This window comes from Lemur catta, chromosome 4 (genome assembly GCF_020740605.2).
Source record: "Lemur catta isolate mLemCat1 chromosome 4, mLemCat1.pri, whole genome shotgun sequence".
NCBI classification, from domain to species: Eukaryota; Metazoa; Chordata; class Mammalia; order Primates; family Lemuridae; genus Lemur; species Lemur catta.
In genome coordinates, this window is record NC_059131.1 from 77,249,605 (window position 1) to 77,393,783 (window position 144,179).

Consider the following 144,179-nt stretch of genomic DNA (forward strand, 5'->3'; position numbering starts at 1 on the left):
TGAATAAAAGTTATTTCTTTTGACTGCTGGATCCATAATTTATAGCCTGATTTGAAAAGACATGTGCTCATTACTTTGTGGTTCTACTAGGGATTTTCAGTAGTGTTTTGGGGGTATTGGGGGTGAGAGAAGGCAATCGCATTTTGAAACTCAAAATAGTCAACTAAATTTGTGTATAGACTGTAGAAAGCCTTGAATGCCATCCCAAAATATATAGACGTAGACAGTGGACAATGAGGGTGCCTTCAGCAGTTTTCTATTAGAAAATTCAGCCAATCAACCACACAGATAAAGAGACGTCAAAATCTAAGAACAACTCAAAAACTACCAATTTATAAATCCTTGCATCTCCTGCTGTAACTCAGTAGTCAATTTTAGGTAAATTTTAGGCAATGTACTGCAACACTGAAATCTTATCAAAATACAAAATAGATTAGGAAATCTCGACCTTTGGTAGAGTTTCATAAAGTCCTGCCCATAAGATGTTTATGTTCAAAGCTGATTAATGATGGGAAACTAACAGCCATGAAAGACATCCCCCAGTAGCATGTGCTGAACATAACAAAGTGAAAAGTGGGTTGGTAGCAGGGCCCCTGCTCTACGAAAGACACTCACAAACCCAGATTCCTTCAAATAGTCTAATAATCTTTAGGGCCTCTGAGTCCTCCACTAGATCCATTGCAACCAGTCAGAAGTCAAGGAAAGAGAAAGAACTTGAGGATGAGGTGGGGAGGATTTTTAAAGCTCAGGCCCAGCAATGAAACACAGCATTTCTCATTCACATTCCGTGACTTGGAACCCAGTCACTTCCGGGAAATCCGAAAAGGCAACGTAGCAGTGTGCCCAGCACGTGGAGTGAGGTGCACGGTGGGAACCTGGGCGTGCCGCACTGATGCTCACAGCTGACCGTGCTCTCGTTATTCTGGCAATTAGCTGCTATCTCTTCGGAGCAAAACTTCTCTAAAGACTCTTGTACGTTGATGCCTCTCTACCCCATTTGCTCTTAAATTTACTCTAATTGAGATTTTGCCCCATACCAACAGAGCTGTTTTCATCAAGGTCACCAGCGACCTCCACCTTAAGAAATTTAATTGTTATTCCTCAGTTCTCATTGCGCTGGACCTGCCTGCGGGACCTGATACGGCTGATTTTTCTGCCTTAGAATTTTTTTTTTCACTTGCCTTCCAGAACACCATTCTCTCCTTGTTTTGCTACCATCTTACTGTTTGCTTCTTCTCCATATTCTTTACTGGGTCCTCATCTTTTCTCAACCCTCTAAAAGGTTGGAGTGTCTAAGAAGACACTTTGTTCTGTCTGCATTCTTTCCCACAATACATGTCTCTCTCAGACCTCTCCCCTAAACCCCACATCCACATATCTAATTGTCTACTTGGCTTTCTCACTTCCATCTCTGGGAGACCTGTGCCATTTAACATGCTCTGAACCAAACTCTATTTTACTTCCCCCAAACTCCTTGTCCTCCATCAGTGGCAAGACCACCTTTCCACCTGCGTATTCCAAATAAAACAAAACAAACTTGACTCTTCCTTCTTTTAACCTCACATGTGGTTTTCCAGTTGACGCTTCAGGTGCTGCTTTTACACTCTTTCCAGAACCTGACCACTGCTGCCACTGCCACGCATCAAAGCCATCATCACCTCTCCCCAGGACGACTGCAACGGCCCCCAACTGTTCTTCGGCTCCCGTCCTTCCTCAGAGTGGCCACACAGTTCCGTAAAAACTTAAGTCAGATAGATCATTCATTTACTTAACACCTCTAATTCCCACCCATCTTCCTCTGATCCAAGCCAAAGTCCTTCCCATGACCTCAAAGCCCTTCTCCAGCTTGCCCCATTCCCTGTCCTACCTCACCTTCATCTACCTTCCCCACGGGTCCTTCTGCTCCAGCCACACTGGCCTCCAAATGCTCCCTCAGACATCTCAGGGATGTCCCACCCTTGATATTTAGCACTTTTTGTTTCCTCTACCTAGAAGCATCTTCCCCAAAGTATCTTTATGGTTCATTCTGTCACTTCCTGAGATCTTCTCAGTGAGTGCTTCTTTAGTAACCCCATGTTATATTGCAAAATGTCACCACCCTCCACCTTGGCACTCTCGGTCTCCATCCCACTCTCACTTACTTTTCACTTTGGCCCTATCACCATCAAATATTCCATATATTTTATTGGTTTATCTTGTTTATGATCTGTGTTTCCTCCAAATGTGGTTTTGGTTATTGTGAATCCCCAGTGCCTAGAAGAATGCCTGACATATGATAGGGAATTTCTCCAGCTGGTGTCAGGACCAACTTGAGAAAGAAACAAAGAATAGCCTGTCCCTAAATCAAGGCATCTCTAGAGAAAAAGAATAGTGTAAAAGGACAAAAAGCATTAATGCAGCTGTCAGTCATGAGAATGACAAAGAGTAGTGGACACTGCTACTATATGGTACATGTACAATCCACCAAGAATAAGATATACAGCCCTAAAGTTTGAACTCCAGAGTTTACTCAACTTCCCCACCAGAGCAAGAAGAAAGACCTTTGTGTGGGATTCCAGAAGCACAGGGAGCTGCCCTCTGAGGTTGGGGAATGAAAATAGGATGTGTAAAAACAATCTAGTTTACTGGGCCACATCCAAGAAGGTAGGTAAGACTGTAAAATCCAGGTACAGAGAGAAGAGACCAAAATCCTAATCAGGCAAGGTAGAATATGAGAGAATCAACAAGGTGAACAAAATGTGAGATCAAAAGTGATCCCTTGAAGCAATGGTTGTAGCAAATTATGGGAGCAATTTATGGGGCATCCATGGTCTCACCTATGAGTGCATAAGGAGCTTTCGATTGCTGATTTGTTCAGACAATAAGGATATTTATATGCAAATCAGAGCAAAATCAATGTCCATTGTTGCAGAAGAAGTACTAGTGAGACTCGCATCCATACAAGGCTGGTGGGCCAATAGGGACAGTGTTTTTTTCTTTACATGATAATATAGAAAGTTAAAAAGAGCTCATACTTTTTGTATATGTCATTCCATAACTGGGAATTTATTCTAAAAGAAATAATTAAGCAAAAGAAAAATAACTACATGCTTTAAAACATATGTTGTTGCAGTGTCTGCCAAAATCAGAAATTTGATCCAGCTAGAAGTTCATCAACAGATATCACATTGCCATTAAGATGATAAATTGCAAAGACTATCTAAAACAGTGTTTGGCAAGTTTTTTTCTGTAAAGGGCCAGAGAGAAATTATTTTAGGCTTTGAGGGCCACACGGAGTCATAGATGCTATATAAAAAAATGGGCATTGATGTTGTATTAGTATGGTAGACCTGCTGCAATAAATACCATAGACTGGGTGGCTTAAACAACAGAAATTTATTTTCTCATGGTTCTGGAGGCTGGAAGGCCAACATCAAGATGTTGGCAGGTCTGATTTCTCCCGAGGCCTCCCTCCTTGATTTGCAGACGGCCACCTTCTTGCTGTGTCCTCACATGGCCTTTCCTCTGTGTGTGCACTCCTGGCATCTCTGCCTCTTCTTAGAAGGACATCAGTTCTTTTAGATTAGGATCCCACCCTTATGACCTCATTCAACTATAATTACCTCTTTAAAGGCCCTATCTTCAAATACAGACCAGGGGGTAGTGCTTCAACATATGACTCTTAGGGGAAGCACAATTCTGTCATAATAGCTGTATTCCAATAAAAGTTTATTTACAAAAACAGGTAAAGGATTGGATTTGATCCATGGCCATCATTTGCTGACCCTTGATCTAGAAACATGGTACATATAACTTAAATATGAATTGCAATATTAAATTATTTAAAAAGCACAACGTGTAATGGTGCACCCTGAGATTACATTGTAAAATATCTATATGCAGGTAGGCATCTGATCTGGTGATGTTTCCTTTTGTTCACTGTGTTTATTATTAATGCTGCTATACTGGTAACAGGAAAAAGATGGAGAGGCATGGAAAGGAGGAGGAGGAGGAAGGAAATATTAGAAAAACCCAACATTTGTTGTATACTTCCTGTAAGTCAGGCGCTGTGCTGAAAGCTTTCAAGCCACTCTCATTAACTTCTCACAACCAAGTTAGGTTTTATTTCCTACCATTTCACAGATGAGAAAACTGAGGCTGATCAGTTAAGTAAATCACCCAGGGTCTAAGAGCTCATCTGAGACATTCAGACCCAGGTTTATCTAACTCTAGAATCTAAAGTCTTAATCACTGCCTGTCTCAACTTCTTTGATTATGTACGATTTTTACAGTAAGGGAATATAGTTAAAGAATTATATTCATTCACAAGTACTATGAATTGGATCCAAATTAGACAAGCACCTTATGCAGCTACAAATGCAGAATGAAAACTTTGTTTTGAGAGGTAGTAGATCAAACCATATGAAACTGACTTTCTCATAAGTCCAAAATATTCAAATATGGGCAATTTCATATAATTCAACTTAATTTTCAACTCAGAGTCAAGGTAGATCTTGGCTCTGGCCTTGGATGCCACTCAGGTGGGCCCACCTCATGAAAGCTTCTCCAAGGTAAACATCAAAGCCACAGCCTGGAGCGTCCCATCAAGCCAAACAAGCTACAAAGGTTTCCATTTACTGGGCTGCAGCGGAGGAGGGTCTTCAAACGTATTTACACATTCTTTGCTAGCGATGTGCTTCATGTTTGGGTGCAAAATATAAATAGGCTGAAAAATATTTGCTTATTATTTTAGGAAATTTAGAACATGTGAAAAAGGTCAAATTCAACAGCCCCAGAGACTGAAACTCTTTATCCATTAGCCCAACTGCATATGGAGTTTAGGGAACAGCACTGCTAACTTCCTCCTCGGCCCTACCTCTCCAGTGAGTTTGAACTCTGAGCAAACAGGACTGCTTCTCACTGCAAGGGACTCCACTGTATCAGGATGGTTTGGTTCTTGGCCTCTGAGCTGAGAGGTAGGATTAATGCCACGTCTAATGGTCACAAGTCTGAGATCACCACATGTCAATCACTGATGAGTTCATAGACAGTCTTCTCCCAACTCACCAAGTGCTAAGTGGTCCAGAAACAACTAACCAGTAGAAAAGCGATCAACCAGAGAAACTATTAATCAGTATTCATGGGGGAACTAGCAGAGAAAAGATTGCATGGTCTGCCTGAAAGCTAAGGCCCTGGGACTAACTAGTGATTGTGGTCCATCGGGGTGCTTGGAGCCCATCATTAAACCACCCTCTCACACATGTGCTTCCTGGGGCCAGAAAGAATAAATGGATATAGTCTCAGTCTGACTGTGGGGAGCTGGAAATAGGCAAATATTCCTTCATTGTCCCTGCATATAAAACCTTGTGGGGAATTATGCCTGCTAACTGAAATGGAGCATGGGAGAGTTAAACATTTCAGACAATTCCTAGAGGGTCTAGTAGCTCTATCTATGGCTCAGTATGAATGGGGCCTCCAAGAACTTTCTCCACAGCAGGCTTCTCTCCTGGCCCCCTGAAGTGAAAACATGTTTAATATCATCCCAAGGCACATTGTGTATGATTAATCAGATTCCATCAGATCCTTCATATATTAGGTCTTAGGGAAGGCAGAAAGTGAAGCAGCATGGCCAATGATTCATGTACGGCAACACAGGATGCCCCAGGCCAACTCCTTTCCAGATATTAGACAGCTAGTGGGGGCCATGCCTGACAGAGAGCCAGCATTCATCTGGTGCTTAGTTTGATTCTTTAAAAAAATCAATGCATTCAAAAATACTCATCCCATATAGGTAAAATTATGCTGATACGCTTTCCATTGTCACCAGGCAAAGGGAGTAACACTCTCTTCTAACTATTCTCTTTTCTTCTTCAAGTATTACAGCTAATTTTCTCTATCCCATGTACCCTTGACACTTACCAGAGCCTGAAGCTGCCTTTCCCACATGGGTCAGGGTGCAGGCATGAGAGGTATAGGTGATCACACTTCCTATTATTCGATTGCCTCATCACTCAAAATGCTATCACCTATTAAATTTAGTGCCCACCATTCCTCCATGCCTTGACTCATTCTCTCTTCCTGACTTTCCTTTTCCACTGAAGCTACTTGTCTTTTCTCTTGCTGTCATAGATAAAGCTCATGGACCTTCTAGCATCTCCATGTACAAACCACATCCTACACGCTTGCCATCTTCATTTTCATTAAGATGGGGGCCTGGGAGGGAAATGGAAGGCAAACTGAGTGCTCTGATTTATTCTTTCATCAAAACCCTTAAAAGCCATACTCTTATCTTTGTACACCAACATTTTGGGGGTTCCCATGCTTCTGCCATTCATAGAGTTTATTCCCAAATCTGCACTTTGCCAGAAGCCTCCCTCATGGCTTTACCAAAAGACCAACTGGTCCATTGATAATTTTCATATTCTCACTGTAGCTCATTTAAGTGTGAATGCTGTTTCCAAAGAACCCCTGTGTAATGAGATATGTCCATGTCCAAATCCCTGGAACCTATAAACCCCTTTTATGGAAAAGGAGTCATTGCAGACATAATTAAGTTAAGGATCTTGAGAGGAGATCATTTTGGATAACCCAGGTGGGCCATGAATCTAATGATGTGTCCTTTAAAGAAACAAAAGAGATGAAGACACGCAAAGGAGAAGGTGATACAAGGACAGAGGCAGAGACTGGGATGATGTAGCCAGAAGCCCAAGAAGCCAACAGTTGCTGAAAGCCACCAGAAGATGGAGGAAGCAAGTACAGCTTCTCCCCCAGTGTCTGCAGAGGGCGTGCAGCCCTGCTGACACTTTGGTCTTGAAATTCTGGCCTCCAGAATGGTGAAAGAATGAACTTCTGTTGTTTTAAGCCACACAGTTTGTGGCAATTTGTTACGGCAAATCTAGGAAACTAATATACCCACTCTTTCAAATACTTTTTGGAATTGAACCTTCTTCAATAATTCCAACCCAAATAAGAGAAAATCTAATGTGATTTATAATGTGATATGGAGCATGCTTTCTGTAAAGAGGAATCATGTCTGACTAATTCATTCAACAAATATTTAGCCTTTCGACAAATATTTATTGAATGCGAGCTTTCTGCCAGGCCCTGTAATAGATGCTGGAAATGAATCCTTTCCCTCGGGGATCTTATGTTCTAATCTTACCAGAGCTCTTTGATGAGGGCAGGAGGTGTTTATAAATAAGCAATTAAACAAGGGACAGCTGGTGGCCCTAATGCAGTTAGATTTAAAATGTCCTGCAACAATTCTGTGCAAGATAAATATTCAAAATGGAGGTAGTTTGGTGCCAGAGCAATGCTTGGTTATAAATAAGTTAACCAGCTCAGAAAAAGGAATCAAAGAATAGACATAAACAAATTCTTTTCACTATAGGAAACTGAGTTTTGTGACCAGAACTTTTAACTGGAAACTATTTGGAATGATGAGTATGTAGTGGCATCTCAAAGTTGCTGCTACTGACAAGCCGCTCCAAGTAGTGAGATACTAAATCAACACTAATGAAACCCCAGGCATGAGTACAAAAATGGCCCGTGAACTTTAGTATGAGTGAGGATGAGGTAGAACCTCTGTGGGTGGCAGGAGAACCAGCCAAGCTCTTCTTCCAGGGGTTTTCTATTAGCTCTCTTTGCTTTTGACCAGCCAGAAGTGATTTACAACCTTCACTCCAATCCAGCCCACCTCCATCTCCCAAATTGATTTCTGAAATGTAGGGTGTAATTAATAAAGTAATTGGAAACAAAAACAGAAAACAGACTTAAATCATTAAATAACTCTTGTTGCTGGCACAACAGGGTTTAGATTTGCCTCTGTATGGCCCAGAAAAGGTTCACTGAGCGAAGAATCCAGAGGCCTAGAGGCTGCCGCATGAACGCAGGGGAAATCAACAGTATTCTATGCAGAAATACAGGAAGCACTGCCTGAGTTAGAAAAGGTTATACAGACTTGGAGGATATGGGTGATCATCACTGATTGTTCTGGGAAATCCTAGATAGAATTGAAAGGCTCCTTTGAAGTTTATTTAATGTGTGTCTGTTGCGTATACATATATAAATAGCAGATGTTTAATATATATTTATTGGTTGATTATTAATTGAAAAAATACTACAGAGCAAACAAAAGACAAGCTCTTTCATCAAGCTGGTAGTAGATTTAAGGAACTTTTGATCATAGAGCTTATATAGACTGGCCACAGAAACAGACTCGAAAAGGGGTTTCACTGAAGTAATCTGTATAAATTATTGCAGGAAGAAGTTTGCAGGAATGGTAGAAATGAGGCATTTTCAGGGGATAGGGATGGGAAAATATATGGTAACCCCAACAATATTTAGTAGCTGACATTTTGGATGTTTCACTCTAAAAAAATTTTTTGAAACAACAACAAAAATGAAGTTAAAGAGATCAATGGTTTGACCTACATAGAATATATTTTTAAAGTTTTTCTTAAAACCATTACTTTTAAAAAATACATATACACACACATTCATTTTTGTCTTCTCGGGTTGGGATGTGGAAACCAGCATATTCTGCGTACTGCTCTGTATCTTACTTATTTCCACTTGAAGCTTTTCCTGTATTTCTGCATAAAGAATTTCTTTATTCTTTTTGAAAGCTGTATAGTATTTCATTGTATAGACACAGCATCATTTATTCAACAAACCCTAGTGAAGAACGTTAGGATATGCTAAACTTTTCTTTTTTACAAACAATATTTCATTGAATAAATCCTCCAATGTGAGTATATCTATAGGATAAAAATTTCTAAAAGTAGAATTACTGAGTCAAAAAATATTTGTTAATTTTAATTAATGTTGCTAAATTGTCTCCCATAATAGTATACCAATTTATACCAATGTAATGTCATATGAAATTTCTTATGTTTCCAAACAAATATTTTACCACCCAGCCTAGCTCTAAATCCTGATATATTCATTATTCAGATGATGGCAAATCCATGGTGATGTAGTCTCACTTCACTATATTTAGGCAAAATGACTTGATTCTGTAAGACACCATACATTGTATTTCTGGATTTTTGTCCCCATCATTAGCATCTACTGTGTGCTCCTGAAGGGAGGTGTCATTTCCCTTGACCTTGCTTGATAAAATTCCCAGCAGAGATCCAGGCATGTGTGGTGCTTGAGAAATGTTATTTGATGTTGATGATAATGATAAATGGCATTTTAATTTACTAAAGGAGCAATTTGAGTTTCAGAAATCTTAGAGTCTGACTTAAAATAATACACAACAACAGCCTACCCTCACTATCCTTTTCATGGGCAGCTAATATAAATACTTTTAATATAACAGTTGTGTTTAAATAGCATTAACTTGATATTATTTATATATTTTTATAACCCTCAATTTCCACTGGTTCCTAAGGAAGGAAAACAGATTTGCATTTGATAAAATATTTCATCCTTTATTTCCTTTGCTCTTTCTGAAACACAAAGTATATTAATAAAACACAAACTGTTAAAAATAAGAATGAATGGGGTCCCACAAAGTGATTTATCTCTATCACTAGAGGAGCTAATACATCATGTGCAGTTATAATGGCAGACACAGATATCAAGATAATATTGTGTGAGATGGTTTTTGACACGTAGGGCAATCCGTGGGAGCCTTTAAGTGAAATTTTATATCAGGTCCTAATAATTTATATAATCATGAAAACATTTTATCTAAGTTCTCATGACTAAAACTCTGGGCTGCAGAGAAGGCTGATTATGCATTTCAAACTCTCCTTTCTGGAAGCTTGCCTAGTTGTCAAAGGCAATGCAGGTCACATACTCTCACACAAGTTGTAAACACATAGAACTGTGTGTAGAACAAACTGCTGAAAATTGAGAGAAATCTAAAATTATAATACTTACATGTATGGAAATGAATGGTAGATATCCAACTTAAGCAGCCACCAGTAAAAGCAAAATCAGAATAAGTGATTTTAGTTTTGAAGAATGTCTGGCTTATTAACCCTCCCTCGGCCCAGGGCGTATACAGAAAGATCCCGGGCTACAGCAGGGCGGTCTGTAGAGATTTCTTCATATGCTTTTTTCAAACAGTCTAAACTGAATGCAAGAGATAAGCTAAATGTGACTCAGAATATCTCTGACAGAAGCCAAGAAGAAGAGAGGGGTTGGAAAAGGTACACACAGGAGAGACGCTACAATGGGGAAAAAGCAAAGTGATAGGTAGGAAATACAGAGCTCAGGGGAAAGAAAAAAAGAAAGAAAAAATGTTAAGGAAATACCATAGGCTGCAGGGTAGAAAGTATAACATATAAATAAGAATTAGAAATAAAGTCTTAAGAATGAAGACTTTAAACTTTAAAAGATATTTTAAAAGAGGGGCAATCTAAACACATGTGCACCTAGATGAAATCCTAAATGCCATGGAATTACATGAACAATTCAGTCAAAATTAAGACACGGAGATTCAGGAGATTCAAGGAAAAGAACTGAAGCTTTGTAGAATCATCAGTTGAAAAAAAGATCAGCCTCATATCTGTTCTTTTTTCTTACTTAAATGAAATTGAGGGGTGACTTGTGAGAAGTACATTATTTTATGTAGCTCTTCTGATAATGAAGCTCAGATGATTTGAAACAAATTCATTGTAAGAAGTAAAAAGATGGTGGTTGATAGTTTGCAATGATCTTGCCCTGAGCCGAAGAGGGTGCTCACCAATGGGCTGTCAGTCAGGATCTGGGCAGGAAGTGGATGGATCACACAAACAGAGGAAAGGGAGGAAAGTTGAGTAAAGAACTATTTACGAAGGCATGAGAGGATTAAAGTAAGGACACTGAGAAAAGTAAAGCACTCTGGGGCTGCCCATAGCAGGGAGACGGTCCCACATCTGAGCTTCAGTGGCAAGGTGAGAGGGTAGTTACCCAAATCTGATAAAAATAGCCATGACCTCCATCAAAGAAAATAACAACTCTCAAATTTAGCCTCACAGAAGGGAGGAAGAGGACTCATGACCTGAAGTCACTGTCTTCCTTCCCTCTAATCTCTTGCCTGTTTTTCCCATTGGACGAAACAAGCAAGGCCGAAGTACAAGGGGGCCATGGGTATAAGTCCATAAATGCCACATTCCCAGGGCAAAGAGCAGAGTACAGGAGGTTGAGAGGAACTGAACAGGTACATTGAAAATAGCCAGCCTGGTGGGCAAAATTTTGCAGAAATATGTTGAAGAGCAAAGCTTTTGTCCTGGAATTGGTTACATCATTTATGGAGTTAGTCAAACTGCTTAAGAGCAAATTAGACAATTGAGGATGCTTCATTAACTCTGTTCTCTGAGACTCTGTATGAGGTACTACAGCTTCTTTGATCCTATTGGTCACAGTTGGCCAATAAGGACAGTGGCACAGGCCCTACTTCTGAATCTGTCACAGAGCACTCAGCTTTATTCATCCTCCTGACCCCAGGCGAAACCGTCAGCATTAATTAAATTTTGGCAATATTTCCCTACAGAAAGTTGGAGAGAGAGAATGTGGATGAATAGATATAAATACATTGCTATTGTACTCCCAGTAAAAAGTAAACTTGAAGCTTAAGTCTTGATAAAGGTGACATTGTAGAATCAACTCTCTGAGAATAATTTTAAAATTGCAACATACAGGACGGAAAAATGTTGAGGATTTCCCCAAATTGCACTAAGTAATTAGTAAGATTGGCATGTGTATTTATGAAATGTGACTGAAAATTCAGAAGGTGAAATTTGCAGATTTGTTTCTATCTCTTAAATCTAACTGACCTGATCTTCCCTGATCTTATAGCAGCGTTTGATTCCTCCTTCTTGATGTCTTCTTTTTTCTTGGTTCCGTAACATCACACTTTCTGATATGACATTATACTTTGTACTGTCTCCTTTCTCATCACTTATAACCCACACAGGACCCATCTTCATCACCAAGTACTCCTGGTAAAGGTCGTTGCAATCAGACTTCACAAACAGGGTTCCCAGATACAGCTGTCCAGGTTGTGGACTAATTGTACATGGTGAGCTTACCATCTTTCCACATTCTACAAGGAGGCTCAGCTGACACCAAGTCCTCAGATTTCTATGCTTCCAGTAAGCATTCTCCCCCTCCCTGAAGTTGTCAATTTGTAGCTCACTTCTAGAGAAAGCAACAGCCTAACACCACCATATGATTTGGCTAAAATTCATATCTAACTGAATATCATGTCACTTGATTCTTTTACTTTTCCATGCATGTATCTGGTGGCAAAAGCAACTCATCCCTTCAAATCTTGTTGTTCACTTAGGAATGTCACAGAGAATCTTAGGTGTATGCTCTGGGGTGCTAAACTTGCAAGCTCAAAATGAACAAATAACAGACAGATGTAATCAGATGGCTGACTCAAGGTACTCAGAACTCTCCTCCTCCACAAAGAAGAACCAAAGCAACAAACATTAATAGCTAACCACACATGGAGTTGGCTGTCTAAGGGAGAACACTGGAATTCAGCTAAAGTGGCAAAAACCCTCATGGAAATTCAGGATGGCTGCACAGAGAGGGAAATGAAGCACCCCGCTGAGATCAGCTCAGAGCCAAGAAGGGCTCCCCATTGTGGGGGGAAAGGTGAATGGGAAATCCCCAGCATCCCATATTCCCACCACAGACTCCTGGAATCCCGGCTACAGGAAAACCCACAGCCCTCACAGAATGTTTCATTCAACAGCTGCAGAACAAATACACTTCTCCACAGCACATGGACACTACTTCAGGAAAGACAATATGTTACACCACAAAACAAGTTTCAACAAATATTTAAAAATCAAAATTAGATCAGGTAATTTTTCAGACCATGGTGGAATATAACTAGAAATCGATAACAAGAGAAACTTTGGAAATTGTACAAATAAATGAAAAGTAAATAACATGTTCTGGAATGACCAATGATTCAAATAAGAAATTGAGAAGGAAATCAACAAATTTCTTGAAAGAAATAAAAGTAGAAACTCAACATACCAAACCCTATGAGATAAAAAAGAGCAGTGCAAAGAAGGAATTTATAGCAACAAATGCCTACATCAAAAAAATAGAAAGCTCTCAACTAATCAACCTAATGATGCACTTCAAGGAACTAGAAAAGTAAGAACAAACCAAACTCAAAATTAGTATAAGAAAAGAAATAATAAAATCAGAGCAAAAATTAAAAATGAAATAAAACTTAAAAATACAAAAGATTGACAAAATGAAAAGTTGGTTTTTTGAAAAGATAAACAACATTGACAAACCATTAGCTAGACTAAGAAAAAAGAAAGAAGATGCAAATAAATAAAAGTAGAAACAGAAAAGGAGACATTACAACAGATAACACAGAAATATAAAAGATCACTAGAGACTGTTACAACTATATGCCAACATATTGGAAAATCTAGAAGAAATAAATTGCTGAACACATATAACCTATCAAGATTGAACCAGGAAGATACAGAAAACCTGAACAGATCAATAACAAGTAACAAAATTAAAATTAAATCAGTTATAAAAAATCTCCCAACAAAGAAAAGCACAGTCTCAGATAGCTTCACTGCTGAGTTCTACCAAGAAATTAACACCAATCCTTCTCAAAAAGAACAAAGGTGCAGACATCACACTACCTTGACTTCAAAATATACTACAAAGCTAGAGTAACCCAAACAGGATGGCAATAATGTCAAAACAGATACTTAGACCAATGAAACAGAATAGAGAACCCATAAATAAATTTATGTATTTACAGCCAACTAATTTTTGACAAAGGTGCCAAGAACATACATTGGAGAAAGGACACTCTTTCCAGTAAATGGTGCTGGGAAAACTGGGTATTTGTATGCAAGAGAATGAAACTGTACTATCTCTTACCACATACAAAAATAAACTCAAATGTATTAAAGACTTAACTGTAAGACACAAAACTAGAAAAAATAGGGGAAATGCATGAGAACGTTGATCTAAGCAACAATTTTATGGCTAAGACCTCAAAAGCACTGATTAAAAAGCAAAAAAAGACAAAGGGAATTATATCAAAAGAAAGCTTTTGAAAGCAAAGGACACAATCTCCAGAGTGAACAGACAACCTATAGAATGGGAGGAAATATTTGCAAACTATTCATCTAACAAAGGATTAATATACAGAGTATACAAGATACTCAAACAAGTCAACAGCAAAGAACAAATAATCTTATTTAAAATAAGTAAAAGATCTAAATAGACATTTCTCAAAAGAAGACATACAAATGGCCAACAAGTTTATGAAAAAATGTTCAACATCATTAATCACCAGGGAAATACAAATCCGAGCCAAAGTAAGTTATCATCTCACCCCAGTTAGGATGGCTATTATCAAAAAGACAAAAAATAATAAATGCTGGCAAGGATGCAGAAAAAAGGGAACTCTTATAACTGTTGATGGAAATGTAAATTACCAAAGCTGTTTTGGAAAACCATGTGGAGGTTCCACAAAAAACTGAAAATAGGAACCATATTATCCACAAACCCATTACTGGATATTTATCCAAAGGAAAGGAAATCAGTATATCAAAGAGATATCTGCACCCCCATGTTTATTGTGGCACTATTCATAATAGCCAAGATATGGAACCAACCTCTGTGTCCATCAACAGATAAATGGGTGAAGAAAATGTAGTATATAGACACAATGAAATATCATCCTGCCATAGAAAAGAATGAAATCCTGTCATTCACAGCAATGTGAATGAGCCTGGAGGACATTATATTAAGTGAAATAAATCAGGATAATACCTGATTATTTCCGCATATTGCCACTCATATGTGGGAGTTAAAAAAGTTGAGTTCATAGAAGTAGAGAGTAGAATTGTGGTAATTAGTGGCTTGGAAAGGGAGGAAGAAGGGTGGATAGGGAGAGTCTGGGTAGCAGATACAAAATTCAGCTATTAATAGATAGGAGGACTCTCTAGCACTCTAATGTGACTATAATTAACAATAAATTATGATGTATTTTCAAATAACTAGAATAAAGGATTTTGGATGTTTCTACCTCTAAGAAATGATAAATGTTTGAGGTGATGGATATGCTAACAACCTTGATTTGATCATTACACATTGCATACATGTATCACTCTGTACCCCATAAATATGTACAATTATCATGTGTCAATTAAAAATAGTTTTCAAAAACAAAGAGAAAAGAAATTTTAAGCAAGAAATCTATCAAACATAAAATTCATTTATATTTGGATGCATCTTTCCAGATGTTTTCATACAAATATGAGTATATACATATAACATATAATGATCACATATGCATTTCAAGAATAAGATTAATAATTTACTTCCTATAAAAGTATTTTATATTTATTCTATAGCTCTCATTTATTAAATATATGTAACACAAATGCAGATTTATATTTTTGTAAATGTTAATGAAACAAGAATGTTACATATTACTTATATAAAATCAGAATTTATGTTTTTAATTCATTTTATATAGTGGCTACATTTTAAAACAATAAGTACTTTTCTAATAACATGGTTATCAATGCTTACTGAATATTACCTGCTTACCCATAATCATGCAATCTTTCCTCTTTTTCTGAAATTTAAGATTTTAGTTTTCTTCTTCCTTCTGCTTATTATAATACATTCATTAGAATTTTATTATTATGAGTTATAATTTTAAAATCCTTATAACACCTATCTCATTATCTCTTTAGGATTAATTTAAAAAAATTATGGGTCAAGTAATATACACATACTACAGCATGAAAATGAGCATTTTTAATTTCAAGTTTTCCCCATGTTTTAAACATTACTTTAATCATTATTTTGATGGCTACATAATATCTATAAAATTTATCTCTCACTATGGAAACTTTTTAAATTATTGAATATCTGGATCCTTTTAGATTTTTAAACCTTCACAATTTTTGGTAAATGTAATATCATTTTGGAAATAAACAAACAAACAAAAACAAGTCGCTAAAGAAGCTTATATTTAAGAATTACGGGATAAAGTAGGCTGGGCACAGTGGCTCATGCCTGTAACCCCAGTGGTTTGGAAGGCTGAGGAGGAAGGATGGCTTGAGGCCAGGGGTTTGAGACCAGCCTGGGCAATATAGGGAGACTCCTTCTGTTAAACAAAAAAAAGTATTAAAGGATAGAGAGAGGCACAAATTGTAAGTGTAAAGGAGATCACAGAAAGGACCAACTCCGTTGGATTCGTGGCTCTGAGTCAGGCCTTACAGAGAAAGTATACCCTGGGTTGAGCGTGAAAAATTACACAGCATTTGACTACATTAAAAAGAAGTGACAACAGCAATTTGCATGAATAGATACCAAATCTATGTATATGTGTGAAAAAGAGAATGCAAATATATTGATTCTGGTTATCATAGCAACCTGATGGTAATAAACAAGTTAGAATAATTCTTCAAGTCCCTGAAGAATTCCATACATATCAACCCCTCACTTTATCTATTGCAGAACCTAGTGCAGTGCCTGACACATAGCAGATTTTCAATAAAGATCTACTGACTTAATTTCTCTCTGTTTCTTCTCTGTGACACATACATAAGTCATATGCTGTTTTGTCACTAAACTAACTACTTAGTGGCTACATGCTAACAAGTGTAAGAGCTGAGAAAATAAACATTAATAAAAAAAACAAAAATTACTTGATTAGGTTAGTATTTTTTTAAATAGAAGTTTATATTAAATTCTAAATTCTAATTTGAATAAATGGTATTTATTTTAGCTGCTGCAGACTTTCTATCCAGACCTCCAGTGTCCTGAATCCTACTTTTCAAGACTGATCAGTACACAGATATTTCTAAGCAAGCATTACAGGATCTGTACTGTGGGTAAAGGGAAGGAAAAGCTGGGATTGGGGGGGATGCAGAGTAGAACATATGAAAAGATGGGAAGGTTCTCTGTCTTTGGGCTTTATAGCCCCCTTAGGGGAGATGGCTAAGTCACACTGTGCACATGCAGAAAGACACCAGACGCTGAATCCACTAGCGCTGAGTGGGATGAGGCGAGCTATCTGTCCTAAAGGAATTTAGATAACAAAGAAGTAACTAGCAGTCAGAGAAACTGGGAAGCTTTTGTGGAAAAAGTGTGACCTAATTTTGGTAGGGGGATTATGAAGGATTTGGATAATTAGAAAGCACGTTGAAGACTTCTCAGCTTGGAGGCAAAACACACTCAAAAGCAGAGGGGCTGGAGTGAGAATAGCGTGTGAAGGACAGAGAGGCAGCCTGCTGCACGGAGTGGAGGCCACGACAGAGCAGGAATCCCACAGTGACTGTGGACTGGAATAATTTTCTTAATGAACTCATGCCACTTAATTTGTCCAGCCAAATGATGGTAGAATTCTACTGGGAAATACATCTTTGTCTTCATTTCCCTACATGTCCATTGAATGAAAGAATAAATAAATGGTTGTTGTCTTCTTCAAGTTAGTCATCAAAGGAGGCTAAATGTGTGTGTGTGCATGTGTGTGTGTGTGTGTGTGTGTGTGTGTATTCTAAATATGCAACTATTGCTCAAAACATTCTGAAACCTTTTTCTCTGTGACCATATTCTTTTAAGTATTCTCAACAATGATGTTGTGCCTTTTAGCTTTTGAGGATGGACTCTGACATTGGTAAAAAATCCAAGTCATCCACGGTTGACTGTAATAAAGAGCAGATATGCTGAATAACATATGTTTGAATCATCAAAAGCAACAGTAACAAAATGAGGTGAGTCTTCTTATATGGTTTAGAAGTGGCTTAGAAATGCATAACATTAACTATACTACTCAGGAAAAGACCAGAGAACATGATGAGGCATTTCTCAGTCTTATCAAATCCTTACCGTATTAGGGGCCATTCCTTATCAACAGCCCCTTAAATATAGCAGTGCCATTGTTTAGACAACTTTGTATTTGAATTCACTTAATCGAAACAACAAATACAAAATCTGGACCAGAAAATTAAGTTTCTGAGTTCTAATTAGAAGATATGATGTGGGGAAACTTTAATTAAGTTTCTGTATTTCGATTTGTGCAACAAATCTGCAAACCAAATAGTTCTGTTCCTCACCTACATATTATATTTTTTCAGCTGAAAGAAAGTCCAAATATAAAGTTTTCCATCCTCTACTTACAGTTTGTACTATTTTAAGGTTTTTGGTAAATCATTCTTGTGTGGTCAAATGCTATTCTCACTGGAAGGTGTCTATGTTTTTAATTTCACCTTCTTTCCTGGACTGGGCACTAGGGTATAAAAAATAATGGAAACTTTGTTAAAGATTTTTTTAAATTTAAATTCCAACTATTTAATAAATATGCATTTTATGTTAACATGTGTTTGATACAGTTAGTGGTTACATAAAACTATTATTTTCTGGTTTTTAATGTACATTTGGAATATGTGATAATTATAAATAAAGTTATTGGGCATATTTCAATAAAAAATACATTTGAAATCCCTAAGTAAAGGAGGATGGACAACTTCTGCAAAGAAAAAAAAAAGAAAAAGGACAGAAATAAAGAAAAGAAGAAAGAAAGAAAGAAAGGAAGGAAAGAAAGAAAGAGGAGAAAAAAAGAAAAAAGAAACTAAGGAATCTTTGCACTATGTGACTAATACTTAAAGACTCATTTGTAAAAAGACCTATCAATGGAAGGAGATAAATGTACAAACTATCTGATATGTTGATTCACCTGGTCACAAAATTCTCAACAATTTATTTGCTGGTGAAAATAAAATTAAGTTTAGTCCACTTAAAAATAAGCAAAAGAGCTCTAACTCAAATTCCTGGACTCTCCCACCCCCCTGGAAGGACTCATCTATGCAAATTCATGCTGCTTAAAAAAATAATAAATAATATCCAAATTCACTAAAGAATACAAGCATGTTCTCTTACATATTAAGAAGCTGCATTCAGATGGCTGTTGAACCTGTTTGGATCCTTTCACTAGGAAACCGATTTCCTTATTTACCTATGCCAATATTTTTCTCTAGTCATTTGTCATTTACATAACACTGAGCAACCAGTCTTGAGAATGTCCTAAACAACAAAAAAGCCTCTATAACAATTTTTGACACAGGGGACTTCATGGCGAAGTCCGTATATTCATCAGCGGCAGATTCATTGCGCTTTCTGTTTAGCTGGCCATTTCCTAGTGGAACAGTGATGTTTTATTTGGCTAGCAATAGCTACTGGAACAGGAGAGCAGTTGTATTCATGAAGCCAACTATTGGAAAGAATTTCCTTGCTTATTTTTTTCCTCTGTGTGTGTGTGTTTGTGCTTGTACATGTGTGTGTTTTTATTCAAGATCTTGGGTGCAAAAACCTTATTTATTTGTGAGCAATGTGAAAACGTGTCTGTATGTGGCTTATATTTATGATTCTTCTACAGTTCCTTTTCTGAATTTCTTAAAAAAAATACCAGACATATTTTAAACTATTTGGTTAACAGTTCTTACCGCATCAAATTTGTATCACTATTGCTATTTGTAACCTGAGACTATCTTCCACCACCACATTCTTAAACAAAATAAAATGGATCATCATTTTTTTACAGACAAAAATAGATGGTGTGGGAGGGAGAACTTAGTTAAAATAACAACACAATTGCTCTAATAAAGTTTTATTTGCTAAAATACAGCAGGTTATAGTCTTGGTCCTAACATAGAATAAATAATCTGTTTTCACGTTTTATATCTTTTTTAGGTCATCTCACCAGTTATAATAATATAAAATACAAGTTAGCATTTTATTCATAGTATGCCTTTAACAGATGAATCTTGCAAGCAAACATTAACTTCTGGCCTTTGAAATCACTTTCTCTTTTTTTGACTCACTCTTGTCTCTTAAGCTATATTTAATTATCTCCATAGAAGAGAAAATGATTGTAATAAAAGGGAACAATTCTCTTCTTTGATATTTGATTCATTTTTCTCCTCTTATTCAAAAAAAGATGCAATATTTGGAGTAATATGGTATATGAAATGATCTCTCATAATTTTGCTCCATTTTTAAGTGCATGTGGAGATTAACATGCTTTGATTTATTTTGACAAGGGATGGTAAAGTTTTTTTTTTTGAGAACAATAGTCTGCCAGAAATATTTTAAGAGCCTTTTGCTATGCTAGAAGGATAAACCATGTCAGGTGTTTCATGGGATTGAAAGATGATCTCCAATCCCTTTTTTACTCTTGTTTATCCTAATGTTTTTGAATAATCCTTAAGATAATCAAGAAGTTATTAACTCTGCTGTTAAATACAGTGCCTAAGAGTGGCATTCAAATATAAAAGCTACTTTAAAAGAACCACAAGGCAGAAAGTGACCTTGGTTTGCATTTAATCCAAGGCAGAGAGCATATAAACTCTGCCAGAATAGTTTAACCTCATTCTTAAGATCTCGAGGAAATAAAATTATTCACTTTCCTGAGAAACCTACTCAAATGTGTCACACCTTCCCTCGGGGAGACAAGATGTCCAAATTAAACTTTAATACTAAAATTGAATGTTTTTCAGTGACAATCTCATTAACAATATTTTGATATCAATGTAACTAGCTGGAAACTGAGGCATGCTGGTCTTCAGTTCTCTGAGCATGTGTCTCTTTCTTCGCTGAGCCCAAAGTAACACGTTTCCAGTCCTGATGTACTTTCATGAATAGGACACTAGTAGGGAAATAGGCAGAAAGATCATTTACAAGCTATCCAAGTGAATTACCAACTTAACAAGGGTGTCATTCATATTAAAATCCTTTTATTACTTTGAGAGGCAGCCATCATATTATCATGGCCAGCTATTTGCACCTCTTGTATTTTTCATACAAAGCATAAACTGAAAGCTATACATATCATTTAGTGATACAAAACTAAGTCTGACATTTTAAAAAACTGTATTATACACATCAGATTAACTTGACATAGTTGCTAAATACGACTATTTTTCATAAGTGACTAAGAAGATTTCCTCACGAAGCCATACTGTTTGCTCAGAACCATTCAGGACTCATAATAGTCACTCTCAAAAATTATTAGGAGTATTCTTGATTATAATTAATGCCCTGTGACAAATAAGTTATGAAAAGATGTTCAACATCATATGTTATTAGGGAATTGCAAATTAAAACAATAATGAGATAGATATCACTACCCAACTATTAAGAAGATTAAAATCTAAAACACTGATAACACCAAATTCTGGCAAGGATGTGAAGCAACAGGAACTCCCATTTATTGTTAGTGAAAATGCAAAATAGTACAACTGTTTTGAAAGACTCTTTGGCAGTTTCTCACAAAACTAAACATACTCTTACCATATAATCTAGTAATCACATTCCAGGTATTTTCCCAAATGAGGTGAAAACTTAAGTCCATGCAAAAACTTTCACATGGATGTTTATAGAAGCTTTATTCATAATTGCTAAAACTTGGAAAAAAACCCAGATGCCCTTCAGGAGGCAAATAAATAAATAAACTATGGTACATCCATACAGTGGAATATTATTCAATGCCAAAAAGCCATGGAATCCATCCATTAAAAGGCTAGTGGGAACTCAAGTGCATATTACTAAGTGAAATAAGTCAACCTGAAATGGCCGCATACTGTATGATTCCAACTATCCAAAATTCTTAAAAAGGCAAAACTATGGAGTCAGCAAAAAATCAGTGGTTGTAAGGGATTTAGGAGGAAGGCAATGGGTGGAACATGGGATTTTTAAGGCAGTGAAACTATTCTATATGATACTATGATAGATACATGCCATTATACATTTGTTAAAACACAAAGAATCGTACAACACAAAAAGTAACCCCTATGTAATCTATGGACTTTAGACAATAATAATGCATCAATACTGCCTTATCAATTGTAACAAACGTTCCATTCCAATGCAAGATGTTAATAATAAGGGAAATTAAAAATTGAGGATGTGGAGTGTATGGGAACTCTGTACTTTCTGCAAAATTTTTCTGTAAACCTAGAACTGCTCTAAAAATTAAGTATGTTAATTTTAAAAATAAATAAAATAAATATTGAAGAAAAAAACAAGTATGGTGCAATGATCACATCTCTGAACCAACAATATATAAGACGAGGATTGCTTATTACTACCTTTTTAACAATGTGTCCACATCTCTTTCATCCGGGTTTCAGGGCTTTGTGAATAGGAACTCTATTAAAGCCATTATCACGTGCTACAAAATTTTCAAAAAAGAAAATGTCAACTGAGATGAATGGCTTGGCATTTCCTTAAAGATTTCTGGAAAGATCAGCCAACACAGTATTGTGTTTTCAAGTAACTTGGTATTTACCATGACTTGTATACCTCACTGGCCAACAAAAATAATTCTGCTGTGTTACTAAGGGTTAACATTTCCACAGTTAACATTGCAATCCAAGGTAGTGAAGAAATTACTAAATAAGTAATAGCATTCAGAATGTGTATTGGCCGGGCGCGGTGGCTCACGCCTGTAATCCTAGCACTCTGGGAGGCCGGGGCGGGTGGATCGCTCAAGGTCAGGAGTTCAAGACCAGCCTGAGCAAGAGCGAGACCCCGCCATGGCACTCACTCTAGCCCGGGCAAAAAAGCGAGACGCTGTCTCAAAAAAAAAAAAGAATGTGTATTGACCAGGTACAGTGGCTCGTGCCTATAATTCTAGCACTCTGAGAAGTTGAGGTAGGAGGATTGCTTGAGCTCAGAAGTTCAAGACCAGCCTGAGAAAAAGCAGGACTCGTCTCTACTAAAAATAGAGAAAATTAGCAGGGAATTGTGATGCACACCTGTAGTCCCAGCTACAGAGGAGGCTGAGGCATGAGGATCACTTGAGCCCAGGAGATGGAGGTTATAGTGAGCTATGATCACACCACTAAACTCTAGTCAGAGTGACAGAGTGAGACTCTGTCTCCAAAAAAAAAAAAGAATGTGTATGCTGACTAATTTTTAAAACATAAATCCTATCCTCTGAAAGAAATTTCTTACACAAGTAAAGGAGGATGGAAAATTACTTATAATTAGACAAACATGTTCCTCTCACCATAATCACTACATACAATATCTAGAAGTTAAATAAATTGGGGACCATTGATATAATATTGAACCATTAAGGTGTCTCTCCTCACAGTGTGACGAAAAATGCAAATTATTAGAAATTTAGCTGGTGGAGTGTGACATCAGCAAGATGCCTGAGTAGGAGATCCCAGCCTTCCTTCCTCCTATAAAGAGCAACAATTTGGCAGCTATCTATGAAGGAAAATAACTCTGGAAGAGCTCATGAGTCCACGTTAGAAGGAAAAAAAACCAAAAAACAAGGAATAACCATGGGAAAGGGAAAGAATAACAGTTTCATTTTGCTTTCATCACTCCATTTCCTAGGACAGCATCAGTCAGCACAAAGGTAAGTTTCGCTGACTTGCCAGTTCTCGTACGGAAAAGGAGAGTAGGGAAAACAATCAGATTCCCCAGCCATTAGGAGCACTGCCCAAATAATGAGCTTCAGTTTCACCACCACCAACACCGCCACCCCCAAACACTGGGGTGACTGGCATAGCTGAGGCACCTGGAGACAGCTGGGAGTAAAGAAGAAGTCCAGGGGCTGTCATATCAGCCATGTAGTTGGAATTGCTGCAGTCCACAGGTGCCTGCTCTGTACAGGATGTCACAACAGCAGACTTCTGTGCTGAGAACCTCAATAGACTCACAGCCACTTTTTACTCCTCACAGCTTTCATAACTGTGTACCCTGCACTGTTCACTGTCCTGAGTCCCAGCAGCTTACTCCACTGAAGACTCTAGCAGATTTCATTGCTGATGAAGCCAACAGCCAGAGCAAGTGTAGAGGATTCTCTGAAGCTTTTACCACCAAGGGCCTGGCAGATTTTTCCTGATCCTCACCACTGAGTTTGCATGAGTATGCACACTTCCAGCTGAGGCTTTCAGTTGCCCTTGTACACATAGCTGACTGGACCCCTGCCACCAGACCTCAGCTATTCTCTGTAGCCCTGCAGGTACACACTGCCAGCCCCCACCACCATAGGTGCTCCTGCAGTCCATCCCGGCTATTGCCTATGGCCGTGGCCTTTACCATCATGCACAGGCCCGAAGCTTGCCCCTGCCACCATGCACAGGCCTACAGCAAGCCCACAGATGAGCATGTGAACACTACTGGCTCTGCCTCTTCTACCTGCCCTGGCCTTTTGCTGCTGGACGCTGAAACACTGTTGAGGGTCCCAACAGTCTTGGCAGCCACCACAGACCTCCCCCAGCTCTTGTCACCAAGGACCAAACAGTTGCTGACATTGGGGACCCCAGCTGCCTGAGTCAATGAAACACTGTCTTATATCTTCCCCATCCACTGGACCTGGAGCTGCAGGTAAAGGTCTTTCCTTACCAAACCCAATCCATAAGGTCTGGAAGAAGTGATTGCTTCTTCAAATGCAGATACCTTCACAAGGCTCTAAGGATCACAAAAAATCAGGAAAATATGATACCCCTAAAAGAACATAATAAACTTGTAGTAACTAATCCCAAAGAGCTGGAGATCCTAATATTATCAAACAAAGAATTCAAAATTATTGTTCTAGTGTAGTTCATTGAACTACAAGACCACACAGTTAAATGATTAAACAATATCAGGAAAACAATATAAGAACAAAACAACAAGCTCAACAGAGATTCAAAACTTGAAAAAAAAAAAAAGAAAGAAATTTAAAAACTGGAGAATACAATGAATAAATAAACAAACCAAAAAGCAATAGACAGCATCCACCACAGAGTAAATCAAGCAGAAGAAAGAATAGGAAACTCCAAGACAGAGTATTTTAAACTATACAGTTAGAGGAGAAACAAAAGAAATAATAAAAAGGAATGAAGAAAGCCTACAAAATCTGTGTGAAATAATCAAGAAAGCTAAGTTTATATACAGGATTTTCAGAAGGAGAAGAGAAATAGAAAAAGATAGAATGCTGAGTAAGGAATAATAGCTGAAAACATCTCCAAATTGGGGAAAGATGAGAACATCCAGATACATGAAGCTCAATGGTCTCCAATCAAATTCAACCAGAGATTTTTACCAAGAAACATTAAAATAAAACTTTCAAATATCAAAGAAAGAATTTTGAAAGCAGTGAGAGAAAGGAAGCATATTACATACCAGGGAATCCTAATAAGGCTATCAATTGATTTCTCTGTAGAAATCTTTTAGAGCTGGACAGAGTGAGATGATATATTCGAAATGCTGAAAGAAAAAATCTGACAACCAAGAATAATTTACCTGGTAAAGTTGCCTTTCAGAAATGAGGAGAAAAAAGATTTACCTAGACAAAAATAAAGCCAAGGGAGTTCATAACTGCTAGGCTTGTTTTACAAGAAGTGCTAAAGAGAGAACTTCGAGCTGAAAGGAAATGCCGCAGATTAGTAACACGAAAGCATAAGAAAGTATAAAACTCACTGGTAAAGGTAAATATACAGTCAAATTCAGAATACTCTAATACTGTAATGGCAGTATATAAACCACTTACAACTGTAGTATAAAAGTTAAAAGACAGAAGTGAGAAAAATAACTATAGTTACAACAATTTATAAGAGATAAACAATATAAAAAGTTGTAAATTGTAACATCAAAAACATAAAATGTGGAGCAGGGAAATACAAGATAGAACTTTTGTATCTAATTGAATTAAGTTTTTATCAACTTAGATTGGTGTATTCAAAAGAAGACAGAATAATGGCCAGCAAACAATTTAAAAAATGCTCAACATCTCTAATCATTAAGGCAATGCAAATCAAAACCACAATGAGATATCACCTAACCCCAGTGAGAATGGCCTTTATCAAAAAATCCCAAAACAATAACTTTTTTTAAAGTATCCAAATTAGAAAGGAAGAAGTGAAATTATCCCTATTTACAGATGACATGATCCAATATGTAGGAAATCCTAGACTCCATTAAAAAAAAAACTGTCAGAACTAATAAATGAATTTAGTAAAGTCATAAAATGCAAAATCAACATGCAAAAAATTAGTTGTATTTCTTTGCACCCATAAGGATCTATCCAAAAGAGAAATCAAGAAATAATCCCATTTATGACAACATCTAAAGAAAAAATATTTAGGAATAAATTTAACCAAGGAAGTGAAAGATCTATACACTAAAAAATAATGAAATCTTGATGAAAGAAACTGAAGAAGACACAAATGGAAATATATCCCATGTTTATGAATTGGGAGAATTAATATTGTTAAAATGCCCATATAATACAAAGTATTATACATATTCAATCCAATCCCTATCAAAATTCCAATGGAATTTTTCACAGAAACAGAAAAAAACATCTATAAAATGCATGTGTAACTACAAAAGACCCTGATTAGCCTAAGGAATCCTGAGAAAGAAAAACAAAGTTGGTGACATCACACTCCCTGATTTCAAATTATATTACAAAGCTACAATAATGACAATGGTATGATGTTGGCATAAAGACAGATGTATAGACCAATGGCACAGAATAAAAAGCCTAGAAATAAATCCACATATATACAGTCCAGTGTTCCTCAACAAGGGTGCCAAGAATACATATGGGGAAAGGATACTCCCTTCAACAGTGTTGGGAAAACTAGATATCCACATGCAAAAGGATGCAATTAGACCCATATCTTATATTAATACTATACACAAAATCTACTCACCGTAGATTGAAGGTCTAAAAGTAAGACCTGAAACTTTAAAACTCCTTGAAGAAAACATGGGGGTAAACCTTCTTGACAGCAGTCTTGGCAATGAGTTTTTGGATATCACACCAAATTCCCAATGTAGAAAATGAAAGAAAATACTTGCAACCATATTTCTGATAAAGGGTTAATATCCAAAATATATAAAGATCTCATACAACTCAATAGCAAGAAAACAAACAACCAAGCTATAAAAAAGTGGGCAAAGGTCCTGAATAGATATTTCTCCAAAGAATACATAAAAATGGTCAACAGGTATATGAAAAGGTGCTCAACATCACTAATCATCAGGGAAATGCAAATCAAAACTACAATGAGATATAACCTCACTCCTTTTAGATGGCTACAATCATAAAGACAAAAGAAGTATTGGTGAGGGTGTGGAGAAAAGGGAATCCTTGTATACCATTGATGGAAATGTAAATTGGTCCAGCCTGTTTGAAAAACAGCACAGAGGAGAAAACAACTTAAGTGTCCATCGATGGATGAATGGATAAGAGAATTGTCAGACACACACACACACACACACACACACACTGGCTTATTGCTCAGCCTTTAAAAAGAAGGAGATCGTGCCATTTGCAACAACATAATGAACCTGGAGGACATCATGCTAAGTGAAATCAGCCGGGCAAAGAAAGACAAACCGAAAGTCAAATACATGGAAATATAAACTATAACATCGGTTATCAGAGGCAGGGATGAGAGAAATGGAGACATGTCTGTCAAAAGTTATAAAGTTGCAGTTATGTAGAATGCATACGTCTACAGACCTAATGTGCAGCATGAGGACTACAGGTAATAATATTGTATTGCATAATGGAAACTTGCTGAGTAGATTTTAGGTGCTCTTACAGCATACACACATATGCGCACACACACTTTAAAACAAGCAAACAGAAAAAGAAGTCTACTGGCCACACTATCCAGGGTTACTGTAAAATATTAAAAGTGGAGGCAGGTTGAAAAACATCTCAAGAATCTATTTCTACCTCAATATCTTATTTTCCCCTCAGGCTTTGATCATGGAAAATGATGACTTTCAAAACCCTTTTTTTGAAGTTTTGTTTTGTTATCCTATTTCTATACTTGTTTTGATAGATTTTCATGTAATGTCATATGATGTAAAACAGGTGAAACATTAAGAATTCATCAAAAATAAAAAAAAAAGAAATTGATGGTTTTAGTACTTAATGTTTAGATACCTGTTGAGAACTTGCCAGAGCTATAACAAAAGGGAAGCAATAATTTTCTGGACAAGGCAACCGGTGCAGGGAAGTCATCTGACTTTCTGCACCAACTAATATAATTCAAAGAATTCTGACAAAGCTTACTGCCAATATTCATTGAGAATCAACTAGAAAGGGCATATTTTATATGCCAGTGAAGGCACAGTGGTTAATGTTAGTGTATTTTTTCCCTACGTATTTGGGTTATTCACTTAACAAATATGTATTGAACCCCTTGTATTTTGTTCCAGGCAATATTCTAGAAAACTGCAATGTATCTGTAAAGAAACATAGATGCAATTTGCATTCCATATCTTGGATTCTAGTTGCTGAGGTTTCCTACTACAGTAGTTTAAGGTGGGATTAAACCCAACATGTTTTTGTCTTCATAAACAAGACCTATTTTTGAAGATTGCCTCATCCCCTGCATTATGAGAGTCCACCACAGAGTCTTCTATGGATGTCTAAAAGTGGAAGAAAGGAACGAAGGAGGAATGAGGGAGAGAAAAAATAGAACAAGAAAGAAAAAAGACCCAATTAACTTAAGGAAAGATGAATGCATAATCTTCTTATCAACTATTTTTTATATTAGAAATGCATTCATCTACTGAGGGCCTACTTTGTGCATTACGTGGTGTTCCAGGGATCAAATAGTAAGCAAAACATAGTCTATGTCCTCATGGAGCTTATAGTCTAGGGAGAAAACAGATATTTATACCATAAAAAGATGAATCTATAAATAAAAACTGTAAGCCATACTATTCAAAAAGTGTACAGGGTTGGTCTGGAAGACTTCCCTGCAGAAATGACATTAGAGCTAAGCTCCCAAGGATGTGAAGGAGGAGAGGGCACATTTCAAGCAAAGCAAATAGCAAATGCACAGGCTCTGAGATGGGAATAACAAAATCTAGCAGCAGATGAAAGGTGTGTTCAGCTGGAGTGCCGAAATGAAAAGGAGACGAATGGGCGCAAGAAGTGGAGGCAGTTTTTTCTGATACACCCAGAAAGTGAAAGTATTGAGCAGGCGCAAAGTAGAAATGTCTGCCTAAGTGTTCTTCTACTTTCTAGAGGAGAAATTTTGTTTTTTATTTTCCTACAACCTGGGAAGTAGTGAACCTTGATGCTAACAGTTCTCTCATTTACCTTAGCGATAAAAGCAATTTCTTCACAAGAGTGTCATAATTCCAGATTGATGGGAAGGAAATGCTGATTGTCAGAATAAGCCATCTTATAAAAACATCTACTTCCTGGTTAGGTGGCAGTAGCAGAAATTTTGTTTTACTTATGTTTACAAATTGAAAATTTAGTTCAAAAAAAATTATAACATGTACCTGTCATGGGCAGGTATACACTTACGCGTAAGGAAAAATGGGGACTTAACAGCTTGAGGAAGTGGTTGATCCTTCTGAGTGGCTTTCACTGGCACAAGAAAACTGATTCTGTCCCTAAGGTGCTCTTCAAAGAGTGGAGTCAGAGAGTAGAATAGGAAATGAAGTGAAAGCCAGTGACCCTCGCTGGCCTGAACCGTAGGGGCCAGTAAACACAGGATTTCCACTTTATTTATAGCTTTCTTCTGTGGGGGCCCCTTGGCTATCTTTCCACAGCCAAGCCTCTCTCCCTGAAAAAAAAAGCATAAATATATCGATATGTAAACTATACAATAGCATTATTTATCATATATTAACATGTTAATTTGAATTATTATCATAGCTATTTGGGGGGCCATGTCTAGTTTCCAAAATATGTTGGAAATAGAGTCCAAGTAGGTCATACAATTTCCTTTGGGTTTTATCAATGATAAACTGCAAGTTCTTCACCCAGGTCTCCTTGAAGAATGATATAAAATACAGCTTTCACCCTAGCCCATAATTTTCTGTGTAATGGAGGTGCTTCTTTTGTCACATATCAGAAACAATACTCAGGGAAAGAGATTATGAACACAGCCATCTCATGATGTCATACAAGAGAGGTTCGACCTTATCACCTATATCCATTTTCATTCCCTTCCAGAAACTTTACTAACACTGATAAAAGGTTTAACTGTCATCCTATGTCTGTCCCTAAAATTATATGTACATGAACATATTATAAAACCGGACTACACACATATAAAAGCACATCAAGGCTATAAAAATGCCAAATGATCAAGCATTATATCCTCGTAAAGATCTTTTGTGTGTTTTGCTTTTCAGTAACTAGAGATCTCTTGATCTTTTAAACAACTACCAGATTTTGTAATGATTTCTTCTCAGGCAGAATACTTACATAATTACATATAGTTTTACTAATATTGGATTGGCTTTTTTTTAACGATGAAGAAACAACTCAGATTTAATTAGTTTGTGGACACTCAGAAAGGGAAGGAGGGTGGAAGACGCCGGCTATTTCAAAACATTTAAGAGAGTCATCATGCAAGTTTTTGCCTTGTGTTTTTCTTTTCTTTTTTTAATTGTTACATCTTTTAATATGATCTTAGAAACTGTAGCTCAAAGACCAAGATGTAATGCCAAAGAAGAACTTATAAGAAAGTCTAGGTTTTCTGATTCTGGCCATGACAGAATAGCAAATATTTGAATAGCCTCCCTTTATAAGCAACTCTAACGCTGGACAAAGTATAGGAAACAACTGTTTTCAGGTGTCAGACAACAGGCAGCGGAGTGGAGACAAACACAGGAGGTGACTGCTGCAATACCCCCTGCTCTCTGCCTGGAGGAATCTATCAGACTACAGCATAAGGGGAAGAAGCTGAAGGAGAGCTTGAAGTTCACCCTCAGAGGAGGAGTCAGAGGTCACGTGTGGGGCTGCTGAGGGGCAGGAACATGAGGAGCTCAGACTCAGAATAGCCAACTCAGTGTTGAAGGAGAAAAGCAAAGTCTTTCGGACTGACACCTTCTGACTTCACGTCTTACTATAAAGCTAGTGATTGAGACAGTGTGGTATTGGTGAAAGAATAGATAAATAGATCAATGAAACAGCACAGAGAGCCCAGAAAAAGACCCACACAAATATAGCCAATTGATCTTTGACAAAGGAGCAAAGGTAACACAATGAAGAAACGATCATCTTTTCAACAAATGGTTCAGGAACAACTGGACATCCACATGCAGAAAAATGAATGCATCCACATGCAAAAAAATTAATTCAAAGTGATCATAGACCTACATGTAAAACACAAAACCATAAGCCTCCTACAAGATAACGTAGGAGAAAATCTAGATACCTTTGGGGTTGACAATGACTTTTTAGATACAATATCAAAGGCACGATCCATGAAAGAAGCAACTGATAAGTTGGACCCCTCATTTACATATTGTCTACAGATGCTGTGATGCTACAATGGCAGAAGGGAATAGTGTAACGGAGACCTACCAACTCATACAGACCACAAAGACTAAATGTTTACTATATGGCTCTTTACAAAAAAAAAATTGTGCATTTTTACTCTGCACAATTAACTTTTTCTCAAAGGGTGAGTCTTTGATTAAAAAAAAAAATTAACTCCAAGCCCTTGCTCATTATGTTACATCAGGCAAGTTATTTAACTTCTCTGCATATGTTCATTCAGATGGATGGATATATAGATATATAGATATTTCATAGACAGATAGATAGACAACTAAAGGAAATGATAGTTTGAAAACCATGTTCCACATTTGATGGATTATTTGTTATATGGGTTATCAATTTATGTATCACAAAAAAATTGCATGTAAAATTACTGTTGCAAAACAGTGGTTTAAAATAAACATCCTAAACTGAAATTTATAGAATCCCTCTAGCTTTTAATGCTATAAACTTCCAGAGAAGACTATGTCATGCAGGGTATAAAAGCCTACCATGTGACCCCTGCTGTCACTGCAGTATTGACAATTCTGCCTCCCATGCTTACTAATGGTGTGAACTTGGGAAAATTATTTAGCCTTTATAAACACATTTTTCCACCTATAAAATAGGGATAATAAGAGTACACATTTCACTAGGTTGTCTAGAAGATTAAATTAAATGAATAAAAGCCCTTGCATAGAAGGGCACGTAATGGGCACTCCAATAACCAGAGTTCTCCTTTCCTTTTTCTCCTGCCTCTCTCTTTGCCCTCCCCTTACACCACTTCTTGATACCTCTTTAAACACTCAAAATTTTCAGTTATTTGGGCCCAAATATTTTGTCTTAAAGATATTAACTAAGTAGGTATTGATGTTTGATGTGCTTTTCTTTTTTGACTATTAAATATCTTTAAATTATTAGGGGAAAAAAGCAAACAGTCATTCTATTCTTTGTGTTACACTAATTTTTTAAGGCTAATCTTTCACCTAATTTAGGAGAACCTCTATTTTCCCCTGTCTAGAAGACTTATTTATTTTTTAAATTATACCCTCTATTAACATACAGCAGGATCTATATGTTGGAGTTTGGCCTTTGCAAAATTAAATGAAATTTCTTGACACAGAATTCTTACTTATAGCATTCGTTATTTTGATAAGGAAGAGAAGTCTCATATAGAACAACATAATGCTCAATAAGGAAACTTGAAAGTAAGTGCTTTAGAAGGGAATCAATGCAGTTGTAATTAATTATGCACAATAGAGTGGTCAAAGTAGGAGTTCTTAGAAAACAATGGGGTTATTTAAATTCCACCTAGAAAACTAAGTGACGATTTGCTTGGGGAACTATTGTGTTCCAAATCCCATCTCAGGACAAGTCCTGTCTTCCCATTAGCCACTGAAAAGCCTTTCATTTTGTCATTTCTTCTAAAGCCTCCTTCAAAACCTTCCCTACAAACCAGGATTTTCTGCCATGAGAAACAAAGGCAATGTTTTTAAAGAAAAAGAAATATCACCTCCTTCAAATTAAGCTTCATGACAATGAAAATTCTAATAATTTCTCAGCAGATTTCAGAAACTAACCAATCTGAACACTTTTTAAATTTTTTCTTATACCTAATCATTTCAATTTCTTTTTATTCTTGCACTCTTTATTGCTTAGCTATTTTACAAAATAACTACTTAGTACTATATTGTAAAAGTAGACTTAGCTGGCTAATAAAATCAATGACACATTGTGGAACTTGCTTAAGAACCTGTGTTTAAGGACCACCCACTTAATCTGAAATTCCTAAATATTCACATAAATTCTTTAGAATAATTATATTTTTGTAAGGCACTCTCAGAGATTATTTCCCTAAAGAAAACACTATCAGTTTATAAAGAGTATTGTATAATACATAAATTTAAATGCATACACACAGAGTTTGTAAAGCTATTTATTACTTGTTAGGGTGGAAACTTAGTAGTGGCTCACGCCGTTTGGAGAAGGAATTCTCACAGAGTTTAGGATAGAAAGAAGTACAAAGTGTATTTATTTTTCCGACCTTACTGTCTGCTTAGGGCTCTTCAAGGCTGAGAATGTTAGGCCACAGGTGTTTTAATTTAACAACACAAAGGGCAGTTGTGTTCTGAGTTTCCTTTTCAAAGGGGTAATTATGTGCTGTGAGTTTATTTCCTTACTTTCTGTTAGATAAGTTATTTTCCTCTGTTAGATAGATTATTAGGAAGGCCACCTTGCAGTGCTTTCATTAAAAAATATATCCATATCTCAGAAGGATTGCTTCTGAGATCTATAACATGCTCTAGAATAAACATTAAGAACTTGAGTGATGGCATTTTGTAAGTTACCCAAAGATAATTCTTTTTCCAAAGTCACTTTAAGAGAAACTACAAAGGTGCACATTTTCACAGGGCTCTGACTTACTATCTGGACTCTAGGTAGACCCCTCCCATACTCACAGTATAAAAACACAGAATCCAGAATGAACTCACTGGCCCCTTGGGCATCCTTCTCCACTAGTGTGGCATCTTTACTCCTACTAATTCTTCCCATGCAAAACAACTTCTTCTAAAAAGTGCTATGGAAAACCACTCCTGTGTCGTGATCATGGCACCGGACCTTTTCAAGTCTCTGGAGGAGGCCTCCTGTAGACCACATAAACCAACCAGGATGGTGGGGTGGCCGTGGGGCACTGTCAACCTTTCCACAAGCTTAGGTTGCAGGCAATCCCCACAACGCGGGCAGACAAGGGAGAACGGCAGCTCCAGCTCTTGCCGCACCACGAGATCTGGATGGCTGCAGAACGCCATCTACCCGCCTTGGATACCAAAAAGTCATGCATCCTCTGTGCACACAAAAAGTGTTAAGGTAATCTCACACTCCCTTCCTGGAAGGCAGAACTCCATGAGGAAAAGCCCTTGTGGAGAGAAACCACAAGGTTCAGCACTGAGACACTGGGGCTGGAAAACCTGGGGGACTTAATGCTCAGATAATGCTCAGATCCCAGAAGTCATTGTACCAGCAAAACACAAAATCTGAAACCAAAAGCATGGCGCTGGGAGGCAAGGTCAATAAAGTTCTATGATTGGAGCGTGCACCTGGACACAAAGATACTTCCTCAACATAATTATAATAACTCAGAAACAGGAAAATAACTGGAGGCCATATTTTGAGTCCTTCCAAGTTAACTGAGTTGAAAGAACAAGATCAGCGAAGCTGGGAAAACTATATTCGCCCATTTCAGCTCCTGCCACCTCCCAACGAGAACCTTTTCCTAAAACTCCAGGAAAATCCACTTCCTTTAAAGATAAATAGCAGCAAACACAACAACAAAAATACAAAACTATCAAAAGAAAAGGGTGGAAATAGCTTTAACAATATGCAGACATACATGAACATACTAGAAAATGGTGATTGAAAACACCTATAAGAAAAATATTTTAAAAATATTTTCATATTGGCCAATGAAGCCCAATCTAATGCTATGTTGTATTAAAGAAATAATCCTCTATAACAAAGAGATTCAGAAAAGTAAAAATATAAGGGTAGGCAAATAAATATCAAGCAATAAAAATGGGCCATATACTTACTGTTAGACAAGTTAGAATTCATGTCAAAACATATTAACAAGACAAATAAAGACAATACAGTCTAAAATATACAATGAAAATATAACACTATTGAAACATGCAAAACAGAATTAAACCACCTCTTTAAGATCTAGAGAATTATAGATTAAGTGGACATTAACAATAAGGGCAAGAACCATTTATAGTATAGATACTATACATATATATACAATACAATGTGGTAATAGATAAGACACTTTCACTGTAAATGCACATGGACTATTTGTGAACATTTTCTATATATTAAGGCCTAAAAGAAACCTCAATAAATTTATAAAAAGAAATAATACAAATTGCATTTTCTAACTTTTACATACTATATCAAAAAGTTAGTACAATGAAAAGAGTCCTTGGAGTAAATTAATAGATTTTATTCAGTAAACAATCTATGGGTCAAAAGAAAAATACAAAATGAAAGTGTAGGATTCCTAGAAATCATGATAATGAAAACTTAGCATTCCAGAGTATGAGATGTGGCTAATATTGTCCTCAGAGGAAAGACCATAGCATAAAATAACTACATCAGTAAAAACGAAAATAAAATAATTAAATATCAAAATAAGAATAATTAAAGCAGAAGGGTAAGAGTTCAAAAATGAAATAATAAATTCAAAAAGAACTTTTAAAACAAAAATCCTGCTGGTCAGCCTGAGTGTTTAGAAAGGGAGAGAGAACTTAAGTACATAAAACAAGAAATAACAAATGAAAAACAATCACTGGCAGAGGAAATTTTTTAAAACAATAACATTCAACACTACTATAAATTATTCAATACAAAATGAGAAAAAATGATATAATAAAAAAGTTTGCAGGAAAAATATAATTCACTAAACCTGACTTTAGTAGAGACAGAATGGCTAAACAGACCTATTACAATGGAAGGAATAGAATAAATTATTAAAGAAGTCCCCTAAAAACAAAGACAAAAAAGAAACAAAACAAAACAAGAAAAGAAATAACAAACTTCCCCAAAGAGATTCACAGGGGTGCTTTACTAAACCTTTAAAGATCATATATTTCTAATGCTTTTTAAATAGACCAAAGTATCTAAAACAAAAAGATTTTCAATATTCTTAATTTGAAGTAAATGTTAGTATTAGTGTCAAAACCTGATAATAATTTTGCAAAAAGGACAATTATAGACTGATATCAATTATGGATATTGATGCAAAAATTTAAGTAAATGATTAGAAAATAGAATCTAATAGCCTATTAAGAAAAAAAAGTTGTCACCAAGTAAAATCCATACCAAAAATGAAAGGATGATACATTATTTATAAACCAACAGATTTATTATTGTAATCAATTAAAGGGAAAATATTGTTTATTTTCACAGTTTAAAGAAAATACATATGACAAAATTCAAAAATCCATCCTGATTTTTTTTTAGAAAACTCAATAAGAAATAATTAAATACTTCCTGAACAGTCCCAAATCAACACCTCAATTAGGAATTGTTAATTAAAGGCATTGCTATCAACGTCTGTCTTGAGCAACACAAAGATGTCTACTATTACCTCTACCCTTTAACACAACCACGGAATTATTCACTAGAGTAGCGATTAAATGCATAAGAATTGTAAAGAAAGAGGTACGACTATTTCTATTGCAAATGATATGGATGACATGATTTTCTATCAGAAAAAAATCAAGACAATTAAAGGAAAACCCAGTATGAAAAATAATAGAATTTAGTAAAGTAGCTTATAAAATTAACATGTAATAATGAAGATACTGAAATAGTCATCATATCTATAAAATATAGTCAGTTAGAAGGTATAATAGAAAGGAACTCATTTTAATAGCAACAAAAGGATAAAGTGCCTAAGATAACTTTTAAAAAATATGTAAAAAATTTACATGAAAAAAATGTTAAAACATTTCTGAAAAGCACAAAAGATTTGAACAAATGTATGGGATCTAACTTAGTTTTGAATAGAAAGACTCATATCCAAAAGATCTCAATATCGCTAAGTTTGACATAAATTTACTGTGATCTCATAAGTATACCAAAATTTGTGTTTGTTTTTTAGCTAGAAAAGTAGATTATAACATTTATATGAGAAATAAACCAGCAGAAATAACCAGACAATCCTATAAAAGAAAAAATGGAATAACAAGATAGTATTGGTTAATGAATAGGTGAACAGAGCAATAAAAATGGTTACCTAATAAAAATGATTGTCTGTCTGTGAGGGAGGGTCTAGGTTAGAGAAACCAGTGAAAGAAGCCAGAGTTCTCTAAATATATCATTCAGTTTTGACTATGGACATGTATAAATATATCATATATTTGAAAGATAAAGTAAATCAAAAAGAAAAGAGCAACCGTTTATTTAAAACAAACTGAAACTAACAAACTTAGTTATCAAGTTGATGACATCATTCACAAAGAATAGGATTATTCTAATTGACTATAAAACATCATATGTTAATCGTATACTTACACATGTACACACAGCAACATGTTCTAAGAACAGAGTTATAAATTTAAGTTATTAATAAAAACAAATATTCTAGTCAAAGAGAAAAACATAAGTATAAAATCAAACAAGTTAACTAAAATTATTCATGTTAGATTTTAGTTAAGTAAAATTCTATGTTATAGAAAGATCTATATAAATTCGTGTTTTGTTTAAAAAACAATTTACTAGCCCTTCTTTTAAAAATGTCCAGAACCAATGATAACCTAATAGCAATGAGCATCCATATGCCCAGATTTTGTATCCCATATCCTATTCTCCGCTAACATGAACTAGGGCTTCTTAGAGTCATGCCTAATTCCAGATGTAAAGCAAGAAATATACATGATGAACTTAGAATGTTTTGTGACAGAAAATAAAAAAGTGATCGAAGACTGATGGGTTGAGTCTAAAAGACAAAGAAGGCAACATAAAGGTCTTCCATAATCCAAACATAAAAAAATCTTAGCATCAAAAAGAATAATTTCTTTAAATACATTGCCCCATAAGTTCACAGTGAACTTATGAAAGAGAGAAATATCTAAGACACCAAATCCTTGCACGAAAAATTGAAAATGTCAGTTAAAGGGGAAAAAATTAAGCATTTATTCCAACTCTCCTATATATACTATAATTCACAATAAATAAATAATTTGATGAAACGAATTTCTGCACTACAAAAGAAATGTAGCTAATAAATGTGCAAGAAGTGACAAAATTCAAAAATCACCATTTTGCAACAGCTAATGAATTGAGGACTGATTCTGTTATCAAAACTGCAAGGGGTTTTGGCCTAGGTCTGATTACTCAGGGCACCAAATAAGCAATTGCCGAAACAAGGAGGACTGCCAAGGAAGAAAGGAAATTTTAATACAAAAGGCATCTGTCAGGAAAACTGGAGAAACAGCCTCAAATCCTTCTCCCTGGCTAACGGAGGGTTGGGGGCTTTTTAAAGAGCTACGTGCATTGGGGACAGTTGTCTTGAAATTAACAGGAGTTTACATGCTAGGAGCAGGTTAATGAGGAATGGTGAGTGTTGGCATCAGGAAGTCTGTCCAGGGGCCTTTGGAATCTCAACTCCTTAGTCTTGCAGAAATTCTGTCATTTCTGGGAAACAACTCAAAAAGGTCAAGTAGTTAGTCAAAAGTTACAGGTTTCTGGTCATCAAGCCCTACTGCCTGAGAATCTAAAACATGAAACAAAGAGGAATATTATATGAATATATATATCTCATTGAAATCTGTTCATAGAGACCGTGTCAATTCTCAGAGGGGTAAAAGATTGATGAGAAATCTGGCAAGGAAGAGATCAGGATTTCAGCACCTGAAAATTATCAATTTCAGTATTTCTAAAAATGGGACAACCAGACTGTTTGAAACACACAATTGCTTGTGATGGGTTTTTTTGGTTTTTGGAAAAAAAATTGGACCTAAATTTAATCTAGTCTCTAGAGCCTCTAGGATTTTTTTTTTAATACAGTAAATATGCGAGTGTAGAGAGCAAAGGAAAAAAAAGACCCATGAGAAGTTGGCACAGCTATGGCACAACTGCCTATTTTCAGCAGCAAGTCACTGACATCAAAATAAATGAAAAGAAGGGAGTGAGGACAGGGGCTGCTCTAGATTTTAGAAGTTTGAAGTGTCATGTGACAAGTAAATATGATGTGTGGACTCTTTGGATCCTGATTTGAACAAAACAATTTTGCAGATATTTTTGAGACATCTCAGTATCAAAGAATTATTGTTAATTAGTCAGGTGTGATAAAGGAAATGTTATCTGAGAGAAAATTAGCTTCTTAAAATGCATACAAAAATATATAGGGGTGAAAAGACACGACATCTGAGATTAGCTTCAAAATCCTATAGCAAAGGAAAAGAAAAAGGAAGAGATACAAAGAAATAGATGAGGCAAGTGTGGCAGAATTTTCATAAACCTTAAATATGATTGATGAGTACATGACATTCATTATATTGCTCTCTGTGCTTTTGTGTTTATTTGAGAACATGATTCCAAAAATACTTTAAAAAAAAAAAAAAAGATTGTCTCAGAGAGCCTGGTAGCTCAGAAAAGCATTAGGCTTGAAATCAGACAGACCTGAATTCAAATCCAGCTCCACCACTTAATCTTTGGCTTGGAGAAAACTGTGTATGTCTATTAGACAATTCCTACTGGCCTCTGTTGCCTCATCTATAAAACAGGAAATAGATTTTCTAAGCTAATACCTGAATAATGGGAAAAAGAGCCTCCTCTTAACAATGTTTCCTGGGAACTACTGAGAAAGTTTCTCACAGTTCCTAAGATATCTAAATTACCTTTAATCTCAAAGGAGTTGCTAGTTTTCCTTAATCTATGAAAGTTTTATAGAATATACCACCCCTATGCAGTGCTAGTCTAATTACCATTAACAGGAAACTCTCCTACTGAGGATTTCATAGAAATAGTGCTGTTATTAAGGAAGCTAGCAAGATTATTGTGATATATTAACAAAATTGTGGTGTGTAATTACTTCACCGTATCAACACCAGCTAAAGCGAATTACAGGGCCTTCAGGCATGTGTGCCTACTGATAGGAAGGGACTGAAGAAGGTCCAGAAAGCATTAAAATTAAGAACATTTGTGTATTATGAGAAAGTTTTAGAAAAATTGGGGTAAGGCATTGCTTATAGAGAAATGTAATGATCCTCTTCAAAATTATCTATGGTAATTTTAAGCAGCATGGGCTATACTGTAGGACAAGGGGTTAGAGGAAATACAAATAGGAAAATGATTCGTGTTTCTCAATTACAACTCTGTGCAGAACGTATAGGGTTATTTCACAAAAAGATTCTCTTAGGATATTATAGAAACATGTTTATTTCTAAGAATGAGTGAGCAGAAAGATATAAATATTTCAGCTCTGAATGAGCCATTTCAAAAGAAATTTTTGAGAGTCTGTTAGCAAAAACGACGGGCAGAGTTCAGGCTACAAGAGACAATTTTATGGTTCTTCGTAAAAAGGAAAGGGAAGAACAAAGAACCCAGGAGTCTCTTTAGTAAAAATTGCTGTTTAGGAAATCAGAAATTGTACACACCTATGTATGTGTTATGTTCTATATGTTAGGGTTTATAGCTGGGTGGGATTGCAAAGGTTCAAAAATAAAACATAATCCAGTTTCTTAAGGAGCAGCAATTTATTAAAAGGGACTGAAAAAGAAAACAAATATTTAAAATATAATGTGATAAGGATTTGGCCTAAAGAGTTATAGAAAGGAGAACTAAGGAAGTGCCTCTGATTGATCAGGTGTGTCCACAGCAGAGCTCACATTTGAGATGAGCCTCAATGGAAGAGAGTGATTTCATCATGGGAAGAAGAGAATTTCATACAGAGGAAGCAGCATTCAAAAGCCACAGAAGCTTGTGTTACTGGGAAGGTGAGTAGTTTTTTGCATTTAAGTACTCGACCACCATGACCAAGGTTATAAACGGTTCACCCACTCTGAAAGTTTCCCATAACCCTTTGCAATCGGTCCCCACCACCTCCAGTGTAGGCCCCAGGCAACCACTGATCTGCTTTCTGTCATTTCTAGAATTTCACATAAATGGAATCATTCTGAAGGTAGTTTTAGTGTGACTGACTGCTTTCTCTCAGCATACTATTTTTAAGATTCATTGTGTTATTTCATGTCTAATTTATTTTGTTTCCGTTTACTTCTGTGTAGTATTCCAGAGTATATTACAATTTGTTTATCTCTTTATCCACTGCTAGTCATTTTGGTTTAGGGTTATTATAAATAATGTTGATATGAACATTCACATACAGTTTTTGTGGATATATGTGTTTAATTTTCTCAGGTAAAAACCTAGGATAGAATTAAGAAAAGGCATTTTGACTGTTTTCCAAGTGGCTGTACCATTTTGCATTCTCCCCCAAGTAATTCCTGAGATTTCCAGTGGCTCCAAATCCCCACTCACACCTGGTGCTATCAGGCTTTTGAACGTTAGCAATTCTAGTGGCTGTATAATGATATCATTGTGGCTTTCATTTCCATTTCTCTGGTAACTAATGATGTTGAGGATCATTTGATGCGCTTTTAGCCATTTATGTATCATTTTTTGAGAAGTGTCCGTTCAAACATTTTGTCCATTTCCATTGGCTCTCTTTCCTGTAAGGGTCCCACTCTATTCTATTCAGCGGTCATAGTTTGGCAGCTTCAGTTTTCTGGTTCTCCAGGGAAGAAAGTCCGGGCTATTCCATATGTGCCTTTGCTGCTGTTATTCATGCCCCGCCAACTAGCCTCGGTCTCAGACTCAAAGCTGGGGAGACAGGAATTTACTTATACATCTCCCCTCTTCCAAATGTGATTTTCCTACCAGATCCTGTCTGCTTCTAATCACTCCCCAATACCTTTAGATGTTGCTTTTCTTTATTATGTCCAGGTTTTCTGCAGCAGGGAGTTATTCAGAAGGTTCTTAGACTATCAAATATGAAAGTTTGGTACATTTTCATTTTCATTATCATTTCATTATCATTCAGTCAAAAATATTTTCTAAACTTCTTTGTTAAATTCCCTATATTTGAGATTTTCCTAGATATCTCATTGTAACTGCTTTCTAATTTAATTCCACTGTGGTTAAAAAAAATGGACTTTGTATAATTCCAACCCTTTTACATGTATTAAGGTTTATTTTATGGTTATCAGGGTGAATGACCACGTGCATGTGAAACCAATGTCTACAGTACTCTGAAGTTGTTGTGTAGAGTATTATAAACATCAATTGGGTTAAGCTATCCAAACCATCTACAACTTTGTTTATATTTTGTCTCCTTATTTTTTATCCTTCTTCAGTGCCTTGGGAGAGTGTTTTGTATTTTGTCCAGAGTTTACAGTTGTTGTCTGTGAGAGGGCTGATTTGGTAAGCACTTTCTCAGTCATATGAAAAAGGATCTTGCCTCATTTACTTGTAAATTCTCTTTAGGGTATATTTATACTTCTTGAAATGTCTATTTTTAGTCTAATCAAAGATCTTTTTCTTAGTGTCTTCTAAGATTCCCCAAGCTATGCTTTATGAAAAAAATATTCTTAGAGCTGTTAATAATTGTTTTGTTAGTGCAACAGAAGTATAGAATGCTTTGGGAACACAAGTTTTGGGAAACACTATACTCCCTGGTCCCTGCTTAGAGATTTACAAGACTCATTAGCAAGTAAGTTCTGAGAAATCTTGGAGTAGAGAAATATGCTAAACTTTGTTTAAATCATCAGTTTCCTATACACTTGGATATAGGACATTTCCTTCACGTTAACACTTCACCTGTAACAAAGGTTAGTGGGCCCCTGTCTATTTCAACCCTTTCAGTCTCATGTGCCACCCTTTTCACGACAGTCCATTTTCATATGGCATTTATTGTGTGTGTTCATTCCCACAAATTTTTTCTCTCTGAATTTAGTGGAAGGTATGTTAAATCTATGCAAATGTGTGTTAGACACACACCTTTGCCATGAAGCTAAAGCATAAGAAACCTCCATATTTCAAACAATTGTATCTCTCATTTGGGGGGCTTATAAGCAGTGTGCTTTTCCCACATTATAAGGCCCCAGATTTCTGGCATTTTTCTCTTCCTTTGTCATTTCTCTTGCAAACTGGCCAATGTTTTTTTTTTTGTTTTGTTTTTGTTTTTTTTTAAGGCTCATCTTTCTTTTTATACCTTGCCAAAGAGAGAGTTAATAGCAACTAAAACCCACAATTAACATTCTGTTTTCCAATCTTTTCCCCTTGAGCACAAATCTCTTAGGTAATATGAAGATCTCCCTCTCAAATATTTTGCAATGATTCACCACCTCTACAGAATGCTGAATCATTTTCTTCACCACCCAGCACGTAGCAATAAGCCAGTGCTAGACATCTTAGAGTCTCGTGGAACCCCAAGTTCAGTACTAATTTTGGTGTTGTTGTTTTATAGATTTTTTTAATATTCTTTAAATCATACCCATCTGTAAATCCAAACAGGGTTTTTTCGTACATATTCAGGATTATGATCAATTTTGTTCTATAGGATTTTCTGTTCATCTGGAAAAGTATTTTATATCCATACTTTAATGTCTATAGATCACATTACTAAAATTTCCAATTACTTCTAACAGGTTTTTATATTGCTTTTAGATTTTCTAGGTAATAATTTGATCTGAAAAAAATATCTGTATTTTCTCTCTCATTGTATTGATTTATATCTCTAAGCTAATGTTAAAGAATATTGGTGATAATGTCATCCATATTTTCTTCTTGAGTTTAGTTCCTCCAAGGTTTGTCATAAAAGTGATGCTGGCTGTTAGATTTATATAAGTAGTATTTATAAAGAAGGATGCAATCTTCTGGATATATTGAGCATGGATTTTGAATATTGTCAAAGGTCCATTTACATCTATTGAGATTAATTATCTAATTAATTAATTCATTAAGCACTGTTGCCGCTTATTAAGTCCCAGCACTGTAGTGGTGAATAAGGGAGATATAGCCCCTGCCTCTGTTGATTTTCCAGTTCAGAGGTGAAAATTATGTTTACTGCTATGATTTATTTATGTTATGTTCTAATTTTATATCATTCTTATATTACTGCCAGAAACAGTACTTTCTGTTCCTTCCCTTTTCAACACTCACCCTGTGCTCCCATAATTAAACCTCAAGGGTTTGATCAACCAGGAAACCTGGCAGCAGACTTGCTAATTTGTGCTATTAGAGGCACAGAAACCACCATCCAACTCAGTCCCTAACTCTTCAATGACCTCCTCATTTATACAAAGATTTACTTTTATTATCCCAATTTTTGTCAACTGACCCAATAGTGCCCTTGATAGTATATTCTTTTCCTCCAGTAACCATCCAGTGTAGGGTCCGGCACTGCGCTTAATTCCATGTCTTTTTTATCTGAAATATTTCCATAGCTTGTCTTTGTCTTTTATGACATTGACACTTTTAAAGACTATTCTTCTCTCCCCCATTTTCTTTCATGGAACAGTCCTCCTTGCAAGAGTTTCCGAGGTTCTCTTGTGATTAGTTTCCAATTATGCATTTCTGGCCAGAACATTGCTGCATAGTGGTGAGCCCTCCCAGGGGACCACGTCTAGAGATGCAGAGGGTAGTTCTACCGAAGGCTGCCCACTGTAACCCGCAGCAATAATGTTGTCTTCATTGCTTCATTACTTAGCGTCCTAATATCCACCATACATTTTAGGGTTTGTTGTTGTTGTTGCTGTCATAGCAACAACCCAAGTCTAGGTATAAATTTATGTGTCAGTTTAGGCCAGATTATACTGTGGTTATAAACACCCTCCATGTAGTCTCTGTGGCTTATAACAGCAAAGGCTGATTTCTCCTTCATGTTAAATGCCAGCTGTGGAAAGCTCTGGCTTTGCCCCATCCCATCTTCATTCTGGAAATGAGGGTGAAAGAACAGCCCCTGTGTGGGACATGCCACTCTGCAGCAGAGGGAAGAGGGCGATGGTCAAGCTACCTGGCTCTTAACGGCTCTTCTTGGAAGAAGCATAGATTGGTCTCTCAGCCACTTTATTGGCTGAAGCGAGTGATAGATCAAATAGGATATGACATCAGTGGGGGGAGGGGATAAGTGTAATCTCCCACGAGAGGGGCAGAGAACCCATGAGGACAACAACACAATCTACCACAGGAACAGTCTTAACCAGGATAGGATATGGGGGTGGTGGGGGTGGGGAAGAAAGCAGTATGTGGAGGTCGAGGCCTGCTGAGAGACGGAGTCAGCCTTAGGCACATAGAACCTATGGTGATGTTTAGTTATTTGTGGATTTCATGGCCCAGGGGAAAGTCTGGGTTCAGATTTAATAATTCTCTAAATTCAGGATGTCTGTCTGGTTCCCTAAAATAGAAAAACCACTCAAACAGGCAGAGAAAAAAATCAAACTCCTTCCAATGGCCCCTATTATGATGCCTCATCTGTCTTCTGCCCTACTCTCCACCTAGCTCTTTTTGTTCCATTGACACATCATTTTTCTAGGTCTGCAAATGGGCCCCTTCCTCACTCTGTGCCTGCTTCGTCGTCCTTCTCTTTCCAAGAGCTCCCACCTTCTAAACTTCAGGTCTCTGCATAACAATTATTTCCTCTGTAGACCATTCCCTATAGCTTCTTCTAAAGGAGCCCCCCTCCCCACATGGCTGTTTTTCCCTATCACAGCACTCTGTTTATATTCATCTTGGTCCTTCCCATAATCTGTAATTAGTTTAATTATGTATTGCTGTATTTTCATCTTGTTCCCTCCCTACACTAAAATGCAGCCTCCTTAAAGGGAGGGACCGCCTCTCTTTGGGTCACCGTTTATTTCCAAATCCTTGGCACAATGCCTGGCATACCGTAATTAATATTTTTGTATTAATATTTTTCAGTGGGTTTATTATAACAATAACATGGTAAATTTTTTTAGGTGACATTTTGACAATAAAAAGATGCTTTAAAATATTTTATTGTGTCTTTGTTCTATAAACATTACCCAGGGGTTCTCTTAGTTTGATAAATATGAAACGAGTGAGCAGTTTGAGTTTGCTGTAACTGGAACATGTGTATTAATTGAGCTTGTCTCTTCTAATATTTTATTTTTAGAGAAAGAAGAATGTGAGTCAATGTGCTCATGGGATAGGAGAGCCCTGGGAATAAAAGGATCAGCAGAACTACTCCTTCCCTTTTGAGATCCAAATGGTATTAGCACCTCTTTATTGGGCTGAGATGGTCTTAATCAAGCCTCCCAAACAGAGAAGAAGGGGCTGTGGACTTGTTGTCCCACCCTCGGTATTAATGGGAGAGATCTACCTACCACAGAGAAGGCACACTAGGCCATCCAAGCTTCTAACCTGGCTGCCCCACCAGGGCTTTATGAGTGGAAAGTGGAAAGTTTTATTTCATTTGCTCTTTAGTGAGCCATTCGGTTCACCTGTGCAGGAATATAGTCTTAGGTCTGTTAGGATGTTATTGTGGCAGCTGCCAGGAGAATATCTAAGGCACAGGCTTCAACACCAGCTCTGCAGCATCACGGATGCAAAGACTGCTATGTGAGTGGAGTTTCTCTCAAACCACATGGCTAGTTCTGGTCTGCTTATACAGCTAGCCATTCCTTTTCCCTACCTTCCACCACTTCTTTTCCCTTTCTGCTTCCTTTTTCCTTCTTTTTGGCTTATTTGTGTGTGTGTGTGTGTGTGTGTGTGTGTGTGTGTGTGTGTGTGTGTGTGTGTGTGATCCAAGCCTGGGCAATCAGAGACAACTGTTCTCCTGGTCTCAGTGGTTGGTATGAGGTAGACACAGGACCCAGAAGGGCAATGAGAGTCCTCCCCAGGACATTTCTGATACAGGAGTCAGAAAAGATACTTCATTGTCTGGGGTGGCAAGTCACCAGGGAAGTGTTGGGTGGAGCTGGTTTTGTTTTTTATGGGCAGAAGAGAAGGAGAACAATGCACAAAATCCAAAGAAGAAAATTGAGAGACTGGTGTGACCTTACCTGAGCCCCAGACCTCCACATTCCCACATTCCTGCTCGGCCAATGCCAAGGCCAAGGCCAACCCTAGAATTGCTTTTGTAGGAACCAATCAACATCCAGTTTTAAGTTAGTATGGGTTCAGTTTTGTAATTTACAGCTCAAAGAGTCCTAGCCCGTATAGACTAAAATTGTGTAAAAGAAAAAAATGTTTTTTTTCTCCAGTGATGCAGAATGGTTGTGAAGTAGATGGCATTTGGAGGAGATAAGTTTTTTCACGCAATCGCCAACCAGCAAGGAAAACAAACCAAATAAATTACAAACACAAACAACACAAAAAGAAAAAGAAAGGAGAGAAAGGAGGAAAAAATGAGAGAGAGAGAGAGAGAGAGAGAGAGGGAGGGAGGGAGGGAGGGAGAGAGATAATCTCTTTCTGAGCCTAAATAGATCCTGGGTTGCCAATGAGGCACTTAGGATAGAGTGAAGTGTGAGCTTAAAGAAACCATTTCTTCTCTATGATGAGCATACAGGTCCCCTATTTATGAAGACAATACAATCCTTTAAACCTAACATGTAAAAATAAATAATCAAGAATTAATACTTGTTCTGGCATTTAATAATACAAAGACTGGATTATATATGTAAGTTTCTAATATCTCTCCCATACCTGAGTCTTGGGTAAAACATAACCTGCACTACGACCGCAGAACTAACATCACGGGCCACCCTGGGCCAGCTCCCAGAATCCAGCATTACAAGCAGGAATAACCTATCGTTAAGCACCTGCAAGACCAATCTATTATATACGGAGCAAACATCATACCCCTTATAACACTGTAAATTTCTTACACACACACTCACACACACACACATACACACCATCTATGTGAAGGTGCTCAACAGACAATTGTTGATGTGTTACTCATTTTTAAAATGTCATTAGCCATCTATTTTAAACCGTTTGGGAACCCACTCAAAAGGTGTGTTTGAAGAGAGTTTACTGAAGGAATGATGTAGGCATCTGGCAGGGTTAGTGGAAACCAGGAAGGGTGGTGGGGCATCTGGAAGATGCAAGGGAGGGAACCGTTCCTGGAACCTGCAGAGTTGTGGCTGTAGGAGAGACCTGCCCGACAGGAGCTGTGGCCTTCCTAAAGGAATTCAGCCAACCCGCAGCCCAGCAGGGATGAAAAGGGAATAAATATCCTGACCTCTCCCTCCTCCCACCCCTTGATCTTCTGCCAGTGCCTCTACATGGCTCAAGTCATCTCCACATCAGAGGGAGAGGGAGCCTGTCCCTCTGTGGTACACAGGGGACAGGCTCTGGGACACAGGGCCTGTTGCAGGAGGACGGAGAGCAGATTCAGAAAAGCAAATGAAAAATGCTCAGCACCCTTTTCCAAGTACAAATTATTATCTTTTTTACTTTAATGATACTATGTTTTTGAGAGAGTAGAGAACTTATTAGAAGGATATTTGAATTTTGGCATTGCAAACACTGACCTTGATGTTTTCAGCATGTGCATTACATAAATACACCCTTTCGTATATTGTGTTTCACCCTTTTCCTTCTTTGAATGCATTAGAAGGTCAGTTGCTTTTCTGTTCAATCTTGCTTTTGTATGGAATTAAAATATATTTATACAAGATTGGTTTCTTTACATCAGGGAAAACTATCTGGGGAGCAGGTATTATTTCTGGATGTGACATCTCAAGAGTCTATTTGACAGGCTGGATAAGGACCTTCCATTCACAAAAGAGCCAGCACTTCTTTGCTGACTACTCAGACCCTAGGGGTATTAGTAAAGAGGGCTTGCTCTCTCTGCGACATCTTAGGAATCAAAGATTTCCTACCCTCTGACAAGACAGTTCTCTGGCCAGGAGAATGGATTCATGTTATTCAACTAAAAAGCAGAGGAAGAGGCCAGGCAGAGCTCTGAAAGGAAAAGTTTAAAAAATCAGAGTCAAACTTCTTCATCAGAAAATATGTATATTTTTACAGATATCACAAAAAAGGAGAGATAAATAACTTGCCACTATGCTTTGAGTCCTATTAATAATATGTGGAGTTCTTCTGGCAATTTCTGAGATCATATGCAAAAATATCCCAGGGTGAGGAAATCAAAAGTTCAGATCTTTTTGAGTAAATGAAGCATATTTTGGATAATGTTTTAAGGAAATAGTTTCCTGCAGGGAGACAGTTAGTCAGTTGAGTGACAGTGATAACACTAGAAATTGTTCCCATTCTCAACCTGTCTGGTGACCATCTAAGGAATAAGCTGCCTAGATTGGTGTTGAACTGCTCAAAGTTCAGGTGTTCACACCTCTCTTCAGTTAGACAATTCACAATTCCTCTGACTATTATCTCGCCCCACGTGGCTCCGTTGACAACTGGGTTTCAGCCAGCCCATGCAGTGGAAAAAGAATGTGCTGGAGTCAGCCCATCTGGACATGGATGGTCACGACACACGTGTTTCACGGAGAACATAACACTGCATCTGCAGGACTCCTGAGGACACAGGACGGCTTCTGCTGTAGTAATCAAAAAAGTAAAATTCACCATCTTCTAGATCTGGATTTAGACATTATTAATGCAAAATCTTTGAACTGACAAGATAAATGGAACTGCAAAGAGGTTGGTAAAAGGATGGTAGAGGCTGGATGGGACTGTCGCCTCTGCCTCCCCAGCTATCCATACACCACCCCATCAGGCCCAGCAACAACACCAAAAAATTAAAAATTAATTTTAAAAAATTAGGGAAGCAAAGAAAAAGAAGAAATAAAGCCAGAATAAGAAATGACCAGAAGAGGCGGAAGCAACAAGGTCATTAAGAGACAAAGTGAATGATCGCAGTGCTGTATTTCACAACCTGGCTACACATGAAAAAAAAATCACCTGGGATTAAAATTCTGAGGACTGAGCTCCACCAAATGGACTGAATCACAACCTGTGGAGGTGGACACTGGTTTGGAATTGGTTTAACCTTCCCTCCGGTGATTCTGATCTACACCAGTCTTGACTACCACTGACGAGATGGTCACAGTAGGCTTAACTCTTTCAATGTATGTATGTATGTGTATATGTGTGTATGTGCATATGTGTGTATGTTTATATCACATCTCTCCTAGATTTCAAATTATTGAAATGCATTACTCTCATGTGATTTATTTTTTGCTTAGTTATACTTTTTCAGGATTTTATGATATCAATAATATTATATGTTCTATATTTTTGGGTTTCCATTTTTAAGAAATCACAGATTCTTTATTATCTTTATTAATAAACAAGGAAGCCGAAAATGATTCATGTTATAAGATATTGTCTGACATAAACATCATTTTACTAAAACTTGATGCCATCTCTGCAGAGGAAATAAGTTCAGGACATCATCAAAAATCAAAAATAAATAGACAGATAGATAGATAGAATAAAGCCAAATGCCTATTCATGTGTTACTCTTTTTTTACCTAAAAACTCTTATTATTTTCTTCTGATGCTCACAAACCAATTATCACATAAGTTTTGATGACTTAAAAGCTATTAATGCCATAGTATTTAGATTAAGTTGTCTATTAATATTAAAACTGGTAGCCAATAAAGAAACACGAGAAAAACCAATCAAGAAAAATGCTGCTTCCAGAACTCTGTTCCAATAAGTAACTTATGAGAGACACTGGCTTGTAAATTTCCACGTATCTTGACTTTGGGGAATTTTCCTATTGAATACCAGGACTGCAGTACACAATGTGGGCTTCTACAAAATGCTATTGCTTAGTGTACTGTTGGAAGAGTCCCACTTTCTTCTCTAATAACCAGTTTTCTCCTAACAAGAAAGGAATGGCTTTAATGCACAGCTCTATGGATTTACCGTCCTCCATGATGTTTGCATAAAGTCTCCAGCTCACTGCAGATCACTGTCAGCCTGCATTATGTGAGGGGATCACAGGTACCCTTGCAAGTGGAAGTTTCAATGTCACACACACCAAGGTTTTGATAACATATGATGGTGTAAAATTTAACAATGTATTAATATTTTTCTGACTCATGAACATAAACTCCTCTGGAACTCAGGGCTAACATATAAATAACATAGCAGAGTGTTTAATTGCCGAGTTAAAGGCTGTTCATATGGTCCACTTATTCTTTCAGGTATAAACAATGTAAAGGGTTTTCTTTTTCTTTTTTTTTTTTTTTTGTAAATTCATGATTTTTTTTTTCCCTTAGAGGTGATACCTAAAGAAGGAAGAGCAGCCAGTGGCATGGAGGTCTCTTAGAGTCTGCCCACGTGTGGAAAGCCATTAGGTTCCCCTCTTCATTTAGTCAAACTCCACAGAGCAAGTGTCAAACGACGGGGCAAGTGTCAAAACCTTAACTGACTGTGGAACTGCAAAACGTACTTAGTCACCGAAGGACTTTGACACTGTTTTGGTCAAACTTTACCTGAAAACTGCATTTAAAATTGTTTGTTTAATGATTACAGGGAAGATACTGCTTTCATTGGAAGATAGGATATTTATTTAAGAGAGTATGTCTTTTTTAAATTCCAAATCCAATGTCTATCTTCACAGGGTTCCTTTTATATTTTTATAGGGGATTATGCAAAAAGAATAAGTGATAAATCACTTGAAACTGACCTAAGAAGCATGATAGAAAGGCAGCTGTTGACTGTAGTTAAGCATGCTTGGAAATTTAGAGGAGGAGATTTATTGTACTAGACAAATTTGACTTTGGGTATGAACACTTAAAAAAAAGCAGAATCTAAAATTAAATCAATATCCTTTCATGATTCAAAGGTCATCATATCATGCATAAATTCACATATATATTCTGCTACTTTTCCCTAAAAAAGGGAAAGATAATATACTAGTAAACTTAAAAAAAATCTTATGGGAAGTATACCAAAATATTACCTCAGTTTGTAAAAAGAGAAGTGACTTTTATTTTCTTCTTTGTTTTCTTAAGATTCAACAATGAATATACTATTTTTATAATAAAAATATTAAATAAATCATAAAGTATTTTATATCTTAGAGTTTGCCCATATTTTACATAGTGACTCCTTAACAGAACTATGAAAGGAGAATTCCTTCTGATGAGAAAGTTAATAACAGAAAGACATTTAATTCCACTGACACTTTGCATATTTATATTTTCACCCAATTGCCAGAAATAAAAGTTGGAAAGTTTAGTAAATTCATACTTCCTATTTTCATCCAGGCCAAAGAATGATGCCATGAAGTTGTTCATAGACTGAAGTTGAAATTGTTACAAATATAAAGAAATTATACCATAAAAATAATTTATATCATAATCCAATTTCTTCTGAGTTACAAAAAGTGGGTTAAAAGTTGTCAGCATTTAGCGGTAATTCTAACAAGTTTAACTTATCTTCATGTATGTTTTGTAAGAAGAGAAATGTAGGGATATTGAATAATGATGCTTGTTTTGTTTTCCTCAAACAGCTAGAAAGCTGGAATATCCTGTTATATTCATGAAAAGTTCCCAGACAATACATAGGCTTAAAATGTGCCTCATATTGTAGATAAGAAAACTGATTCTTACAGTTAAATTTTGACAACTAAATATTATTAAAATGTTCAAGTATACAAAAACATGGAAAGAACTCTACAGTAAATGCCCATATACCAACCACCTAAATTCTGACATTAACTTTTAACTATATCTCATAATAGTGTGTGTCTAGAAGTCTACTTTATCAGATGTTAACGTAGCCATAGCCACTTCAGCATTCTTCTGGTTATTATATGAATGGTGTAATGTTTATCCAATTAATTTCAGCCTCTTTGTGTTTTTATATTTATTTATTTTTTTATTTATTTTGAGACAGAGTCTCACTCTGTTACCCAGGCTAGAGTGCCGTGGCGTCAGCCTAGCTCACAGCAACCTCAAACTCTTGGGCTCAAGCAATCCTCCTGCCTCAGCCTCCCGAGTAGCTGAGACTACAGGCTTGTGCCACCATGCCCGGCTAATGTGTTTTTATATTTAAAGTACATTTCTATTTACATGGAATATAGTTGTGCCTTACTTCTTTAACCTATACTGTTAATTTTTATCTTTTAATTGGAAAGCATAGGTCATTTATATTTAATGTAATTATTCAAATAGTTGCATATGTTTCTACCATTTTACTTTTTTCTGTATCCCATCTGTTTTTGTTCGTTTCTCCTTTACTGATTTATTTCAGTTAAGTAAACTTTTTTAAAATTTTTTCATTTTAATTTGTTTATTGACTTTTTAGCTAGACTTCTTTACATCATTTTTTGGAAGTTTTTCTAGGGAATTCAATATACAGCCTTACATGCCTACAGTCTACTTACAGTTAACATTTTATCATTTCATAAAAAATGAAGAAAACATGCAACTACATAGGTTCTTTTACCTTTGCATTCTTTTGCCTATTTCCATTATATGTGTTGTCATAGGTCATATATATGTTTAATTTTCATACATATTTTGTAATACAGTATTAAGTTTTTTCTTCCAATAGTCATATATAATCTAAATAAATATAGAGTAAAATGGTCTTTTATATGTATCCAGATGTTTACACTTTAATACTAAAAATCTCAGATTGGATCTATTATCATCCTCAGCCTGGAAAACTTCCTTTAGTATTTCTTTTAGAGTATGTCTGCTGACAAAGAAAAATTTACTTAGTTTTCTTATAGATGTAAGTGAATTTATTTCACATTTATTCTCAAAGAGTATTCTTAATGTGTATAGAATTCCAGGTTGATGTTTTTTTTTCCCCCAAAAGCACTTTAAAGCTATCTTTCCACACTACTCTTCCTTTTATTGTTTCTCATTAGTCATTATTCCTCTGATTATTATGTCTTCCAGCAAATTTAGATTATTTTTGGAAATTCTTTACATTCAAATATTTTTTTCTGACCTGTTTTCTCTATTTTTTTTTTTCATTCTAAGACTCCAGTTACACCTATGTTAGACATTTTGATATTATCTCTTGGGTCCTAAAGGCACTGATCAATTTTTTTTCCTTCCTGATTTTCAGATTGGTAAATTCCATTAATTTCTCTTCTCATTTAGTGGCTCTTCTTTCTGTCATCTTGAATCTTGTATTAATCACATTCAGTAAAATTTTAAAATTTCAGATATTGTGCTTTACAGTTCTAGGATTCCCATTTGATCTTTTTTTCATACTTTCCATTCTGGCCTGAGATTTCCTGTTTATTATGTTGGTTACAAGTATGTTTTCAATAACTACAATAGATAAATTAAAAATCCTCTGATAAATTCAATATCTGTCTCATCTCAAGGCTGATCTCCATTGATAGCTTTTTCTTCTGAATATGGATCATGTGTTCCTGTTTCTTTGTAGGTTGAGTAATTTTGAATATTAAGTTATGGAGATTCTGAATTCTGCTATCTCCTTCCAGAGAGTATCAAATGTTTTGCTCAGCAAGCAGTTAACTTGGCTGAACTGAAACTTTAAAATTTGTGGTAGGTGGAAGCTGAAATATTCTATTAACGTTGGCTGCACTGCGTGGAGTCTGCTTCCTGCGTGCATAGCCCAAGGTCCAGCCAGAAGTTTGGGGAAAGTTTACATACAGAATTTGGGGCTCCACATCTGTGATTTTCTCTTTCCAATATTCCCCCTGTCCTTCACTTTCTAGCTATTATGTTGCTATAAATTTTTCCCTTGGGTTCTTCAAGCCAGTAAGACTAAATGTGTCTATCCCAGTTTAGGCCAACCACATGTTGAAGATGGGGTTTGCCCCAAAACAAAATGTGGTAACATTTGGGGAATCTCACTCAGTGGGGTTTAATTCTTCCAACTGTAGATCTCCCTTCAATTTCTGCATAATTCTGATTGTTCTCCAGTTTATAGCTGTTTTCTAAGGAACTATTTGTTTGATAATAACTTTATATGGCACAAAATAAAACCATGCTAAAACTAACTTTGTCATCTCTTTGTTTAGTACATTTTCTAATTCTTGTGATAGTTGGGGCATATTGCTTTGTGGTTATGAGCAGAGATAGACTACTTGGGTTCACATATCAACACTTTCACTAAGTGTGTGATAGCTTTGTTTCTCATTTACAAAATGAAAATAATAGTACCAATCTCATAGGGTGGTTTTTCAGCACTTTAAGGGTATAAGAAAACACAAAGTCAGTTTCTCCTACTATTCCCTTCTAACACAGAGCGCTTCTGTGACCAAATGTGTGGGGTCCCCTGCCTCAAACACTCACACCAAGAATTTGTCCGGCAGCAGAGTCTCCAGCAGACACCAACTGGGTGTCCTCTAATTCCATTCAATTCTGACACTGTAGACTGGGGAGTAGTGTCAGACCCCACAGGTTGAGGGCTCAGTCCCACAAGACTGTCCCTCACTTCCGATGCCAGTCGCAAGCACAGGTTGTGCCCATGCTTCTGACTGACCAGCTCCTCAGGTTCAATAAATTTGCTAGAGTGGCTCACAGAACTCAGGGAAACATTTTACTTAAATTTACCCATTAATTATATAAAGGATATTACGAAGATACAAACGAATAGCCAGATGGAAGAGACCCATAAAGCAAGGTGTGTGGGAGGGGCACAAAGCTTCCCTGCCCTCCCCTGGTGTGCCACCCTCCAGGAACCTAAAAGTTAACCCTCCAATCCTGCCTTGGTCTTTCTGGTGACAGACCCTCATCCTGCAGCTACCTAGAGGCTGCCAGCCACCAGTCAACTCATTAGCATACAAAAGCTCACTCATCACTCCAGAGAGTCTAAGGGCTTTAGGGCTTTTCCTTGGAAACAGGGACCAAGACCAAATATATATTTGGCAATTTCACAGCACTAAATAATATGCTATTTGCAAAGTGGTTAGGATAGTGGCCGGTATATAATAGACACTCAAATGTTAGCTATTAGCTATAATAATTAACATTTTTTAAATTACAGATTAAATAATTTCTACCTATGAAACTCAGGCCACTAAAGTTCACAAAGATCTATCATTAGGTATCTTTAAAATCAAAATTTTCTACCATTCCAATCTACAATATTCCTTGGGAAGATAAAAAAAAAAACAGGTAAACATACAGATGTGCTCAGGGCCACCTACCTTTGAGAAATGACTGAAATTTGGCTAACTGTTAATAGAAATCAATTACTAATATTTTATGAAGTTCTCTACCTCTGGCCAATTATTTTATGTGGCTGACTAAGCTGTAGTTTGCTCTCTCGTTGACCAGACAGAAAATATGGACATGGACCAGATCCTTATCTATTTAGGAAAAAGAGCCATGCACACTTTGATCACAAGAGCAAGCTGATTTTCTTGCATCTGGTCACATGACTTTCTGCCATCCTGTTTTGACTTCCAAAAGTCAATGTTATAGCAGCTGAGGGGCTATTAGAAATTACATAAAAATGATTTTATAGTTTTGAAGATGGCTTTTTCAGCTAAAAACTAAATTAGAAACCAATCAACTAATGAATCCCCTCTTTCTCTTTATTTGGGCCACCTCTAACTGTCCATATCCAGGGGGCCTGTATTTGCAGACATGCTAATGGAAAACACTGACTGTAGAGGAGAAAGTAAGTCTGTCTCCTTTTTTCATCTTCTGCAGCTGCCTCTAGCTGCAGATCTAGAGCTTTTAAAATTTAGGGGTATTATGGAAATTATAGAACTTGTGAAGGGATGCCTCAGGAAAAAAAAAGTTATAAACTTCACAAGACTCATGAATCATAGGCAAAATTTATTCAGAGTAGAAACTTCTATGATTTTCCGACATCACATCAACAGTGGTTCCTTTGCAGAACCTTTCTAGCCTGAAATCTATACCATTGCTGAAACCATATTATGTCACCATCATTTTCCTGCATCGTATTCATCTAATTTATATTTGTCCCTCAGGCAAGGATCACATAGGGTTTTTCAAATATTGATAAAGAATTTTTACGTGTTGTCATCTTATATAAATATAAATTAATAATAATAATAATAATAATGCTCTATTACAAAGCAGATATTTACAGTAGGCATTAAAAGCAATCCAACAGAAAACGTCAAGATTTAGCATGAAGCAATGCTTAGCAAAATATTACAAAAGCTACTAGTGCCTCTAGCTATAATATTTTATTCAGTTCCATAAGTTTGAAAGCTTTTTCTCCAATAAGAACTGGAAAGTGCTGTTGAATTGCTTTACCTCATTTCTATTGCTTTCCTTTTCTCTATGAGGATTGATGAAGGAAACCTTCCTTCATTTGTAGTTGAATATTTATACCCAATATTTTTTATTTTTTTCCCAATAATTGCAGCCAAACTTCCCTTGAACTAAATTAAAAAGCAAAATGCAAATTGTCTATATATTGTGGTTGTAATTATGTAAAAATATGACTGCATATGAATAAAGGACTGGAAGGGAATATACGGAAATTACTTTAATTATATAAGTATGATGGAAATTACAGGAGTTTCACACACACACAATTTAAATTTTATGTAATATTCTGTTATTGTTTTTACAATAATATTTTATTTTTAAGAAAGTTTTCCCACTGACAAATGCAGTTCTGTCAACTTGAAAATAAATTAGGTGATTTTTAAATTAAATCTGCTGGGACAGTGCTTATAATAATCATTACATATATATGATTGTAGATGGTACATATGGTATAATAGTGTGTATACATATACCATTATAAGAACTAAATTTTATTGAGGGTTTATTATATGCCAGGTTCTATACTCATAAGCACAGACCTTGTTTCCATAATTTCATTTTATCCTTGGAGTAACCATAAAAGATAAAAATATTTCTGTCTTTTTTGACAAAAATATTATTGTCTTGTAAAAAAAATTTTTTTTTAGGGGAAAACCTCTGAGCTTAGAGGGGTAAAGACATTTTCTTAAAATGGCATTGTCATGAGTGGAGGAAATGGCTCCAACTCCGCACCTGGCTGCGTGCAGAGCCACCCTCCTCACTGCTGGGCTGTGGCTTCCCAGCGTCACTCCAGCGACTCCCACATCTGACTCGGCTTCTCTAGTAGATCATTTCCCCTCATTCCCACCCCACCCAGATATCTCCTAGCCCTTTCCACAAAAATAACACAGCAAGACCTTATACACCACATTTAAGATGACAAATGCTCTTTCCCTAAAATATTTCCTTCTCTGATTTCTCGACTTATTTCAATGCCATCATCGCTGTCATGCATATTCAAAACACAGCTCTTCGTCTCGGTGTTTGCCTTCTCTCTGTCACCCACATCTACAAAGTTACCAAAATTCATTGCTTTTTTTGCTTCAAAGCTCCTGTCAATTTGCAAGAAGGAACACACACAAAACACATGTGCACAGACATATGTACAACAGCAAAAGCCACCTAGCAAACGATTTTTTAAGATAAAGAATTAAGAAAACATACATAAAAACAGATGATATTTAATAAATATCCTTCATATAAGTAAATATAGAAGGAATAGAGTTATCAACTAAAAGAAAAAAACTTTCAAATTATATCAGAAAACAAAACCAAGGAGTGTATATGTATGTGTAAAAGCTATGACAAAATGAAATTACTTAGTAAGACTAAAAGTGTGCAAAAACTGCCAGACAAACACAAATGAAAAGAAATTAGGAACCATGTATTCAAGGCAAAAATGCAAGACAAAAGCATGAAATAAAACAAAAATCACACATCACAATGAGAAAGCATATGATTCTTAATGACAATAAAGTGTGTAACTTCTACAGCCAGTCCTCCATCTCGTTTGCGTTTTTATGACTTAATGAGATTTTTTTCACTGCCTTGACTCCAGTTTCCTCTGTCCCCAGTATAATTTTACATAATCAGAGCATTCAATGTCCTATAACACTAACTCACCCCTTAAAGGCAGCATAGTACAAAGGCTATGAGATCAGGCTTTCAAGCTCAATGACTGAGTTCAAATCCCAACACCAGTACTTACTATGTCTGTAATCTGGGCAAGTCACCTCTCTGTGCCTCAGTTTCCTCACAGGCAAACTGTGCCTAGTAGTTGAAGCTAACTCATAAGGACCTTATAGAAATTAAATAAATTAGTATTTGTAAAGTGCTTAGAATGCTACATAGATTTATAATAAACTATAAATACATGTTATTGTTAATTTTATAAACATGTATGCTTCTGCTATGATTTGAATGTTTGTCCCCTCCAAAACTCATGTTGGCATTTAATCCCCAATGCGGCAGGATTGAGATGTAGGGACCATTGGGTCATAAGAGCTGTACCCTCATGAATGGATTAATCCATTTATAAACTAATGGATTTATAGATTAATGGGTTATCAAGAGAATAGGACTAATGGCTTTAAAGGAGAGAAAGAGAGACCTGAGCTAGCATGTTCAGAACGCCCTGTGGAGTCCCCACCAGCAAGAAGGCCCTTACCAGGTGTGGACCCTCAACTTTCAGCTTAACTGTAAGAAATAAGTTAAATTTCTTTATAAATTACCAGTTTCAGGTATTCTGTTATAAATAACAGAAAACAGATTAAGACAGTTTCTCTGGTTAAATAACTTCCATGGCTTCCTTTTGGCTACCAAATAAAATTGTAGTTGATCAACTTGAAACGTAAGTCTTTTATTTTTCAGAAGACAATCTATTTTTCCAGCATTATATCCCTATACTCTTTTACCTCACTCTAAATGCTGCTAAATCAGATGGCTCACCCAGTGGACTTGGCCACTTTCTTCTTCCAGCTCCTGTGTAGCCCTTCAGACTAAACTGCCAGCCCATTGTCTCTGCCCACACATCCTTTAGGCCCCAGTTCAAGTGCCACTTCTACCTGAAAGCCACTCCACGATCATCCCTATCGGAGATGAGCTAGGCCTCCTTGTAAATCATATTGCTCTTTGTTACTATCCTATGGGACTTATGGACTAAGTGACAAGAATGTCACATTTTGTCACGTTTTTGTATCTCTAGATTTTAAGCTCAGTGACTGAGGGTATGTGCTCATTATTCCTTTGTAAATTTGCTGTTTCTGATACATGTTTTTAAATTACTAGGTATTCAGAAACAGTTTGAATCAGTGAAGGAAAAGAATTTTACATGTACTAAAACAGGAAATGCACATTTTTATGCCAAATACATTTCTAAGCTCCTGTCAAATAATGAAGTTCAATTTTAATCAATCATGCATCCTCATTTGTTGTTTAGGAAAATTTTGTTATAGTATGTCTCTGATTTCTCTTTTTCTCTTGTCATATACCCAAAAGATTGTGTCTTTCTTCCAGACTATAACTAGTGAAAGGAGACGAGCAAGAAGCATTAAAAGCCTTGTTTGAGTTCTGTCTCCACCATGGGCAGCTCTCTGAACTTGAGTGTTGTATAACTTCTCTGAGCTTGTTTCTTCATGTTTAAAATAAGGTAATGCCATGCAAGATTAATGTCAAGATTAAACAAGAATTTTGTGTTTGGCCCATAGTAGGAATTCAGTAAAAGATAGCTAATAATGATAGTTTTAATAATAATAATTTTCCTTATAGGCTCTGTTATATCACTCTTTTATTTTTGTTTTTTATTTGGATTTTTACATTACCAAAGGCATGATTTATTTTATCTATATTAACACTAAAGTTACAGGGCTACTGCTGTGCCTACTTTCACTTCAGATCCCTTATTTACGAAATCTTCCTATAAAGGTAGATCACATTTTGGGAGTTATCACTAAGCCCATTCATCTTCCTAATGGGTTAAGGCATCACATATCACAAATCTATTTCTTCTCATGCTAATAATATTCTTTCCCTGTAAATATTCTAAATATTCTATAGGATCATCTACCCGATGATGAGATTAGCATCTGATAACGTAGGCAGCTTCCAAGACAATATATGTTTGTGTTATCCATGATTAATGTATGATGTTCCAGTAATACCTTGGGAGTAATTAATCAATGGGACAACTTCTAAAATGCTTTCTTTTCTCCTTTTCACATAAGCTTTGATCCTTTCCTATCGCTTCCTCTCTAGCCTTAGTTTTCTCTCTCCCTATTCGGTTTCTTACTCTGCTTTCATTAAGAACGGTGGCCATGACCAGCCGACTTGATCTCTGACTGGAACTTTCAGCCTCTGGTTAGGGCCACTCTCATGACAGTTACTTTGTCTCAAATACTTCCAGTTTCAACCGAGAGCACCTTGAATTGTTTTATAAGAAGCTAACAATTGCTAATTTCCACAATTCACATGCCTATTGAAAGATTTCATCATCTCCCAGTAACCTCACTTGAACCTTTTGGTTTTCTCCCAGTTGTTAGGTTGTGCGGCTGCAGCGATGCATGACAGGAAGATTTGGGGCTTTGGACTCAAGCAGACCTGGGTCAAACTTAAGTTCTACTATTCACTTGCTTTGTCTCTTCAGCTTCCTTTTATGGGGTGTTGGTGGAATGATGCAGTCCATCTGTAAAATGGGGATGAAAATAGCCACCTCAAAGGGCTGCAATGATCAGAGGTGAGGAATGTGCAGCACTCAGCCCAAGAGCAAGCACTTGTGGGGGAGCATAGAGCTAAAATAAGCAGCAGTGGTCTAGCCTGAAAAACAAATCACCTGGAAAATTCTATTTCCATGGGAAAACACATTTTGAGTTGTAAAGAACCAATTTACAAACATGTGTTGGAAACACACTTAAAATATCAGATGCTGGGGTATAGACGGACCTAATCTGTGAGTTGTGTGAAAATATTATATGCAACATAAAATAAACTGTTAAATTTTTATTATTTTGCTTAATTTTAAGAATAATTTTAGTATTTGAAGCAGCTGTAGGAATACAGTTGGTTATTGAAGTACAAAGACTAATTTTTCACTTAGCTTTCCCTAAGGAAAACAGGAGAGCTGCTCTTGGTAAACATTTACTAATGGGCCTTTGGACTCAAGAGTGTGAAGATACATTAAATTACTCAGGGCTTATCCTTTAGTAGGGGGAAAAAAAGTGAGATGTTGATTTTTCACACCCAGAAGACTGGGGAGGCGTTTTGTGGTAGTAGAAGTTACCTTGTCCAAATGATGGTTCACAGATATTTTTATTATACCATAAAACTTGACATTTACATTAATGGGCTTAAGAAACCAAAAGATGTTTATACCTACCCACTGATAGGAAGGCAGGTTAGCAAACTGACTAAAAGAAAAACTAAAGACATATTTTCTCATAAGCACAGGAAAACTACAAATGAGATATGTTATATGTAGAGGGCTTGATAAAATGCAAAGCAGCATATTCATTTGTCATTTTTTAATTTAACAGCATATTTACTGAGCACCAACTTTGTACTATGTACTGCATTGGGTGTTCAGAATTCCTGAGAACAAAATAGACAAGTTCCCAGTTCCCATGGACCTTACAAACACGAGAAAAGCCGGTAAATAACAAGCACACAATTTGGATAAAACAGTTAAACATATGCAGAGAAATTGTTCTGCTACCACGAGAAAGGACAACCAATCCAAAAATCCAAAGACTGTTAAGGGGAGAAATGGAAAATACCTGAATGCCCACAGAGATCCAAAATGGCTTGTATCAAAACTTGGAAGTAGAAATAGCTTGTTTCAGAATCCCTAATGCCAGCCTTTCGTCTTTGTCCAACTCAGGTAGGCACTACAGCGCCACATTCAAACTACACTGCAAATGTACATCAAAACTTCACCTTAGAGCCTTTCTACCTAATGTAAAATTTGAACATTCATAGTAGAGTAACTAATTGCTCAGAGTGGCTTAAATTTTTTCCTGGTAAAATCTCTAAATTAGGATGTACAGTGCAGAGTTTTACAGAGTTACAAGGTAGGACGAGACATAGCAATGGCCCCTGTTGGTTGATGCTGACTAAGCCTCAGGGGGATGCTGTTTATGGATGAATAACTCCAACTAAAAGTACAGTAACTAGATTCAATTTGCTGTGACTAAAAGCTTTCCTACAAAATAAAAATTAAAAATATACTAAGATAAAACTATAGGTGTGAAAGGTTTCATTTCTTGGCTAATTAGCATGACTGTTAAGTGCAAAATATTTGTCTGGACAAAGTATGTGCTTCTTGAGTAGAAGCAACAAGTGGCCTCAGAAATTGGAAAACTGTCTAATCTTGAACAAGCTCTTCCATGGTCAACCTTCTGATCTGCCAGCCTTCACTCCTTTCTCATGCCTTTTCTTCAAAGCCCTACTTCTCTAGGAAGTTCATACAGGGCAGCAACTCATCTGAATCCTACCTTGTGGGTAGAGTCCTATTCTCCATCCTAAAAAAGAAGAGTAGTTCATCAATGCTCATAGTGCACAAATCAGTGAAGACAAATTCTTTCAGTGCCTATGCCAATATTTGTTTTGACCTTAATTATTAAGCTTATTTTATGTGCTCATTAAGGGTAGCAGTTGGATCCCACTTTAATTTTTTCTAAGCTCGTGCCTATTTTTTGGTGGTAGGACAATTATAAAACTAAATTTTGGTAAAACAGATTAGCATGATTCACTGTGGCCTGGAGTGGCACTTATTCTAATCATGTTGTCTTGGAGAAAGTTTGTACCACTTGGTTGAACTTAAAACATATTATCAAATGAATGATTCTTAAAATAGTTAATTATACAGGCAAGGGCTAATATAGTGGTAGCCAGTTATTGGAACTGTCCAAATTACAGACAAGAAACAATTTAGACATAGATATAATGCAGCTCAACAGAGTAATAGAAATGATTACCTCTAAAAATATTTAATCTCCAGAATGTTGTTTGTACTTAACAAGGTCTGTGCCTGCTCTTGGGGACCCCACATGTAAAAGCAGCGAAATGAACTAATCCATATGTTGCACATTCATTAAAACTAGGCAGTGTCTTGCAATTACAAATTAAATTGGTACATCTGGAGAAAGGAATGCTGGGATTTACAGGTTTCTGTGATTTTTCCTTATCATAAGATAATGGAAATTGTGGCTCTGATTTTTATTTGATTAAAGGAGTTATTTCATTGTTCTAATTGGAAAGGTATGCAAAACTTTTGGAATATGGACATATGGATCAGCTTTGTTGATGGTGTCTGTTAATTTGGCATTGTTAACAGTCTGCTTTTTCCCCAGTGTACATATTTTTAGTTAGTCAGAAAGTATTTAGTTGAGCAGTTTTCCTTTAATTTCTGCTTTTTTTTTCCAGAGGGCTTTTTACTTAAAATGTGTAAAGAATTTTTATTGCTTTTATGTCTGTCTGAATTTTCTCAAGTAACACAGTTTTTATGTGCTACTTGGATAAAGACATTTGAAAATCCCTGTAGAATAGTTCAGTTTGGAAAACATCCTATAGACATGATTTGCTGGAGGCAAGCTAACATTACAGATTAAAAGTCTACACCAAGACAATAAGAAAAAAAAATCATAGTTCCTTCAAATCAAAAGGGAAAGATACTTTTAATCTTTTTTCACTGAGCCTGAAAGACCTATTTAGAACTTTGTTGGAAACAGAAGCACACGGTCACCAACCTAGTAAGATATCACTCATTTGTTATATCCTCCACTTGCATGATGTCCCAGGTACAGATATGTGCTAGAAATTTACAGAAATCTCTTCCACAGAAGGTCGGCTGATTTATGCGAAGCGACTACAGTGGTGTTCCTGAAAAATGAGGAATGAAACAAGACAAAGCATCTCTAAAATGGGCACTTAGCAGACTCTCACTGATTGGAAAATACTTGCTATCATTTGCCTGCTGGAGCCAATTTCCTGCTTATTTATGAATAACCACAGAGAAAGCAAAATCAGTGCTGTCAAAAATAAACCAATACATTCAGAAACTCCCTAGTAATTTCTACAGTCGAAAAAGTTTTATTAGTTGCTAAAGCTGGTCTTTCTTGCATCCCCAGTTATTCCAGATGAGTCAGTGGGGACACCACAGTGGATTCCTCTTTGACTCGTGTTACCCAAACTGCAGTGAGGAGTTGTTTGCTTGGCTTACATTCAAGCAAAAAAAAAAAAAAAAAAAAGGTGTGATATGATCTTATTATTTTATAGTTGAAAACATCTTTTTACTTTTTTAATATTATAAGAGAGACTAATATTTTAAATGCATTCCTTTCATAAACACTCATCTTTTCGTGTCTCGTACAGATATTGTGGGTTCTGCTCATAAAAGGTCCTTGCAATGGCTGCGTAAATCAGGGATCCACACTCTCCTGGAAGCATCTGCTCCTTTCAAAAGAAATGTTATATTTTACCTTCTGAGTTCTCCATTTGGGTAGAATAAAAGGTAAAATAAACGTGGTCTCAAATCAAAGTCAATGGAGCCTGAGGAAAGTACTCAAGAGCAAATTCAAGCCATCTTTGTATTTTGAGCAATGCTTTCACAGTTGGGCAACATCATTGACCCAAGACCTGAAAACAAAGTCAATTCTGTAGGGATGTGACTAATACCAACTGCCTCCATGATGTTGCCTGTGTGTAGGAGAAAAGGATAGAGAGGAGAAGCAAGTGGCAGGAAATCATCTCCAGCGTGCTTCCTTGAGCCCCCTTTTATGACATTACCTTCCCTGTCTAATTTCCCTGAAATTTCCATTGTTGGAGTCACAACAGCAAGCTCTGTATTCCCTTACTGAGTCAAGATGTCAAATTATTTATTTACCATAAAGATACATCTGATACACAACAGGCATATGCACTGATGCAGCTGTGCCACTCGTGAAATACTGAAGCATGAGTTTGGAACAGCCACCCCCAAGGCACCACGGCCTCCACAACCACTGCTCTGGCCCCATGCAAGAGCTCCCAGAATCCAGTCCAGCCTCCTTCCTTCCGAGCCTTGCTGAAGCCCAGTGGCTGACATTCATTCTTAATGGTTACTGGCCTGGCCCTAATGATTGTTAAATATTTTTAATACTGTCCCCAATTAAAGGCAAGCATTCTTCTTCTAGAAAGTTGGAAAAGGGGAAGACCTTTCCTTTTCCATCTCTCCTTAGCTCACAAAGATGTGTAAGCAAGCAGATTTTAAGCCATCTCAAAGACCCACTAAACCTGAGTCTGGAGAAGGAGCATCCAGACAGGTGCTTTTTCAGGGATGATGGCAACAAATATTTAATACAAGGCGCATGCCAGGGAAAACACCTTTAGCACTCTTCATCTGGGGAAGAAGTCCCAGAGTCTCAGACCACTATATGATTGTCTTAGTCTGTTCTGGCTGCTATAGCAAAATACCACAGACTGGGTGGCCTGTATTATAAACAACAGATATTTATTTCTCACAGTTCTGGGGGCTGAGGAGTCCACAATCAAGGCAGATTCACTGTCTAGGGAAGGCTGCCTGCTTTCTGGTTCACAGACAGGCGTTTTCTCGCTGTGTCCTCACATAGCAGAAGGAATGAGGTGTCTCTCTGGGGTAGCATTTGTAAGGGCACTAATCCCATTCATGAGGCTCCACCCCACGACCCAATCACCTCCCGAAGGCCCAACCTCCTGATACCATCTTCTTGGGGATTAGGTTTATACATATGAATTCTGGGCGGGTCACATTCAGACCATACCTGTGACCAAAAAAATAGGGCCCTGAATCAGTTGGCACTGGGAGAAGGAGGTGTGGGGAGTGCACAAAGTAAGGGAAGAAAGGAGAAATAAACCACAGGCAAACGACTTACTTTACTATAAAATTTTTCAAGAGCTAGTCTGAATGAATGAACAGTCCTAAGAGAAAGTTTTGTTTCTTTTAAACAATTTCGCTTTCACCTGCACAATGCAGTTTACTTGCCACTTTCTCACCTTCAGCACAGTGAATAGGCTCCCACTTCATTGCATTATAATTTATGTGTTGCTCCCTTTGGGCTCTAGGATCCTTAAGGCTCGAGGTCACATTTTAATGTCGCTGTATATCCAGAGCCCCCACAATGCCCACACATAGTCAGTTCTTAACAGACATCAGTGGAATACTCAATCAGAAACAGTAGTAGCTGGCAGAAGTGGTGGTTAGGAAGTAGGGTGGTGGGAGACAGCTTCTTTGAATGAATAGATGATGTGTAAGTTCTTAAGCTTCTCTGGAAACACTTTCCTCTAAGTATTTTAAAATTCTTCTGTATTACTGTTTAGATTTGAATTTGCTAAACCAGAATGGAAAGATGATTTATTCAGCAAGAGAGTGTCATTTAATCTTTTTCTATGTTTTCACAAATACAAGATTCATAGAAATTTAACGGGTGCATTGTTACTATATGTATATACATAGGCAATGCTCCCTTTGCCTTGAGCTATCTCAATATGTGTAGCCAGACCTTCCAAAGAGGGGAGGGACACCCAGGTGACAGTGCCTTGAAGTGTCTTTGAAAAGTTAACCTCAAGAGAGCGTCCCATCCTAGTTTAGCAGGATATAACACATCCCTTGAAATTTTATGGGAAAATCTCTCTCTCTTTCACTTACTTCAGAAGGGGAGGGGTGGTGGTGACCTGAAACCTTCAGTGACCAGGACACTTCTCCTATATGCCTCCCAAGTACCAGCAGGGCCCAGTAGGAATGGAGGGAGGGCGTATGCCCTCATGTGATGAGGTGATGGCCAACTACCGGAGGGAAGAATAGGTTTGCTGTACCCTATAGAGACCAAATCTGTGTACAGGCTTCCAGTGGAACCTGAGTTCCAAAAATCAGGACCCCTGAGCTCAACACTGCCCATTGTCACCCAAAGGTGAATGCAGAATGAGGAAACAGGTGTAAGAACCTTGGAGGCAGCAAGCATCAAAATGTATGCCATGGAAAGAAAACTAGTCCAGAGAAATGCTCCTGAGGCTCTTTGGCCAAATATTGGGTGATTTCCCAGTGATCGTGAGCGCAATTCAGGCTCTGAGAAGCCAAGTACCAAGAAGACTGTGGAATGTTGATTAGCCTGGTATGTATCAAACACACATCTGACTGAGGAATCCTTCTTCTACATAACTCCAATGGATATCCCACAGAATTAGCATCCTGCAGAACTCTCTCTGGAAAACATTTACCTGAGGAATGCCACAGAGTCCTGTTGCTCAGTGATCATTACTACTAGGACAAGTAATGAAGAGTGGACACCACAGGACCTTTTCCATGATGTAGAAGGTGCTTGTTTAAGAGAGCATTTTGAAGGTCTAGTAGTTGTAGGCAGAAGGGGTCCCCTGTCCCTTCAATAATAACAAGCCTCACTGTCAGTCAAAAGGTAAGGTCACCCATCCACCATCTGCTGCCGCCGGTCCTCTCCCTGCTCATGGCGGTTTTGTTCAGTCAATGCACATGAATGGACTAACATTCATGATATGCCAGATCCGGAGTTTGGGGCTGAGGATGCAGAGCTGAAACAAGGTGTATACACAAGTCCCTGTACCTACAATTCAGCCTGATAGGACACCAGCATTTCTTAAATGTTGGAGCTTGAAAGATCCCTAAAAATCATCTAGCTTCATGTCTTCATTTCAGAAACGAGACCAAGAGAAGTGATATCAATTCCCTGTAGTCAAAGTAAAATTTCCATTTTCTCACTCTTAGGGCTCTCCCTACAGTCAGCCAATTTGATTGGCCTTAGAAACAGTATGTATTGCTTTGATAAGGAAAAGGAAAGGAAAGGAAAGGAAAAGGAAAAGGAAAAAGGAAAGGGAAAGGGAAAAGGGGAAAAGGATGTCTGAAGTTAGAAACCTTGTCAAATACTTAATCTAGTCACAGTATTCATAGAACAAATGACCAAAACAAAAGATCACAATAATTTTCCATCCTGAGTCTTTAAATACATGAATCTCCACACAATTACGGAGGAATTTTTTTCAAACAGTATTAATTAATATCTACCATTTATGATATTAATGGCAGTTACTATTAATTGAACACTTGCTGTGTGATAGGTACTGTGCCAGCCTTTAACCCTCCCAATCACTATATATAGTAGATGGTGCCATCATTACCCTACAGGAGAGGAAACTGAGGCACAGGAGGTCAAGCCTGTTATTGAGAGAGTCTTGGCAGTAAGAAGTGGAATTGAGTTTTAAACCCAGTTCTGTGAGATTCTGAAGTCCGCGCTTTTGGCTACAATGGTACAGGTTCCTTAGGGAGAGACTTGGGTGAGTGACAGTGTTAGAACTGCCAACACATAGAGAATTACTTCTCTGGGATGGCACGAAAGAGAGATGGCACAGTGTGGTCCGACTGTCCTTATTTTACAAATGAGGAAACCGAGATGAAAGGGAAATGCAAACAGCTCTGGGTAAAGGAATGATTAGAGTGTCTGCTTTTCAAACGCAGGGACAAGGTCATATTTATCCTCTCCCCACTGCCCAGTAGTAGCAGTTGGATGGCTGTTAAAAATGAGATAGGCTCAGAGCAGAGCCTCATGGCGCTCCTGAATGCAAAAATAAGAAGTGAATTTACTAGTAATTTGGAAATACCTGATTTCAGTTTTTAATAAATGGCCTTTAGAACATAACTGGAACTAAAAGTTCCTGAAATTTCAGTTCTTTGGAATTTTTAGTTATAAAGGAGCTGAATTTAAGTTCTGCTTTCTTCATTAAGAAAATTATGTAGCTACCCTTGTCATGAGGATTCTGGTAAGATTTACTTGACATACACAAATTAGTCGTGCCATTGTCAGGTATTCCAAAGTAATTTAGAACAACACTTTTTTTTCAAGCAAAGTGATAAAAATTCTGGATATTAGCCCTTTGTGAGATATATACTTTGTGAATATATTCTCCCATTCTGTAGGTTATCTATTTACTCTGTTGATTATTTCCTTTGCTATGCAAAAACTTTTTAGTTTAATTAAGTCCCATTTATTTATTTTTGTTGTTGCTCTATTTGCTTTTGGAGTCTTACTCATAAATTCTTCGCCTAAGCCAATGTCTAGAAAAGTTTTTCCTACATTTTCTTTTAGAATTTTTGTGGTTTCAGGTCTTACATTGAAGTCTTTAATCCATCTTGAGTTAATTTTTGTATATGGTGAGAGATAGGGATACAATTTCATTCTTCTGCATGTGACTATACAATTTTTCTAGCACCATTTGTTGAATAGGGCATCCTTTCCCTCAGTGTATGTTTTTGTCTGCTTTGTCAAAAATCAGTTGGTTATAGCTATATGGTTTTATTTCTGGGTTCTCTATTCTGTTCCATTTGTCTACGTGTCTACCTTTATACCAGTACCGTGCAACTTGGGTGGAACTGGAGACAATTATCCTAAGTGAAGTATCTCAGGAATGGAAAAACAGATACCACATGTCCTCACTTGTAAGTGTGAGCTAAACAAAGGACATGTATGGACATTGGAAACTAAGAAGGGAGGAGGGTAGAGGGGTGTGAGGGGTAAAAAAAATCTACCTATCTAGTACAATATATACTATTCTGGTGACGGGTACACTGAAAGCCCTGACTTCAACATGATACAATTTATCTACATAACAAAATAAGCACTTGTATCCCCTAAATTTTCAAAATTTAAAAAATAAAAAGGCCGGGTGCAGTGGCTCACTTCTGTAATCCTAACACTCTGGGAGGACAAGGCAGGAGGATTGCTTGAGGCCAGGAGTTTAAGACCAGCCTGGGCAACACAGTAAGACCCTGTCTCTACAAAAAGTAGAAAAATTATCCAGGCGTGGTGGCACATGCCGGTAGTCCCAGCTACTCGGGAGGCTGAGGCAGGAGGATTACTTGAGCCCAGGAGTTTGAGGTTGCAGTGAGCTATGATGACACCACTGCACTCTAGCCTAGGTGACAGAGCAAGATCCTTTTTCAAATACAAAAAGAAAAGTTTCTTTTATGCTGAGATTACCAGTGATAATTTCCTATTTAACTAGTGAAAAATGATTTAGGCAAAACTGTGATTGCCTGAATTACCCATCAAACCAAGAAAAGCTGTCTTGAAGTATTTCTGTCTCGGGATTGGGCTTGGAGGGTTTGGGATTTGAGGAGGAGCCTTCAAACATTTGCTTACTTACCCTTCTCATTCATTTTGTACCCAGCTTATTTGACATAAAGATACCTCTCCATTTTCTCAGATATTATTCACTAATTAAAGTATTTACTGGGTGCCTTTATTTCCTCTCTACCTAGACTAAAACATCTCCAAATTTTCCAATTCTGCGTGAGATGCTTCCCACTCAGCGCTGCTGCCTGGCCGCGCCTTGGCGGTAATTAGTGAGCACGTGGAGGGAGCTTTCCAGTGTCGGGCTGCGCAGAGGGAAGACGACCAGAAGGTGCTAAGAATCTATTATTCATGTTTTGAACAAAAAGCAGAAATTAAAAAAAAATAAAATCTTGAAACGAAAATTGTGGCATTTCTCTAACTTTACCAGGCAGTTCAGTCCAGCGCTGGTCTGGAATCGTGGAAGGAGAGCCCTGTGATCACCCGCCGGCCACAGCAGCTTGAGTTGTCAGGGGAAAGAAATGTCAGTGAGAAATAAATGACTTAACTGTAGATAAGGAAAAGTATCAACAGAAACAAAACCCCAAAAGGTAATGTAAAATGTAAATTAAGAGTCATTGAGCACTGAATTGTGTAAACCACAAGTGGTTTCTAAACTTGCTGGGAACAGGACAGGGGAGTTGATGAGTGTGTGTAAGAAGGTGGAAGTTCATCAATAATCAAAGGGCCTCATTTTGATAGATAATCATTGAGGGAAAAGTTAATATCAGAGACAGCAAAAATAGAAGATACATATGTATAAATGCAAAATAATTGGGTATAACTAAGAAACCATATTTTTAAAAACCCATATTCAGAATTCTAAATGACTTTTTAAAAGCACTGTTTTATTCCTATGAGGGCGGGGGGAAACTTCAGCAAAAAGACTCGGTGGCATAGTTGAAAGAATGAGAAAGCGAGTTAAAATGATCTCCAGAATTTGGAAGTAGAGCTGGTTTGATACAGCTTGCTTAATGCTTTAAAACCAGGCATGAATACATATACACACACATATTACACGTGCTCACACATATATATTTCAAACCCTGTTGAACAGGTCCTGGGGGTGGAGGTGCTGAGAGTAAAAGTCATCCTAATCCAGCTTCATGGTGATAGCCACTTTTAATAACTTCTGTATACATTTCTAGAAATATAAATTAATGCTATATGTAACTGTCATAAAAATTATACTAAACACAGTAACTGAAAAAACAGCTTTAATATCTTGAGATATTTTGTGAATGTATTTATCACCACTATTCTGCAATATCATTCTCCATGTGTACATTATATTCTATTTCATGACCATATCACAGTTTAATTAATTAGTTTCCTAACTTTTGGATATTTAGGTTGTTTGTATCTATTCCCACTATCATCAGCTAGTCCCTGATGAATATTATTGTGTCTAAATCTATGAAGGATTATATCCTTAGGGTGAAATCTTAGGTTTTTCAGAGATAGGTCAAATATATTTTAGAGTGTTTGATGTAATAGTGAGAGAAATTTCCAACAAAAGTATTGAATCAGTAATGCTATTGCCACATGTGAACATGTTCTCACAACTTTGCCAACTTGGGTGTCTCCATTCTTTGTTCAAGGTAAACTTGATGGAGAGAAATATTACCTAATTTTGTAAAAACTTTTAATTATTAGTGAATTTAAGGATATTTATCAGCTATTTTTATTTATTCTTTTATGAATTGCCTGTCTGAATCCTTTGTTAATTTTTCCTCTAAATTGAGAAAATTTGTTCTTTTTTTATTAAGCTTGTAAATTTTGTTGCTTTTGGCAAATTTTCTGATTAGCCTTGACATATGTTTGCCTGTATCTCCAAAAGGATAAAACTTGGCTTTGTCATCTACTTGTTAATTCTACTGTATCTCTGTTTTCTATTTCATTTCTTTTCCTCCTGTTTTCCCTAGCTTCAATTGAATGGTTTCCTCTAGAACTTGTTGTGGTGAAAGTTTAATTTATTTATTTTCACTTTTATGTGTATAGCGTGGATCATGTCTATTTTTCTCACCATTAATGTAGTATTTGGAATATCATAGAGCAAAAAAAAACCTTTTTCTTGAATTAATTAATTAAAATGTAAAGATAAGAATTTCCCTCTAAGTTTGGCAATTTCCACAGTTAGTTTTAAAGATGTGTCATCCTCAGTTTCACTTTTTTACAAGTAATCTGGAATTGTAGTTTGATTACTTATTGGTATAAAATTATTAGATATTATTTCTATAAATTTCTATAAGTAGTGGAGTGACTATTGCAATATTGTTGGGTTTTTTTCCCTCAGAGAATGTGACAGGTATAAGTTCTACTTTTTATAGTTTATTGTGTTGCCTGGCAAATTATCAATTTTTAAAAATCAGTTTATAGTTGAAGAGAAACAGTATTTGTATAGTCTTTACATAGCTCTCCTAAAATATTTCTTAACAACAAAGAAAAAAATAGAAATCTTACCATTAGAGAAACTCAACAGACACCACCTTACCAACTGATCAAAGTCAACCTCACTAATAATTAGATATATCAATCTTGTGACCCTCATGATATGAGATGTACTGAGAAGGAAGCAACATCATTCTTTGGCATTCCTGCCCAAACTGCATAACTCCAGTTCTATTTGATAAAACATCAGAGGAACTCAAATTGAAGGACTTTCAAAAAACAAATGATCTTTAAAAGTACCAAGATCCTCAGGCCCAAGGAAAGAATGAGGTACTAACATGGACTGAAGAGGGCCAGCCTGCAGCACCCCAGTCCTGAGTGCCTATGGCTTTCCTGGGAACCTCGGGGACTCAAGTATTCCCTCCGTCTTGCTGTCCCCTCTTGCTGCTCTGCTCTCACCTCACTGGGGTCCCTTCTACCCATACCCCCGGCCAACCTTAGCTTCATCTAAATGTGAAATCCAGTTTGGTCATTTTTTTTTCAATCTGATCTTACCTATGCTGTATTACCTAGAAACATGGATAGGTCCCTCCTCAAGATGCCAGTCCAGTTCCAAATATTCCCCTACTGCTGCTTATAGTCATGCATCACTTAGCAACAGGGATATGTTCTGAGAAATGCATCATTAGGCAATTTTGTCCTTGTGTGAACATCCAGGAGTATAGATGGCACAGCCTACTATGCCCATAGACTATGTGGTAGGGACTATTGCTCCTAGGCTACAAAACTGTGCAGCATGTGACTGTACTAAATACTGTAGGCAACTGTGACATGGTGGTATTTGTGTATCTAAACATATCTAAATGTAGAAAAGGTACAGTAAAAATTACAGCACAAAAGATAAAAAATGGTCCACTTGTATAGGGCACTTACCATGAATGGAGTTTTCAGGATTTCAAATTGTTGTGGGAGAGCTAATCAGTGAGTGGTAAGTGAATGTGAAGGCCTAGGACATTACTGTACACTACCGTAGACTTATAACACTGTGCACATGGGCACACTAAATTTATTTTTTAAATGTAATTGCTCTATGACCTTATGACAGCTATAATGTCACTGGGCAATAGGAATTTTTCAGCTCCATTATATAATCTTATGAGACCACCATCATGTCATATACGTGACCTACTGTTGACCAAAACATGGTTATATCGTACAGGACTGTACCTTTGCCAAGGTTGGTGTTATTTTAGGAAACTAGGGGAGATAAATGTGTGAAGTTAAACTGTCACACTGAACCGAAAAAAAAAAAACAAACTTTCAATTACTAGAAACATCCAACATTGTCAGGTGATTAATTCTGATGGAATAAACAAGGTTGAAACAAAGCACATGATTTTTGCTGGGATCCATTCTCTGTTTTAACTGGGAAAGGTGAAACATAGAGACATGAAGAAGGTGAAAAATTGGGAAGGGATGGAAGTAAGAGATTTTGTTGTGCTTTTTTTTTTCATCATTCCCAAAGTTTACTTAAGCTCTTAAAGTTGGTTTAGCTGAAAAATGAGGATAATAGCTGAACTCATGCCTTAGAAGGCTGTTTCAGGGTTTAAATATGTTACTCTCTGTGGAAGTACTTTTGTAAAGTTTAAAATCCCTTTACAGTGCTGGGACACCATACAACTCAAAAGGCCACCATTTACCTTGAAAATGGTGCCTGCCCTTGGAGCAAAACTCACATAGAATTTGAATAACATACAAAGTGAACCATAACCCTGCAGTTGTAGCAGTGGCCCTGAAACATGTTGAGCATTGGTACCACAATTACAAGTCAGATGCAATAAATAGAGGATGAGATGTTGCAGGTAAGATTTACTCAAAGGGAGACTTTTTTTTACAAGAACATACCAAGTGTCAGAGAATCTAATGAGTTAATTCCGGGGAGTCTGGGGGCATTTCAAAATCCCAAACCATTTCAAAGTCAGTGAGTCAGAGTACCTGGTTGCTGGACCAAACATCACAGGAGACTGCATTGCTCGGACATGCAGTGGTATATTGGGAAGAACTCATAGTAACTGGTGAATAAACATAATGAAGAGTGCCAAAGCTCTTGGAAAAGGTTGAGCAAAACTTGGGCCATATCCAAAAGAAACCCTCTAACCTGGAAGGTTGGACCTGTGGATCCGCAGCATCATCTTCACCTGAGTGCATGTTAGAAATGCAGAATCTCAGGCTGGACACCAGACTTACTGATCTGGAATCTGACTTTAACACCATCCCCCAGTGACTTGTGCACACTAAAAGTGAGACGCTCTGCTCTGAAAGGATCTCTTTGTTTCAGGTCTACTACCCATGGCATTTGAACTGGTGACTACAACAATGATGATTAGGCACAATTTAACTCTTTGTATTTTGGTAGCACTTGATGTTTTCCACATTTTTTCTCACTTGAATCTATGAGAAAACAGCTTAAAGGGCTTAATTGCCTGGCCAAAGTAACTGGACTGAACCAGGCTGGCTACAGAGGTGATCACCTCATTTAAGTAATAGTTTATTGAAGTGAAACCTTCCTTCCTTCTCATAAAATCTCCTGGGAAATTGCTTATATCTCTATTGTAGTAATTTTAACAACTGCCTTATATTAAAGCTATTTATGAATGTTGATTATGCTTTTGTAGAGGGCCTGGTATTCCCTCAAGGTACCTGAAATGTTACTTGGTTAAAATAGGCATTCAAAACTTGGAATTGAATTGAGTCTTCTACAGATTTTAAAAATTATATTTATTGTTTTAAAATTCTACATTGCTGGCTGGAATATAAAATACTCCACCACAGTGGAGTTTCTTAAAAAGTTACACATGCACTTACCATATGACTCAGCAATCTCACTCCTAGATATTTTCTCAAAAAAAAAAAAATATATATATATGTCAACATAAAAATTAGTATGAAAAGTCCATGACAGTTTGCTTCTAATTACCAAACATTGGAAACAACCCAAATTTACATCTACAGGTGAGTAGACAAGCACACTGTGGTATATTCATATAATGGAGTACTTCTCAACAATCAAAAGGAAAGAACTAGTGAGATGCAATAACACAGATAAATTTCCAAAGCATTATGCTAAGTGAAAGAAGCCAGATACAGAATACCACATACTTTATGATTCCATTTTTATGAAATTTTAGAAAAAGCAAAACTATAGTAACAGAAAACAGATCAGTGGTTGCCTGGGGCCAAAAGAAGGGCAGAGATCAATTGCAAAGAAGCAGGAGGGAACTTTTCCAGGTGATGAGAATGTTCTTTCTATATCTTAATTGTGGTGAATGCTTTATAACTGTGTATAACTGTCAAAAATCATCAAATTGTATGTTTGAATGGGTTAATTTTATTATATGTAAATCATAAATCAATAAGGCTAATTTTAAAATTATAGCAAGAAACTCACTGGGCAGTGTCAAACAGTGTAATGTTTAGGTTAAGATATTTTTGTATCTTTTTGATGCAAACATTTATTATCCCAAGTTGATCTTGCTCTCCTGTATATTTTCAAATGATGTGATATTGGAAAAAGTTACAAAATGATGTTTTCATCTGAGAAAAAGCAACTACTTTTCCTTAAAGGGCTATCAGTGAGATTAAATGGAGCCTTTGAATGTCTCTGGGAAGGAAGGAGGGAGACAGAGGGAAGAGAGGAAGAGAGAGAGACTAGACCTGTAACAGAAAACCAAGCAACTGATTGTAAAGATGCCCACAGACAAAAGGAGGAAAGGAGTCCCACACGTGCAGTGAAGACTGCCAGAGACTTCTTTGTGCTCTTGAGGAAGACTATGGGCCACTTCTGGTGCCTCCCCGCACCCCCTGCCACAAGAACTTATACACTAGGACCAGTGTTGCCTCTTCTACCAGGTCACAAGCTGCCGCCCTCTGCTCTCTGCTACATGGAGTGACTTCATGTAATGCCACCTTTTAGAATGTTACCCGTCTCAATCCGTCCGATCCAAGTCAATTCTTTTCTTCAGTCTCCCAGACAGTCAACATAGCAACTGATGATAAACATTTGTTGAGTAAATTAAAAAATGGATGAATCTATTAACCACTAGCATTCTTTGAGGCATTCAGTCTACGTTCAGTCTGCGAGGCGGCATACCTGGAGAGCTTTATGCCACATAACCACCTTAACCTTTGCAAGAATCCTCTGAGATGTGTACTATCATCATCCCCATTTTCTGGTGAAAGAGGCCCATGAGGATGACTAACTTGCTCAAGGTAAATCTTGCTCAGGTGGAGCCGAGAGCCTCACCCCGAGGCAGTGCAAAGCCAGAACTAAACTTGTAACCACCCTACCATGCCGTCTGCAGTGCGGAACCGAGGGCAGGATTTCCCTGTCCCGATGGTGCTCGAGTTTGCCTCCAAGGAGGTCACTTTACTTTATTGATCTCAATAAGTAAGCTGTGAGAACTTCAAAGCTGCTTGGCCAGAAAAAATTAAATGTAACCAAACCTTAGCACATAGGGATATTTGCAAACATTTTATTTCCAAAAAGGCAATCCACCTCAAAAGTACTAAAAAATAAGTTTTTGTTTCCTTTGACATGTCATTTCTGGAAGCAGTCTTCTTAACTCACTGCTCTTCTGACCTGCTTAGTAGCAGATACAATTCATTTCTTATGCAGCCTGACAAAAAAGATGCACGGTATATGGCACTGCATATCTTGACTTCATTATTTCCTCATAGCAAAGACTTGAAACTGTAATGTGTGAGAAGGAAAAGGTGCCAACATGACATTTACTACTGCTAATATGAATCTGATTAATTCTACAACAAGAAACATCATCTTAACTCTTTGTATTCTACCAGGAGTGAGACTGTTGCAAGTAAATGGGATAGTTTGACCGAATCATGCATATCGTAGAATTTCTTAGGAACGAAATAATAATGTAAACACTACCTTGGTAAGAAGCGTCTGCAAATTCTCTGATACAAAGGGGACCCTTTTCCATAGTAAAGAACTCCAAGCCAGGCAGAGGCACTTCTCAGCTTGGTACTCAGTTCTGAGTCCCTGCAGTTTCAAGGGGAATTCTGCTCCAACACGGGAAGGCAAGCCAAGGTGAGAACTGAGGCCACTAACAACAATATTATTGCTTTCCGAAGAGTGGTAGTGCTGGTCTTATTTTTATTTTATCGACTCCCTCCAAATGTTCTTCATTGTCCTATAGCCTTAGGCTATGTGTTCAAAAATGATTCTACATTTCAGCAATCCTGTACTTGAAATTGCTATTAAAAAGAAAATGCCAGAACACCACTCACACTTTTCACTAAGGGACTGCTAGAATAAAGAAATGCACCCTAAATCATGACCCTCCAGTAATTTAAAACAAATAAACAAGCAAAAACTTCAGGTATCAAGATTTTGTGAGAAATCTATCTTGTAAGGAAAAGAATAAAAATAACAGTTTATTCTAGACCTGTTTTCTATGATGTACTTCTCATTTTGGGAAACTCTGATTTCTGCCAGGGATTTTTTTTGTACTTAACTTCCTTTCCTCCTCTTCTTTTCACAGTATGTACATCTCAAAATATTTATATATTAAAAATCATTTTATTATCTCTCATGAATTATTGGTAGTTAACTTTTGAGTTCTTAAGAATTATATTAAAAAATCATCCCCCCAAAACTTTACTTTTCTTCATTTAAAAGAAGTTTCTGTATTAATTTTCTTTATTGAAAGCTAAATACTGTCGTTCTTCAATTTGATTCCCCCTCCTAACAGATTTGGCTAAAATGTCAAACATGTAGAAACTGTGAAAAATATCATAGAATGTGCCGAATAATGTATTACAAGAAAAATGTTTTTCATTAACACACACACATACACACACACACACACTCTTAAGGAAAATGAAAGAAAACTGGCTCAGAGATTTAAAACATGCATTTGATCATGTATCTGTAATTTTTTCCTTATGTATACAGCATGTATGTACTTGGGAACCTTGGCAGTTTTAAAGAACGAGACTACTTTTTTGAACTAGGTTGAAAAATTCTTTCCAAAACTTTGTCTTTTAAATGAAAGCACAAAGTAGCTATTTTGTGCCTTTGCAAATAGCATTCACCTTAGAATATTTACAGGTTTTGTTATTTTGTTAGGAGGAGGTAGTATTTACATGTTCATGGCAATGTTGCAATGATAAAAAAGCTATGGCTTCCCACACAAATAATATAGTTGGTTTTAGGAAAGAAGAAAGAAGGGGTTTGGAACTGAGGGAAAAGCACATTTGGAAAGCAAATCGTACAAGCTATTGGTGACCAAGTGAGTCCTGGTAGCAGTTGCTTTGCAAATCCGAAGAATACAAATAACTCTGAATGCAGGCGTATGGTGTATGGGGCAGGGTTTTAAATACGAACACATGCTCCAGAGGAGCCCATGCAGGAATAAAAATTGTTCCTGTTTGGTTAGTTTGGATTCTGAAAGAAGCTTTTGTGTGTCAAGATGTAAGGGGATCCCAGGGCTGGAGCCCTGCTCTGTGGCATATAGGTCACTGTGTCTGTCCCAGGAACCAGAGCTGCAGCCACGAGCACGCCTTTGCGCTCTCGCCTGGCACTCACTTTTGTAAGCCTTAATTTGCTTTTGCCAGAATGATTAAGAAAGGGACCCTTTTGTCCCCCTCTATGGAGGTCTTTAATAGGGAGCCCAGGAGGCCGGGGAGAGGTGTTTCTTGACTATCGATGCTCACAAAAAATTAAAGAGCAGTTCTGTTTCAGTATTACAAAACTCCTCTCGCTGAACACCGTCCAGAAATCTGCTGGTTCAATTTCTTCGTCCCATCTGTTTCCCTCTCACTGGCTATATTTGTTAATATTTCCTCAAGCAGCAGGCTGTATTGCCCTCACTGTGCTACAGAAAAGGGCATAGATTGATCATTTTTGCGGGACGGGGAAATGTTTATTTTGGGCAGGAGAGCAGTGCATTTACTTGTTTCCTAACCAGACTTAGAGACAAAACTTCTTCAAGAAAAAGGCAAAAAAAAAAAAAAAAAAAATTGCAGAGGTTGTTTTGGTCCTAGAGGGTGGGGGTGGGCAGGGGCGAGCCTGCAATGTCAGGAGAGCCATCAGCCGGCTTATCTGTCTTTCTCCTTTGGCACGTGAAAGCTCCCAGCTCAGCACGCCATGTGTCAAATCTATCATTTCGTATGTCAGCAACCATTATTCCCTCTTTTGTCACCAGTTTTGACCAAAGGATGAAAAATTGCTGTCTTACTCAGACAAAATTATTGCTGGGGGAAAAAAAAAAAGGGCAACTCCAGGCTAGAGGAGTAGGCCAAGGTGAAACACAGGGAGACTCTCCTCAGATTAGGTCTGGGTTAAGAGAATATTGATCTGTGTGCTAAAAACTGTTGATCTCTCTGAGCAGAGGATGACAAATGGTGGCAAACAAAAAAAAAATTGAGTGTCTCCAAGGACATTTGAGCTGCTCTGAGTTTTCCATTAGTATTTGTTTGGTTTGTGGGTTTCTGCACTGGGGATTTCAACAAAAATAAGCAAATATTAAACAGAAATGAAGCAGCCACAAAAATGATACAGAGGAAAACCTAGGGGAAGAAGACCAGCCCAGAAACTGGGCAAGGTACACATATTAAATAGCAGGAGCATTAAAAATATAAAGTGCCGCTTGTCTAAACTCTTGGATTATGTGTGGGGTGTTGTTTTTTTTTTTTTGGTATGTTTAGAGCTGGATTGTTACAAGTAGGAGAGAAGTGTTTTTGTCCAAAATAGGTATCTTTAATTATGACAGGTTAGGCATTTAAAAAAATCAGGCCACATATAAAGTACGATGCTGACGTTCATAAACCCACAAATGAAAGGAAATATAGAGGCTTGCATTCATTAAGCAAATACGGTATGACAAGGCATAAATTCAAATTGGTTGGGAGTTGAGTAATTTTTCCCAACTGTAGAAACTGAACTCCAAGTATAGAGAAGAACTGGAGGGCATAAAGTACCAGCTACTTGCTTTACATTCAGAAAGAATGTGGGGTTGTGGCTAAGGGTGGGGACACTGAAGCTGTACACCGTAGTTGAGCTCCATCCCATGGATCCCCAATATATGATTTTGGATGAGATTTTTAACCTGTGTAATCCTTAGTACCCTCTCCTGTGAATGTATAGCAACTCTGCTCCCCTAGCTCACAGTGTTGGTGTGAAGACTTAATTCATTAGTATATGGAAGATACTTAGGACACAATGGCACAGTCAGCAAGAAATAAATGTTATCATTATCTATTTCTTCATAAGTCTATGAGTTTCCTTTAGAAAATCCCTTCTCTTGGTTCCTTGGTGACACCAAGCGCTGGGCCTTGTGCATGAAACAGGCTTGCCGGCCCACTCCCCGCCCCAGTCTCTTGGCCAACACAACTTTCAGTTTCCAACTCAGCTTGGCAGCCACAGAAGATCCTAACTCAGCCCACCCCTTCCCAAAACAGTATCAGAAAGTCCTTGTTACTGTCTCTTATGGCTCCCTATTCTGTTCCCTAATAATCCATTTACTGTAGTTTCTCTCATACTTGTTGGTGAATCTCTTTGTTTAATGAATTGCATTCGAGTTACTTGATAGCTTCTTATTAGTGAGTATCTAGTGCTCCGTTGGACTGAAGTGCCAGCCCGTGAGGGGCGTATCTCTTCTGCTCATAATGCACCCTCAGTCCCTAGTGGGGTACTTTGGGCCTTGGCTCACCTGAAGAAAATGGCCAATAAATATTTGTTAACTGAGTGAGCCAACAAATGAATAAATGAGTGACTCCTTCAGTATTCTTAGGCAAGCCAGTGTCCTGTTTGAGAACAGACTGGGGAGTCAGGGAACAAGGGTCCTATCTTCACTTTTGTTCTATGTCTTTGAGAAAATCACCACCTCACCCAACTCCCAGGCTCCAAGAAAATGCAACAATGGCGGCCCTGGAAGAGCTGAGTATTCAGAGCACGTTATCAGCCTGATGCTCTAGGATTGAGCCATTCACAAATTCTACTGGAAATTTGTACACATTTTTTAAATCACGTATCCCAAACATTTTGAAATTTTCAACGTAGTTGAGAAGTATGCTTAGACACAATACTAACCAGTAGTAGCTAAGTAAAGGTTGCATTTATGTAATATATAACATGGTCATCTCTATTCCTACAGAGCCTGGTGGAACATCTAACACATGAAAATATCTGTTGAAATATAATATTTAAAAATTATTGGTTGAATGAATGAAAGAAAGCACCACATTACAGTTTAGTTAATAAATCATTATTTAAATTTGAGTAGAAGGAGTTGTCTGAGAGAGTCTCTGTTAACACTCACTGTAATAGTTCTGTGTAAACGCTCATATTGAATGTATGCAAATTAGTTACTTTCCTTGGATTAAAACAATGTGTCTTCATTCTCTTTTACCAGGCAAAAGTTTGATCAAGTTAAGTAAGAGACCACAGTTTAAAATCTTGGAAGGCAAAAAAGATGTTGCTTTTATTTCTCATACCCATAAATTTCGTTTTGACTATTTGTTTCTTTGAAGTAAAACCATAATTAAATACCTTGACACTGAAAGGTAATCAAAACCATGTACACATGGTGTTTGAGAAAGTTCTGTCTTGTTCTGTACTATGTGAGTATTAGTCATAGACTATTTGCTTGAGATGTTTTCAAGAGTTTTAGTTTATTTAAAACATAATGTTTTCAATTTTATGTGTTCACTAAAAATTTAGTGAACACTGTAAAATGAAATCTTCACAGAAATGAATTTTCATGTTTCAGTGAAACATGCACACTTCTTAATTAATTGCCCTCAAAGCATAAATGCTAATATTAACTAATGGTATAATTAGAAAAGCATGGGGTTTGTAGTTAGGAAGACCCATGTTCCAATCCCAGTGTTGTGATTTTGGTCTTTGTGGTCTTTGTGTGATTTTTGGCAAGTAACTTAGTCTCTTTGTGCATCTAGTCTACTCATCTATAAAATTCACAATTCCAACATAACAGATTGGAAATTAAATTAACTAGTATATATTAAGTACCTACCTACATAGTTAGCATGCAATAAAAGACACATCAAGAGATTTCTATAGGTATTTAACTGTGTTTTCATTTCAGTATTTGTCAGATATCTTATCATGCAATGCAAGATGGGAAACAACTTGGAGATTCAAGATTTTTTTAACTGAGTAAGCACACTTTGATCCTATTTATTGCAAAAGCTAAAAAAAAATTGTCTATGAGAAGATTTTTTCTCTTCATTAAGAAGATATCCAAGGTAATGCAAATGAAAGTACAAATCCTCATAAGTGCATAAATATGAAGCTTGCACAGTTGTTTTGTACTAATAAGAAATATTTGGCCGGGCGCGGTGGCTCACGCCTGCAATCCTAGCCCTCTGGGAGGCCGAGGCAGGTGGATCGCTCGAGGTCAGGAGTTCGAGACCAGCCTGAGCGAGACCCTATCTCTACTAAAAATAGAAATGAATTATCTGGGCAACTAAAAATATATAGAGAAAAAATTATCCAGGCATGGTGGCGTATGTCTGTAGTCCCAGCTACTCGGGAGGCTGAGGCAGTAGGATCGGTTAAACCCAGGAGTTTGAGGTTGCTGTGAGCTAGGCTGACGCCACGGCACTCACTCTAGCCCGGGCAACAAAGTGAGACTCTGTCTCAAAAAAAAAAAAAGAAAAGAAAAAGAAAAAAAAAAAAATGTTTGCCCTTAATCTACTTGAGAATTTGGTGTCTAACACATTGTCAGGATACTATAAGAGTTATTAATAATAACTCCACATATCACAATCATTAGCTGTAAAGTTAAATTATAAAACAAAATTGCCTAGCCCCACATGAACCCAAAAGTTTTATTTAGTGAGTGAGGAATGAATTGGCTGTAAGTTGGAACCCTGTCCTCTGCCGTTGATCCTAAAACAAGTCATTAGACCTAAGTTCCTTCAGTTCTCTGGGCACCAACTTCATTCATCTGTACAATGAAGGGACTGGACTAGATGGCTTGTAAAAATATTCAAAAGGTCACTAAACCAGCCATCTCTTTGATCCTTGAATCCCCTGTACACGATCCCTATGAATGGGTATCTCCTATTTCTAACACTTGAAGATAAAATTATTGATTTATTATATTTTGTGAATTAAATGTTTACATGGGCTCATAAAATGTTTAGATACATAAACATGAAGGTATAGTCATGATTTTTAAAACTCATCTGTATTTTTCCAACATAGGCTCTTACGTTGTCATAGTCTCTTATGTTTTATTGTTTAGTACCAACAAACTTTTACCTCAGATAAGGCACTGAAATTAAGTAGGTCTCTTAAAAAGCAGTTCCAAAAATTGGAGCTCTTGCACTCCTTTGAGAATTTCACGAAAATTTTGGCACATCTTTCCAGAAATAATGTACTTATATGTAAATACACATTTACAAACACACACACACACACAAAACACACACACACACAATAAGCCCATGGCTATGTGTCCCTGAGGTGCCTATTTCCATAGCGCATATGGATCTCAGTTTAAGAAACACTGATCTAAAGACTGATACTTGTTGAACCAGGGAAGGTGTTTTTTTTTCCCATTTATTCTCAAAGCCTCTTAAGGGATTCAGACTCTACCCACTAATTATTTAAAAGTATATTGACTGGATACAGAAAACACAGTGTGTGAAAAAGGAGACACAGAACAATATATATAATATATATGACATTTAAGTAATTTGTAAACTATCAATCTATGGGTGTGTGTGTATATATGTGCCTTAAATATACAAAATATACTATTATAGAAGCAGCAGCACCAAACTCATAATAGCAGTTGCTCTTAACGAGAAAGATATTAATAATAATGATTAAAGTAAACTAAATTGCTACCTATAATCCTGTACAAATGGACAGCACAAATTTGATACATTGTTGACAGTGGTTAATCCAGAAAGGTAGGCATATGGGTATAGCTTGATAATTCTTTGTACTTTTTGAGACATTGTTTCAATTCCCCACATAGTGCCCAACACCCCTTGTAGCACAGCGGACCAAGTCTCTGCTCTTGCCACAGGACAGTGAGAGTTTGCAGCGGGGACTGGAGAGTGGTTGTGTGGGGCTGGAGATGGCCACCATGAGTGGTTGGCAGTGTGGGAGTGGGAGGGCGCAGGCAAATGACAAGCCACACGGAAACTCTCAGAAAGCCTGTGCACCACACAAAGCAGGGACACTTATTCGTACACTGATACTCCATGCTGCTTGCAGTCCCGACTCCAGCCCCAAACTATCTTTGCATCTCAGTTACATAATGACATAGCTGTCTTGGCCTCGATGCAAGCAGTACTTAGGTACATTCTTTCAAAATAATTGATTGCCTGCACCCAAATGTTTATAGCAGCACAATTCACAATTGCAAAGATAGTGGAAACAACCCAAATGTCCATCAATACATGAATGGGTTAGTAAAATGTGGTATATGTATACCATGGAGTATTTCTCAGCTATAAGAAATAACGGTGATATGGAATCTCTTTCGTTCTCCTGGAGAGAGCTGGAACCCATTCTACTAAGTGAAGTATCCCAAGAACGGAAAAATAGGCACCACATGTACTCACCAGCAGATTGGTTTCCCTGATCATCACCTAAGTGCACATTTGGGAATAACACCAATTGGGTGTCGGACAGATGTGGGGGGTGGGGGAGGGGATGGGTGTATACCTACATAATTGGTGTAATGCGCACTGTCTGGGGAATGGACATGCTTGAAGCTCTGACTCGGGGGGTAGGGGGCATGGGCAATATACATAACCTAAACTTTTGTACCCCCATAATAAGCTGAAATAAATAAATAAATAATTGATTGCCTGAATTAAAATTAGCTCTTTCAACTCCAATGTTTAGTGTATTTTCATGTTTTGTAAACTTATATTTTCAAGTACATCAAACTTAAAAGTACTGAAAACTTAATTTTTGATTAAATTTATTCTGAAATAAAATGCTGAGTAAATTTCAGGTAAAGAACTTATATCAATCATTCAAATTTTTCTAAGCTCAACAGTGGAATAATATTTTTCTGACATGCCCTCTACAATAAATTCAGTTCTGAATAAATATTTTTTAACAAAGGAGTGAATGAATTTAAAACATTGATGATTGATATATAATATATACCTTTTAATCAGCTTTTGTTGTTGATTAAGAATTTAAATGCCAAATTGCATGAGACTAATTTCATTTAAAAACGTGTATTGAGTACATACCAGGTGGCAATTACTGGACTAGTTGCTGGAATAGAATTAGCCAACCTGAAGAAATGTATAAAATGATTTTTCCAGAAGGCTATGATTAAAAATAATACTAACTTTCTCTTCGAGAGTTATATCAGATCTGATTTAAAATATGCTGTTATAAGATGAATTATAAACTGTCAGAATTCATGGTTATGAAAAGGGATTTCCAGATATATCTAATGACTTGGAATTTGTGTTTAATCTAACAAACCACACCGACTATTGAATTTGTGTGTCTGCGAATATAAAGATTTATTGTCCCTGGAGGTAATTATTGACCCCAACATCTTATCAGTCAATATTTACCTCTTGGGCCAATAAATCTTGATATAACCTCATGAAAGTCAATATCTGTTTAATAGCATACATGGAAATCTGTAATAGTTTGATTACAGGCTTCAATGTCATACTGCCTAGTGCACCCCTTCACATCTAAGGGACATTGAATCATTCTTTTTTTTCAACATAGACAGCAACGCCTCTTGTGGCTATGATTCTCTCATTCTCAATCTAACACTTGATTGGAAATTTTTACATTATTCTTTAATTCTCTTTTGCATACAAGTTTTGCCTCTTCAATCAACATGTAAGCCCATGAAGTCTGAGACTAATTTAATGCTTTTGTAGTTATATTCTTTGCTTCTAGCATGACTCTTCATCATTACAAATAAAACAACTTCTATGGATGGACAAGTCTTCCAGTACATGGTACTCCAGAGGTTACTAAGTAAGTCATTGCCCCTCCAGTGTACATATTGCAAAACATCTCCCAGATCCAGGAAGGATTCAGTGCTCTAAGATGCCAAGACAACAGAAATGAGTATCTAATAATGAGTATGATTGTTCCTTATTCTGAGAAATCGGTTAAGGCCCATAGGGTGGTGCAGAGTTCAAGTGTCATACTGTAACATTTGACAATACATAATTAATTAAAAAGCACAGTAGTTGCTTGATGCCCCCCCCAAAAAATGTTTTAACTAGCCTCCCCTATTTGCAAATATTGAAATCATTTTTGTTGTTTCATGTGCAGTTTCTGAAACATTAGAAACTGTGCAAAGAATAATTAGGCTACTTCAAAGAGTCCTTTGAATTGGTCAAGCAACACTATAGGCCAAGCATTAGGTTAGATGGAAGGGAACATACTCAGCAGGGTTTTCCACACTATCTCAGAGTTTCAACAGCACCATTGGGCTTCCGATGGCCTGAGATGAGAAGTTCCATCAGGTTTGAGATCCTGGGCTTGATTTCCTTGCTAATAGACATTCACCTTTGTAAACCTGCCTACACTGTCAATGGTTTGGGAAGCAAATGTATCTTCAGTCTATTGACCTTTCATATTGTCCAACAGTATGCAATCCAGGCCTGCTGAAGTAGCAAACGTTGAGGAAAACTCATGTAGACATGATCAGTAGCAGGTCTGGGTTTCTCATTTCCTGTTCATACAAGCATAGCCCCTGAGATCTAGCAGGGCTGATGTCAGTCAACAAGAAGGAAGACACTTGATCCTTGGGCTGTGCAGCTTTTATGATACATGGTTAGCAAAATACTAGTCTCTCTCCTGATAAGATCCAGGGATGAGAAACAAAAGCAATATGACATGGTCAAACCTTGGTTTCTGCCCTAACCTACCAGCCCAATGGGTATGGCTGGGAGTAGCATTAACTCCTCTTCTGGCAATGGGTGGAGAGATTCAGCATAAAAGGGAAGAGCCAGGGTCTAATAAATGTGTCTCTCAAATTTAATGTGTTGGAAACTAACAGATTTTTATGTTGATGGTATTTGTAGGTGGGTCCTTTGGTAGGTAACTAACATTAGAGAAGGTCATCAAGGTGGTTTCCCCATGATAGGACTGGTGGCTTTGTAAGAAGAGGAAGAGAGGTCTGAGCAGATCTTGCCCTCTCGCCATGTGAATGTCGTCTGTCATATTATCATGCAGCTCAAAGGCCCTTGCCAGATGTTAGTGCCATGTCTTGGATTCCCAGCCTCCAGAACTATGAGCTAAATAAATTTCTATTCTTTATAAATTGCCTAGTCTATGGTATTCAGATACAGAAACAGAAAACAGACCGGGACAATCAGCAACATCTGCATTTGGACATCTACTGCCTCTGCCTTGATTCTGAGGTCTGTCCTGAAGACTCTGGTGTTTCCAGAAGTCAGCTGACACCACCAGAACCCATTCCTTCAGATGATGCTTTGCTATCTGAAACTCATAAGAACAATGTGCTATTCTGGGGGTCCTCTCATGTCTGTCCTGCTGATGGTATGTATTCTCCCTAACATCCCTCAATCTACGCTCTAAATGATCAGTAGCAGTATGTCCCCCATATCACAAAGACAGCCACTCATATATCCTTTTATTTTTGCTTAATTCTATTACAGGGTGCTGGCTTAGTCTTCCCCTGCCTGTAGTCTTACATCTCTAAGGTGACTCCCTTCAAGATCTTTACTACCTACCAAACCTGCTTAGTGTTCAGGATTTCACAAGATTTATTCTTAAGAGCAGTCTTTGTCCAACTATGCCAAAGGCTCACAACTCTACTTCAATGAAATTCCCTGCCCCCCACCCCCAAGATAGATCTTTGATCTTTTAGCCTCTTGATTTGCTTCCAAATGTCCATGATGTGCTGGCTCACAGCACTAACTGCCACACAAACTGGGCAAATGGTTGGATGGCATCACTCCAGACTTCCCAGGGTAGAGTGCATAGGGTAAAGCTCTTGGAGTAGGAGCAGTAGCAGTAGCCAGACAGGTCACCAAAGCCCATTCATTCTGGGGCAGCCACCAGAGACTTCTCAGGGGCAGACATTGGGCTGTGTGATTTTTAAGCTGCACAGCTCCTCCCATGGTGTGATTATGGGGCCAGCGTCCAAGCCTGGTGTTGACCAGGATTGATTGCTTCAAGGCCTGGACCACAGTCAGTTTCCATGGAGACTTGCAGGAGGCCAACTTCTTCTTGAAAGGCCAGACTGCAAGGGATAATTCTTGAACACTTCTCATATTGGTTTTGAAAAATTGCTGGCACTTCTGGGAGTAGCCCCAAATTTTACTGTGTGCAACAGATTACTATTTGACAATTTCAATGAGTACTGTTGATATTTTAGAGAGAGAACTTAAAACAGTCCTTATAAAGAATAATGTCCTCAAAGTTATTTATTTGGTCTTTAATTTACTCTTTCATTCAAATATTTATTTAATAAAGATTGAGAGTCTCTAATCCAAAAATCCAAAATCTAAAATGCTCCAAATCTGAAAAGTTTTGAGTTCCAACATGTGAAAAATTCTACACCTGACCTCATGTGACGGGTGCACAAAATCATTAGAAATATTATATAAAGTTACCTTCAGGCTATGTGTATAAGGTATATATGAAACATAAATGAATTTTGTTTAGACTCTGGTACCATTCCCAAGATATCCCATTATGTATATGCAAATATTCCAAAATCTGAAAAAATCTGAAATCCAAAACACCTCTGGTCCCAAACATTTTGGATGAGGGATACTCAGCCTTAATAATTATATGTCCATATGTTGATCACTTAAAAATATATAAATACAACTTCCAACCTCAAAGATTTTACCATACAGTTTGAGTGAAAAAACAAATATGTTATATGACCAGACAAATCAGTGATTTTAATAATGAATCAAAGATATAAGAATATGAGATGTTATAAGGTGGTGTGGACTTAAATACTTAACGTGGGTTGAGGTATCTGAATTAGTTCAATACTACAAACACTCCAGTTACCAACACATCAGTTTAACCACTTAAATAAAGGTCTCCAAACTTGACCGCCTACATGATGTATCCTGATCCATTCTCCACACACCACAAACAACAAAATCGTTTTAGGTGGTAAATCTGATTAGATCAACCACCCCCACCCCACTCATCCCAATTTAAATGTTTCAAGGACCTCCATTGCTCTTGGATGGACAGACCGACTCACCTCTCCAGATCCATCTCACAACTTACCTTCTGTCTTTTTTCTTCATTTTATGTTCCCTCTTGCCCCAAAGTTTTCACTCCTGTTGTTCTCACTGCCTAAAAGTTCTCCCTCTAAATGCTACGTATTTTTCAGCCCATTATCATGTCTTTGGGAAGTCCTTTCCTATGCTCTTCCACTGGTTAAGTTCCCTTGTACAGATTTTCATGGCACCAGGTGCCTCTCCCACACAGTCACTGTTGGACTATTACCTTTATTTTATAATTGTTTAATTGATATTTATCTTCCCTACCAGTCTATAAGCTCCTTGAGGATCAAGCCTGTTTCTATGTTTGCTCATTCTTTTATCCCCAATGCCAAACACTATGCATGACACATAATGGGCACTCAGGAGTTGAGGATATGAAAAGACCACTGTAAGCTGGAGTGTCACAGGAGACTTCAAGGGATAGGAGGTATTTGGGGGACCTAAAGGGAGGTAGGTTTTAATCAGCAAGAAAGAGTTGAGGAAATCATTTTAGCAGGGAAGAGCTTCATGAACAAAGGCAGAGAAACCTGTAGAAGCATGACACCTTTGAGATGATGCAAGATTCATATTAGAAATGAGGGGATGAAAAGTTGAAAATATAAGTATGGCAGGTTGTATTAACCAAAGACGGGAACCATAATATCTTCCCTCACTTGTGTTCTTCTGTAATGTCAACTGTGTGGTTATCTTCTGAAAGATGTGGTTATCTTATGAAAGCTCCCACTATCATTTGCAGGGAGTTGGGGAGAGAGAGCTTTTCTCAAGGAACTGTACTCAAGGACCTTGACCTGGGAGCTTCATCTTCATCCTGACTTTATCTAGATGAGGAGATCCAAGACTTTGAGCTTGAGTTGTATTGGCATGAGATTTTGTGGTGTTCACAAGGGGTTTTTGCAATTTGCATGGATAACAATTGTGGCCAGAGAGTGGACTATGGCAGATTATGTTTTCTAAAGATGGCATATCAATGTCTCCACCCTACAATGTAATATAGACATTCCTACTAACAAATAATGGTGTCTATGTTCCCTCCTGTGCAACTTGAGTGGACTTTTGTGACCACCTGAACTAATAAAGTACAGTAGAGGTGAGGTCATGAGACTTCTGAGGCTAGTTCATCAAAGCTTGTGCAGCTTCTGTTTAGATTTCTTAGAACACTGGCTGTCCACAAAACCCTTACTGCAACACTCCCTCTTGGAACTGAGCCATCTTGCTGAAAGAATCCCAAGCCAAATGGAAAAGCCACATGGAAATGCTCTCGTCAGCACTCCCAGATGAGCCACCCTTCAAGTCATCCCAGCCCTGGTACCAGACATGTGAGTGAACAAGCCTCCAAAAGATTCCAGCCACAACCATTTGAACCTTCCCAGCTGAGGCTGCAGACAGCCAAATGGCAGAGACATGGCATTCCTGCTGTGCTGAGTCTGAATTCCTGACCTACAGATTCCATGAGCGTAACGTGGTGGTTGTTTTATGCCACTTAGTTTGGGGTGATTTTTATGCAGCAGTATTTAACCAGAACAATAAAACCAGATTGTAGAGGCCCTGCATACCAGACTGAGGAATGCAAATTTCATTCTGCATGTCAATGCTTTCTTACTCTGGTCCACAGAGACACCTCCCTCCCCAGGGGCCTTGATGGAGGGCAGAACTGGGAAGGGGAGACAGAGCACTCAGGGTGCACAGCCATCTACCACCACATTTATCTGTTTTACATACTGGGCTTCCAGGTAAGCCTTTGCTTGAAGGCTATGATACCAAAAATAATAGAGTATAGGTACTTTTCTGTCTATAAATTAATAGCTATGACTCTATAAAGTCATATTCATAAGACAGAATAGCTTTTCATGGACATGCTGCTGAAACAGTAGTTCAATGGCTCCTCCAGGGATCTGCTACATGTATATTTGCACATTCTCTGTTGTGAGGCTTGACTCTGTTATGGTCATTCTAGTAACCTCTTGCCTCTCTGGCTCTCCATGCTCTCATCAGGCCTGTGCTCCTTCACAGACTGCATCTTTCACTTGGTGTTAATTTCTCTCCAGTTGAGCTGCTGTACCCACAATGCTTCTCAATTTAGGTCTCCAAATACATTCTGAAATACAATCACCTGCTAACAATGGGTTTTCAGGGGCCTTTCCCCACATCTCCCTGTGGAATCTGAATCTTTGAGGGTTGTAACAGTCAGCTCTTCAAAATGTGAGAAATACACTGCACCTCTTGATGAGAGTAGCCACAAAGTAACAACACAACGGGCATGGATCCAGGGAGGTCATTAATTGGGGCCCACAGTCTACCATAGGGGTAGAGGTTGGAAATATAATTTTTGAGCATGCTGTATAGAGCCTAAGAGCATTTTTTTAAAGCCACTTTATTGAGGTAGAGTTGACATATAAAAAGCTCTATGTATTTAAGGCACACAACTTGATGAGTTTGGAAATAAGTATACACACATGAAACCATCACCACAATCTATGCCATAGACCTATACAACATCTCCAAAAGTTTTCTCCCGCCTTCTGATTTAATATTGTCACTATTAATTTTGTGATAAGAACACTTAAGATCTACCCTCTTAGCATATTTTTAAGCATACACAGGCACCATGCTGTACAGTAGGTCTCTAGACTTTACTCATCTTGTATAACCAAAAGTCTGCACCCTTTGACTAATATCTCCCCATTTCCTCCTTTTCCCTGCTCCTAGAAATCATTATTCCATTCTATAATTCTCTGAGTTTGACTATTTTATATATTCATCATATAAGTAGTACCATGCATTATTTGTCCTTCTGTGTCTGGCTTATTTCAAGTAGGATAATGTCCTCCAGGTTCATACATGTTGTTGAAAATGTGGCTTAATCTATACAATGGAATATTATTCAGCCTTTAAAAAGAAAGAAATCCTAAGAGCATCTTTTACACATTGAAGCTTAGGAACCTCAGGAATTATGAACAAGCAACCAGGCTCCAGAACCTGTGTGTCTAATAAAGTCAACTCTATTAAGTGGTGTCAGTGTCACAAGAGCCATGGAGGCTTTATGGGGTGCTCTTCAGGAGAATAGCCTGTTGACGCAGTGCAGGCTGGATTGAAACAGAAAGAAACTGTGAGCAAGAAGACCAGTCAATTTCTTTTGATAACTTAGATATACAGTAACAAGAACATGGAAAATCAGGGTATCGGCTGTGCTACATTCTTCTCTGGGATTTCTAGAGGAGAATCTCTTTCCTTGCCTTTTTCAGCCTGCATACCTGGGCTCATGGCCCCTTCCTCCATCTTCCAAGCCAGGACTGTAACATCTTCAAATCTCTTTCTGACTCTGACTTTCCTTCCTCCCTTTTTCCCTTATGAGGACCCTTTTGATTAGATTGGGCCCACCCCGATAATTTATAAGAACCCCCCATCACAAAATCCTTAGGTTATTCACATCTGTCAAAGTCCTTTATGCTATGTAAGGTGATACATTCATAGATTCTAGAAATTAGGACATGGATTTCTTTGGGAGCCATTATTCTGTCTACTACACCACCCTGCTCTCCTCTGGGGACCTCCTAAGGAACTTCTGTGTAAAATGAGGGGTAAGAAACCCGGGGTATTCATCCATTGATTTTCATTCCTTATTGTCTGAGGGTTGTGGGCTTGCAGGGTTGCCCTTGGGGCATTAAACTGTAGGCACTTCCTGATGGCCCGATGGTCCCATCCATGGGCTGAGGGAGCTCCTATGACGCAAGAAAAATCCCTCAGGCAGAGAAGAAAAGAAAATTGGGTGCTTATTGTGAGCTGCTATTTTCATGGGTGGCAACACTGCCCCGAGGTTGCAGATTAGTTCAGGGGTTGGGGAAAGGTTTACGGGGCAAGGCAAGAGCCACGTCTGCTACAGGCACCAATAATTTTCACTCTGAAATCCTCAGCATATCACCAGGCCCATCTAGCCTTAAACTAATTTTTTTGCTCCTTCTTTTTCCATTTCCCTTATTGACAACATATCTTATAGGCAAGGACCAGAAAAAATTTAACCAGGTCTGTAAAGTGATCAAAGAGCTAGGAACCTCTGCCCTTTTGGGGTTCGTCCTTCACAATTCATGTGACCTGACATCACCTGTCTTTATTCTAACATAATATCTGCTGTTTTAGCAACATCTCTGCTCCCTAACTAGGCAGCTAATTCCTCAACAGCAGGAGTTATATATTTTTTAAAAATAATCACTTTATTTCTAACTGGACTCACGGCAGTCAGTCCATGGTTGGTAACCAAATCCATGGAGACCTCGGTGCCTGTGTGGGTGCAGGAGTTGCTTTAGGACTAGAACATGAATCTGCCCAACCCAACTGGTTCTCGATGTTTTTTCATGATTCACTGGGTATTTGTGCTTAGGTTGAGAATGACCAAAGGGATTTCACCTAGGGTCTTCCTTCACAGTCTCTTCTATGTTTTTTTTTTTTTACTCATACTTAATCCTCCACTTTTACAAAAAGAAAAAAATTATGGATTTGTAAATCAAAGATCACATGTGATTTGAGCACCCAGTGCAATTGAGCCTGAAAGTCTGCCCAAAATTCAACCACAAAAGAGTGCTACCTTAACCACTGAATCGCTCAGGGCCCAGCACGCAGGAGCTGTGCACTTCATAGCACTGTGCCTGCTGGAGAAGTGGCAGGAACCCACAGCATTGGAGCCAAAGTAGGTAGGAGACCATAGCAGGGACTTTCCAGCCTGTAATTTCTCTTAAAAGGTGAAATAAACCCTTCATTTTAAAGAGGTAAATGAATGTGACAGCAAAGCTATGGGCTTTAGGAAATGCATCAGTTTTATTTTAAGCTGTGGATGACACAATTGTGATGTCAGCAAGTTGGCTGCTTTTACTTAGAAAGCTATTATTATAATGATTTCACATCTCATTATCTACTTATTTTGAAAAATGCACACTCACAATTTTATTGTTCATGGGAATTGCAAAGCAGTTACCTAGAGCTTCATCATTTAAATTTCATACATATCAGTCTTTGTTTAATGAGTTTAACAGTGCCTGAAGGAGTTTAAATGAGATACACATATAATTTCCAGAAGGTGAGGTCTCTCATTTTATTTTCATGTCATTTGCTCTTGTGTTCTCCATGTCAACTGTATACTAGAATGAAAGATTATTTCAAGGAATAAGCAAAATTTATGGGATGACCTTACTGAAGTCCAGATGGAAGGTGAGCTGAGTTTCCATGGCCATCTCCAAGGATTGTCTTCTTAGCTAAGCTTCTCTTCCTATGTCAGGTCCTCTGAGGGACAAATAGAGGGCAGATATGCTTTATTTTACTCATTTATTTATTTCCATTCAGGAAACATTCATTAATATCTCCTTTACTATTTTATACCACTGTCACAACATACAGATACACAAAAAATGGTAATCACTATGTCATTGGATTGAAATTTATAGCGAGAGCAATGATATAATGAATAAGAAATACAATAACTAAATTATAGTGCATGTTATTCAATATGTTTCTGGCAGAGTCTAAAACACTCTGTTAGGTCAGGTTTGAGTCATAAGCTATGTACAACTGGACAGGACTCGTTGGCACTTGGGAATCACATGAAGATAGTAATCACTTCAGTTAAAAACTACGTTTATGCTAGTTAGAGAGATGATCTCACTGTTGAGTTATAACGTCCTCTTTTATTTCTCATATAAATCTATCACTTTATCTGCTTTTTCTCTCATACTTCCAGTATATGCTTAATAATCCTATAGGTTAAATGATTTTATCTCTATTCCTTAATTTAGAATGCATCTTACTTTATTATTTTAGGGAGCATGTATAAGATACTAACATTTTTATTAGAATAAAAATAATAATTTTTTTAAAATTAATGCATTTTTCATTGTTGTCCCAATCACCTAGTCTGGCAGAAACTAATGCAGGCAGTTTGGAGTTATCTTTGACTCTTTTTCTCTCTCTCTCTCTCTCTTGTCATATGTTCAGTCAAGCTTTGTAAGTAGCAGGCAGAGCCAGATAGCAAGGGCACAATCTAACTACTAATTTTACAGTTTGGCCTAAATGTTATTTACTTTCAACTGTACATGGATAAATTGAAAGCATACTTAAGACAATATCAGAGAAAGCAGTTTAGTGTGATCATTGATACTGAAACACAGAATACAAATTAGCAGTTTTAAAGGAGTCATTTGTGCATGTGCGTGTGTTACTTTTTAACATAATCTTTTACTTATAAAAGAAATTTATTATTCAGAAATATATTAGTCAAAACTTCACAGTGGTTCCTGCCAGTTCCCCACCTCTACCCCAACCCCATCCCCCACTCCATACACACCCATTATTATCCTCATCTAGTCCTGATCACACCCCAGGCATCCAACATCCCTTTGCAAACTGATGTTCACAAACTCTGTGTTTGCTTGCTCCCATTGTCAGTTCAAAACAAAACATTGCAAATTTCCCCAAGTTCTCAGAAAATACAGATCTCCTCAGCCTGACATTCAAATCTTGCAGAATCTGGCTTTAGCCATACTCTCAACTAAAACAAGTCCATTCCTCCACTGGACTGGCTGACAGCCTGGTCTCTGTATCTCATTTGCCAATTATAACCCTAATACCTTTCTTCACAGTGTCTACCTCCCACCCATCCAAACATACCTCTCCTACATCAACAACCTTCTGGAAACTTTCACTTATCAGCCCAATCCACAGTGATCACTCTTCCTTCTAAATTCCTACAGTAATTTTCCTTTCCTGTTCTGCTGACAAAACCAGGTGGGTAGGGCCACATAAGCAAGTGGGAACTATTACGGGCCGTGCTAAAAATAAGTAGCCCACCAAGCCTGAGACTCCCTTCCCCCACAGAAAGACACTGGCAAGTGGGAGGTTCCAGGAAGGGCAATCCTACCACAATAAGCACCTGATCCAGGAAGCATCTTTGTTCCCTTATGAGTAAGACTCCCCTCTCCTACCTAGGGACAACAAGTAGCTGGGATGGGTTACAAGGAGAATTCCCACTACAACATATGACCCAGCCTGGGAAGCTTAATCATCCCCAAAATAAAGTAAAATATTCATAAAACTAAATGAAAATGGTACCACAGCATATCAAAATATGTGGGATGCAACTAATTGATAGGCAAATCAGTAGCTAACAGTAGAAAAGGGGAAAGATCACAAATTAATAATCTATTATAAGTTCCTATGTCAAGGCACTAGAAAAAGAAGAGCAAAATTAACCCAAAGCAAGGAAATAACACAGATAATAGAAGAAATCAATGAAATTTAAAACAGGAAAAAAACATATAATAAATAAAACAAATATCTGATTCTTTGAAAAAAATCATTAAATTGATAAAACTTCAACAAGATTGACAAAGTTTAAAGAGAGAAAACAGAAATCACTAATATCAGGAATTAAACAGGGAATATCACTATAGATCCTGCAGGCACTGAAAAAAATAATACTAAGAAAATATAAACAACTTTATGTATGTTCACAAATTTGACAACTAAAAGAAATGTATCAATTCCTCAAAAACTACAAGCAACCAAAACTCAGCAAGGATGAAGATCACCTGAATAGTGTTATAACCATTAAAGAAATTATATTTGCAATTAGAAAGCTCCCCAAAAGAAATCTCTAAGGTCAGATGTTGTCACTGAAGAATTCTATCAAACATTAAAAGAACAATTAAAACTATTTTATACGTTTTCTTCCTAAAAATAGAATTAGAGGGAGCACTTCCCAACTCAGTTTAAGAGTATAGTATTACCTTGATACCAAAACTAGAAAAATACAACAAAAAAAGAAAACTACAGATCAATATCTGTCTTAAACTTAGATACAAAAAAAATCCTCAAAAAAGCATTAACAAGTTAAATCTAACAAAGTATAAAACAAATTTTACACCATGACTAAATGGAATTTATTCCAGGCATACAAGGCTGGCTCAACACTTAAAATCAGTCACTGTAATCCACCATATCAGTAGGCTAGAAAAGAAAAAGCATATGATCATAACAATTGATGCTGAAAAAGTATTTGACAAAATCCTACACCCACTTATGATAAAAACTCTCAGTAGGTTAGGAATAAAGGAAATTACTTTAACTTGATAAAGCATGTCCATAAAATATAGCTAATAACATACTTCATGGTGAATGTTTCCTCCTAAAATTAGGAACAGATAAGAATGTCCATTCTCACCACTTTTGTTTAACACAGAATTGGGTGTTCTACTCCCTTTGATAAAACTAGAAAAAGAAAAGGCATATGGACAGTAAAGGAAGAAATAATCCTTTTCCCTTATTTGCAGATGACATAATGATTTACTTAAAATCATTCATGGTATCTACAAAAAACTCTTAGAACTAATAAATAAGTTCAGCAAAGTCACAGGAAATAAATTTGACAGCAAAAACTAATTGCATTTCTATATAGTAAAAATGAGCATGTCAAAATTTAAATTAAAAACAATGCAATTAACAATAATTACAAAGGAAATGAAATACATAGATATAAACTTCACAAAATATGAACAGAGCCTGTATGCTGGAAATTACTAAGTCCTGATGAAAGAAATCAAAGAAGACCTATATAAATGGAAAAACATACTGTGTTCATAGATTGGAAGACTTAACATAGTAAAGATGTCTGTTCTTCCCAAGTTGATTTGTGCATTTAATGTAACTCCTACCAAAATCTCAGGAGGGTTTTTTTGTTGTTTTTGACCTATACAAGCTTATTTTAAAATTTGTGGAAAGTTACAAACCCCAGAATAATTAGAACAATCTTGAAAAAAAGAATAAAAAGGGAGAAAAGAGAGTACTACAAAATTTGTAGGAAAAAGTGTATAAGGAAATTTGAGTGATCTAAGGCTAGGCAAATAGTTCTTAAACATGACACCAAAAGCATAATTAAAAAGGAAAAATGATAAATTGGACCTCATCCAAATTAAAAATATTTGGATGAGAAAACAAGTTACTAGAAGAAAATATTTGCAAATCATGTATCTGACAAAGGACTAGCATCTAGAATATATAAAGAACTCTTTATATGCAACTGTAAAAATAAATTCAATTAGAAAATGGACAAAGAACATGAAAAAAACACTTCACAAAAAAGAACATATATGCATCAAACTAAAAAGCTTCTGCACAAGAAAGAAACTAATTAACAGAGTAAAGAGACACCCCACAGATTTGGATAAAATATTTGTAAACCATACATCTGATAAAGAGTTAATATCCAAAATACCTAAAGAACTCAAACAACTCAATAGCAAGAAAATAAATAACCCAATATATTATAAAAATGAGCAAAAGATCTGAATAAACATTTCTCAAAAGAAGACATACAAATGGCCAATATGCCCAGGAAAAAAATGCTCAACATCACTAATCATCAGGGAAATGCAAATTAAAGCTGCAACAAGATATCAGCTCATACGTGTTAGAATGGCTGCTATCAAAAAGACAAAAGCTAGTGTTGGGGAGGATGTGAAGAAAAGGGAACCCTTGTACACTGTTGGTGGGAATGTAAATTAGCATAGCCATATGAGTAACTATATGAACATTACTTAAATAACTAAGAATGAAATTACTATATGATTCAGAGTTGGATATATACCCAAAGGAAATGAAATCATTATGTGAAAGAGATATCTGCACTCCCATGTTCACTGCAGCATTATTCACAATACCCAAGATATGGAAGAAACCTGTGGCCATAAACAGATGAATGGATAAAGAAATGTGGCCCTTCGTTTCTGGATCATAGCCATAGACCCATGATTCATCTCCAGTTATGACCTTGAGGAAATCTGGTTCATTGGTAGCGGTTTGAAGCAAGTCATTAGCAAATGGAGCATCGTGTTCCCTCTGCTCTGTTAGCTGAAGCTGTGGAATGCATTCTGCAATGACATGTTTCATGCCACGATCCTGCATCAAAATCTCGGACACAGTAGTTTTTGGAATCCTTAAATCAGCTTCTAGTTGTTGCACTGTCAGTTGCAGATCTTTGTTGATTGCAACCCGTATACGTTTAACATTCTTAGGTGTTCTGCTTGTTGCAGGCCCTCCAGAACATGGGTCACTTTCAACAGATTATTGACATTTGTGACACACTTTTATTTGTGCTGCACTCATTGCATCATCCCTGAAAGCCTCCAGAATCATGCAAATAGTTTCCGCAGAGGAATGTTCAAACTTAACGCAAAATTTGATACAGATTCATTGCTCTATTTGCTCAGTCATTTTGAATGTGACGGCATCACAGTACACATGCTCACTCAATGGCATTTAGCACCCCACTAATTAGTACAGTGAAATCGTCATTGTCCACACATGTGCATTCCAGTCCACTCTCCTTGGCTGCCAGCTTACATTGATGTCATGCAGATCATTCTTGGTATATTAACAATGGCTGGATACTTTCCAGACAGACCTTGTGTACAATGGAATACTATTCAGGATTTAAAGAGAAGGAAATTCATGATCACATGGAGACAGAGAGGAGAATGATGGTTACCAGAGGCAGGGAAGGGTAGCAGGGAGGGAGGGATAAAGTGGGGATGGTTAATGGGTGCAAAAATATAGTTAAACAGTTAGATAGAATAAATATTTGAGAGCACAACAAAGTGACTATAATCAATAATAAGTTAGAGTATACTTTAAGATAACTAAAAGAGTGGAATTGGAATGTTCCTAACTCAAAAAATGATAAATGCCTGAGGTGATGGATACCCCAATTACCATACAACTCAACAATTACATTCTTCAACCTTTATTTCAAAAAAATGAAAATTTGTGCTCACTCAAAACTTATACACAAATGTTTGTAGAAGCTCTAGTCATATGTCATTTAACAAGTGACTGATTAAACAAACTGTGGTATGTCCATACCATGGAATTCTACCCAGGGATGAAATGGAACTAACTTGATACATGCAACAACTTGGATGATTCTCTCAGGGGAATTATACTGATTGAAAAACAGCCAACACAAAAGGTTACCTACTGCATGGTTCTATTTACATAACATTCTTGAAATGAAAAAATTATAGAAAAGGTGAAAAGATTAGTGGCTGCCTGGTCAGGGTCAGGGGTGGTGTGCAGGTAGTTCGTGTGATTATAAAATGGCAACATGAGGGATCCTTGTGATGTCAGAACTTGACTATCAAAGTCAAGATCATGATTGTGCTCTTATAGTGTAATTTTCTGAGATGTTATCATTCAGAGAAACTGGGTAATTGTTACCTGGATCTCTCTGTAATATTTCTTACAACTACATGTAAATCTACAATGATTTCAAAATAAATAGTTTGATGTATTAAAAAACAGAGAATGTGGGATGGATGGTGTTGCTACCACCATCATTGGAAACAAGATCTACTGCACAGTCCAGCAAGAACTGCAGGATTCCCTCTGGCAGGACTGAGACTGCTGATCATTCTCTGGTGCAGCACCACTTGGAGGTGGGGAGCCTACTGTGACACCCCTTTTAACAATGGCAACATCCAATTCTGCTGTTATCTTTCCTAAATTTCACCACTGCTTATTAATTATTCTTCTTTGAATCTTTTCCCTTACCCCAAAATTAGCAGATGAGAGAGAGAAAACTTGATGACTGCTTTCTTGGTACCACTGAATTCATTTCCTCCTGAAACAGGCTCAGTGGAAGAACCATGGAGAAAGGGAAAGTGCTGGGAAGCTCACTTTTCAGGTCCTGCATTTTCTCAAACACCTCCTACCTTTTCAACTAAGCAATCCTCGCTCTCCAACCCAGAGGGCTGGGGACTGGGAAGGAGGTGTGGGAGAGCTCACATGTATGCCTGGAAGGACCATTTTAAAAGCCTCCATCCCCAGAAGAATAAGCAGGAGGTCACATGGAAGGAACCCCATGGTGTGCCCGGATCACACACTTTGTTTTCTGGTCCCCTAGAACTGTTTCATCCTTCATGGCTTGAACATTGCAGACAGGAAATAAATATCAGTTCTTCCACACCAATTCCCCATGCCCAGATTTCCTAACCTGAAAATAGGGAGAAAGCTATTATTTCACTATGCATTTCATTTTTAATTTATCAGAATTCTTAGAATTTATCTTATTCTTTTTATCTTTCTCCAGCTGGTGTGCCTGGGAGGAAGATGATCACTTCTGTGTACATGAGAAAGCCTGGGGAAAGGGAAGGGAGACACAGGTACTGCCATCTGGGAGATGACAGGAGGCAGCAGGACTTTCCTGTAGTAGAATTCTCCAGGAGAAAGCCTGTCTTACATATTTGTACACACATTGAGTACTCCTTGAACAGCAGGCTCAGGGGTGTAAATTTATCCAGGAGGCATGGGCTTTTCTACCAATAATCAGCCCTACTGGTTTCTCTACTTCGGGTTTCAACTCTATTCTGTTCTATGCTAATGGTTCCCAATACTAAAGTCAGCTTTTTTTTTTTTTTTTTTTTTTTTTTTTTGAGACAGAGTGTCACTTTGTTGCCCGGGCTAGAGTGAGTGCCATGGCGTCAGCCTAGCTCACAGCAACCTCAAACTCCTGGGCTTAAGCGATCCTACTGCCTCAGCCTCCCGGGTAGCTGGGACTACAGGCATGTGCCACCATGCCCGGCTAATTTTTTCTGTATATATTTTTAGTTGTCCAGATAGTTTATTTCTATTTTTAGTAGAGACGGGGTCTCACTCAGGCTGGTCTTGAACTCCTGACCTCGAGCGATCCACCCGCCTCGGCCTCCCAGAGGGCTAGGATTACAGGCGTGAGCCACCGCGCCCGGCCTAAAGTCATCTTTTAAGATATACATACACTTAGGTTCCAGGAAAGGAACTTCTCCTTATATAGGCCTGGGGGAGTGGGGGTGTCCCGTGTGTGTGTGTGTGTGTGTGTGTGTGTGTGTGTGTGTGTGTGTGTGTGTGTGTTTGAAAGGTCTCCAGGAGGTTCTGTATAGCCGGGTTGAGAATCAGTGATCTATGGTCAAGAGTGATCCTCCTCAAATGCAGCTGTGATCCTGTTTGTCACTTTCGTAACCGAGGCAACTGCTTCTCAGCACTTCCCTGGTTCCTAGCCTGGGTGCAGGGCAGAATCATTTCTGGGGATTTTTAAAAGTGCAGATGTCCTAGTCTGAAGCCATTAAATCTGAATCAGAGGGCATTGTTTAACAGCTCCACAGATAATTATAGTGTCCACCCTGGCTAAGAACCACTGATAGAATCTAAAATCTAAACTGCTTTCAAGACTGCCACCCCCCATGACTGGCCACTGACTGGCTTTGCTCAGTCGCTGTTTTGCCTACAGGCCTATCTGCAACCATATGAAACCTGCGCTTCTCTGAACGGAAGCCCCGATTCCTACAGTAGCTCACCCTCCTCACTTTCCCTCTACCTCTCTGGCCACTCCTTTTTCTGTCTGTTTTGCAAATTCCTTTTCCTGTAAAAAGGAATCGAATAAGTACCCAAGGCTCTTAATCACAGTGTATAATTCAATATTTATTTTGAATGAATTAAATAAACATATTGTATATTTTCACAACTTCAGGCTCCAGGGTGCTTTGTTTTCTGCTAGGACTATCCCTTCCCTTTCCAACTTTTAAACTCCTATTTATCATTTAAAGTGCAATTCATTCTTCCACTTCTCTATAAAGGACATAGTAAAGTTAGGTACTCTCTTCCTTATGTATTCACGATATACACTTTATTGTAGAGTCTGTTATGAATGACCGCTTATTTGGCCATCTGTCTCCGCCCAGTAAACAGTGAAATCTTTTAAGAATGGGAGGGTGGAAGAAGACATTGAATACTGTGACTGGTAGGATTAATATTTTTGAGTGAATGGACTTAAGAAATATTACCTTGTGCCTACTCTGTGTAGGAGTCCATGCTACTTAGATGAATTTAGTTATGTTATCTAATTTGTTTTTGCTATTGCAATAGATATGTGATCTTGTTGTTTCTCTTATTTTAAAGAGAAATAATAAAAATATTTACCCACAAATTTCTTCTCAGATATGTAAAAAAGTTAATTAGTGGAATGGTTGTTATGTATGTTTAAATCCTTAGAAATCTCCTTTGAGAAAGGAAAAGTTCCAAATTGATATGAGATGGCAAACAGGGCTAATCCAGTTGGGAAAAAATGAAATATTTAGTATCAGAAAAATCCAGATTTGTTGAAAACAGAAGTCTGTAGCTTTGTTGTCTGGGGCTTAACTGTCTTGAACAAATTTCTGAGAATTGTTTTGGATACATTTATTTAATATTAAAAATCTAACTGTCATTAGATTATCAGGGAGGTATAAGAATCACAGCTTTGACTCAACTCTCAGATTTCAAAACTCAGAGCTACAAATCAACATTCCACTATATATCACACTAGAAATAAAGTACCCTGCAGGATTACAGGTTTAAAGACTAAAGGAAATAAGCACCGGCATTTAGGAAAATAAAAGTTGTAACAAACATTAACAATAATGACAAAAGCCTTCAGATACTATCTCAGAATCCTAGAATCACACTGAAACTCTCTGTCATCAACAAACACATGAGATTATAAACATTCCCATAGACTAATAACTATAACAACAACATTAGCAACAACAACAATCATAATAGCTAACTTATTGAAGGAAAAAAGAAAAGTATACAAATTTAACTGATTCAAAAATTAGAGACCATATACCAAACAACAGAAGAACAAAACCAAATTTAAATATCTAGATTTTTCCCAGACATATTAAACATAGAAGGGGTATGATATCTTATTCCCCCAGAAATAATTTTTGTTTGTTTACTAATTGCAATGTCCTATTCTAGGACCTTTGAATGTTTAAAACTAAATAAACACCATTCCTGCTCTCAAGGAGTATGAAGCATAAACACATAGTATGTAAGATGTTTAATACAAACAAAATGATGTACACATTCAGAGAGAGTTGCAACTGTTTCAGAAAAAGTCTTCATAAGGTCAGTACAACTTGAACAGGGAATGTGATTGGGTTAGTATCCAAAATATATAAGGAACTCAAACAACTCAATAGCAAGAAAACAAAAAACCCAGATTTAAAAAAAAAAAAGGCAAAGAACTAGAACAGACATTTCTCAAAAGAAAACTACAAATAGACAACAGATATATTAAAAGATGCTCAACATCACTAATCATCAGAGAAATGAAAATTAAAACCACAATGAGATATCACCTATACCTGTTAGTATGGCTATTATCAAAAAGACAAAAGATAACAAGAGTTGGTAAGGATACAGAGAAAAAGAACTCTTGTACACTGTTGAGGGGAAGGTAAATTAATATAGCCATCATGAAAACGGTATGGAGCTTCCTCAAAAAATTAAAAATATTAATAGAATTGCCATTTAATCCAACAATCCGACTTCTGGGTGTATCTCCAGAGGAATTGAAATCAATTATATCTACATTCCCATGTTCATTACAGCATTATTCACAATAGTCAAGATATGGAAGCAACCAAGTGTCTATCAATAGATGAATGGATAAAGAAAATGTATATACACACAGTAGAATGCTACCTGGCTTTAAAAAAGAGGAAAATTCTGTCATTTGCAACAACTGGAATGAACCTGTAAGATACTGTGCTTAGTGAAATAAACCAGGCACAGAAAGACAAATACTGCATTATGTCACTTATATATGAAATCTAAAAAAGTCAAACTCATAGAAACAAAGAGTAGAATGGTGGTTACAGAGGCTGGGGGAGGGAAGGGGGGAATGGGGAGTTGTACAAAGCTTTAGTTAGGAGAAATAAATTTTAGAGATCTTTGGTACAGTATAATGACCATAGTTATAATAATGTATTGTGTACTTGAAAATAGCTAAGAAAGTAGATCTTAAATGTTCTCACAATAATAATAAGAACCTGAGGTGATGGATATGTTAATTAGCTTGATTGACTCTTTCTACAACATATATACATAGATCAAAATATCACCTTGTACACTTTAAATATACACTATTTTTGTTTGTCAACTATACCTTAATAAAATAGATAAATAAAAAGGAAGGAAGGAAAGAAGGAAGGAAGGGAAGGAGGGAGGGAAGGAAAGAAGAAAAGAAAATAACAATGTCAGGAACAGGGAACAATGGGATGTGATTTGGGAATGGAAAATTATCAAGCTCTGCTGCTACATTGGACCTATTTTGAACAATAGCTAAAGATGAGGCTGTAGAAGATAGTAAAGCCTTCGAATACATGCTGGTTAAGCATTTTTCACAGCAGTCTCATGGGTAGACAGTAAAGCATTCTGGTTAGGAGAATGGCAGAATCAGTTGTACTTTTAATCTGACAAATGTGGATCGAATATATTGGAATCACCAGAATTTGGCCACTATCAGGCCAGAAAGAAAGCTGTTGTAATTGTGTAGAAATTACCTTATTGCAACCTGAATTAATGATGGCAATGTGGATCTAATGGACAGAGATGTGCATCTGGGTAGATCAAGAAGGAAGGAAGAATCAGAAAATTTTTGAGCCTGGGTGTCTTGACAAAAACATAGATCATTGGTTTGAGCATGTTGAAGAGAGAAAGGGTCCTCCAGGGAGAGTAGAGTTGAGAAAATATGTTTAGTTTTTACTTTAGATAAGGTGGTAGAAGTTGGTCATTTGCCACATAGAAGGGAAGGAGCCAGTTAAAAGATAGTGAAGATTTAAGAAGAAAAGGAATTAAGAGAAATAACAATACAGGGAGCAGGAAAAAAACAAGATCAAAATCCAGGTGGAAGGCATTGATTTGAAAAAGGTAGGATCCTTCCTACTCTGACACAGATGGGAGGGAAGAGAGTGCACAAAGACAGACCTTAGGCATCTAAATGATTGAAATTTAATGAAACAATTGAGCTTCTTTGGCAACAGCAATAAATTTGCAGGATCAAAAAAAGAGCTCAGAAGAAAATAGAATTTCTAAATTTAAAACAGGAAAACTAAGTCTTCATCTTGTGCAGTTTCCTTTGTCATGTTGTACATATTTTAAAAATATACTCAAGGATATTTTGCACAAACAAAAAGCATCAACGTCAATGTGGAATTGAGTAAGGCAAATGAGCTGAGTGCTGTTTCATTATACTTCAAGATTTATAGCAGACAGATATGAAAATGTAGGATGAGCAAACTTCCACTTGTCTAAATGAACTAATTGCAATTTTGAGACAGGAAAAAAAAGCAAAGTTATAGGGAAAGTTAAATGTCACTATTCCTTTCCATCTTCAAACTTTGTATTTTCAAATCCAAAGAGACTAAATGTCTTAACAAAGACAACAATAAAAAATAGACTCAGATGATCCTAGCAATACTCAAAAGTCATTTATAATACTTCACTCAATGCAGAAATTCACTCATAATTTTACAGATACAGAGTTGCCCACCTGCTGTCTGAATGATTTCCAGTATGGTAAGCTCACTATATTTCTGGACACACCCTTCCATTTGAGGGAGACATTTCCTTTTTCCATTTATGTGGAATCTGCCAGCCACTTCTGGAGTAAGGTGGACTAAGTCTGTTGCCTCCCTGAATAATAGCTGGGCAAATATTTGAAGAAGATAGTCATGCTCCATCCCCAAGTGTTCTAATCCCCAAGCTAAATATCTCTCCCTCTAATCTTTTTAGTGAGAGAAGTTTCACTGACCTAGTGCTTTTCCCTGGTGAACTCAAAGTCCCCTTTCGGTGGAGAAAGGGAAACCATCACACCGATGGGCACAGGTTCAGTCATCTTGCTCCTCCTTCCCCTGCAATTGTGTCTCTATTTCTACTACTTCAGCTTTCAGCTGTAATTTGTCACATTCTTGACTCATCTACCATGGCCAGACTCTCCAAATATTCCATGTGCTCCCTTGCATTTTCCACTATCCCTGGTAGTTAAGTTGGGGGCCTGCAACTCATTTTGTCTACATGATTCTGAAAAAAAGTGATGTGACATGTGTTACTTCCTGGCTGAAGCAGTTAGAAGCCATTGTGCCCTCTTCCTTCCTCCCTCTCTTCCACTCCTGTGGCCACCTTGAAGGTCTACAAAATGGAAAAGCATCACCTAACTCACTTAACCAGCTAAGTAGCTTATTGTTAAACTACTGATGTTGGGGGGGGATTATTTATTTACAGATTTTAAAAATTATTTGTTTTATTCAGCAAAGCCTTCCCTATTCTGACTGTGATCAAAAAATATTCATATCATTTTTCACATGGACTTCTTTAAAGCTAGATCTTCCTCCTTTTTCTGATTGAATTTGATTATCTTAGTCCCCGAGACAACAGCTAAGGAGATATTACAAGTTTCCTCTATAAAGTAAAATTGAGGCTTTTTAAACTGTTAGTTTATATTTGTTAACACCACATATTCCCACTATAGTAAATTGTGTTGAATCAGAAGTTAAGGCTAAAATATTTTAAATATTTTAATAATCCTGGCTATCATCATATTTTTGATGCTGAGCAATTATTTTGTAAAGCAAGCAACCATTGTAACTTCTTTATTCCCAATTCTCACACATATCCTATAAACTAGGTAATTTCTACAAATATTCTATAAAATGCTGGTAAAAACAATGTATTTTTTGCCATTTATTTTTATTTCCACCTTTTGCAGCCCTAGTACTAGAAGTAGGTGTTCTAGAATGAAAACTTCTTAAGGAAAAGAGCCATGTTGTATTTTTCATGTCTTCCCCTATGCCTAGGACAGTGCTGAGCAAGTCATAAGTGCCTGATGGTAGTGACAGTGCTCCAGCTTTAAAATGACATGGGTTTTAACCCAGTTCTACTACTCAATGACTATGTGATTTAAGACAAGTTATGTGGCCTTTCTGGGCCACAATTTTCTCACCTGTATGTTTGGGTAAAATAATTCCTGCTTCACAAGGTCTCTAGCTCACACCTCTCTTCTGAGTCAGAGCTCATAAGTAAAACTTGCTTCTTGACACCTCCAGTGGAATGTCTAAACACTCTTTCAAACAGCTCTTGATAGTCATAAGCTGAAACCTGCCCATCTTCTATTGGTTCTCACCTCATTACCTGACACAGTCGTGAAATCTCCTTTCCTCTCTTTCTCTTACATCCACATGTAATTCATCCACAAGCTCTGCTTATTCTGTCTCCCTACTATGTCTCAGCACCATTCACGCCTCTTTTCTGAATCAACATCCTCTCTTGCATTGTTTACTGACTCTTGTTCTGATGTTCACTGTTTCATAATCAATCTCTTCAAAGATTGCACACCCTCTGGGGAATGGTCATGCTTGAAGGTGCTGACTTGGGGAGGTGGGTGGGGGAGGGGATGGAGGTATGACTACATGGTGAGTGCCAGGCACACTGTCTGGAGAATGGACACGCTTGAGGCTCTGACTCAGGGGGATGGGCGGGACATGGACAATGTATATAACCTGAACTTATGTACCCCCATGATGAGCTGAAATAAAAAAAAAAAGAAACAAGAATAATATCTCAGATATATAAATCAACAGATCTTGCTAAAATTCACCAACAGACTTTATAAAGGTTTCAAAGAAGGGATGAAGAGAAAAGACTTCTAATATAAAATTAATTCTATCTGTCTCTCCAACCTAGAAGACTGGAGCTCTGATACTAACAGGAAAGTTGTTCAGTAGAATTACCCTAAAAGATAGGACTAAATAGTCTTCCCTGAGAAGAAATAGACTTGACACTTAGAGAAAACCACTGATGGACTTGAGTATCAAAAATGAATTAATTGGAGTAACACGTTCTGGCCATTTGTAGTAGGCGTATATGTGCTGAGAAGTAGATTGTAGACAGGAAGCTGACAACAGTAATCCAAACAGGAAAAATTAATGGCACTGAAAACACAAGCACTGGTGATGAAGATGGAGAAATACAGTAAATCTAAGAGAGGCAGTTAGGAATCGATTCCATGAAATTGGGTGAGTGATGGGATATGAGCAATTTGGTAGCATCTCTTTCCGAAAGAGTCCAGGCTGGAATGTGAGAGTCTGCGTGGGGACGCTGATTTGCTCATTTCCACAGTCAGGCACACTGCCTGCAGCTCAACTAGCACTTAACCATAAGCTTAGCAATCTCAGCTATTAAAATATGCCTACCAAGAATTTTTTGAAAAGTTGTATTTCTTTTTTGTCTCATTTTTTGTCCTCTTAAGCAATTTGAATACAAAATATTTACAAACAGATCTTCTTTCAAAATAATTCAGAAACTAATTAGCTCTACTGACCCTACCTTCTCACTACCCGTAGTCAATTTTCTATGGAAGTTTGTGGGTCATTAATATCTCTTCATAGCAAAATACATTAATTTTTTTAAAAAATGGTGTGATGGATAATCTTAACCTTTTGTTCCTAAAATAACTAAGTATAAAGAATCTTGAAAAAAATATTTCTTAAATCTTGGTAAATTCTTATATTAGATACAGTCAACTAGTGTTAATCTAGAATGCTGTGTTATAACTGATTTCACTCTACTGCTGTTAACTCCTGGCTTTCCAGTGGGTTCAAGTCTTAATGCAGTGTTGGTGATGACTCTTACCTGAACCATGATTTAAACCAAAAAGAATCTTTATTCTTTGGCATTGAAGATAGGGCTACATCCTCAACCAAGTTATGGTTGTCTGGAAATTTTAATTCCACTTATTAGAAAGTAGAACTCCTGTATTCTTGGACATGGAGCATAATGTCTAATAGTCACCAAATATTCAATACATCATAAGAATAATAATAGTGGTAGTGATAGTAACAATAATAATAATAATACTGGTTAATATCTGTTGAGGACTTTCAGGCACGTTAGGATTTTTTATTACCTTATGAAAACAAACTTCTAAATGAGCCAGGTCCAAGGTTAATAATTAACTTATGCAATAATATCGGGCTTTTAAATCTGTTTCTCTGTGTAGCTCTTGGCTTTCCTCTTATGCACACAAGACAGCTGCTGCAGTCCCAAGCATCCCATCTTCAGAAAATACCTCTAAAAACAAGGGGGGGTGTGGAGAGAGAGAGAGAGGGAGAGAGATTCTTTCAGATACACCTTATTTCTTTTTCACAAAACAACATTTTTTTCCCCAGAAGCCTCAACTGACTTCTCCCAGGTCCTATTAGGCAGAATGGAATTGTGCCCATCGCTTAACCAACTTCTGACAAAGAGTGATGGCATCTCTACAGTCCTATCAAGTCTCATCCCCTGACACTGGGGAGGAACCTGCCTACCCTGAACACCTTATTACTCAGTACCTGGACAAGATCTGATTCTCTTAGCTAGGGATAAGAAGAGGGAGCTCTCAGCAGAGCACTATCTGCCTTGGGTAGGTCTTATTAGTATCATTAAATAAATGAGGAAGCTGAGGTTCAGGGGAGTGGGGTAACCAGCTCAAGGTCACACAGCAAGCATGCAGGCGAGGCCAGGAGGCAGGGCTGCAGGACCAGGAGAGGACATGCTCCACCCCTCCCCAGGACAGGAGGAACACCCAGACTGTGGGAGGGGATGGCGGGGTCCAAAGCCCAGGAGGTCCGGCCCACCACGGAGGCAGTGGTGAGATGGGGGTGGGAATGGAGATAGAGTTTGTGGAGCCATACTGCCTCTTGGAAAGTGCACCCCACAAGCAGGAGACACAAATGTTTAGTCTAGACATCAGTGGAGCCTCTCTAGTCCACACAGTCTGTGTAGCTCCCAACCTACGCCCATCCCACTTCTGGCAAAGTGTCCCATCCACATCCCAGCAATCTCTAAGTCCTAGAGAAGAAAAGCCTTCAGATCACACTTGCTAAATGTACCTTACGCCTCTTAGTTAGTCATTCAAAGCCTTTCATCATCTCATTCCGTTTCCCACTTGTTTTCTAAATCTGCTTATAGGAATGGGTCAGTTCACGTGAGTTGCCCCTAAATTTGTTTTGCAAAGTACCTGCCCACACATGTGTTTTTATTGGATTTCCTGTGACTACATGATCTATGCTGTCTCTCTGATTATATTAATTCTACTTAACCCTAAAGGTGTTCAATCCACTAACCATTTGTATGTGTGGGCACATGCAGGTATACTTGCTAAAACACACACACACACACAGGTTAGATGGTTAGGAAGCACCACACTAAAATAAATTCTAAGTGGATAAATCATTAAATATAAAAAAAATACAATAGAACTTGTAGAAGAAAATTAATGTGAATTTTTTACAATATTTTTTGAAAGAAATTTGGTGCACATCACCAAAAACAGAAACCACAAAAGGAAAGAATATAAAGAAACATCAAATTTAAATATGATAAAAATCACTGTGAAAAAGGAAAGATTAAAAAAGAAACTAAAAAATATTGTGACATATCAGACAAATGGTTAATGGTTTTAATAATCAAAGAACTCTTATATGTCTTAAGAAAGGTTAGCAGCAGTAAGGAACATGGACAAAGGCTTTGGAATGTCTAATTCATAGAAGATAAACAAATTCCAATAAATATATAGGAAAGAATTCAGTATTTTTTTTAATTAAAGAGGAGCAAGTTAAAATTATGTACCAGCTTTTTTTTAACCTCAAACTAAAAAGAAAAACACTAATTATAATGCCCGTGTTGGCACCTGTGTAAGTGAGAGTTCAGAATATAATGACTCTTACAGTAATAAAATCATTAAATTGGTTTAACTTTTCCAAGTGTGCAATTTGGCATTATATGCATCATGTTAAAAGATTTGAAATACATCTATATTCTCTTTGATTTAATTATTTCACCTTGAGAAATTTATTGTTAGAAAACAATTAGAAAAGATTTGCCTGAAATAATTTTTATTGTAGCATTGTTGAAGACAAGAAAATAAATAACCTACATATTTATCAATTGACAGCTAAATTATTTATGGTATATAACATTAGTCGGACAGCAAAGCTATCATTTAAGTGGAAAGTAATAAAGCTATTTAATTTTATAGGAAATTTTTATAATATATTGGTATTAACAAATGATGTTCAAAAATACATTTTAAAAATATATGTCAGCCGGGCGCGGTAGCTCACGCCTGTAATCCTAGCATTCTGGGAGACCGAGGCGGGTGGATCGCTCGAGGTCGGAGTTCGAGACCAGCCTGAGCGAGACCCCGTCTCTACTAAAAATAGAAATAAATTATCTGGACAACTAAAAGTATATATAGAAAAAATTAGCCGGGCATGGTGGTGCATGCCTGTAGTCCCAGCTACTCGGGAGGCTGAGGCAGTAGGATCGCTTAAGCCCAGAAGTTTGAGGTTGCTGTGAGCTAGGCTGACGCCACGGCACTCACTCTAGCCCGGGCAACAGAGTGAGACTCTGTCTCAAAAAAAAAAAAAATATATATATATATATATATATGTGTGTGTGTACATGTATATAAAGATGGTAAAAGTGAAGGGTCTTTTGTGTGCTTTTCCTTTTTCTCTAAATTTTCTATAATGAAAATGCATTATTTTTGTAATAAAACAGATTTTTCTTTATTCTATCCATCTTACCAGGCCCTCTTCACCTATAACTTTCATATAATGTTCTCTGATTTTCCCAAAGAAGGCATTCCTTCTACAAAGCCCTACAGCATTCATTGTCTATAGCAAACTCATAAAATATTTATGAAATCCCACTTGGGTTTTAGATTTTGTTGTTGTCATTGTTCTCTGCACATGGCCCATCTTCCCCACTAAACCACCAGCTCCTAAAAGTCCAGAACTTAACATATGTGCTTCTGTATTATCTCTAAAATACTCAGTAATTCATGTGTGTTTAAAAAACTGAACCATTTTTATGAGGTTTTATATTTACATAAAGCTTTCTGAAATATTGTGTGAAAAATAATCTTATAAATGCAAGAAGAGCAAGAGTGATGTTGTCCTTTTATCTGAGAGGGAAACTGAAACTCAAGGATCAAAGGTACATCTAGTTTATGTCAGGGACACATTGAACCCAGCTTTGTAAACCTCTAGACCTCATTTTTACCCACTGTACCAGAAACAGCAACTGCACTGCACACCGTGGGGCTTGCTAGAGTAATGGTTCCCATGATGCGCACCGCCCGGTACCCATGCCTGTGTGTGGCCCTCCCACGTGGATTCTGGGCTAGCCCATGTGCTATGCCTTACCCAGTGAACATCACAGATTTGGCACTAGCAAGGACCAGACAAGGGCTTGTACATTGAGGCTTGCCTTCCTGGGACACTGCCACCATTATAATAAATAAATAAATAAAATAAAAATTCCAAGCTCTCCAGCTGAAGAGGCCACAGGAGGAGAACCGCAGAGAGCCTTGATTAACTGCCAGGCATGTGAGTGAGCCCCAGGCAAGCCACCCGTTGAAAGCAGTTGATTAAGTAACTCCCGGCCAAGACCAGAATTATCCAGCAAAACCCAAACCAAAATACAGAACCATAGGCAAATAAACGGTGGTGGTTTGGGAGTAGCTCATCACGACTGATGGATGCAAACACCTACCACAACCTGCTACCCCCACCTGCGGCCCCAGCTGACTCCGTCACGGAGTGAGCGGAGGGATCCTGGCATCTTTCACATCGAGTCCTGGCCTCACTTCAGAATCCTCAACCAGGACCGGACAGCCCCTTCCAACCACAGAGCCAGCAGGTAAGTGTAAAACTTTGCAATCCCTGAATAAGATGATACTTTCTCTGATCTAATGGGGCAAACTGAGACAATGTTTTGAGTAAGGTTTAAATGTGTCAGATCTTTCCAAAATTTAATCTGAGTTAGATTCATTTTTAGAACCAAGGGAGCTCCGCTGCTAATTCACTCATCCATAATCTCACTGTGAGGTGGATGGCAGGATGTGTCAGGCTCGCCTCCCGATTATGGCTGCACTGGGAAGCGGTGACCTGCTCTCTAGGTTTCTGAAGTGAGAAAGGAAGGTAGGGATTGAGCAACAATTACCTTTGCTATCCTGCACTTTCCACCCTCCTGTTTAAGCAAAGGATTTAACATCAAATCACAAAAACCACAGTGGAAACCAGCATGGTGGCCAACTTTACTTTAGGCAAATTTGGCCATCTGTACCTCACTTTCCTCATGTGTAAATTGAAGACTGGTATATCTGTCCCTTACAGGGATTTTATAATAACAAACGAGATAGTGTACATGAAAACATATTCTTCAGAGGAAAGTAGCTGTAATTATTATAAGTTGAGAGAACACAGAAATCAACTTGTCTTTTCCAAAATGTGATATATCTTTTGATTATTGTCAATAGAATTCCTACTAGGTATGTGGATTTTTCGTTGTGTTTACAATGATTTCAATGAAACCATAATTTAGCTATTTTAATATCAGTCCAGCTGTTTTATCAGCAATTTCAGTTTGGGTAAAAACCTGTTCAATAAATTATATGTGTATTGGAAACTCTGTAGTATTTCTCTGAGAAACAATTTTGTTTTATACCCTAAAAGCAAAAGAAAAAAAATCTTTGAAGTCAATGATATTTTATAAAACAAAAGATTTATCAATAAAATTTTGCAAATAAACTTGTCATATCTAGAACTGCAAACTGTTTATTTTTTAGCCTAAAATAAAACTGCAATTGCTCTAATAGGAAAACTTTTCAGCTATCTGTGACTCAAAAGAAACTTTTTCTTAAACTGAAAATGCAAATGTGAAAGCATCTCTAGTGATTAGAAAAAAACTTGCAATCAGTTGTGAATCTTAGAGATTTTGGTATAGAAAAGAGCCTAACTGATCATTTCAGAAACCTCCAGTTTCCTCCTTTAAAACAATAGGAAAAAAAAGAAAAAACTTCCATGTCACTTCTTATCTTAAATGCTTAGTTTAATTTACAAACTCAGCAAAATAAAAAATATATAAATAGATCAACCCCAACCCCCCCTTTCTCTTTCTTTCTCAGATGGTTTATCTTCATCATTCTTTAAACTTTCATATTAACTAACTTTAATAAGCATTACTTAAATTTTCATATTACTTTTATCTTGTGCAAGTATAGGGCCCTGAACACAATTTTCAAAACCCAAATCTGAACGCAAATACTTCCATGGCAACTTTCTTTCTTAATATGTTTTACCTCTTTTGTCATACTTCGTTCTCCCCCAACCTCCTTAGTGTAGTTGAGCAGATACTAGTATTATCTACATTTTAGGGATGATGCATTCCAAGCCTAGAGAGATTACTATGATTGAATGAAAGCCAACAGAATTAAACCTTGTTGTCTGGACTTCTTGGCTAGGCGTGTCCTGTTATTTGAGGCCACCTTCAGAAACACTGAGTCATGGAAACATGGAGGGAACTTCTTTCCAAAATGGTGTGGTTAGCATGCAGACTGCTGGCCTTGCTGGCACTGCAGTGGGCAACTTCAGCCCAGACACAAAACAGCTTCCTTTTGGGTCAGGGTCCACAGCTGTACTCTGGATGGAGGCTGCTGCACATGTGTAATCTCTTTTCCCCTCTTGTGTCCAAGCCCATGACTCACTTACCTTGGTTTCTCAGCAGTTACTATCTGCAAGATTTGCATTTCCTCCACACTCTGGAAGTCTGAATGCCCAAGTCAAGCTTTGTAGGAGAGCTGTTGGAAGTGCCTGCTCCTGTCCTCTGCCCACCAGCTGCAGCCCAGCCTAGGCATAGATCACCCTGAGTTGAGTCCAGCCCCCTTTGGATAGACACATGTGCACTTACAGCCTTTCTGACTAAGGGTCATTCTTCAGAACCTGAGGAAGCGAAATAATTTGGTGTGACTGGGCTTTGTTAGAGGTAGAAAGACAGCATTTGGTAAAAGAGTGTCTGCTCTTCAGGGTCCTGGATTTGATCGGATTTGACCTTGTGAAACTCTGTTGAAGGAACGGGGCAAGGAAGCTATGAAGGGAATTTAGCAAAAGGTGTTGCTAAAAGATCACCAAAGAGTGGGTAGAATGATGGCCAGGCAGGACGTCCCCCTGGGGATGATCTCTCCTGTGGACAAGAAAGGACAGACCCACTGACCACACCACCCTGATCTGACTCCAGATGCATCAGAACTTTCTAAGACATGGAACCTTAGCTAAGAGCTCCCCAAACCTAAACCTATAGCACCACCCCTATTTAAATTAGTTGCCTAGTGTCCTGGAGTTTTCATTTTAAAATGAATTCCAGCCACACGCTCTCCAGTTAAATTCTTGCTCTATTTAAAACATGGAGCAGAGTTTGGTGTCTGGATGGGAAGAGAAAGTGGTGTTGTCAAATGAAGTCATCTGTTCTTGGAAGGCTGTCAATCAACAATGTTGAGCACCTGCTTCTGCACTCATTGCTTAGTCCCAAGTGTTATGTTGAAAGTACACAGGGAGCCAGAGAAAGGAACCATATCATTTCTAATTATTATACCAAAAATATGTGTATTTCCTCATATGGAAATTATTCTGTGGGTGGGGTAGGAGATTTTATATATATATATTATATATATATATATATATATAATATATATTCATATATATATGAGTGAGTCAACCAAAATGAGTATTGGAGATAATAACTTTTTTAATGGAAAATGATTCCAGTAAATACAAATGTTCACCAAAAATAGCTCATTCTCTTCAGGTGCTGGTTGTAAAAATCTCTATAGCACAATCCAGCATTAGAAATTAAGATTCACGGTGCCATCACTTCCCTGGTCATGGGTTTGTACCTGTGCCTGACGGCTTGGGGCAGGACAATTCATCAAAAGTGAAAAACCTAAAACTAGTTTAAGAATCATACCATTGAACATATTTGTGGGAACCTGAACTCATGTCATCCTGAAGCTTTGGGGCCAATAACACAAACTTTCAGTACAATGAATTAAATAAGTTCATTTATAGAATTTAAACCATATTTTCCAACCCAAATCTTTATAAGGGAGAAAATAAAGGAAAATAAAGTTAGAAATATAGAGATCAAGCATGGCAGACTCCTTTGGACATCCCAAGTCTAGCAAGGAGTTATCCAGGCCTCTGGAAAGGATTGTAAAGTCACCTTCCATCTCAGACACGCTAGATCAACTAATAAAATCTTATTATGGAAAAGCTTCAGAGAAATGTTAAAAGAAACTTTAAAAAAATCATCTTTATTCCTTTTTTTCTGGGAAAGGCCGAGACAACTAAGAATTACCCAGGCTCATGGCCTTCTCCCATACTCTCCAAAATATAACTATGGAACCCGGTACAAATTTCTACCTTTTCATCCAATTCCCCGATGGCAACAATGTCTTACAAATAGCTGTGGCTCTCGTAAACTTCATCTACTGCCCCTGACCTTGAATGTCCAAAAGCTTCAAGAACAAAAGTCCTCAAGTTGCAACAGGATGTGTGAATCACTTCAGTCTAATACCACATCTCAGAACACGTGCACTCTAAGGCTTCCCCAAATATATATCAGATACAGCCCCAAGTACGATTTGCATAAACTATACAATAAACACCTGGCTCCTTGAGGACTCTCAATTCACTGGGTTAGAAATAGGACACAATCGTATGGTTATCAATCCCTGCTTCAAATAACCAAATCCTCCTTTTTTGACTCTGTAACTTTCTGGTCATTTTTAGATATGAAACTCATTCCAATACAGAATGGCTTAGAAGTTTCAATGTGCCATCTGGTTCAAAGCATTCCCAGTCCCTATGGTTCCATGATAGTCTAGACTTGTGTTCTTGGAGCACGGAACTGGGAAGAAAGAAGTGGTATTTCCTTCCTCCTCCTCAATCTGAGTGTGTCTTCCTCCAGGAATGGGTGGTCAAGCACCAGAGAAAGCTATCTGGAGGTGGTGATGCCTGACATTTAGGGGAATGAATGAAGAAAGCCAAGATCCAGATGCAAAACATGCCATTTTGAGAGAACTGCACATTATTTTACATAGCAGGGGCATAAGGTTCATATGGGCATAAGCCTAACGTAGGAGGCACAGGACATCTGCCAACTTTGCCGAGGGTAGAGACATAGTTAAGTGGTAAAAACAGCATAAAACTTTCCAAATAAATATTGAAGTGTGTCATGGATCTATAGTTTTCTTCTAATGCTATAAAATATTAATTTTTCATAAAAATAGAAATTGAAAGCAGACGAAAACTATGAGTACTTGGGTAAAACTGAGCTTATGATGACACTACAACTCTGTCATCTCTTCCTAATTGATTTTAGATCCAACCACTTGCACACACATTTCTGTTCATGTCTATGTTTGCGAAGTTTTCCATTGTTTGATGCACACAATTTCATATTCACCTCCAGGTGATCAATATTTTAGCCTTGATTGTTTGAGGTTTGTTTTTTTGCTACATCTATTATTTGAAAACTTTTTCAAACAAAAGTGAATGTTGTCATATTTTTCCACAAGGATTTCTAATAGTTCATCAGGAGAATCCCAATATAATGCTAATGGAAGTAGTGAAGAAACATAGAGTATTTTATCATCATAATAATTAATTCATATGATGTGAAAATATAGAGAATGAAGCATCTGAAAACCTGGGGTCCATGTATGATTGAATAGTAGTTAATACACACCAAATTTTATAAAAATTTATGTCAAGTAAAATTTAATTTTGACATAAAAACATTTAAGGTGAATCCTAAGGTTTTAAAGAATCTCGTGTTTATGCTTTTCAGTAATTGGCTTGCAGCAGTATAAAGATTAAGTGTGCTATTACACATTTAGCTCCTCCAACAAAAAATCAGCTGTGGAAAAGGGTTGCTTACAACATAAGGACTTTCCAACTAGAAAATAGTTCTGGAAATATGCAGAACATGATAAACATGAAAAGTAAAGCACATTTGAAACATTGTAATGATGGAGTCAGTGCTACCTTTTATGACAATTATTGCTGACAAATTATTATGTGCTCAATTAAGTTTGGGTCAAAAAGTAGACTTTACTTGAAATTAATAGTTGAGAGATTTTGTTTCTTAGAAACAGAGTTTACGATTAAGAAGGCATGATAAGAACATTTTGTCTAGGTATACAGGAAGTTTTTGATGTTGTTAGAAATTACCATGAAAGTTAAAGGACAAGAATTATGTATGAGCTCCCAATTAATTTCTTTCAAAAGTGTGCAAATTCAAAATTAAATTATTTGAACAATAAAGATTAAAATATCTCAGGACCTTATGAATGAGATCAATATTTATTCAACTTGTACAATAAACTAAGATTAGATTGTCTGAGATACATGCAGAATCATCAAAGACAATTTTAATTAAAAGAAACTGTTCAGTTTTAGCAATGCCAAAGATATGACTGACAGCATCTAAGCATCTTACACAATACAAAACTTATCTGCTGTAAATCAAAGTTAATATTATTAACATTGTGGCCAGGCCTACATTAGCATAGACTGTGAGTGGAAATTTTAATGGGGCTGTAATAAATTATAAAGAGGAAGAGCCCAAAGAATCTATATATGCTTTCCTCGTATCCTTTAGACTTAATAGTAATGATATTTTATGAGGAAGTGAAACTACATTAAAATGCCCTCAAACTGATTCTTTGCATGGCACTACACACACACACACACACACACACACACACATATATGAATATATTTATATATATGGGGGGATTGGCAAATATTTTTAAGGAAAAAGGTTTCTTTATACTTTAAACACACCATATCAGGGAATACACTATTAAGAATCATTAGCCTTATTAATGTAATTGCACTAACAGAGATTAAGGTCACACCCCAAGTATTCCAGGCTCTATGGACAGATTTTCTTTTGGTTTAATTTATGTTCAAAATGAGAAGCAATATACCCTTCTTTATCATCTGATAAGAATAATAAATATGGTGAAACCATTTAGGGTAGGGCAAAAAAATTATGCCCAAAATAAGCTATGAGAATTTCAAGGTTCAGATTTTTCTCCTTCAGAAGAAAAAAAAAGAATTTAAAATAAAAATACATCATGGCAATTCAGAAAGTGTGCTTCCCTCCCCTGCCCCCCCTGCCCTCCCCCACACACACAATCAGAAAAAAAAAAGCAGAAAATGTAAAGGTTTTTGCCAAAGAGTGAAGGCTACATAACTAAATTGAAATACATGGTTTTGGAGAATGAATTCAGCAAAAGGAAGGAAATTTTAGAACCACTTTTTAAAAATAGAATGAACCATTAAATTAAACAATGGCCAAACCAGCCAAGAATTTTACAAATTTGATGCAAATTCCAGAACTCTGGTTTTTCTTGCAAACTGTGAAAAACTCAACTGTATCTATGATTGTTGATTCAACTGATCGTGGCCATTTGTTTAGTCAATGTGTCCTTCACGCTCATGCTCCTTTTACCTCCAAGCTTCTAGATATTGCATTTGATTGGCCAACTGGGGCAATACATTTTCTATGTTGTACTTCTCAAAAATATACTTAGACAGCATGTAGGAGAAGACAGACTTAACTGCTGGGTAATGATAGTGTTGAGAAGAATCTGTTTGCACCTACCCATGCATGCGTGTGCGCGCACACACACACACACACACACACGCCTGAAAGACTTCACAGCATAGTGAACATGTTGCCACGGCACTCTGCCACACCATCAGAGGGACAGATAATTTAATCCAGTCTCTAAGAATGTTGCACCTTGCTAGTATGCTATGGCACTGTAAATTACAAACTTTATTTCAGAGCCTCAAAGTGCTTAGAGTTCGCGAGGTTCCTGATATGTCCTGATGGATAGTAACAAGACATTTATGACAATGCCCTGTCTTATTCCAAAAGAAATACCATGTGAAACTTGACACCTGAGATTTGTCATAAAGCTTCTCACTTGCTCAATTAATTTGTCCTTATAGAGTGACTAATCACTTTGGCCAGCAATATACTCTTCTCCCAAACCTTAGTCCTAATTTTAGAACATGGTAAAATGAAAAGATATGGAACTAGAAAGGTGAACAAGAATAAAGTCTAAAATCATGTGTTTATATACAAATAGGGAAGGAGTGTGTGTCAATGAATTTATATATATATGTATGTGTGTGTGTATATATATATATATATAACTTATCATTTCTTGAAATTTAGTTGAAGGCACAAAGAAAGTGCAAGACAGCTCTAACTTACAGAAAGTAATATCTTAGGTCATGCCTAAGACCAGCTTCCTTATTTTAAGCCATCACAGAAGGCACATGGTACATAGTATATTTATATGGTGCAGCCCAAGTGCCCAGTGAGAAGGCAGAAATAAAAAACTAGAATTTCAGCATAATTTAAATTTGGCAGTGACTTTATTTTTCTTGTTCTCCATTATATTTTCAGTACCCAGACTAGTGCCTGGTACCCAACAGGCTCTCAATGCATATATTAATATATTGAATGACTGACTGACATAGTTAATTTCTTTAATGGTTAAAGTGAGTACAATCAGTTCATTTTTAACTGAATTTTTTTTCAGTAGAAAATTGCCCTTTGGAAATTGGGATGAAGTCTGATCAGAAAGTAAGGAAAAGATATTTAAAATGGTATAAATTATATTTATGAGTAGAAAAAGTGGGTGGCAAGGGAAGAGGAAGCATGTGGGGGGAGGGGCTGCCTGGAATATTGAGAAAAAGGCCAGAGCATACCAAGAGGAAACAAGGGAAAAGAGGACCTTAAAGCACAAAAAAGCAATTTTAATTTGATTTCAAAGTGACCTGAGTGTTACTTTTGCAAGGAAAAAGGGACAAACTTGGTCTCTTAGGCATCAAAGAAGATGTTCTTTGGTACAGAAATATTTTGAGGAGAGAATACCCAACTTAGTGTAGCTACACAGAAGATATTAATAGTTTCACCAGTCTGAAAGTGAAAAGGGGAATTTGTTTAGAAAATTTTATATGGGGAAATAAAATCAGCCATAGTTATTATTAGGATGGATTTGAAACATAACGGAGGAATGAGTGAAAGAAGTTACTTTGTTATTTACAGAACACCTAAGATGGAATACAGTAGTACACAAAACAGAAGAAAATTCTTGCCTTTATTTACTTTACATTCTTTTTTTTTAATTTCAGAATATAACAGGGATAGAAACGCTTTGGTCACATAAGTTGCCTTTGCACTGCCCAATTCAGAGTTACAAGCATGTCCATCCCCCTGACAGTACACACTACACCCATTAGGTATAAATTTACTCAACCCCTCCTCCACCCTCCCACCTGCCCAATCTCCAATGAGTGTTACTTTCATATGTGCACATAATAGTTGATTGATTAGTTCCAATTTAATGGTGAGTACATGTGGGTGTTTGTTTTTCCATTCTTGTAATACTTCACTTAGAAGAGTGGTCTCCAGTTCCATCCAGGTTAATACAAGAGGTATTAGTTCACCATTATTTTTTTATGTCTGAGTAGTATTCCGTGGTATACATATACCACATTTTATTAATCCACTTATGTATTGATGGGCACTTGGGTTGTTTCCACATCTTTGCAATTGTGAATTGTGTTGCTATAAACATTTGAGTGCAGATGTCCTTTTTATAGAATGTCTTTTTTTCCTTTGGGTAGATACCCAGTAGTGGGATTGCTGGATCAAATGGTAGTTCTACTTTCAACTCTTTGAAGTATCTCCATACTACTTTCCATAGAGGTTGTACTAGTTTGCAGTCCCACCAGTCATTTACAAGTGTTCCTATCTCTCCGCATCCACATCAACATTTGTTGTTTGGGGACTTTTTGATAAAAGTCCTTCTCACTGGAGTTAAGTGATATCTCATTGTGGTTTTGATTTGCATTTTGCTAAGGATTAGCAATGTTGAGCATTTTTTCATATGTTTGTTGGCCATTAGTCTATCTTCCTTTGAAAAGTTTCTGTTCATGTCCTTTGCCCACTTTTTAATGGGGTGGTTTGATTTTTTCTTGCTGATTTGCCTGACTTCTTTAGGGTAGACAGAAACATGAAACCAAAAATATTAAATTGAATTAAATTAAAAATCAAAAAAGGAGTCATGCAGAATTTTAGAAGGTTATGGAAAGAGAAATAATGAGTGGGGGCAGGGGGCAGAGGCAGCCCAAGGGAGGGGTGGCAGTACTCTCAAGTGGAGTACCCACTGAGAAGACTGCAGTTAAGACCTAAATGAGGTACTTGTGTTCTAGAATGATAGAGATACCACCATATGTACAGAGAAGGTAATCGGCATAAAGGCTTAGGGGCAAGTGGAGTTCATAACCTTTGTCTTAAAAATTGAATTTTTCATCATAAAATTTAGTGACATATTTCAATGATGTGGGTGAGGTTTGTTTGGTTTTTTTTTTTCCCCCCTCATGGGAAAGAATGGGGAGAATTCTGAGAGGCTGAGGTGCCATCTCATGTGGAAGGAACAACCGGAGCGGAGGAAAAGTCCAAGCCTATTTGGGGATCCATTTTGGCTGGAGCCTGAGAAACAAACACGAGAAGAGCCTGCAAAAATAACTTTTATTCACGTACTAATGAACAAAAAGCAATCAATTTGTCCTCTGGCTAGGTTTTTTAAAAGTCTCCCCACCTCCTCTTTCCAGCTCTGCCGCTAGCAGCCATGTCACTGCAAAGCCTCCACTTCCTCAACTGTGGAACAAGGGGCTGGTGCTGATTAAGGTCCCTTAGATCTGAAAATCTCATACCTTGCAATGGCTCAACGCCAAGTGTCAGTCTATCATTGACATTTCAAGAAGTAGTATTTATAACTTAAAAAATCATAGACAGCCATTCCCCCAACCATCAGCCTTATATTCCACCATTTCAAATTTTCCAAGACCTTGTTCAGTATCTTTCTACTTCACACTGAACTTCTTTTACTTTTTCTACAGTGCTTAGTCTTGAGACTTCTCTAGCTGGTAAGTGAAGTCCCTCTGTGTTCTCAATTACATCGTCTTTTTTTCTTTCTTTGTGTTTTTTTTTTTTCTTTTTAGTAGTTTTCTGGTTGTGCTACTGAACCAAGGACACTTGATCTAAATAAAGTGCCAATTTGGAAAAGAAACACAAGGAAAAGGGAGAAATGATGGTAGTCACAAACCAGACAGAGCAAACGTAGTGCTGGGGGAAGCAGTTCAGCCCAGGCTTTAGTTGAACTGCCTGCTAAAAGAAGCTCCCTTACATTGCACTTCTCAATACATCAGTTTAAAACATAAATATATTGTCTATTATTGATCCTTTAAGAAAATGTTTTGAAGCCATACAGTCTTAAACGTTGGCTTATATTTTTGTGAAAATATTTATTCCTTTTTATTTTTTCTCAAAAACTCATAAGTACCAATTGGTTTTCTTCACCAAATTTTCTGATTATGAATAGCAGGGAGCAGTTGCACACTATGGTTTTGTGGCATGAATTACATTTTCCCCTTATGTGAAGCCCGTAATTCACAGGAGTATGGAAGGCCATGTGCTCTACAAACATCTTCAGATGGTCTCCGGATCTGGTTGCTATCACTGCTTTAAAAATAAAAGTACACAGTTCTTCAAAAAATTAAAAATAGAATATGATTCAGCAATTTGACTTCTGGGTACACATCCAAAAGAATAGAAAGCAAAGTCTCAAAGATATATCAGTACACCCATGTCCCCAGAAGCACTATTCACAATAGCCAAAAGGTGAAAGCAATCAAAGTGTCCATTAATAAATAAATGGACAAACCAAATGTGGTCTTTCCATACAATGGAGGATTTATTATATTCAAACTTAAAAAGGAAGGAGATTCTGGCACATGCTACAACATGGATGAACCTTAAAGTCATTATGCTGAGTGAATTAAGCCAGTCACAAAAGGACACACACTGTATGACTCCACTTGTATGAAGTAGTCAAAAATCATAGAAACATAAAGTAGAATGGTGGTCCCCAGGGGCTGGAGAGAGCAGGGGATGGGGAGTTAGTGTTTAATGGGTATAGAACTTCAGTTTTGCAAGATGAAAAAGTTCTAAAGATGAATGGTGGTGATGGTTGCACAACAATGCAAATATATAATATCTAATGCCACTGACTGTATGTTTAAAAATGGTTAAAATTGCAAATGTATGCTATTTATATTTTACAAAGTAAAAAATACTAATCAAAGTACAATTCATCTTCCTAGGAGATGATAGTGCCTATGAACTGCCACCCCCTTCTCGTGCCATACTGTGGTTGTTACGTTGAGGTAGCCGTGGAGTCTGGATAAATCATTTGTTGGACAGCACTGAGAGACAGCTGTCTCAGGTGAAGTGCTCAAGTCCCATTTCTGGAGGCTGAGAAGCCCTATCAGAATGTTTTGACTCAATTACCCTGAGCCTTCATCAGCCGATGAAACTAATTTTTTTATCAACTGATTAAGATTCAAGATAATGAGTCAAAACATGCCAGGAGTAATTCCCAACTGCATTGAAGATGGGATGTTAACTTTCCCGTGCACATATATGCACGCAGACAGGCACAAAATGAACCAACACAGCCTCCTTGCATATGGAAAAGTTCACTTCATCAGTGAAAAGGGAGACAATTATCCCATACACCTCAAAAGAAGAAACAAAAAATTAGTTGACCAAACAATAGAATTGATTGCTAATAATTTTAATAAGAGAGGAATGGCATGAAATTAATTCATGAGCAAACACAACTGGAGGAAAGAAAATGAAAATCCCCCAGGAAATTGCCATGCACAAATCTGAACAGATTCTAGGAAAAACCAAAATTCCAAATGCTTTGTGCTTCCTCTTGAATCAACAAATGCACTTCAGAATGTTTTTGATGGCAGCTCTATCTAAGCTTAAAGTTCCAGGAATTTTCCACAACTGTTCTGCATTCTGCAGGCCTTTTGTCTGACTACGGAATATTGAGTTTTACCAACAAAAGCATTTGATTGAATACTATACCCTTTAATATCAGATATATATGTATTTTAAATCCCATTAGGCATCCATTGGGAAACTACCTAATATTTGGAATGTGTTGCTTAATGTGCTAACTGATCTTATTTTGTGTGGAGCTCACTGTCAGAGACACCAAAAGCGTAGTGACAGTTATTGCTGTTGAAAGGATTCTGTGGGGGTGTGAGCAGAATGGTTAACGGACCTGCAGTCAGGGGAGTTAAATATTTCCTAAATCTGGTAATAGTTCAGCATTCCAAGAGCTGAGAAAGATTGGACATAAAATCTTCTACATATCAGCCTAGGTTTATCTCCTTCAGTAGTTTGAGTAAATCAACTTATGAGATCTGCTATGAAAAGTGTCTCTCTAAAAATATAATAAATGCTAAAACATGGCATGAGATAGTCTCAATGGAGAACTGAAAGCAAACAGTTTACACTGGGAACAAACAATGACTGTGATCCTAATGTCTTTGAATTGCAACAACGGAGTATGCAATGCTTTTAAATGCAAGATTCAGAACAGCAAAGAGACTTCGCAGGCCTATAAACGATTAAGGAAAACTTCTACCTACAGCTCTCTGCTGATCGGCAGGCACTGTGAAAGCTTTCCTGCTGGAACACTTTGTGAGAATTTTGTCTGAGGTTTTGGGGGGGAGGGAAAAGCATAGTGCTAAAAAGATGTAAACATTCTTTTCTCTTTTTTGCTGATGTTTTTCTTTCTTCCCCTGATGGCTGTATCTCTACTGTACCAGCGCCTGTCACTTGCAGAAGAAACCATCACTCAGCTTATTAGGAAAGTATTGGTCCTGCTATTTATTCAATTTAAAATGTGCATCTTAGAGGTGCCACCTCTCAGAGACCAACTCATGCACATGTTCAGAGACGGTCTTAATTGAAGCGTGATTTACCACATGAAGCAAAACTTTGCTTGGATGGGCTGAAAGACTATGCTGAGAAAGAGCCCTTTATACAATTTTATAGGCCTATCTCCTCATTGGGAGCATACATTTACTAACTGTATAATTGGTGGCACAGTTCTTCCATCATAAACATTGTTATCAGTTAATTAAACTTGAAACGCAGCTTTGTTCCACAACATGTTTTGTCAGATTGTTTTCCTTATTTATTTATCATCATAAAATTTTACTTGGTGACTGGCAGCTTCTCAGCCCTCCAATAATAATATAAATCAAAACATAAGATTTTAGTCTTCATGCAATTTCCTTTTGGTCTGAAAATATGAAACCAGATGTTTTTGGCATGCTAAAGATGCTTTTCATCTTTTTTTAGATTCTTTCAGTGCAGTCAAAGTAAATGCATTTTTAAAACCAACTTATGAAAGTTAAATTCCCTTTGTTCATCTGTGTGTAGTCTGGTTTGCATTGATGCAGTGGCATCGAGAGACCTTTCAGATAGCATACTGACTGTCTTGGAGGAATTATACATGTGGGGCAAAAAGCTCAAAGGGCAACAGAAATTATATTAATCGTAGAGCAGTAGATCATGAACCATGATTCAGCAGAGGGTCTTGCCAGGAAGCAGGCCTAAAGGTGGAGGTTGAGGGTGGACAACAACCACTATGATCTTAACTATGTATATGTTATCTGGGTGGTGTGCCTAATTTGTTCACATAGTTATCACATACTTGTTCCAGCTTGAAAATGTGGGGCCCATGAAAGCATGGCCATTGGAATTTCCTGTAACAGTGAATCTCATTTCAGTAGATATTACCATCTATCTCAGCCTAAGGCTATCACTGAAACATCTAACCATTCCCAGATGGAACCTGCTTCGCTGATATTAAAGGGATTTGATGTCAGTGGAGAGACTTAGGGTCAGTAAATAGAAGCAGGAATAGAGTAACGCATGGGCTAATCTCATTTGTACATGGCCTCAGATTGCCATTACATCCCTGGGCTATCTTGTGGTTTGGGTATTGGAACTCTTCGGACAAACTGAAATACTTTGGGATCTTGGTGGGGTGGTGTAAGGAATTATTTATAATCAGCTTTGCTATCTAAGCTTTGATGTGGTTGCCCCCATCCTCCGCCCCCAGCTTCATTGCACAAATTCCATGGGCCAGTGCACAGGACACTTCTACCTCTTCGCCAACCCCCCCCCCCAACAATCTTGGCAATCTCTTTATTCACGAAGAGTAGAACTCCCCCACCTCATACTCTGCTTGGTTATCAAGCAAGTTTTCCCAGAGGCAGCCCTTTTCCACGTACACAGACTTCACGGACTTCCTTATTACCTATTGCAATCAGCTTTCCATCTCTGGCATTCCACTGAATTTACTGTATCAAAAGTCTCCGGTGGTCCCTTAACAGCCAAATACAATGTTCTTTTAGTCTTCAACGTCATTAACCTCTGTTATGCTGGCCTCTTCCTTCTTCTTAAGTGTCTCTTCCCTTAGCTTACTCAAACCAAGTGCTTTTGGTTCTTCTGTTCCTCTGACCTTCTTTCCCAATACTTTCTGCTCGTTCCTCTTCCTCTGCCTGACTCTGAATATTGTATGGTGGTCCCCACTTATCCACAGGGGTTACGTTCCAAGACCCCCAGTGGTTGCCTGAAACCACAGTAGTGCCAAACCCTAGATATACTATGTGTTCTCTATGCACACATACCTGTGATAAATGTTAATTTATAAAGTAGACACAGGAAGAGATTAATAATAACCAATAATAAAGTAGGACAATTATAATAACATACTGCAATAAAGGTTATATGAATGTGGTCTCTTTCTCTCTACTCTCTCAAAGTATCCCATTGTATGTGGTATTTTCAGACTGTGGTTCACCGCAAGTAACTGACAACTCAGAAAGCAAAACCGTGGCTAAGGGGGGACAGCTATAAGCTATAAGATTCTGACTTTGGTCCTCTTCCATCTCTATTCTTTGTGATCGTCTGAGTGTGCCACTTACTCCCATGACTGTGTGCTGATATGACCAGAATTCGATTTCCCATCCATATCTTGCTCATCTGCTGAAAAATTCACTACCTACCTGCCTAGTAGAAATCCACACAGAAAGTCCCACAGGCACCACAAACTCAGCCAAAAAAAATCTTTACCCTCAAATTATTGTTTTTCCTAAGTATATAAGCCTAACTAATGTTACTCGGATATCCAAGCAGAAATCTGTGGGCCACCGATGATCTCTTCACAGAGATTACCTCTGTACCGTGTCCTTAAAACCTTCACATCTACCTTTGAATTATCTTTTACACTTGTCCAATTCATTCCGTTAATACTCAAAGAAAAACATACAATATTTAATTAAGGAATATTCGGTGCTCTGAAATTGGATGAGAATTACATATAGATAAAGATTCTTGCCAGGCTAGCTCCAAATTATATAACATAAACCACCACCTTTTCACAAGTCTGACCTTAAAAGACACACAACAAAATGGAAGATATAAGTTTTTTAAAAATGGAGAAAGAAAAATGGCAATGGAAGAAAAGGCAGTAAGACAAGAAAAAAGGCATGTCTCCAAATTATCTTCTTATTTTTAAGAATGTGACTGAAATCTATCTGGTTACTCAAGTAAAAAGATTTTTGCTTTTTGAGTTTTTTTTTCCTTATTTCCTCCTTTTTTTCAGCCTAAGGCCCAATTATACTAAGAATGCCATGGTTTTACTTCCCTATCATCCCCCATAGACATTGCCAGTAGCACTGACACATTTCAGGCCCCCATCATAACACAACCAATCTTGCTGCCCTGTTCCCTCCAATCTTCTTACTGCTCTTGGTTGCCTGTCTAAAAACAAGAGCTGCTTAAAACCCTTTGATGCTGCCTCATTACTGTCAGGGTAAAGTCCATGCTTTGTAGCAAAACCAATCCTACCATCATCTCTTTTGGTGCTTGTCTCTGTGATCACCCAACATTGAGGTGGGCTGAACAGTCTGTGTTCTGAAAGTGCCATTCTGATTCCCACCTTGCCTTTGCTCATGCTCTCTGGATGTCCTTCTCTCTCTCACCGTCCTCCACCACCTGCCTGGGGAGCTAAGCTCCATGACTCTGCCAAAGCATCACTTTCTCCATGTCCCCTCTCCCCTACTGCTGCCCAGGTAGAACTAACCTCATCATGCTTCTATTCATTTCTCCTTAGGCAACTTTTACCATCTTCCATCTCTTAGCACCTGTAGCACCATATAATACATTTGTACACAGTCTCATCAACTGAACTAGAATTCCTGAAGTTCTAGAACCATTGCTGGCTATGTTTGGTGTGCTATTTCTCAGCACAGTGGCACAGAATGTAAGAGGCCAGCATATATAGTTCATGCTGTCCTTTCTGACTACTCATGAGCACGGCATTCTGTGAACCACAGGTCTGTGAAGCAAATTCACATGTACCGGTTGCCAACCCAAAGAAATCATTATCCCACTCCATGGAGGACAGCAAAGATCATTGCTTTGCCAACTCCTGGGAACAGGAGTCCAAACATTCCCACCCACTGCATCTTGGACTGCAATTTCTAACACTTGTATGAGTCCAGGAAGGTAAGTTAAGCTGAGCAACTTTATTACTCACAGATAGGCAGCAAGGGATGGCAGAAGTCTAAGATCCATGTCCAGCCAGTCCCCCACGGCTCAGGAAGGCTGCCCAGAGTGGAAAGAATCTTCTCTACACATGCCCCATGTTGCACAGCAGCTGAAGGACCCCAAAATCACTCTGATGTGGGTGTTATACCCTGGGGTAAACCAGAATCTCTGGGCTAAAGTGTTGTAGGACATGCTGAGCCAAGAGAGATTGGAACAGGGCCTCAGCTGTTCAGGACAGTTCCTCCTTATTTCAGGACACTGCATCCCCGGCTCACTCTACAGTTATTCTGAGAACTACACACAAGAAAGAGGGAAGAGTTGAGTCAGCCACCATCATCCAGGGGTCTGTCTGTTCTGCAGACTGTTTTCCAGCCTCTGCTATTGGAGCTCTGGTCCCAGCTCCACCACCTACAGGTCAGCATAACCTCTCTCTGTTTCTGTTGTATTAATACCTAATCACATTGATGAAAGGAAAACATGAGAAAATGTGTCAAATGCTTAATACAGTGCCTCACATACAGTGAATGCCTAGTATGTTAGCTATTATCATCAGCTCATCAATGAGTGCTTATTAAATAAAGTAATGATTAGAAAAAGTATTAATACCAGAGGATATCAAGATTTATCTGCTCCATGAAACTAAGAATCATGTCTTGAGCTTCTTTTGGGGTTTTTTTTTTTTTTTCTTCTCTATTTACCCAGCAAAATGTCAGACTCAGAATAAGAATTGCATGTGTGTGGTTGAGCACCAGGTCAAAATGATAATATATAGACAGGTTCCAGTTGCAAGGTGGGGTAGATAAACATGAAGGGAAAGAAAATCACCAGAGGTGGGTAGAGTCAGGGGCTGGTCAGGGAAGAAGGAGGACAGAGGAGACCCCAGAACAGTGCTGAAGTAGAGGTGGAAGAGGAAGCTCAGCAAAGTGTCCTGAGGTCACTGATCTGTGGGTCTTTGAGGGAGACTGGCCATTGTTCTTGTGATGCACAGCAGAGACAAGACAGTGGAATAATACATTGACTAAGATGGTGGTAAAAAGGTCCTCAGTCATTTCGGTCATTTTCTTTGTCCTTTTTCTTCACTATCATTATTTGAATCATTTGCCTTCCCAAAATTTTACAATCATGCATTAATTATCATAGCATATCTCAGGGTCAGTGTTACCTCTTTGCAGATGTACTCAGATTCTTGCTTCCATAAAACCCTTGCTAAGCTCCCTCTCTCAAAGATTTCATCTCTCCCCCTGTGATGAGGTCATCTCTATTTGTAGTTAAGGGAACTTTTACAATTGAGCTCAAATTTGCTTTCAGATTTCAAAACTGGACTAAGATAAGAGGACCTCTGTGTCCTGCTCATGTTTAAATTATTCATTCATTCAGCAAACTTTATTGTGCACCTACTATGGGTAAGGAAAATAGAAGCATATTTCCTGTCAAATAAAGTAAACATGACTTGTTTGAACTGTATTTATAAATTTGATTCATGTTACAGGACACGTTGGGAAATCCCTGAGATCCTCTGATATCATTATGCAATATTTCGTTGTCTTCTCATTCGAAGCAGACAAATTAGCAGGCTCTGACTGCTGTTTGTTTACTTTAGGAAATACGTAACAGGATCAGGTGACTGAGTAGGCTGCCTCTTTGCCTTCAGGTCCTACCCCAGGATGCCCAGCCCTTCTCTGTAGAACAGTGGGTGAACAACTACACTTCCCAGAGTCCTCTGCCCACTGCTCCCTGTGGGTTCCACTAATTGGAAGCACTGACAAGAAATCAGAGGGTGGGGTCAAGGAGGGGTGAAGCCATAGTATTTTTACCCCCTCACTATTTCCACAGGATTTTCCAGCAATAGCTTTGTCTCCTGCTAGAAGACAGAAGTTTGTTCCCCCCAAGCCAACTTGCCCTCTGTGGCCCCAGCTCCCCAGCCCTGATACTTACCTCTTCCCTTTGGCCCTTCTAATCGTTGCGATGATAGCAGCTTCCTGTAGTTGTTAATGTCTGAATTGCTGCATTCCTACCTCCACACACCCCCCATTTTCAGATCTTCCAATAGCTCTGTCACTTGTTTTTGTATTAGACTCCTATGATTAACCACTTGGGCAGATCCTGGCTGATACAGTCAACCCTGCTCCGTGCAGTGTTTTGATCCATATCTGATGTCTCTTCTGGGTTTGCCCTTTGACAGTAACCTGACTCCTTACATGCACTTTAGAAACTGCCTTTAATCCTAGAGAAGGGAGGCTTCAGATTAGATTTATTCCTCAGCCTGTCTGGTTTGAGGGTCTCTTTGTCGAGTGTCCACTGAGGCATGCCAGACAGCAATTGCTAAGAAGGAACTGGGGGTGTGCGAGCCGCCTGGGGCCCTGGTTTCTGGCAGTCTCACATGGAAGGTAGTTTCTCTGCGATGAAATATTGTTTTGAATATGATAATCTTTCCATAAAATAATGTTGTCATCATCTGCCTAAGCTTTCCTCAGTAGCGTTGCTGAGGAATGTGCAGCACTTTTATCATACAATACACAACTTTCAGGAAGAAAAACAAACATCTAAAAAGAAAACACACACATTTGGTGGGAACATCCAAGTATCAAGACCTGGCTCACTGAAACAGGTAACTCCACCCTGGTTATTGTTAGTGAATTATAAATGTTTTTAAAATAATCATTTAATTGCCTTCTCTTCAGTCGTACTTACACCCCATCAATGTTCAAGATTGCTCAAAGAATGGTCTTTCCAAAAATCAAATTTGATCATGACAGTTCCCTGCTTTAAAACTTTTATTGGATTTTCACAGTTTTCAGGACAAAGATCAAATACTTCAGCATGGCATCATACCTTGTGCTTCAAATATGTGGTTCCTACCTTTCTCTGTAATCTCTTGCCTATTTCTGCCTTCCCATCATTCCCTTGGGCTTCCAAAAGTTCCCTAAATCTGCCGTACTCTTTTATGTATTAACATCTGCCATTTTGTGTGTGGTGATATCGTTTCTTTAATACCCTTCTCTCCCCTTTCCTTCTTTCCCTGACTCACTCTCTCTGGTCTTTTAAGGCTCAGCCAATATGCCATCTGAAACCTGTCCCTGTCTGCCTGCCATCCTTTGCCCTGTCCGGCTGAGGTGTCACCCCATGGTCTTGCATAGAATCTGGTGTATTGTCTGTGCTTCACACAGTGCCATAATCATGTGCTCACCTGACCCAGTGTCCCCCGCAGACCAGTCATCTTCTGGGCAGAGACATCCTCTTATGCCTCCTCATTTTTATCAGCATGAATACACATTCCCACCACCAATGCGTAAGAGTTCCAGATGCTCCACATTCTTACCAACTCTTATTATTTTCAGTCTGTTTAAATTTTAGCCATACCAATGCCTGTGTGGTATTTCATGGTGGTTTTAATTTGTGCTTCCCTGGTAACTATTGGTGTTAAACATCTTTTCACATACTTATAAACCACTCATACATCTTCTTTTGTCAAGGGTCCGTTGGGGTCTTTTGCACATTTTAATTTATTTTTTATTTTTTATTATTGATTTGTAAGAGTTTAATGAACATGATTTGGATGATTGGATAAATATATATGGGTAGAACTTACTAAGAGAACTTTTGTTACAGTGTCTCTGAAACTGGTTTTTACTTTTTTATAACAAGAAAATAAGTCATTATTTTGAGTTATATGAATTATTGACTTTAAAATAATCCTATATCATAGGAAAAGGAAAAATTCCAAATAATATCTGACAACAAAATATGGTTTTTTCTTTAACACACATTTATAATATACACATGATGAAGATTTAGGGCTTTTTTTTTTTAGGGAGGATCAAAATATACATGAGAGTCACAAAATAATATACTTCTTCAGAAAAAAGAATTTACTTTAGCTAAAAATATTCCTCTCACATTTTGGCAAAATACACAGTGGAAAACATGACACTAACCATTTTCTAGGAAAGGAATTTGGATCTAAATTATTTTTTATAGGAAATGGATATGTTTATCACAGATTCTGAACACACCACACAGATAACAGAATTGGTTCTTAATGTTTTGATCATTGCCAGAACAAGCACATTTCCGGATTTATTTATTTTTTCCCAAAAGGTTGAGTAAGACATAACAGATACTTCCTGCCACAGGCATGGCTTGGCGGTAGGTCAGATACCTGGGTTATATAAATCTTTATGCTGAGCGTTTATGACATTTCAACTTAGAAGTTCATTCAGTTTGATGATTGAGGCAGCAGGCAATTATGACATTAAACAGTTCACAGACCTTAACCCAAGACCCAAATGGTTTAATTTTTTTAATGGGTGACTTTGCCTCTCCCGATGTGCACAGACCAACGCAGAGTTTAAAACCCTCACCCATCTTAATTGCCCCTGCTTTGTTGCAAGCACCACTGACTGCCTGCTAGTTCCAAATGTCTTCGGTTATTAAAAATTATCAATAGAAAGTAATAGAAAGGAATCCACACTTACACTGGCGATACAATTGGCCACATATGCCCTAGTGGAGCATAAAATAAGAAAGATCGTTACTATTACTACTGAAGTGTCATATTGAAGAACATACTTTCAAAGTGAATCACATTATGTCTGTTCAGTCAGTTATTTCTACTTGCAAAGACGGGGTTTCTTCCTGAATATGCCTTTTCTTTCTTAGGTAAAGACACGGTCTTAGATTCAAATGTATCCTTGAGTCTGAAGATACTACTCACCAGAGTTACCAGATTAGGGGAAAACGTAAAATTCAAATAAAAGTCACATGGAATTTTATTTAGTGATAAACATACTTGCACCTAATATTTCTTTTGTTCCTGAACACATTGCAATTAATAGGGTGGCATCATATGAAGTTTTTATAATTTTCATAATTTTCTAATATTGAATTGTTTTTTCAGAACCTCATAGTAAATGTAATCCATGCTGCTTGTGAACTTTAGATAGCAGCAGTAGTTTTCTAGAAAGATGACTGAAGGCTTAGGGCAATGCTTTTATGGAGGCAGGTAGAGTTAGAGAGTGCACAATATCTGCCCCCTACAATCATTAAAAATCCCTGAGATGGGAGTTTGAAACACTTATTGCTTACCTGAAATAGGCCAAGTTCACATCAACTCTTTTATTTGAGGCTTGAAATATATTTTACTAGTCACAGTGCTAGAAAAGAACATTAAAGATATTTTAGTTAATTTATTCTTTCTTACCATCTGCAGCATGAAGTTATTTTCAAAGGAGTATAGCATACTTTCACCATAGATGTGGTTCCCTTAAGAACCTCAAGAATCTTGACAGTATTTTATCAATAGGTTATTATAAAATTGGGTTGCTATTTCTCAAAATCATAACCTGTTTCATTCCTCCCAGGACAAAGTGCCCCACCTCCGATCCAGCTTACACTATCAATCATGACCTTAGCAATCATATTTTGCAGTCTTCAGTTAAAAACAAGGTAGTATATGTTATTTAGGTTATTAAGTATGAAATGTCCAATTTCCTTAAGTACTAAGTTTGACAGGTAATATCTCTGACGTGTCACTTTGACACTTCTTGTTTTATTTTTATTGTGAAGGTACATCCTTAGTCTTTCAAATGCACATTTTAGCTTGTGATTATCTTTCAAATTTTTTTAGAGGAATTTTTGTGAAACCATGGCTAAGTCAAAATTTCATGTTATATTTTCAAGTATGAGTTCTGTTGTGGAACCAACGCAGCACAGAAAGCTCGAAATAGCAACGAAGTGTTTGGGAAGGATGTGGCTAATGAAAGCACAGTACACTGATGGTTTGAGAAGTTCTGTTCTGGTGATTTTAATCTTGAAAATGAGCCATGTGGGCAACCTGAGACCAAGGTAGATAATGATGAGCTGAAAGCTGTAGTGAAAGCGAATCTATCTCAACCTATGCATGAATTAGCAGCAAGGTTTGACATTGCTAATACTTGTCAAGAGAGATTGCTTTTATTTTCTCAGAAAGTCATTTGGTTACCAATGTATCTTTCTCATCATTCAGAAAAACCTGGTCAGAACCCTGATGGTTCCAAGAGCTAGTCTGGATGGTGACTAGAGGGCATGGAGGTAATTGATAGCTCAAATCCCTTCTACATCACCACTTACTGCAATATTGGTCTTTGAGCTCTTGGGATTTATGAATTGTTTGCTGGTCCTACAAGAGACAGAAAATTCCATACAACTTTATCATTCAAAGTAGACTTCATAATTGTCAGCAATGAATGGATTTTAGAAGATCAGTGATTCCTTTATCTTATGTTCAAAATTTTGTGATTATTTTATGTACGGAAAAGCTTTACATATTCTTCAGCTTCTAGGAGGTGACCTAAAAACTGCTGAGAAACTCTGCCTTATATGATGCTCACTGGGCATGCTCTATCCCAGTCCCCGCAAATGTGAGATGCTATCATCTCAGAAGAGAATTGCCAGAACAAAAATGTCTGGTCAATACCAGTGGTTGGGCATGAACCTCTTACTCTTACAAAAATGTGCCCATTTCACTGAGTCCCTTCTATTTTATCCTTCATCACATCTCTCACCTATGTTCCCCTAAGAGCTAATTTCTGACACTAGCTCAGGGCCCCACAGCTGTGTTATTCTTATTTATTTTCCTCTCTGTCTCTCTTCCAAGACTCTGAGCGCCACCATGTCTACTCACTGTGTACCCCTCAGCATGGAGAGGAAGATATTGGCACAGGGGAGTTAACAGATGTCTGATGAGTAAGTGAATGTGTGGATGAATGGATGAAGTGTCCAGACATGATACAACCAGCTCATTTTCCCTGAGAATCTAGAGTAAACCTGAATATTATTACCTAGAAAAATGCAGCAGCAGGAGTTAAACTGGGAAATCAAATGTTTCATGGAGGAGCGAGTCAAGGAAACCAGCACAGTTATAGAGGACAATTTACTCTCAACTACCTGGGCTTCTAATCATTCGAAATCTTTGCCTTGAGAATTACATCTCATTCAAAAACCCATCCTTCTTTGATATCTATGAAATCTGGCCCTGCAACTTTCTGCTTCCCTGTTACTACCCCCACAAAATCCCAGGGCATCCCTGTACTCACAGACAGCTTTGTTTGCTGCCTACTCCTCAGTCATGAACCATGTTGTTTCCTTCCTTTGGTTCCTCACCTTCCTTAGACATCCTTCTTTCTGCTCTTCACCTATTAAGTAATATTACTGTCATAGCATCTTCTAATGAGGGCTTATGTGTCTCAGATGCCATGATTTCACCAAAGTACTTTCACCAAATTACTACGTTTAATTCTTATAACAACCTATTTTGATCCCCATTTCAAAGTTGAGGCATCTGAAGTTTCAAGAGGCTCAAGGTCACACGTCATACTCATCTTTTCCCACTGAACCCCTGCCTTTCTTACAAGAAGCCCCTTCTGACCTCACAGGCCCAGGTATGTCTCTTCCTAGGCCTGCAGGGCACACATGTCGCTGACTGACTGTTTTCTGTGTGTGCCTTAGGATGCCACACAACACTATGTTCCTTGAGGACGGGACCATGTTTGATGAACCATTGCAACTCCAGGGCCAAGAACAGTGGTACTTGACAGGGGCTAAACTTTTTTTGTTTTGTTTTGTTTCATGTTTGGTTTTGGTTTTTATTACTTGTTTAAATGATAACTAACTCTTAGCCATTAACTTGTGGTCTACTTTTCCACTCTGACCCTTCCAGACAATACGTTCAACACCAATGTGCTTCACCTTTGTTCTCACACCACCAATCTCCAAGCCAGGATCAGGCTACCTACTTGCCTTTTCTGTTTGTGCTTCCAGATGACAACCAGTGCTAATTAAATGCCCTTCTTAATCCACTTTCCTAGTCTAGACCTGCACACACACAGGCACATGGCAGAGTGGTTAACAGCACAACCCTACAGCCACCCTGCCAAAGCTCATATCCCAGCCCTGTCTCTTTCAGGCCTATGACATCAGAAAACTCATTATCATCTCAAAGTCTCAAAACCTTCATGGATATGTCAGGGATAATGAAAGGATCTACTACATAAGGACTGCATGAGGATTAAATGAGTCATATATATAACGCATATATACTCATGCATGTGTGTGTGTGTACAGTTGACTTTCATTATTTGAGGTAGTTATATTTTATAAAGTCACCACAAACACTGAATTATTGAAAACTGAACCATTGTTCCTAGGGGAAATATGTGGTTAGGTTCCTACAAGCTTCTGATCACAACATTGTCATCAACCAATCAATACATATCTTATTTTATGTGTGTTTCTATTTAAAGACACCTTATTAAATATATAGTGTTGATTCATTTACACTGAACAGAACCATAACTCATGCTGAATGAGGCTCCTCTATCTAACAAACATATTTTCTGCATAAGGCACCTCACAGCCTTCTAGCACTTTGGAACACTAGCTGGCACTTCAGTACTATGGTTAGGCCATTTTAAACAGCAAAATCACCAACAAAAAGCCCCTAAATTTGAAAAACGTGTTCCTGAGCAGATATGAAAAAGGATACTTGTTCAGAGCATGACAGCTGAAACAAGAAGAGCATAGTCTTGTTTAAATTTAGCTGAGAACGTATACATTGAACAAATCCAATTTTTGGCCACCTGTACAGGTCTACAGATAACTTCAAAAGCACCAAGAGTACTGATTTGGGGGCTACAAATCAATTTTAGCAAGTAGGCAAATTCACAAATATGGAATCCACAAACAGTGAGGATTGACTGTATCCACATACACACACTCATATTACCAGCTACTCTCTGAGGAAGAGAAGTCTCTGCAATTCTGGTTCCAAGTCATTTCCTCACCTTTGCCCTCACCACCTTCTTGCAGCACTTGCTTCAACCCACCATTCCTTGTCCTCTACCTCCAGCCCTACATTTGGTAAATGTGCTCAAATCTCTCCCATATAAAAAAAGAAAAAGAAAAGAAATATGCATGCACTTTCTCAACACTGCAGCCACTTCCAGCACATAGCCCCATCTCTCTCCTCTCAACAATTCTCAACAGACTGTTCTTCTCTCACTAACTGATTCTTCCTCACCCGCACTCCAGACCACCGCTAACCAGCTTATGCAGCAACGATGCTGCTGAAACTGCTCTTCTTAAGACCACAGCCACCTTCCCACTGCCCAGTTCAATAGACCCTTTCTCACACTCACCTTTCTGGACTACTTCCCACATTCAACACTACAGGTCATTCCCAGCCTTAGAGACTCATTGATCCCATCAGATCCTACCACACTGCTGAATCTCTCACATCTCTCAGGGTGTCCTTTTGCTGTCCCCTCCATGCATTCTGCTTCTCTTCCTACCATTTAGATGTCATTGCTCCTGGGCCTTTGGCCTCAGCCTGCTCCCTTCTTGCACAAATATTTTGCAAGATTTCTAATGTCCTGATGGTGTCCATACATGCATCCCCAGTTCAGCCCTGATTTCTTATCACAGCTTTACTATCCTTCTGCCCAGGCTGGTTTCTCCTCTGACCACCCCCTCCCTTCACCTGTCCCATACCTAAACACATTTAAGATTCAGCCTGGCGCTTTGTAAGATTTAAAGTTCCTTTCAATGGTAGGACAAAACACAAAGACACTCAGGTGGATGCACCCAGGGGCTTGTACCCAGGGACAGGGCATAACACAAACTGGAGCTGTCAGGCACAGCTTGTGTATGGCAAGCAGGGTGAGCCTCTCTAGGTTTCAAGGTTCCCTGTGGATTGGCTAATTTGAACACTTTCTTGGACTCCTGGGCAGTGGGGCTGTCCCTAGTTGTCTGGCACCTGGCCCCAGGGACATTAAGGTGGGTGCATTAGCAGCCCTGGGGAGTGAGAACCCAACAAAAGAGGTGGTTGAGGTGTAGATTTAATCAGATGCCAAGAAGGGAAACTGACCATCCTCTAGTCAGGGCCTCTAAACTGGGTCAAGACAGCATTTCGGAAATAAACAAACAAACAAAAAACCCTAAATTACACCAGGCATCAGCTTCTCCAGTGGGACTGAGAACTTCCCTAAGATCCCATGTCCCTGCTAGGCACTGCATTACACTTATCCACTTGGGTGTCTGTCCCTCTTCCTTGGTGGATAGTTGTAATGGCAAGAATGGAATCTTGTTCATCTTGGTGCTCCAGGACCCATAACATAGAGAGTGCTTCATAAAGATTTTTCTCAATGAATTAATAAAATGTAAAAAGTAGAGAATAAAATAAAACATCACCTGGATTTTAGACAAAAAGCACCTATGTTTAAAAACATGATCTTTTGGGGGAAAAAAATCAATGCACAAGAAATGTAAGAAACAAGTATGGGCTCTAAAGTAAAACTTGGTGTCTGAGTGAACTAGGTAGTATTAAGTTGCTATGGGAAAAAATTAATTCATTTGAGGAAAAATGAGAAGAGTATAATGGAGATTAATTAAAATTTAGTTTATCAGATTTTTCTCAGGAGATTGGCAATTTAGTCAGAGGAAAATCTTATTTAAGTGCATAAGTATATTTCAGTTTAAAAGTACAATACACGATAAAATGGAAACAGAGAATACCAGTATACATTAAGTAATTACCACTTTAGAATTTGAAATGCTCTAAAATTCTAAATCTAAAAAATAAAAGTCCCAGAGTAAGAGTATGCAGCTTTCTCAGTCTGATGAATTTTTAAAATACCAGATGCATGGGGTCACTGGTGGCTTTCATGTCCCTAAAGCCGTCAGACACTAGTTGGTATTCATCTTGTCTGTCAAGACACGTGGGACTACTTCATCCAGGAAGCATTCCCTTCTCTTGGCTTCTTTACATCCGTCTCTCTTGGATTTCCGCCTGTTCCTTGGCTGTTCCTTTTTGGCTTCATTTGCTGGCCCCTCCTCTACTCTAACACTAAATATTACATCCCCAGGAATGTGCCCTGTCCTCATTGCCTCTTCGATCCACATTCTCCCTCGGAGATCTTATCCATTCCCCCGGCTTTACTCAAATCTCTGTGCCAACAGCTCCCAATGTGATGTCTGTGTTCCCAGATCAAGAAGTAATGAGAGCAGTGAGTAAAAGTCCAGGCTCTCAAGTAAACATCCTGCTTTTAAGTCCTGATTCTGCCACCTTGGCCTCAGATATCCATCTGTAAAATGGGGATTATGATGCTGTGAGAGTTAATCCAGGAGTGGCCGGTACCTGCATAGAGCAAAAGCTCTGTGGAAGTTGGACACTGGTATCACCAACCTTTCTGCGTGTCTCTGGACACCACAACTTCCTGTCTCTGTTTCTATCATGGCCACATTTTCTCTCCTGCTGATCTGGTCACAGCCCCTAACTGGTCCCATCTCTTTTATTCTCTTTGTGCCACAAAGCACTCTCCAGGGAGCAGGCAGAGTTATGCTAACCAGAGCACAGATCAGGTTATTTTCCTACTCAAAGCCCTGTGATGCTACTACTTTTTTAGGAGAATGCTGAATAATCTCCACATCTGCTGCCCTTCCTTCCAGCTCCATCCTGCTTCCCTCTTTCCCTCCCGTCCTATGCCCAGCTCTCCTGTCCTTTTCCCATCTCCCCAACAAAGTCAGTTCACACAACTAACCTCCTGCAACTGGTCCCTCAGGTCTCAGCCTGCCTGTCCCAGCACGGAGCCAGAGCCCTCCTGCTTGCCCAGCTCCTCCTGTGGCTCTTGTGTTCCACACAGACACTGTGTCAGGGGCTGATCACTCCTCAGTGAGCAAAGCAACTGCAGCCCCCACATGTCTATGACTTCTAATGGAGTGAAAAATAATGCTTTTAAACACATGTCCACCAACACACACAAGATCTCAAGCCATAACAAACACTTTAAAGGGAGAGTAAAGGACACTTTTAGAGAGTTAAATCGGGAGCCCAAGTTTAGATGTGGGATTTAGGGATGCTCTCAGGAAGGAGATACAGAGGTGATACCAAGAACAGATGGGAGTTGACTGGAGAAAGATGCACTGGGCTGGTGCCAGAGCTTCAAGGTTGAGCAGCATGAGGACCTTGCCCCTTAGGACTAATCTGAATGGTTGAGAAGGCAGAGGAGTAAATGTTGTTAGATAGATGAGGAAAAACAATGGAATAATCACCAAATCTAAGAATGGTACTCAAATTTGTTCATGTCATTTTACCATGGAAAACACAATGAAATATGCTTTTGCCTTAAATTTAAAATCAAAATTGCACAGGCAACACGAGCAAAAATCAACAAATGGGATTATATCAAACCTAAAAGCTTTTGCACAGCAAAGGAAACAGTCAACAATGAAGAGTACAACATATGGAATGGGAGAAAATATTTGCTAACCATTTATCTGATAAAGAGTTAATATGCAAAATATATAAGGAACACAAACAACTCAATAGTAAGAAAACAAATAAGTTGATTAAAAAATGGGCAAAGGATCTGAATAGACATTTGTCAAAAGAAGACATACAAATGACCAGTAGATACATTTGAAAAAATGTGCTAAATCACTAACCATCAGAGAAATACAAATCAAAAGCACAATGAGATATCACCTCATATCTGTTA